The 114,381-nt window shown below is 39.6% G+C and overlaps 1 long non-coding RNA gene across 1 annotated transcript; it reads left to right on the top strand.

The window, feature by feature from the left end:
- Positions 1 to 19,198: 19,198 nt before the first annotated feature.
- Positions 19,199 to 94,080, top strand: LOC138159809 (uncharacterized). The gene is made up of 3 exons (XR_011167991.1): positions 19,199 to 19,674; positions 60,114 to 60,282; positions 93,598 to 94,080. It is a non-coding gene; the product is annotated as an uncharacterized lncRNA (long non-coding RNA).
- The last annotated feature ends 20,301 nt before the right edge of the window (positions 94,081 to 114,381 follow it).

Below are 114,381 nucleotides of genomic sequence, written 5' to 3'. Positions count from 1 at the left end.
CCTTCCTTCCTTCCTTCCTTCCTTCCTTCCTTCCTTCCTTCCTTCCTCTTTTTTGGACATGATTCAGCTTACTCGTGTCTTCTGTAAACATAGCACTCACGATTAATGACGTACTGCAGATATGGTCTAACTCAAGCAGCTCACAGTGAAACCTTATCACTTTCCTTGTTCTACACACTAGGTCCCTCTTAAAGCTAATAGGATTGGCTGTCCTGTTATACTATTAAAAAATATTGAACTTGTTGTGCACTAAAACCACTAGTATTTTTCACAAATTCTATCATCTAGTCTTGCCTCTGCTATCCTATATTTGGGAACTTCATGTTTTGAATATATGGCTAGAAATTCACTTTTATCCTTATGTACTTACAGTGCCCCCCTTCATCCTAGTTAGTAACATGACAATCACAACATGTCATCTTTAATCTTGGGTCTGTAGGGATTTCCCATGCTTTAGCTCTTACTGTTTGTTGTACAGAGGTAGTTCCCTTCACCATTATTTTTTAGGAGGTGGGGTGCAGCTAGCTTCCCAGTTCAGGGTCATTCTAGATACTTATGGGCTCTGTAAGTCTGGTGTATAGTTGAACCAGATTTTAGCAGAGTGCTGTGGGTTGGCCTTACAGGTTATTAAGAGAGTAGGACTACTGCCTTCCACCTATGTCTTTCCCTCCTTTGTTCTCTCTCACCTTCTTCCTAATTTTCTCCTTCCTCCCTCAGTCAGTGTGCCTGTCTCTAGAATAATTGTCTACCTCTCACCCTTTTTAATTGTTGCTGTTCTTCTGTTGTTTGAGGAACCCAATAACCATTCTTGTTAGAATTGTATATAAGGTAAAAGTGAGTCATTGGGCCTTTTGAAGGCCCAAGAAGGCCTTCTGTGAACTGCGTACATGAGAATTAGTGCATGAATTCTGTGGCATCTTTTCCAGTTGCAGAGAGGATTTTTTCCCTCCCTTTTTGCTTTTCTCCTGTTTCTTGGCTAGGCTCCAGATGGCTTGCTGGACAAGTGAGCACCACATGAGCGAGTTGTTGCTGTGTTTCTGAAAACTTCAGGACATCCTGGACAAAGTGGGGGCAAAAATACCTATCAATACAAAGAAGAGGTCGATACTGATGGAATGTCAGGAAATGAAAAGAGGTGAACAAAATTTCCCTGCCAATAAGTGCCATCTTATTTTCATAACCCAAATTGCACACTGAATTCCCAAGGCAGGCTCAAACTGCTTGCTTATCAGCTCCTGGAATGGGGCCACTTATTGGCAGGTTAAAGAGTGCTATTTGGCAGATGCTGCATAAATAGAAGCGACTGCATCTAAAACAATTTACTAAGCCTCTCTCAAATGTGTCTCCTAGCCTCCTAACTTCAATCAGTACACCAAGCTCAGGGGCTGATGGGGACTGCTTTTTTTGTTGCTGTTGTTGAAGTCTCATTAAAATCAGCATTAGCAAAATATAGAAGGTTATTTTTACTCTCATTATCTGCCATTTATTGAGCACCTAATATACACAGGGCTCTGTCCTAGGCACTGTGGGCATTACAAAGAAGTGCAAGTCATTTGGTTGAAAGGGAACAGATGGCCATGTTTAGTCAGAGAACCTTGGGTTCTACTGACTCTCAGACTTGTTAGCTCTGTGACTTTGGACAGGTCTCTCTGTCAATCTGAGCTTCAGTTTTCCTATTTGTAAAAATGGCAATAGAAAAAACCACTACTTCATTCTCAGAGCTGCTGGAAAACCTTAAAGCATCACAGGATCCAGCTTTAGGGCTGGAAAGAATCTTAGAGGTCACTGAGTCCATCTCTCTTACTTTTATAGATGAGTAAACTGGGGCCCAGAGAAATTAGGAGATTTGCCTAGGATTCTCTAGCTAGTATCCGAGGTTGAATTTGAACACTAGTTTTCCTGACTTTAAGTCCAATGTATCACTATACCACACTGCCTTCCATATTAATATGCATTGCTATTATGTTATTCCCTGTGCCCTAAGAGTTTACCCTCTAGTTGGGGGAATTCAGGAAATATGTGTACAGAAAGTAATTACAAAGACTAAGTCTGCGTGTAAGTTATGGCATCTATCCTAGTATTCATCCCAATATACATAGGGGGTAATAAACAATTCTCCAAACCAGAAGAGCTCCTGTGTCCTAAGGGGCAAAGCCCCTGAGGTTGCTGCTGGGAAGACTAAAGGATGAAAAGAAAGCAGGAAACTGAACCAAAGTAAAGCTTATTTGAAATCTAATTTAACTCATTATTATTGCTAACAATGTGCTCATCTCAGTTCTTTCTACTTCTTAAAGAAGTTCTCTTGGTACCCTTTAAATTTTAGTGCCCTTGGACAAAGGTTCAGTCATTCTATCCTAGTTATAACTCTAAACATACTGTACATACTGCCTTTCCAATGGCACCTAGAAAGGTTAGAAGTAACCTGCCTTTCCAAGCCTAGCTTCTAGACACCCAGGTTCACATCTTGAAAGTGCTATCCTCAACTCCTTTCCTTCATTCATATCACACTTTCAATAAGTTGCTGAATTTTGTCATTTCTATCTCCACATATCTCACATGGGCCACTTTCTCTCCAACATCAGCCCCAACCTTCTGGTTGTCTTTTGCCTCAACTCCCATCCTACTCTAATAATTCTTTTTTTTTTTTTTTTGGAGGGGGAAGGCAGGGTAATTGGGGTTAAGTGACTTGCCCAAAGTCACACAGCTAGTAAAGGTGTCAAGTGACTGAGGTCAGATTTGAACTCAGGTCCTCCTGACTCCAGGGCTGGTGCTCTATTCACTGATCCACCTAGCTTCCCCTACTTTAATCATTTCTTCCCACAGCTACCAAAGTGAGATCCTAAAAGAGAAGTGTGGTCATGTGATCTCTCTACTCAATAAACTCCAGTATCCCTCTGTTATCTCCAGGCTCAAATATAAACTCTTCTGTTTGACATTCAAAGCTCTTCATATTTCACCCCTCATCACTCCCTTACAAGATGGTTAAGCCAGATCAGTCTTCTTGCTTTTTCTTTCACTGGACAGTTTATGTTCTACCATAAAGCCTCTGTTGCTGGCCCTGCCTCTCCCTCCCCCTTGCCTGGAATTTACTCCCTCTTCAACCCTATCTCTGATTTAAATCTTTCCTGAAAGCTACCTTTTCATGTCTTTCCCACTCCCAACCCCTGAGCCACTGGTGCCTTTCCAATGTTACTTTTTATTTGTTTTGTATGTACACTTATAAATGTGCACATAAGTTAGAATGAAACTCCTTGAGGAAAGGAACTATTTCCACCTTGATATCTGTGTCACCAGCTTCTGTCAGAGTTCCTGGCACACAGCAAGCATTTAACAAGTACTGGATTGATTGATTAATAAATTCTTTCTGACAATGATAAAAGTAGAGTCAAGATGGTGGAGTAGAAGGAACATTCTAGCTGAACTCTTTCAACAGTCCCCTTCAAACAACTTTAAAAGAACATGTCAGGGTCGGCTAGGTGGCGCAGTGAATAGAGCACTGGCCCTGGAGTCAGGAGGACCTGAGTTCAAATGTGGCCACAGACACTTAACACAAAACTAGCCGTGGGACCTTGGGCAAGTCACTTAACCTCCATTGAGTAGGGCAATGCAAAACAAAGGGTAGGCCTCTGCCTCCAAAAAGCAAAAAAAAAAAATTAAAAAGAACATGTCAAATAGAAATCTGGAGCAACAGAGCCAATAAAAAGTCAGAGTTAGACATTTTGCTTGCCCAAGACAACTCAGGAAGTTGGGAGGAGGGGTTTGTGACACTGGTATAGAGGCTGCTCCAGAGCACATGTGGAGGCAACATCAGCTATGGGCCTTGGAGGTGGCAATGACAGCAGCAGCAATAGCCTCGGCCCAGACACAGTATGGGGATCAGATACCTGGTCAGAAAGACATTACAGAGTAGCCCTGTGCTAGCACTGGGCATGGGACCAGGCAGTATTTGTCAACTGCATTGCCCATACCCAGCTCCAGGCTCCAGTTTTAGAGGGGAGAGAAGCATTTGCTGTAACAAGGGAATAAGGGCCCTGTCTCAGTTCCAGTGCAGAGAGCAGTGGTTGCAAGAGAGCAGGACCCATTCCTGGGTAAGGACCAGAGCACAGACAAGGATAACAATGATCACAGCTCTCCCCATATCACACCATCTTGGAAGCATTGAAAACTTGCATTCCCCAAAGAACTAGCTGTGAAAAAAAAAAAAAAAACAACACAGTGCACAAAAGGCTGAACCTTGGGACAGTGATACCCCTCTGTGATCCTACCAAAGTGAAAAGAGCCTTAATTCAACATAAACTTCAAAGTCAAGAAATAGCCTGGAAAAAGAACAAATAACAAAAAAAGAACCCGACCATAAAAAAGCTACTACAGGGATGATCAAGAAACAAACTCAGAAGAAGACAACTATGTGAAAACAGGTACAAGAAAAGCCTCAAAGAAAAATGCAGATTGGAAAAAGTAAAAAAAAAATTCTGAAAAAGCTACCAAAAGCAATAAAAAAGAGAAAATAATTATTTTAAAAATCAAATAATAGTGCTACAGGAAAAACTGAGAAAAAATGAGAGTGATGCAAGAAAAATGTGAAAAGAGAATTAATAGCTTGGTAAAAGAGGCACAAAAACACTGAAGAAAATAACACCATAAACAACAGAATTGGCCAAATGGTAAAAAGAGGTACAAAACCTCAATGAAGAAAATAATCTCCATAAAAAGCAGAATTGGCCAAATGGTAAAAGAGGTACAAAAGTTCACTGAAAAAAATAATTACACAAAAATTAGAATTTGACAAGTTAATGATTCCACAAGACATCAAGAAATAATAAAATAAAGACAAAAATGAAAAACTAAGAGAAATTGTGAAAAATCCCATCAGGAAAGCAACTGATTGAGAAAATGAATAATATTTCAAGAAATATAGAGGAAAACTGCCCTAATATAACAAGAGGGTAAAATAGAAATTGAAAGGATACACTGATTACCTCCTAAAAGAGATCTCAAAAATAAAACCCCAGGAATATTACTGTCCTGAGGTCAAGGAGAAAATACTGAAATCAGCCAGAAAGGAACCATTAAAAGTGAATAAGAGGACTTTCAAGCATTCCCGATGAAAAGACCAGAGCTGAATAGAAAATTTGACATTTAAACACAAGACTTTAAGAGAAGCATAAAAAGGTAAAATGAAAGAGAAACCATAAAGCACTTAATGTTAAACTGTTTACATGCCTATATGGGAAGATAATACATGTAACTCCTAAGAACTTAATCATTCTCAGGGAAGTTAGAAGGCATCTGTATAGACAGAAGCCATGAGTGTAAAGTGATTATGTTGGGATGACCTAAAAAAATGGAGGGATGAGAAAGAGGGATGCACTAAGAGAAATGGGAAGTGAGAGGAAGAGTGAGGAAATTCTGTCATAAAAGAAATACAAAAGGAAGAGCCTTTACAGAATGGGGTAGGGAGAGGCAATGCTTGAACCTCATTTTGATGTGAAGTAACTCAAAAAAGAAGAAAAATATACATACTCAGTAAGGTGTAGAAACCTGTCTTTCTCAACAGGGAAATAAATAAGAGGAGAAAGGAATAGGAGAAAGGTGTATGTAGGAGTCATAAAAGGGTTGCTGAATTAAAGGAGGCAGTGGTCAGGAGCCAAATAGATTTTTGAGGCAGGACAGGTAAAAAGAGAGAAAGGTAAACAGAAGAAAAAAGGATATATACAAAAGCATAGTTATCATAATTGTGAACGTGAATGGAATGAACTCACCCATAAAGCAGAAGCAAATAGCAGAATGCATGAGAAAACAGAATCCAACAACGTTATTTACAAGAAACACGCTTGAAAGAGATACACACACAGAGTGACTTCCCTGAACTTTTGTCAGCTTATTAACGTCATTCTTAAGCCATATTGCCTAGACACATTACTCAAGAGGAGGTCTGATAAGGGAAGAGCACAGAGCAACTCTCATCTCCATATTGCTGTAAACTTTGACCCTCTTAATGGAGCCCAAGACAGCATTAACTTTTCTGACTGCCTCACATTCTGATCCATACTAATCTTGAAAACCAGTAAAACTCTATTTTTCAGAATAACTATTGCCTAATATTGCCTCCTTTGTTTTATATTTCTGAAGCTGATTTTTAAAATTTTGTATTTTTTCACCAATTACATGTAAAAACAATTTTTAATGTTCATTTTTGAAAAGTTCGAGTTGTAGATTCCCTCCCTTCTTCCCCTCCCTACTCATTGAGAATCCAAGCAATTTTATATAGGCTATGCATGTAAAGTCATGCAAAATGTATTTCCATATTAGTTATGTTGTGAAAGAAAACTCAGACAGAAAAAGCAAGAAAGATAAAGAAAGTAAAAAAATATGCTTCAATTTGCATTCAGCCTTCACCAGATCTTTCTCTGAGGATGGATAGCATTTTTAGCAAAAGTGCTTTAGAATTGTCTTGGGTCATTATATTGCCGAGAATAGCTAAATCATTCACCATTGATCAGCATACAATATTGCTGTTACTGTGTATGATGATTTCCTCCTTCTGCTAATTTCACTTTGTATCAGTTCATGTAAGTTTTTCCAGGTTTTTCTGAAAGTGTACTACTCATCATTTTTTGTAGCGCAATAGTATTCTATCACAATCATATATCACAACTTCTTCAGGCATACTGCAATTAATGCCCATCCTTTCAATTTCCAATTCTTTGTCACAAGAAAAGCATTGTTATAAATATTTTTGTGCATAAATATGTTTTATACATAAACATTTTTGTATACATTTTCTTTTTTGCTTTTTATCTCTCAGGGATACTGACCTGGGTCAAGGGGTATGGACAGTTTTATAGACTTTTTGGCATAGTTTTAAATTGCTCTCTAGAATGAATCAGTTCACAACTCTACCAACAGTGCATTAGTCTCCATTTCCCTACATTCCTTCCAACATTTGTCACTTTCCTTTTCTGTCATATTAGCTAATCTGATAGGTCTGAAGTAGTACCTCAGAATTGTTTTAATTTGCATTTCACTAATCAATAGTGATTTAGAACCTTTTTTCATGTGGTTATAGATAGCTTTGATTACTTTGTCTAAAAACGCCTGTTCATATTCTTTGACTGTTCATCCATTGGGGACTGGCTTTTAGTTTTTTTTAATAAATTTGACTCAGTTTTCCATGTGTGAAAAACGAGGCCTTTATCAAAGAAACTTGCTGTAAAATTTTTTCATAATTATTATTACTAACTTCATTTCCCTCTATCCTTTTTCTCCATTTATTCTACTCTCTCTCCTTTCACTCTATCCACAAAAGTATTTTGTTCTGACTATTGCCTTCCCCAATCTGCCCCACCCTTTATCCACTTTGCCTTCTACTTTCCTTTAACATACAATAGATTTCTATACTCAACTAATTGTATATGCTCTTCCTTCTTTGAATCAATCCAATGAGAGTAAAGTTCAAGATTTCTCTCCCACCTCCCCATCTTCCTCTCCAGTGTAAAAGCTCTTTTGTACCTCTTCTACATGAACTAATTTACCCCCATTCTACCTCTCCCTTTCTTCTTTTCCTAGTGAATTCCTCTTTCTCACCTCTTATTTTTTTTTATCATCCCATCATATTCATCTCACACTTATGCCCTCTGTCTATGTACACTCCATGAAACTGATTTTTATACCCAAGTGTAAGACTTTACATTTATCTGAATTGAGTTTCACCTTATTAAATTCAGCCCACTGCTCTAACCTGTCAAGGTCCCTTTGGAACTTGACTCTGTAATCCAGTGTATTAACACTCCATCCTTACTTTGCATCATCTAAAAATTTGGTGAGCAGGTTTTTCATCAAAAAAAAGTTTTTCTGGACATTGTGTTAGTTAGCTATAGTACTGTGATGGGTGGCATAGACAAACCCAAGAAATAGATGGCATTTCCCCTTTTCTCAAGAAGACTGTCATCTAGTGGAGGAGATCAGACTTACTATATATGAAAAAAATTAATGCAAGTTATTATTTAGTGATTGGTATAGAGAGGGAGTGTTGTAAGTGTCCTGAGAGAAAAAGCTTCCTGGAGAATTTCTCCTTTCCCTCATCATCCCTAAGAACTCACTTCACATAGCTTCTGTGTGACTATTCCCTAGGAAAATATTGGTTGACAAGATAATGGTTGTAGAGCTAGAAGGACATCGAGTTCAATCTCATTTTACAGGTGAGGAAATGGAGGCTCCAAGAAGTTGAATGTGTCACCCGTAGTGGCACAAATACAAAGTGGCAGAAGTAGGCTTTCACAGAATCATAGATTTGGAGTAAGAAGGGACATGAGAAATCACTGGGTTCTTTCCCTCATTTTATGGATAGGGAAACTGAGTCTCAGAAAGGTTCAATGACTGACAAGGGTTTGCAAGTTAGTAAGTATCTGTGATACAATTTGAACTTAGGTTATGTGACTTTAGATCCATCTCTCTCTTATATCTCTACCAGACAGACTGAAATTAAAGGTCATCTGCCTGTTGATTTTTCAACTTATTTTCTGTTCCATGGTGCATTTTGCTAGGCACATAGTAGGTACTCAATAAACACGTACTGACAGATGGAGTGGGACATTTTGTCAGGTGGCATGCTAGATCACAATACCTGAGGCAGGGAACTAGGCTTTAATTTCCTTTCCTCTACAAACTCTGCTGGAGGTGCTGAATTAATAATAATAATCAGAATAAATACCTAAGACAGCACTAGCTTTCAACTCTGAATTTCCAGGCTTTTTGTCTACGTGCCCTGCATTTATATTACAGTGTTAATTCTCTTTAACTGTTTTATTTAAATAAACATGTTTTTGAAAAGCCACCTAAATATGGTATAATCCAATAAAACAGTCTGAGACCAGGAGGGACTCTTCTGGAGCCTTAGAATCAAGACAATTCTTACTCTTCTGGGATGGGCCCCAGGGCGGGGAATATCTAATTTGCTGCCTTTAACAAGGACCACAATACCCAATACCTGCCTGGTAAGCAGTGAATAATTCTGGTATTCTCACTAAATACATACCATGCTAAGACCTGCAAGGGAGCAAGGGGACCTGAGACAGCAGAGTTGTCTCCTTCAAGATTTCCCGTTGGGGAGAAGAGCGGGAAAGAAGAGGAGAAGGTTTAAAAGATTCAAAGCTTCTGAAAGACATTCAAAGATGTGAGGACAGGATGCCAGAAGTTCTGCTGGTATAGGAATTTTCATATTGAGTCCAATCGATCTGTCTGTCTCAGTATTCTGAGAGGCAAGAGTGGTCCAGCTGGAGTCAGGTCGAGCTGGATTCCAATTCTAGCTCCAACGCTACCCAGCTGTGTGAACGAACAAAGGCAGGTTACAGAACCTTTCTCAGTTTGTTTCCTCTTCTGTAAAATGGGAATAATAAAGCTGGCATTACCTCCTCAAGGGGGCTTGGGGGAATAAAATATTCTATCAACCTTTAAATGCCATAGAGATATGACTTACTATTAAAACAGAGCCTTCCCCTCCCCCCAAGAGATATGCTACACATGAAAAAAAAAAAGCAAAAAGAATTTGTCTTCCCTGGAAGTGATTTGGATAGTTAGGTACACTAAGTAAATGTATCTCCTCATAGTTACTGTATAGTAGTTGGCTTAGCTAAACTGTTTAATAAATGCTTATTCATTGTTTGACTCACTAGGTAACTGAAGGAAATGGGCTTCAGGCAAGAGACAGATGCCAAAAGAAAGAAAAAAAAGGATAGAAAATCTCTCTCTCTCTCTCTCTCTCTCTCTCTCTCTCTCTCTCTCTCTCTCTCTCTCATTCTCATCTACCTGGCTGAAATAATTTTGTCTTGAAAATGAAAATTGGAATTCTCTTCCTTGACCCTTATTTGAAACCTCAGAGCACAAACTTCTTTCTGTCCACTAACTTCACCCTGACATGGCACTCACTTCAGCAAGTATTAGTATACAATAGAAAGGAAGGAGGATCATCACTTGGCCATCTCATATCCTAGTATCTTTAATATTTGGAGCTCCTTGCAATGGCTTAATTAATGGGAATTGGGACAAGGGGTAAATCTGGCATTCTCATAAAGAATGACATTTGGAGTTGTGACACAAAATTGGCAAGCAGAAAAAATATATGAACAGAAATTGTGGGATAACAATACATTTCCAAGTTCACTGGAAATTTTGAATAGGTCATTTGAAAGATAACTCAAGGGGTTCTTCATCTTTTCAATGAACAATTGGAAAATGAGGTCAGTCAATAATACTATGTGCCAGACGTTGTACTAAGTTAGGAAGGGCTACTAAGGTGATAAGAAAAAGAATGGTAATTTTCTTCCTTGTATCTTAACTGAAGATGGGTTGACTTGATAGAATCCTGTTATTCCATCTACTCATATACCTTCAAGTGTTTTGTGGCCTGGTCTGGATTGGTGGTTGGGCAACTAGGTGACACAGTGGATAGAGGATTAGGACTGAAGTCAGGGAGACTTCTCTCTGAGTTCAAATCTGGCCTCAGACACTTATTAGCTGTGTGACTTTGGGCAAGTCATTTAACTCTGTTTGCCTCAGTTTCCTCATCTTTAAAATGAGCTGGAGAAGGAAACAGCAAGTTATTCCAGCATCTTTAACAACAACAACAACAACAACCCAAAAGGGTTCACAAAGAGTCAGACATGATGAACATGAATGAACAACACCTGGGCCTGGTTGGGAGCTATAAGAAGGAATGGTAGCCAGGAAAGGCTAGACAATTACAGTTGGAAAAAAAACAACAATGTGATTACTTATCTCATGAAATTCCATGAAGTTCCAATAACAAAGTAAAAACTTCTGCCCATCCTGGGGCTGAGGAGTAAAGAAAGTAAAACTTGCCTTTATAAGTCTAGGGCACAAATCTAACTAGCAAAATTTTTGCCTTAGCAATGGGACGAGGTAATTAGGAACTGTATGCTCATTTGACATATGACCTAGGTCGAAGCACATCTACAGATAACTTAAGATTTTAATCCTATTGAGAAAGAATCCCCTTGCTAAGGGGGTGGGTCAGAATGGGGAGCAAGGGTACTGGTGGATAAGGTCAATGTGGCAGGAAGAGGAGGGAAGGAATCACTCCCAAGAAGGAGCTGTTAGCACTCTCTAAAATATCCATCTGGGAGAAAGTCCTGCTTGTCCTACCCCAGTTTTGACTGTTCTAGGGTCAAAGTTTACTAATAAATAATCAGCCCCTGTTCTGTGTGGCTATATTCACTTATTTTTTAATTATCAAGGAAGAAAATTACCATTGACTTAAAACCCCAAGAATTGTTAAGACCTTTGCATCTGTCTTATATTGAATCTTTTCATATATATTCTCTCTCCCTTAGATTCTGAGCTCCTTGAGAGTTGGAACTATCTTAGTTTTCTATTTGTGTCCCTGGCACTTGGAAAAATGCTTTGCAAACAGGAAGCACTTAATTAATGCTTCACTCATAAATTCCTCTTGGGTGGTACAGCTTTTAACGGTTATTAAGTGGCTGTGAATTAGTAGGGTAGTAAAATGAGGATACAAAGGAAATTAGTGTTGTCTCCATCTATCATTTAACCAGAATCTGATAGCAGAGTTGGCAATGTGTGTTCATTAAATCTTAGATCAGAGGTGCATTGTTGTGCTACAAATATTAAGAATATTTGGATAAGAGAACCCAACTGACCTGATCTCCCATATTTGATCTTCAGGTCCTGTCATTTTAATCAAGTGAGAACAGTGCTTAATAATTACCTTTCCAGGTAAGCTGCAGAGAGCCCTAAATACTTTTGCTAGCAGCAGCAGGAGAAACTGTTTTTTTCCCCTCCTCACTCTTTCCAAGATGGGAATTTTCAGAAAAAGTCCAATGGGAAGAGTCATGTTACACAACTAGGAAAGCCCTCCCTCTCTTTTATAAAATAAGATCAAAATCCAAACAAAGCTAGAGCAAAAGATGAAGAAAAACAAGAGGGCAAAAAAGCAATGTAACCTTTTCAGCATTTATTAGATACTGCTGTCTAGAGCCCCTGGGGTGAATTGCATCATCAAATCGATGGAACCAAAGTTTGCTCTGGCTCTGGAGGCACTCTCCGAGAGGCCTTCATAGAGTACTTATTTAAGCACTGAAAAATCTTACCTATAGATCTTGAAGTAATTACACTCGGAGGAGATACCTGCAGTGCAGATTTTTGTCTAAGTGAAGTGACTACAGGCCCCAAAGTCTCTAGAGGCTGAGAACAGACCAGCTGTGAGCCCACATAATACTTTAAAAAACATCTTTTTTCTAGGTTACCATCTTGTCGTTTCAGGACATGACATCATCTCATGGTTAGTCTCTGTCTATCTGTCTGTCTCTCACATACCCCAACCATCAAAACCCTTTCCTTTATAAACATTTGATCTCCACTTTGAAATGCTAAATGAGTTCACTTCCCTTTCCTGTCCCAATTTTTTTCAGGCTTCTTGCTCAAATGCAGACCTGCTGGGGCTGTTACCTTTTTGGTAAAAGTTATGATATCTGAAACTTATTGATGAAAAGGTTTAGAAGCCTTAATTCTAAGAAATCAAAGATTTCTGTTACACGCAAAGCAGAAGTAAATATTCTACTATTTTTGTGGCTAAAAATGGACTCTTTCTAATGACTTTATAAGGGCAAGAAACCCTATCTGCTTTGCTTTCTTGGGATACGCCAAAGGGATACAACTCTGCTTCATCTGCTCCATCACTCAAGAGAAAGACTGAGAGCAGTTCCTCTTACAAGGCATAAAAATGGCTGATTAAGAAAGTGCCTTTGTAAGACAAGCAGTATGTTTCGATTTGACAGTTGCATATAATTAAATTTGAATTTTTCATTTTAATTTCAGTTTCTAGTATCACATGACAGGAAGAACACTGGTAAGCTAGAGATCTTCTAGACTGAGGCAACTAGAATGATGAAGGGCCTTCAGCTCATGCTCTAAGAAGGAATTGGGTGCTCTCATGATTTGGAAGACATAAGATAGCACTTTGACGCCACCTTCACCTCAATTTCTTCATCTGTAAAGAGAGGAAGTTGGGCTAAATGGTCTCTAAGGTCCCCTCGAGATCTAGATTTTCGATCTCGTGAGCTTGTACTTGGCCTGGAGAAAAGATGGTCGTCAAAGGATGGTATGGAGTGAAGGGCCCTGGATTTGGAGTTAGTTGGAGGACTTGAATTTGATTTCCGGGCCTACAACTTTCTATTGGTAATTTCTGGGTCAAATCAAATAATCTGTCTTGGTTGTAGCTTCTTTAGTTGTAAAATGAGGTGACTGGATAAAATGATCTCTAAAAGTCCCTTCCAGCTCATGATGAGAAATAACCTAAAGAAGTAGATATGTCCCATCTGGGCCCAAGAAATAAGTGGAAATTACATAAAAGGGCAATTTAAGTTGAGATCAGGTCAAAAACCAACAACTTCCTAACAATTAGAGCTGTACAAAAGTAGATGAGAGGCCTCAGAAAGCAATGGGTTCTCCTTCACTGGAAGTCTTCAATTAGACAATAATTTGTTGGGTATGTTATAGAGATTACCATTCATATGCAAGTTGGATGAGATAGCCTCAGAGGTCCCTTCTAACTCTGAAAATACATTACTCTATTAAAAAAAAAACCAAATGTCATCATTACAGAGAATTAGAATCTCATTTTAAAAACTCCTACAAATACTACAATGATCATGTAGAGATCATATGATTTAGTCATGAATAGCATGATGGACTTGGAATCCAGAAAACATACATTCAAATGTCACTTCTGATACTTAACAGCTCTGTGACAATGTCACTGAAAATTCTCTGAATCTTAGTTTCCATAATAGTAAAATATATTTCAAAGGCGTCCAGCGCTAATGCCTGTTATCTATCTGATGGGGTTGTTGTACTTCTAAGGGTAAGATGTAAATGTGAATTCCTGTTTGCTACTGTAGTTCAGTCCCTCCTTCATGACTCTTATAAGAAGGGCCTCAGAAAGATTCGACTCCTTTGAATTTTATCAGTGCTGACTGGTGTTCCTCATGGCTGTCTCAGTACCTATCTTTAATTCTGAAAAGATTGACTGCTTCAATTAATCTGCATTTTAAAGTTCTGTTGTATTTACAAATTGCAAATTTCTTCTGTTCTTGTTGGCTGGCCTTGCTTTTAATCAATAAAGAATTTATCTGGTTGCTTAACCATGGAATATATTCCTTTCCCCCAAGTTGCAAAATTTCTCTGTCTGTGTCCAGAGATTTCGAGGCCAAATGACTCTCTCTTTTGTGATCGGTCTAATCAAGACATTTGGGTAGACTTCAGGAGTTGAAATGAGGGATGTTTGTGTTGTGGCGTCCAAATCTTGTTTTTTACTTCTCAATTCAGAAGATTAGAGGACTTTCTCAGCATTAGATCACCTTCCCCATTCCCCAATTTCTTTTTTTTTTTTTTTTTTTATAAAGCAATCCGGGTTAAGTAACTTGCTCAAGGTTACAGGGCCAGTTACTTCTGGATGTGGTGCTAAGTATCTGAGCCCGGATTTGATCCCCAGGTCATCTTGACACTGGAGCCGGTGCTCTCACTCGCTGTGCTACCTGGCCACCCCTCCCCAATTTCTTAACAGGCAAATGAATGCTGAGAGTCTCAGTGATATTTAGCACTTGTGCCCGCTGTAATGCTGAAGAGATTTCAGTCACTATTGGGTCCCCGCATCCTCCTAGCTACCCTCAAACACCATTATTCCTTCTCTTTTAGATATCTGCTTCATCTAAAATGCTGGATTTTTTGTTTTTTCTTTCTTCCTTTCTGGGTATTCCTCTGCTTGTGTCCCAAGCAGTGCCTTGGGAATACGTAAAAAGAACAAGTTATAGGCAAAAAGGTGAAGCAGGAAGGATTTGTCATTAGGGCCCCACAAAGCAACCTGTCAATATGCCCCACATAGTGCTTTTATGCCCTATCTGTAAAGGCACTCAGTGATTTCATGGGCCCTGCAGCTGTCCATGACCCTGCCATGCTGAGAAGTCCCACAGAAGCCTGCTCTTTTTGGACAGTACCTCAGGTTTCCTGCTGACTCCTTGTTCTCCATCAAAACTAACCTGTTCTGTTCGGTTGTTTTTTTCCTTTTGATCTCTTTCTCCTCTGCATTCCTAAGTGAGAGCTAGCTCTTTTAATGAACAAGATCAGGATACTGTGTTGCCCCACCCCAGGCAACATATGCACATTTTAACAGGAGCATTTTGAGATATAACTTCCTTCCTTCACTCCTTCCCTTCACTTCCTCCCTGCTTTTCCTTCCTCCTTCCCTTTCTTCCTTCCTTCCTTTTTTTCCTTCCTTCCTTCCTTTCTTCCTTCCTTCCTTCCTTCCTTCCTTCCTTCCTTCCTTCCTTCCTTCCTTCCTTCCTTCCTTCCTTCCTTCCTTCCTTCCTTCCTTCCTTCCTTCCTTCCTTCCTTCCTTCCCTCTTTCGCTCCCTCTGTGTGAGGAGCTCCTGGTATAGAAGTGTCTTCTATGACTGCAGATTGGCAACTCAACTATCTTAGAGTTCTAAAAGATTACATGACCTCAGGAGTAGCTAGGTAGTACAGTGGATAGAAAATGTTCCCTGGAGTCAAGAGGACCTAAGTTCAAATTCAGCTTCAGACTCTTAGCAGCTATGTAATCTTGGATGTGTCACAACCCCCATTGTTGAAAGAAAGGAAAGAAAAAATAAGGAAAGGGAAAAGGAAAGGAAAAAAGGAAAGAAAAAAAAAGAAAGGAAAGGAGAAAGGAAAGGAAAAAGAGGAGAGGAGAGGAAGAAAGAAAGTTAAATGACTTGCTCATGGTCATTCATTCAATGGTTCAAGGGTAGGACTTGAACCTAAATTTTGCTGACTCTGAAGTTGTCTCTATGCCATGCTGCCTCTCATTGAAGTACTCTATCTTGGCTTAAAAGAGGAACTTTAGTAATGAAAATTTCATATCCTTTGGCATGTTGAGATGTTTTTAGGGTTTTAAGGTATCCCTGAAATTCCACTGTTTTCAACAATATTGTCAGTAGAGCACATGTAGCCGTTTCCCCTGTGTCAGGGGTGGATTCAGGTTGATCTATTTACATGTTGTTTCCTTCCACCCTTGAACCAAGGGCACCCATTTCTGAAACAGCTTGCTGGATTAGGCCTTGAAAAAAGGGCAAAACTATTCTATCTTCTTGCTTTTAGATTAATATTCCTAATGTATAACTGATCACTTCTCTCCCCTCTTCAAAGGCTTTCAATGCTTTCCCTTTTTCTGCTGAATAAAGTTTAAGCTCTTTATCCAACCCTGAAGGCCTTCCATAATCTAATGATAATTTACTTTTATACCCTTACCTAACACGATTCTGCATTGTATACTCTGTGATCTAGGCAAAGTGAGCTCCCTCCTGTATCCACAGCTTCCTGTCTCCTTGATTCTGAGCATGCTGTTGTCTGTTTCTGAAGGAACTTCTTCCCCATTTTCTGCCTCCTGTGACATTCTATCACCTCTTCTAAGGTCCCACTCCAGTGTTCCCTCCTCCATGAAGCCTTCCCTGGTTCCCTCAGGCTGAGTGATCTCTTCTTCATCTCACATCCTGCACCTCCTATACTTTTACATTTCATTTTGGCATTTCTCATTGATGCTCATAGATCATTAAGTTTCTTGAGGGCAGTGACCATATCTTATTTATCTTTGTAATATTAAACACAAAAGTAATACTAATTGATACTCATTCTTCACTTTAAGGTTTGTAAAGTGTTTTATATTTATTAATACGTAAAAATAATATTTAATAGAAGGTACCAGGATTGTAGAGTGGGTTGCTAGGTGGCACAATGGATAGAGCACTGGGCCTGAAGCCAGGAAGACTTCTTCCTGAGTTTGAATCTGACCTTTGACACTTACTGGTTGGTTGACCCTGGGCAAGTCACTTAACACTTTTTGCCTCAATTCTTTTTTTTTTCTTTTTGGAGGGCAATTGAGGTTAAGTGACTTGCCCTGGGTCACACGGGGCTAGGTTTTGTGTGTGTGTGTGTGTGTGTGTGTGTTGTTTGAGGCCAGATTTGCCTCAATTCTTTACTTGTAAAATGAACTGGAGAAGGAAATGGCAAATCACTCCAGTATCTTTGCCAAGAAAACCCCAAATGGGGTCATGAAGAATTAGACACAATAGAAATAAATGAATAATAAAGTAGGATTGCAGAATCACAGACTTGGAGAAGGAAGGAACCCCATAACTTTCCAGCTTATTCTGTACAAAGAAAGAGGGAATGCTGATTACCTTTGTGACTTTAGACCTGCATGACTTTGGACCAAGGTTCAAGGTTGTCCTTTTACAAGTGAGAAAACTGGGATCCACAGAGGTTAAGTAGTGACTTGCTGTAATGGGAATGCAAATTTGGAAGATCTTCCCTGCCCCTAGGCTAAAATGCACCTGAAGCCTGGGGAGGGAGGCTTGTTTTTCAGTAGATACTTCTTGATTGGCCAGTGAGTCAATAAGGTTGTTACATTCTCTGAGCCAGGAGAAGGCTATATAAGCCCTGATGTGTAGCTTTGTTTTGGGACTCACTTTGAGAAGTGTTCTGTGATTTGATCTGAATTCTGGGAAGCCATTGTTGAGAGTCCCCCGGCTTTGAAAAACCCAGATGTGGAAACCCAGATGTTGACTGGGTGTGGATGTAATGGTTGGACAGTTTGGAAAGCTGTCTACTTGATCTGTTTCTGTCTTGATAATTCTGCCTGTGTATTTTGAAGTTCGAGATGCTGACCTTTTTCCCCTGAACAAGGTAAACGATATATGTCTGACTGATTAAAGTAAGCTTGTTAACCCATTTTGAGTTGCTTTCCTTTAACAAAGCAGATCCAAGAACCTGTGGTAGCTGCAAACCCTGAGGACGCTTGGGGTGCTTGCGGCTACACTTGCTCAAAGTCCACTTCCAGGTAGGAAGTTTCAGGGCTGGAATTCAAACCCAAGTGCTCTACCTTCAAATCTAGAACCTCCTCCCACTCTACCATGACAGGTAACATTATTACCATTTAGTAGAGAAGGACATTGGTTCTCACAGAGAATAATCTGAGTGTTATCCCACTGACAAGTGTGGAAGAGAGGCTTCAAACTCTATTCTTTCCTGGCTCCAGGGATAGCACCTTCCCCCTACCCCACCACCTCTCCCCACTGTCCTCCTCCACACCTAGAAGTCTGCCCTGAATTCTAATGCAGATTCTGCCCTTTTCTAATTTCTGGGGCAAATCATTTAACCTATTTGTACCCCAGTTTTGTCATCTGCAAAAAGAGAGGGTGGGAAAAATAATCTCTGAGGTCTTCTCCAGCTCTAAATCCATATGGTTATGATTTAACAGATGATTACAGAATGAATCAATGCTTCTGATCACATACATTTGACCTCCCCTAGCACAATGCTCTAACCAGATGTATGCCTGCATCTCTGTAAACTTCAAGCACATGACACATTTAAAATAAGGCATTTAGGTGATGTGAGGAATAGTCAATCTAAAGTCAAAAGACCTGATTTTGAATGCTGTCTTAGACACTTACTAGCTGTGTAACCCTAGACAAGTCACTTAGCTTCATTCAGCCCCAGTCCTAATCTGCAGAATGGGGAGAATAATGGGAACAAAAGAGATAACATAGAAACCTCTCTGTATACTTAAAGTGCTAAATAAATGCTAGCTATTATTATTAGAATACTGCCAATATAGACATTAAAACATACCACTTCCATCAACCATTGAACTATACACTCAGTGTACATTTGTGTAGCAGGAAGTATGTGTGCATGCCTGTGTGTGTGTGTGTGTGTACGTGAGTGCGCACGCTGGGGGAATAGTGTGGGAGATGGAGTGGATAATGTGCCTTTACCTTTTCAATTTCCTTGCGATAGAGTCAGCGTTGACTGCACACCCTTTCCTTCTGTGTTTCAGTAATCATTTTGGCATGGAGTGGATATTAACTGCACACATCTGCCTGACTTGTTTCACAGGGCTATAGGGGAAAGTGTAGCACCTGCAGGGGACACAGAAACTCCCACTGAATACTCAGTACCTCCCGGGCAGCCCCAGCTCTGGAAGGAGGGAGCCCACCTGCTGGATTTCCCATAGTCACATCCCAGGATGAGCGACCCAGAGGCTGGGAGGTCTAATTTGGATTTCTCTTGGAGCAAACTCACAGCTGCTAGTATGCCATCAAAAGCTGCCAACTCATCTCCCTCCAGTCACACCACTATGCAGTATGACTCCAGAGTCAGAGGAGCTGGGAAGCCTAGACAGTACTTTGTTTTAATAACAAACAACAGCAATCCCAAACCCTGAATCTGAGAATAGACATGGTATTAGGCTCCTCAAAGGGGATCCAGGTCACCAGTTAACTGTATGGCTTTGAGCAAGTTACAAAAGGTCCCTGGGTCAGTTTTACATTTATATAATAGCTGAAGAATTTCAAAAGTATATACATACCTCATTTGATTCTCATAATTTCCCTATGAGGTAAATACTACAGATATGATTTTCTCATTTTTTTGATGAAGACACTGAGGTAGAGATTGGTTAGCTGATTTGCCTGGACTCAGATAGCTATTATTTGAAGTGGAATTTCACACCAGGTCTTCCTGACCCCCAAGGACAATGGAAAGCGGGAGCGTTGATTGTGGACAACCTTAAACATCAGACTGTGGAGTTTGGACTTGGTAGGTAATGTAGACAGTTCTCTATTGTAATTTTTCAAATACCTGAAGACAGCTATAAATCTCCTTCTCTTGCTGCTTCTTCCCTATCTTTCCTTTCCCAAGCTCAACATAGTTCTTTCAACAATTTCTTAGAAGGCTTGATTTTCACATCCTTAATTATGCTGGTCACTCTCCTTTGAATATGCACCAGTTTGTGAATGTCACTCTTAAAATGGGACACCCAGGCCTGAGCAAAATCCAGCAGATGTGGTCTAATGACCACAGTGAGATTATTGCCTTCATTACTCTTTTTTTTTTCTTTTCTTTCTTTTTGGAGGGGGAAGGCAGGGAAACTGGGGTTAAGTGACTTGCCCAAGGTTACATGACTAGTAAGTGTTTAAGTGTCTGAGGTCAGATTTGAACTCAGGTCCTCCTGACTCCAGGGCTCTATTCACTGCATGACCTAGCTGCCCCCAACCTTCATCACTCTTGACACCGTAAGTCATCACTAAGATGTCTAAAATTCATTGTCTTTTTTGGTGAAAGCTCTTCAACATGGTCACCTCATACTGACCTTTCATTCAAATACTTACAAGGTATTTAAACTCCTAGATTTTGGGCAAGAGGCCCCTGAGATTGAGTGTGTTGAAGTGGCCCAGCAAAGGACAGAGGTAGATTGCATAGTCAGATCCTGATCAGTGATTATGAGGTCACATGTATTCAAATTTACACTATTTGAAATTATAATTGTGTAAAATATGGTCATTGGCTCTAGTCCAATAGAAATATGCAGTATAGATTTAATTTAATACAACTAAGGGATTGATTATTTGCACTAATCAGTTTTTCTCTGTAGTCAGTCAGTCAGTCAACTTTTATTATTAATCACCTACTATACGCCAGGCCCTGCTACGCACTGGAGATACAAAAAAAAAGGGGCAAAGACAGTCCATGCTGTCTAGGAGCTCACAGTCCAATGAGGGAGATGACATTCAAGGCTGTCTACAGAATAACTGGAGATAATCAACAGAGACAAGACACTAGAATTAACAGAAACTGGGGGAATTTTAGCTGGGACTTGAAGGAAGTCAGGGAATCCAGGACACAGAGGTGAGGATGGAGAGACATCAGGCATGGGGGGTTGGGGAGCAGCCAGAGAAGACCCCTAGAGCATTCTTTAGGCAGATTTCTCTCCTTGGAAAATGCACTTAACTAACAAGCACCCTTACCACTTACTTGATACACATCTACTGCCTTATGGGAGCAAGGGCAGCCTGGCATGGTGATCAGAACCCATAGATCTGAAAGGAAGAAAATGACTGTGACATGGTCAGTGGGTCAGGTTTCTTTGATTCATCCAATATTGTAGAATAAGAACACAAGAAACAATTTATATAATGTTATGAATTACAAATTACTTCCCTCACAACAACTTTGTGAGGTAGTACTATTAACACATGATTATTATTAACTTTTATCATCATTATTGTTGGGGGTGTTATCATTAATAACTAGCTAGCAGTAACTAGGGTAGACTAGTTGGGCCTTTGGCTTAGGGTGGAAAATTTAGAGGTTCGGGGTGGCTAGGTGACACAATGAATAGAACACTGGCCCTGGAGTCAGGAGGACCTGAGTTCAAATCCAGCCTTAGACACTTACACACACACACACACACACACACACACAAACTAGCTATGTGACCTTAGGCAAGTCACTTAACCCCAATTGCCCCTCTAAAAAGCAAAAAAAAAAAAAAAGAAATAGAAAAAAGAAAATTCAGAGCTTAATAAGGTTACCATCTGTGGGTATTTCCTTCCTTACCTGTCCCATCCCCAAGGTCTCACCAGAAAGGTGCTTTCTTCTCTCTTATCAGCTTCAATACTCTGTGGTACCTCAGGGCTTCCTTCTTTGCCTCCTGGTTGCTGCCCAAGTGAAATTTTCCACCATTTACACTAGGGGAAAAATTACTAGGAATTGTTCCTTGGATTTATAAGGCCCTTGTGAAGCAGGTAATGCAAGGACCTCTATTTTGCAGCTCAAAGATGGTCCTGTTGAAAAGACTTTAGATTTTCTCTATATAGTTTCAGGGACTGGTTGAATTGCCCACCAGATTAACTCCTAATTTGTCAATCTGAGAAGCCAGCTGTCCACAATTGGTATCTGCCCTACCTTCTAATCTCATCTCAAACTCCATCCTGTTGCAGGTGCTACAGGTTCCCCACCATCCTCCAAATATTTCCAAACTTTCTTGCTTCTGGGTGCAATTCATGCACTACTGACATGTGCTCTATATGGCACATGTTGCTAAGCAATGTTCTGGTGCTAAAGTTATTTCATTGTTATCATTGTTCAGTTGTTTCAAGTATGTCCAGCTCTTCGTGATGCCATTTAGGGTTTTCGTGGCAAAGATATTGGAGTGATTTGCCATTACCTTCTCCAGCTCATTTTACAGATGAGGAAAATGAGGCAAACAGGGTTAAGTGACTTGCCTAGAATCACACAGCCAGTAAACATCTGATGCCAGATTTTAACTCAGGTCTTCCTGACTCCAGATCCAACACTCTATCTACGGAGCCATTTAGCTGCCCTAATGGCTTGTATGACCCAACACTGTTTTTTTTTTTTTGTTTTTATATATGCAAAATACATGCTGTGATTACATTATGTTCAAAGCACTGTAATTGCTGTATATTCTGTGGCCAGCTGTATACAATTTTATTGTGACTTCCATGTATTAGGTATTGCATTTGTGTGGCTTACTATTTACTTGTTAACTGTATAAACTATGAAATATGCTAAATTTGTATACGAGTTATATGCTCGCACACATTTAAGAACAGCAAATTCTTCAGTGACATGTGGGGGAGGAAGCTGGAGGATAAGATGATCACAAGCTGTATATGGGCATACAAAGCATTCTTGTTTCTGGCCACACACACATGAAAAAGGAAGGAATGAAGTTTGGTCTGGGGAAAATAATGATCTTGCTCCTGTGCTTAGCTTTTCCTATGAGTTTTCCCCCTCCTATTTATTTCCATGGGAAAACAAAAGAGTTTGGGAGTTAAGAAACCATAGGGACTTGCCTAAGGTCACAAGGCTAGTTTGTGTGTGTGTGTGTGTGTGTGTGTGTGTGTGTTAAGTGTCTAAGGCTGGATTGTAAACAGCTTTTGCTGTTTTAATGGAAGGAGAGCATCTGAATAGAAAATGACTAGATAGAGTTTGGCCATTGCAAATTAAACCGGTACCCACAAGGAATTTCTAAACCTAGGTTAGACTGAAGCCTCTGAAAGAGCCCTACCCACTGGGGAACCAGGAAATATGGAGGGGCCACTATGCATTTTTAAGTCCGAAGGTACTAGTTGGCTACAGAACCTTTGGCTTTGTGTTCCCAAAGATTTGGTGCCCAAGGAAAAGCATTTCCTCTTGGAAAGGAAACACATCCCACACAAGGTCCCAAAAAAATGGAGACCTGTTAAGTGAGAGGGGAAAAATTGGAAGAATTGTTTTTCTCTATAGACCAATGATTGGCATATCAGGACTTCTTTCTTTTCTCCCCCCCTAAAAGAACTATACCAAGCTATGCTATGGGCCTTAAAATTAAAGAGTAAGGGCAGTGTCTACTCCTTATAGGAGGAAAAGATAGCACTCCACCTTACTCCAGAAGGTAGAACGTGAGAGAAGCTTTCCACTGGTGTTGTCAAATTCGAGTAGAAAGGGAGTCACTAATTGTTCATAAGGATCTTTGCAGGTTGCATGTGGATTTAGCAAACTCCATGGTAATGTGTTCTATGTTCTCTTGTATTTTTATTTATTTTGTTACATATTTTTGTTCAATCTGGCCCAAATTTTATCTGGTTAGGGCAGGGCCAAGTGAGTGACATCTCAGCTCTATGGTGAGCGCCCAGTGGCCATCTGCCCAGCGGAGTGAGATTTAGTAATCACTCCTTGACTTGACCTGAGGAGCAGTCACACAAAATCAGCAGCAACAAAACCCAGCAGAGTACGTGTCCCATAAAAACTACAAGCTATATGAAAGCAATAGAGGGCAAGCCTCTTGGTGAAAGCAGTTTGGTGTCATCCCCAGAAGACAATGGTAGCCCTATGGTATCAGAGACGGATAGAACCCTTCTGCATGAGAAATGTACTCCCCATATACATAGCTCTCCATGTGTGTTCCCTACATTTCCCATTGATGGAGTATTTGTGGGAGAGTATATCCCAGGTCTATGGGGAAAATCTTTCCCCCTCAATTTTCTTATTATGCTACTGTATTAAGTGCCCTCACTCTGAATTAAATCGATCCTTTGACTGACTGATGAATGTAAAGCTATTGGAGGAAGCTGTTGAACTCTGGTTTTGAGTGGATGTGGTTCCCACAGGGTATCATGAACTTAGCCTCATCGGGGCACCCCACTGCATGCATGACTTACTATTTTTACAGTATATTGTAAATGGTTGATTTTAGGAATATTACGTCCCCTCTTGGAAATTTCCAACCCTTCCTATCTGTCTTCTTCATTATATAATCTAATTCTTATGCCTATGTTATTGTTGTTGTTTTTAAATCCCTATCTAAATTTCTCCATCTCGATCTAGGCATTTGACTTTTTACTTTATCTCAGAATTATTCTAAGGGGAATATTTTAATCATTTATTTAATGTGTTTAGGGAAAACAAACAACCTATACTGAAAAAAATATAATAAAACGTCAGGCTTTGTTCGATTAGACCCCCAGCTTGTATATTTGCTAGTTACATGACTGAATAAAATGTAAAGAATAAAGATCATTATGAAGAAAACTCACATTTATATAGAACCTTAAAGTTCACAAAGCATTTTATGTACATTACTCATGTAATGCTTATAACAGCACTCAGATATAATTAACTACATCTTATGGGAGAGGAAACTGAGGCACAGAGTGGTTACATAATTTTCCCCTGGTAACACAGGTATTCAGTGTCAGAAAGGAAGTATTTTTTATTTGATTTTAAATTTTTTTCCTAATTACATGTAAAAGCAATTTTAACATTCTTTTTTGTTTTCAAATTTTGAGTTCCACATGCTCTCCTTTCCTACACTGCTGCCCTTACTGAGAAGGAAAGCAATTTGACACAAGTTATACATGTGTACTCATGCAAAGAAAGGAGGTTCAGATCTAAAGCTTCTTAACTTTAACACTATCTTCTATATCAAACTCCCTGAGCCTCAGTTTCCTTATCTATAAAATGGGCACAATAATTTCTACACTATCTACTTTATAAGGTTGCTGAGAGGAAAGCCCTTTGTAAGCTCGAGGGTGATATATAAAAGCAAACTAGTACTTTTAACAGTCAGGACACTCAAGAATCCCTTTGCTTCTACCAGGAGAAAAGCCTAATAAACTTTTAAGCACTCATGAAATTCTGCAGATTGATTCATAACAAAATGGAAGAATGTATTAAGAAATTCTGGAAACACCACAACACTTCTGTTTGATCTCAAATTTCTCTGATGAAACATCATTATTTCAGTGGCCATGCTTCCCCTGGGTTTAGTCTGTTTTCTTCTCAAGACTCTGACACCTGCCTCTCCCCTCCACTCCTCCCCTCTTCTTCTTATTCTTCCTGCCTCCAGTCGTGCTGGGATGAGTCACTATTTATGTGGTTCAATAACTTAGCCATGCTGTCTGCAAGGCTGGGTACACTGACTGAAATTTGGGTGAGGCAACACTGGATGGCGCCATTGTCTATTAGGAAGTAGAGCTCAGCGCTGCAGGTCTCCCAAAAATGCAGAACCTTAATTTTCCCACAGTTTGTAGGTGGATGTTATGCCTGCCTGCATGAGAACAGAACCGTGTGGCTACAAAGGCCCCTTCTCTTGCCCACCTGCTCTGAAACGTTTTCATTCTGTCTTTTTCTGCAGAGCACACAATGGCTCTGGTGATTAGACATTTTTAAAATGCTAAAATAGATGGATGGGTTGCTTAATCCCTTGTTTTGATAATTAGCGGTGGCTGTAAATCTACCTTTTTAATCCCTCTACCCTAAGCCTGGCTATTCATTAGTGTGAGGCTTTAATAGAAAGGAGAGACTGGCTGAAGGGCGATTGGCCCACAGTGAGATGTTACACTTTCCGGGATAAAAGATGAAGGAAAACCAGGTTGAGAATTGAGGCAAATATTCCTGGGGGGAGGGGATGACAAAGGGACTTTGATACACTCCAGGGGGGGAAATGCTAGGTATTAGAGCTTTCCCAAAGGCAAGCTTTGCATGTGGGAGAAAGAAATGTAAGCTTCTTAAGGAGAGTGACTAAGTTGTTAGCGTGTGTGTTTAAATTTTGGTCACATAGTAGGTGCTTAATAAATATTTGTTGAATTGTGTCAAATGAAAGAAGTGGGGTACTGAGGAAAAACTTCATGGACTTCCTAATTTTTCTGAGGTCTAGTTCTCCTTTGTTCTGTGCTGCATTTCTTGATGACTTAGGTTTACCTGGTGAGCAGATGTAAGGAGAATGCCTGAGAGACTATCATTTTCCTCATACCTACTGTTTGATATACTAAGGTGTCCACTTCTATGTCAATGGTATGAGATTAAAAGACTGAGCATGGTTGAATGTGGTTTTGAGATTTTTTTCAAAAGGTAGCTCTACTCTAAGGCAAAGAAGCAAGAAGGTTAACAGCAGTCTAAACTACGTGTTTTGGCACTGAAGGATTTTCTGCCCAGTGCTGTTCTCCATTGTCTATTGCGGCTCCCCCAATGAGACTACCAATTACTCAAGGAAAGAGACCATATCTTTTCTTTTTCTATATTCTAAGAGTACCTAGTACCACACAGGGAATAAATATTCAGCCCAATTCAATCAGCATTTATTAATAGCTCCAATGTGAAAAGATACCATGCTAGGCAATGAAGAAACAAAGAGATAAAAAACTTGGTCCCTGTCTCAAAGGAATCATCCTCTAGTTGTGGAGACAGGACATATCGTTCATGAAAGTAATTAGAAAGATGAGTCAGCCTAAGCTAAATGCCAAGTGAGTCAGTCAGTAAACCCCAGCATTTAAGTAATAAGGAAATGGCAGACATGATGCTGAGAACTTATGATACAAAGAAAGGTAAAACCCAACAGCCACCCTAACAAAAACACAGTGCCTGTTCTCAAGGAGCATATATTCTACTGGGTTGTACAGAAGACAATAGTTAAGGAACATGTGGTCATGATGGCCTGGGATGTTCCGGAGGTCGTAAGACTCAACCTAGGCCTCAAAGAAAGGCAGAAAGGGCTGTCCAATTGTTCCCATGGTTCTCTCCAAGTAGGATCAGCAGATTTAGTACCTGGAAAAGGGTCTTAGGGGAAAAAGGAGCAGAAAAGATCATGGGGTATTGCCTGAGGAAGTAGGTAGCAGAACCAGGATTCAAAAACTTTGGTCCCCCTTGACTCTAAACCAAGTGTTCTTTTCACTATGAACCTCCTTTACCCTTCTGTAACATTCTTAGGATAAATGTCTAGTGGTGGTATAAATGTTTCAGAGTTTGTCTGTTTTGTAGCTTTTTTTAAAGTATTTGTTTGTCCATCTTTTATAAAAATATTGAAAATAGGAGAGCACCTTATTTAGTTTTGTTGTACTTTTTTTTCTCTTTCTCTCCTACAGCCTCCATTCTCCACCACTCCCAGTACTAAGCACTCAGAAGCAGCTTATTGATTGATATTCAGGTCTACTGAATCCCTGATACCTGACAGGCCAAACAAAGAACGTGCCAATCAGTTCCAATTTTGAGCTATTTCTTTTACTCCAGTTTTCATAGCCCAGATGCGGATAATAGTTGCTATTTCCCTGCCCCATCGCCACTTTTATTTAAGATTGCTAATACCTCACTACTATTATTGCCAGGTTTTAGATGGGGGCATTGTGATACTGGAGAGGTTAAATGATTTATTCTGGTTCCTTGGCCAACTGAAGGAAAGACAAGAACAGATCACTGCTTCTCTTTTTGTTTCCCTTCCTAAAATAGGCCTTGGACAGAGTTATATTACCCCTGGGGAATTTTAGGGTCACTTAATGTTTTGGGGGGCATGCTATACTTTTCTGAGTATGGGGGAATCAAGGTATAGAAGATAGAAATCCTATTTAGCTCTAATCTATTTCAGATATTGTCCCCTATTTCCCAAGGTCCCATCTTGGGAACTGCCCACTGATTCTACCATCCTGAGAGTCTACTGAGTCTGAAAGGAAGAGGTTCTGAACTCTGGCCATAAGAATGGATAGAGACCTTTTATTTAATGGTACAAGTCCAGGTTTAGTATAACTAGGCATCAAGAAAGCAAGCTCTCACCTCAAGAGAACACTAAGAGAATTCTCTCTATTTTAAGTACTGTTTCCTTGATGGGAACAACTCTACACTTTTAAATACTTAAAAATTTGAAGGTCCTTTCTATTCATAAGTTTTATATTTTAAACCACAGTTGATAATTTAATATGAGAAATCAATGATCATTTGGTACTAACTTCAAAGCCTGGCTGGTGTAGATCAATTTCTCTGTCTTACTCATGCAACCACTGACATGCCATTAAAAGTTAAAAAAACATCTGAATTCTGAAACAGAAGCTAGTGACTTCTGGGCATGAGAGAGAAGTCTAAATCTTAAGGAATAGAAAATTTCATTTAGTCTGATCTCAGGGATTTTTTCCCCCCAACGGAAAAATAACGTAGTGCCGAACCCCTTTGTTATACTGGACGAAAATGTAAAATGATGTGTTTAAAGTTGACCATGTTATAAAGCAGGTTTCAACTCTATGGAGTTATTTTTATGGGTCTATGATTTGACTCATGATATATGTACAATAATATGGAATATTTCATAGAATCAAGAATGGAAGGGCTATAAGTTACCCAAACCCCTCATTTTCCAGAAGAAACTAAGGCCCAGAAATGATTACACAGATAGTATCACAGCCTGTAATAGAAGCTTGATTCTCTGATTTTTCTTTCTTACGTATTAAAACAGAGCTATTCTATGTGTAATAATAGTTAATAATTATACCCGATGGTTACATTTTACAAAGTATTCTGCAGCCTCACAATGACTCTGAGTAAGGTCCAATTCGATCCAATTCAATGAATTTTATTAAGTGCCTATTGTTTACCAGGCATAATGCTAAGTGCTGGGGGTATGAAGAGAGCCAAAAGACAGTTCTTGTCTTCAAGGAGCTCACAGTCTAATGAAGGAAAGAACAAGAGAATGAATACAGACAAAGTAAAGTATATACAGGATGCAAAGGAAATAACGAACAGAGGGAATGCGCTGGATTTAAGAGGAATGGGGAAGGGGTCCTGTAGGAGGCAGGATTTTAGTTAAGACTTAAAGGAAACCAGGCAGGTGCTGTTCCCATTGAGATTTTACAAGGAGGGAACTGAAGTTGAGAGAAATGAAATTACTCTTTTTGGGGCCCCAAAGTCCATCGAACAGAAGGTGAACCCATCCCTTCCTGACTCCAAGTCCAGTAGTCTAGTCGCCATGCCATAGAACATTCTCAGGACAAAACCCTACACATGCTTTGGCACAATACCTCATCTTCCCTGGTCAACATGCCATAATCCAGGAAACCTGACAATATCATGCCACTGACAACTTTCTATGTGTAAGCGAGCAGTTCAGAGTATTACAAAAACAAAGTTTTACCCAAGCATGAACACAGAAACCCTTGAATGAACAACCACTGATCCCAAAGATTTCAGTGCCAGCCTCCAAAGTTTCTTCCTATCCCCAACAGTGGGGCTCCTCTGGCTAAGACTCATCCCTCATTCCTGTCCCTCCTCTCTCCGCCTCCCTTCCCCCAGCAATCTGGATTTTCCCAGTTGCTGTCTGTGGATGCCTCCATACATTTTCCTCAGCTTCTTTGGGGCTATTTTCTAGGTCCCCCAATACAGCTTTCTTTTAGGGGCATAGTCTTGCTACTAAGGAAAGGAAGAAGCTTCATGAGCACTCTGTCCATCCAAGATGACAACAGCATTTATTTCCTATCTCTGAGACCTTGAACAAGCACTAAACCTCTTTGGTTTCCCTTTCTTGCCCCATACAATGGCCTAGATGACCTCTCTTAGTTCTCTTCCAGCTTTAAATCTATGGTCCTAGGGAAGGAAAAAGAATTTTCATGAGTTCTTGCTCGGGAAGGAATTATTATCACTCCCCTGCAGTATCTCACAGCTCTCTTAATTCACTCTAGATTGGTAACTTACCCCACTTCCTACCATACCCTCTCCTCCCATATACACAGCTTTCTGAGGCAATTTCCATTGTCACTGAGGTTGGGTCAAATTTAACAGACCTTAAGACATGCATGTTCCCAGGCTACTACCATTCATGCATACATTCATTCAATAAGCATTTATTAAGGGCCTGATAAGTAGAGACACATAGGGCAGCTAGGTGGCACAGTGGATATCATTAGGAAGACTCATTTTCCTCAGTTCAAATCTGACCTCAGACACTTACTAGCTGTGTGACCCTGGGCAAGTCACTTAACCCTGTCTGCCTCAGTTTCCTCATCTGTAAAAATGTGCTGGAGAAGGACATGGCAAGCCACTCCAGTATCTTTGTCAAGAAAACCTCAAATGTGATGATGTCGAGCAGAATACTGTGCTAAATTCTGCACTACAGAAAAACAGTTACCTTCTGCCCTCAAGGACCTCATATTCTACCTAGGAGGAAAATCATACATGTACAAAAATAGATACTATATATCTATATGATTTGATATATGACATAATAATACAATAGTATATATACATATATACACATATATATCCCATTATTAGCAAGAGGGAAGAGTGATGGGACTTGAAGGAGGGACTAAAGGATCACAATAGATGAAAGACACACAGGACAAGAGAATCCCAAGGAAATTTGTTGTCTTCTAAGAGAACTGGGTTTCAGGTGGATGCATGCCGGTGGTGAATTCATGGCAAAGAAGGACTCTGCTCTATCAAAGTGAATATTATTATGAGTAGTTGGACCTTTATCTGGTTCACTAATCCCCTTAAGTAATGATCTACCTACAAAGAATTTGTTGTTTTCCTAAATGTACCTACTTACCGACACTTTGGAACATGGTAAAGTTATCCCCTTTCCACTCTTTCTACCCTGACTCATAGTTGCCTGCCCAACTTGGCATCACTTTCCTCAGGGGTTTACTACTCTACTTAAACTTTATTTTTTTTCCTGTACTTGTATAAGGTGCTTTTATCTCCAGATAAAGATAAGCTGATTTTTTTGTTGCTGTTGCATTTGGAGCACTAGAAGTCAGTAGACCACACAAGGAAGAGGTTACAAGGAAACCTGGGACCAACTGTCAGGCACATAACTTTGAGTCTATACTAAGTTCCTTCACTGGCTGAACAAAAAGAGTTTCATAAACAATGTAAATAGGAAGTCATTTCCAAGGGGAGGGGAAAAAAATGGGGGAACAGGTAACAATTGAGTCAACCCTTGAAGAAAGCTAGAGAAAAAAGAAAGCTTTTATAAGGCAGAGCTGAGGACAGAGAGCATTCCAGGAACAAGGCACAACATGGAAAAATACACAGAAAAGGTAAATGAGATGCTATGGACAAGGAACAACAATATCACCAATTTGTCCAGAATTTAGAGTGCATACAGGAGAGCAATATGTAAAAATTGGAGGAAGTAAAGTGTAAACCAAGTTGTGAAGAACTTCAAAAAGCACAGGCATTCTGATTTTAGACTAGAGGCAAGAGAAAGCCACTAACACTTCTTCAATGAGTGAATGACAGGGTGGGGCATAAGCTTTAGGAACATCATTCAGCAGCTGCATGGAAGCTGGAACAGAGGGAGAGATGGGAAGCCAGGAGACCAGACCAACTAGGATGTCATTACAATAGTACAGGGAAAAAGTGATGAAGGTCTGATAGAGGGTATTAGTTGTATGAGTGTAGAACAGGATATACATGAAAGATTTTGGAAGACAGAATTAACAAGATTGGCACTAACTTGATATAGGAAGCCTAAAGGAGATTGAAGAGTCAAGGATGAATCCAAGGTCATGAACTTGAGTGATTGGAACCATAGCGCCTTCAACAGAAATAGCTAATTTAGGAAGAAGACTGTTTTTCAGGAAAAAAAATTGTGTTTTGGACATGTTAAGTTTGAGATGCTTACATATATAACCTGTATCAAATTGTCTACCATTTTGGGAAGAGAGAAGGCAAGGGAGGGAGAAAAATTTGGAACTCAAAATCTTGTAAAATTGAATGCTAAGACTTGTCATGACATATAGTTGGGAAAAAATAAAATGTTATAAAATATAAAAAAATTGAGATGCTTATAAGATATCTAGAGGTAATTGTCCAATAGGCCATTGTTGACATGGAACTGGAGTTCAGGAAAAAAGATAAGGGCTGCAGACGTACATCTGGATGTTCTTCTAAGACAGATGCTTGTTTAATCATGGAAAATGGTGGAATTTCTAAGAGTGCAGAGAAAAAAGATAAAAGGGCACAAGACAGAGAGGCAGGACATAGATGATAAGAACCACCAAGGGTGATTGAGAAAGGTCAGTCAAGAAGGAGAATTAAGAGAGAGTAGTGCCGTGAAACACCAGAAAGGTGGAAGGGGCAGCCAATAATGTCAATTGCTTCACAGAAGGCAAGAAGCACAATGACTTGGAAAAGGCCTTTAGATTGAATTATTAAGAGATCACTGGAAAGAGAAGTTTCATTTGGATAATATATTCAAAAGATCCATACTACAAGGGGTTCATAAGTAAATGAGAGGAGAAATGGTGGCAACAAGTATGGAGAGTTTTTTCCTGAGATTCTGGAAGTGAAAGAGAATAAAAGATATATAGCAATAGTTTGAAGGAATGCTAAGATTAAGTAAAGGTCTTTGTTTTATTTGTTTTTTTTAGAATAGGGGAGATTGGACATACTTGTAGGCATCAAGAGATATTTGATAGGGAGCATTTGGATATTATGAGACAGGGGATGATTGCAGAGGCAAGCTGGCAGTTAACTTAAAGGAAATATAGGGAAGAGAAAGAACCAAGTATTAGATAACTATGAATGAAAACTAAGCAATAGTTTCTTCTCTGTGGACTATAAGCCTTTTAGAGCATGATCTGAGACTCCTGATGGCTGTTGTAAGAAATAAAACTTGGTCTCATCTGAATGCTCATAGATATTCATTGATGGTGTTTATGAAAGGCTCCTTGAAGCAAAGTGTCTCTTGCATTTGTGGCCAGTGCTTGAGTTTAGGCAATCTTTTAAAAATGTTCTGTGTGTTCTCATTAGGACCAAAATCAATACAACATCCTTTGGTCCATTACCTTCTGATATTTTAGTGTGGACCCTGTTTTAGCATGGTGACAGTGACATCTATCATTTTCCACAAAGAAAACCATAAAAAAGCAATGTAGTCAGTCTTTACAGGCAGGTTGTGTGTGAACTTTGTGTAACACTAACTGCTTGGTTTCTATCCAAGCTTTTGGATGGTGTGGTTCACTCTCTGACTAGGTGGCTGCCATTTCCCTATGTTTTGTTTTGCTTACTCCACTGTCCTGAAACAGTTTCTGATACTAAGAATGACTTGAATTTAAAAAGTTCATATTCCCCCCAATGTAGAGGAATTCCTGCTAATTAACAATTGTGGATTGCTGTGAGATGGCTTCGGAAGGCGAGAGAGTGCTGTGCATAAAGATGATAAAGCTGAAGAGAGCATCTCTGTTTAACTCAGTCATAAAACCTTTATTAAATACTTACTATGTACCAAACACCATGTTAAGTACTAAGGATACAAAGCAAGACAAAAACAGTCTCTGCTCTCAAAGAGTCAGATACTAATATTTAAGCTATTGACTTCTCATTATCCTGCTGACCAGGTACAAGGTTCAGTTCAGTTCAACAAACATTGATTAACATGTATTTACTATGTGCAAAACACGGTGCTAACATTAAGGACGTAGAGACAAAATTAACAAATAAATCATCAGCTCCAAGAAAACGTGAAAATCCTCAAAAAAAGGCTTACGTTCTACTTGGTGGTGGTGGTGATGGTGGGAAGTAATATGTAACAGTACTCCTCTCTGATTTAGGCTATGTTAATAATAGAAATAGGCAGAAACAAGGACAGTTGTGAGAGAAACATTGATGAAACAGGTCACAGGAAAAAATTACAATCCCAGTAAATTTACCGAAAATATATTGTTTCATCACATCTATTTTGCAAATGAGTGATATAAGGACTTTGAAGTTGACTGATGGGTAACCTTGATGTTTAGAACTGTTTGATGACTGTGTGATAAATGCATATTACCTAATAATGACTTGGCAGAAATGTAGATTTTGGCGCTTTTCTATGAGATTAAGGTGAGTCATAAGTCATAGGAGAACCTCTTTTGGAAAGCAAAGTTGCCTGAGACCGGATCTCCAAATAAGTCATAACAGACAGATCTTGGAGTTGAGTCTCAGAAGAATCCTCAGACCTGGACCCAGGAGAGAGCCCCTGTTTTGTATGAGGAACACCAAAGACTTTATACTATACTACTTGCCCCTGAAAGAGCTGAATGGAGTAAGAAAAAAACAAACAAAAAACCAGCTACCTCCTGTTTGGAGCTGGGCTGACTCTGGTGCTCAGAAAAGAGGTGAGTAGAAAGAAGAGTTTGACAGAACTGAGCTTAGCACTCAGGGAAGACCTGAGCAGGGGTCAGAGAGGAACTGAGCTGAGAGCCCAAGAGAAACCTTTGGTTAAATCTAGGAAGAGAACTCATTGATTTCATTGCCATCTGATGCCTGAGAGATAGAAAGCCTTCAGAAACCAATCGAGGAAGCACATCTGGAAAAGGTAAATAGCTATGGGGTGAACAGAAAGGCCCAGGAGAAGAATGGGAAGCCAACAGAGAAATGTCCCCATCAACCATAGATTTGTCATTTAGGTATTTCCTAGAGGGGATAAAGGACTTCAAAGTATGAGATTCTAAGTTTCAAATTACTTTAGGTACAAGTTTGCTATACAAGTATTCCCTTGCTATGGTACTGTAAGTATGTGGCCTCTTTCCCACATGAACACTGAATGCATTTGTGCAAAAGTATATGTGAGATTACTATAGGAAACATTGTATTTTAATTATTCTTGCTTTGTTTTTTGTTTAGAAACATTTCTGATTAAGAGTGAATTGTGTCATCTCGGGTGATTTGTTAAATGGGAAGTACACCAGTGGAGGCTCAGGAGGTATACTTGTTTTGGAAGTATATTCTTACCACCAGGGTTACTCCTAGGACACTAAGATTGAGTCATAATGGTATGAAAATCTTTTCTGGGAATCTTCAACTTGTCAGCATGAGTGTAAACTGGGTCCAGAGGAAAAATAAAAGAAGGAAAAACTGGGGATTGGTAGTCTACCCCTTGACACAATATATACATAGATTAGTAAATATAATTAGAGGATGGAGATATTAGTAACAGCAAGGTCAGGAAAGGATTTCTATTGTTCAGTTATTTCAGTCCTGTCCAAGTCTTTGTGACCCTAAGAGATATCACCTGAGCCAGGGGTGGGACACCTTTGACCCTGAGGTCACCTATAGTCTTCTAGGTCCTTAGGTATGGCTTTTTGACTGAGTCCAAGTTTTACAGAACAAAACTTTTCATTAAGGGGATTTGTTCTGTGAAGTTTGGATTCAGGTCACTTGAGGATCTAGAGGGGCATATATGGCCTCAGGCCCTGTCCTGAGCTTTGAAAGAAACTAAGGATTACAAGAGAGGTAGTTCATTACAGGCCTGGGGAAGACTATGGACTATCAAATTCAAGGAATGGCGGGGAGTCTGGTTTGGTTCATTCTGGTCTTCTAATTGTTCTTCATTGGGCCAGGATAACTTCACATCCCTTAGCTTTTCTTCGCTACTTCTCTCAAGTTAGCAAACTTTCCAGAGAAAGATGATCTCCTCAACTTATCCTTAACCATTATTCCATCCAAGCTGTTTTCCCTGGGAGCAGGGATGAATTTGCATCAATCTACAATCTCTTACCCGATCTGTCTTTTGAACATTAATCTCTCTTAATGAGATAGTTGGCCAAGGTGAAAGGATCATTTTTATGATGGCAGAGTGCAGATTGGAATCAAGTTTAGTTGTCTACATAGTGGCTTCACTAACCTGAGTGAGACCTTGGTCGCTACCACCCTCGGACCACCTGAACCTATTCAAAGGTATTTCTTCTCCGCTATTCCTCTGCTTGGGCAGTCACTTCACCCTCATTTTGGCTCCTGATATGACACATTCTTTTATTAGAATTGACTTTCAATAGTTTTTTTAACTGTTTGATATTTCGCTGTTTCTATTGCCTAAAGGGCACTAAATGGAAGAGGAAGCAAATTATACAGTCAACAATGGCAGGGAGATTCCTTCATAAGAAAAGCCTATTGTGATCTTGGCCTATTCTTTGAAGATTCACTACTTTTGGATAAATATGAAAATTGGATCTCTCTTCCCCTCTGCTTGGGGAAGGAGGGCAGTGGTATAAAAAGATTCTCACTCTACCTGTCTGTGCTTTGTTTATATGTTGAGATTTCATCTCTGCATTGTTTATGTGAACACACAAGAAAGCCATAAAATAGAACATTTGCTCTTTATACATTTTATTTTTTCTCATGTTATTTATGGCAAAACAGCTCAAAGACTCCTGAAAGCAACCAGACTGAAAATAAAATAAATGTGCTTGGTTATATGGCCACTTTCATCAGCAGAATCTTATGATACCACTTTTTCCCCAATAACCTTTTCCAGCTAAAACCTCTTTGAAATATTTGAAGCAAAAATTTAAATAACAAAATACCTCCTCATTGGCGAGATAAGGCATATTATCATACATTCTCATATGTAGTGTTCCATAGCAAAAGAGGCCTGGTGTATTTTCAGAACTTGTATGAAATGTGATTATAAAGTAATGGGATTTTTCTTTAAAATATATATATATATTTATTTATTTTAAAAAGCGCAGGACTTTAGAGCAAAAAGGCACCTTATAGATCATCTACTTTCATTTTACAGATGAAGAAACCTGGCAGGATGTCTCAACAAGGATTTCAAAGTAGTCCCCCTGGGAAACTATATACTTATTTCAATGATGCTGCTATACTACAAAAACATTTTTGAAGCCTCTCCTTTGGAACTAGTGCTACTTTTTGAGCCAAAGTACTTGGAAAATGGATAACATGCTGGATATGGACTCAGGAAGATAGTTCCTATCCTGTCACTTTGCCTGGAAAGGGGAGGGCATGAAGAGATAACAACTTTGGGGTAATAAATTACCCATTTTCCCAAAGCCACCACTCATTTGACTGTGTAAATTCTGCCTTATAATCCTGGGTAAATCATTGAGCTTCTTTTAATCTTCTGTAAAATGGGGATAATAAGAGAATTGCCTTGCATGATTGTTGTGACATTCAACTGAAATGATATACAGGGTATCTCAAAAGTCTTAAGGAAGATTTAAGCTATTAGAACTTCAAGCTAAAATAACTGCTTAATAGGTATTTAAAGAAATAGCTTAAAATTGCACTAAGACTTTTTGGGACATTCTGAATATAAAGTACTTTGCAAGTAGGCTTCAAAAATGTTTTTGTAGTATAGCAGCATCATTGAAATAAGTATATAGTTTCCCAGGGGCACTACTTTGAAAGAGCAGACATGTCATCTACTATATTATCATTATATTTATAGCCTCATCAATTGAACACAATGTGGCCAACTTGCTCACTCATGGTCTGTGATTCCAAGTGAGTTTTGGCTACTACCAGAAATCAAATCCACCCTCATAGAACAAATATTTGGTCTCACAAAAAGGATGTTGTACTGCAGACTTGGAAGGTAATTGATAAAGAGAAGTTTCTAAAATGCTTTGAGCGATAGCAAAAGCATCAGGTGTTCTCTTGAGGTAAGATTTAAAAATTCAGCTTAGTAAGTATTTATTAAGCACTTGCCATGTGAAAGATACTATGCTGGGTACTAGCATTACAAAGACAAAAGACAAACAGTCTCTACCCCCAAGGGGTAGGGGGGAACTTGTATTCAGGTAAGGTAAGTAAATACAAAGCATAAAAAAATAGCTGAGAGACACACAGAGAAAGGAGAGAGAGCTAAAGAAAAGAGAGGGAGAAATGGAGAAGACAATGGGAGAGAGGGAAAGGGGGGAAAGGAGGGAGAGAGAGAGAGAAAGAGAGAGGAGAGAGGGAAGAGGGGGAGATGGGGAGAGACCTGATAGGGAGCAGGTGGCAGCTTCTTTACAGAGCAGGTGTGCTTTGAAGGAGGGTAGGGGTTATAAGAAGTAGAGGTGAAATGGGAATGCAGTCACAACATATGGGACAGCTTGTACATAAGTATGGAGTTCTTAAGAGATCACATATGGAAAACAATTAATAAGCCACCTTGATTGGAAAGAAGGGTGCATGAAGGGATATAAAAACTTTAGTGTGAATTTCATGTTTCTCCAAGCCCAGCACCCATTTGGATTTATAAGTTCTGGTACAGTTCTCTAAAAATTAGACTCCATCTCACCTTACGTTTCCTTCTATTCTTCCTTTGTTCATAACACTATTATGTAGTATAGGATTGATTAAACAGACATGCATAAAGCTGCCTTTACGATGTTTTCATACTAAAACCAATAGCACTCAGGTAGGTTACTTTGATGGCAGAGGGCACATATAGAGAAGAGAATAAAAATCTTTTCACCTACACTGATAGCTGGTTAATTATGAGGATAAGGGCATTTTATGGGTGAAAGTGGTTAATAAATTGATGGTGTCATTTAGACCAGCCAAGAAAGAGGAAGAAGAAAGAAGAAAAAGATATCCACAGAACAAAGTGTGTTCTGTCTCAACCCATCATCTAAGATTAAAGAGTTTCCTGGAAAATGGCCCCCAGCTTTGAATATCAGGGAACTGGTCCCTCTATTAATACTTAAAAATAAAGGCCTGCATGAACCCAAGATGTGCGTAATTTGGTTTCACCCAGTCTTACAATCAAGTCCTTATTTGCTTGGAAAAGGTGCCAAATAGCTTGCCCTGCTAGCTTCTCATTATCTCCAGGCAGTGGGAGCTCTCCTGGCTCTCACACCCAGACCACAGGAGCTCCCATCTATTTTCATCAATTCTGGCTTTGTTAACTTCTCACTATCAGCTGTTCCCTTGAGGCAAGCAGGGATATTTACCTCCTTCCCCAAGAAACCAATTCATTGCACATAGACCACCAAACCGCAACCATCCAATGTGAATACAGAGCCCTACAGACTCTAGGAAATGGAAGAATACAAAGGATCATTTCAAATTATAATTCAATCATATGGCTGCTCTCTGGATCCTGGTCAATCTGGCGCTATTTAGATAGGGTAGGCCATATAACTCTTTCACCTAGCTGGGTATAACAATAACAACAGAATGTCTGTGCCTTACCACTAAACATTCAGCTAAACAGTCCTTGAAAGTCTACTGTGAAAAAGTTCTAAGGTACAGGATAAGACCTCCATTTCTCCTGCCTGTGTTGTAATGATGACAACAAGAGGTAGGCAATTAACAAGTTTTGATGATGTTAACAATAGAAATAGAGACATTGGGCAAAATAGTAAGGTTGATTTTTGTGGGGGAGGGGTTGACAAATAGTTTGTGAGCATATTGAGCAGCTTGAGGTGCTAAGAGGATAAAAAGACATCCAGCGGGTAGGAGGAAATGAATGACTTGGAGTTCAGAAGTAAGTGGGCTAATTATATAAAATACACATGTAATTATAGAACCATCTGATATATAGGTATATGTATACATATATATGTATATCTCTATCATGTACATATCTTCCTCTCTCTCCCCCTTCTCCATATTAGTTAGAAAATGTGGAGATAGAAGAGAAAAAGGTCTAGTACAGATGCACCCACTTATGGTGAGTAGAGAAAAATGAACCAAAGAAGAATTCCTTACAGGAGGGCTAAGTCTGATAGGAGAAAATGGAATCATAGAAGCTGAGAAAGGAGAGAACACCAAGAAGGAAAGGTTAGTCAATAGGATTAAATGCTGGAGAAAGGTCAAAGAAAGGCCCATTGAGTAGAGTGGTCAAGACATTGCTGGTAACTTTTAAAATCACAGTTCAATTTGAGTGGAGGGGTTGGAAATCAAATTACCAGGGGCTGGGAAGTGGGTAGGGGGATGACAACTAGGGAAAAAAAACACTGAATCTGGAAATTATAGGGAAGGATATGTCCTAGTTAGATGTTGGAGATGGAAGGTGGGATGCAGGGGACTGAAACTGAGGAGTAGGTGGGTAACTGAGGCAGTAGAAGAAGCAAGGGGAGACTTAGAAGTTAGTGGCAAAGTGCAAAAGGAATATAGGACAGTAGCATGAGGTGCTGGAAGGGGTCATGGAAATTTTTAACATTTTTTTTAGAACAAGAGGTATCTTAGCATGTTTGTGATAGAGGGAAAATATCCAGGAGAGGAAAAGATTGAATATGAAACAGGAAAAAAAGAATGATTGATGGAGTAGGACGCCCAAGGATAAGAGAGGGATGGCATAGTGACCCAAGGGGAAGAAGTAGCCTTGGTAAGGAAGAAGCTACTCATATTTGGAGCCTGGAGAGTAGGAGAGAAGGAAAGAAAGTGTCTTGGAAACAGAAAAGCTTTGGATTGTAGAGGATGTGAGATGAGGGAACTCTGATGTACAGCATCAATCTTCTTGGTAAAGCAGGAGACGAGGCCCTTTCCTGAGTAGAGGTTGAGTAGGAGAGTGTAATAATCAATCAGAGGTGCACCAGAAGATTGCTATTCAGCAACAAGGGCTCGGTGGATTTGAAAAAAAGAACACATTTGTTACAGATTTGGTTTGCCTTGTGTCAAGACTTCCCCTAGTTTGGGAGTGGGATCAGAGTATCCAAGACTGGGATAATCCAGTGTAATATGGGGGATTGGCAGGTCAATTAGGGAGACCATATGTGAGGTGGGGGCTCAATTTGCCTTACATCAGTGGCATCTTCTTTTTCCTCTGCACAAATCTGATTCAGTAAAGCACACCAACCCCAGACTTAGAGCCGACATTTAGAGACGTCTGGTAAACATGAGGAAGACTCGTAGTAGTGTCTCTGCCTGGCAGCATCTCTCCTCTGTGGGGGAAGACTCCCGGGATTTTGATCACCTCAATAAGGCAAGGCATGGGGACCTGGTTAACATCTATGGTGATCAGAGTCCTTCCAGGTTCCATCATATATAAAGGAGATTCATTAGGCAAATAGAGAAGGAAATGGCAGGAGATGCTAGGAGAGGGAAACCATGTAAAGCTATGTATGGTATAGCCATCTCTCCCAATAACTTCCTGTGTGACCTTGAACAAATCACTTTAACTCTCTGTGCCTTGGTTCCCTCTCCTGAAAAATCCTCAGGTCCCTCACCTAGCCACCTCATGAAGCCTAACAAATATAACTGATTGCAAGCCACCTTGCACCTCTGAAGAGCTGCTACTGTGTCTAATCACAACAATAGCCCAGGCAGGCAGGCCTCAGAATAATAGGCTGATTTGGATGAACTGCCAGATGCATGCATTCCCACCTTGCCTGGCTGAAAAAATGTCCAGTGTGACAAAGAAGCAAATAAATAAATACATTCCAGGCGGGTGAAATAAAGCTTTCACATAAATCAGCCTGAATTGTCAAGTTCCATCAATTTTCCATCTAAATTACATAAATATCCTTCTTACAGGGAAGGCAAATCCTCTTAGACCCAAGTGATGAAACATCAGTCGCTAGGTTATCTTGTTTTTGCAAGTATTGATGAAAGGATTTATGGCTTTTTTTTCCAATGGACTCTCCTAACTGCTGATTTTGTAAGCTCCAAGTGAATTATCTTCTTATTCATTAATGGCTCATATACTTTGCTGGAATGACTAGTTTACCATGGGCTGATGTGGGGCTCAAACAAGAATGGAAACCAGAGTATTTAGTACCCAATTATATCCTGCACTGCCACCCATACAAGTGAGCCATAAACTAGGATTTCTGAAATAGTCAATCAATAAAGATTTATTAAGTGTACGGTATATGGAGAGCACTGGGCCAGGTGATCAGGGGTGGAAGGGTAATACCAAAGAAATGTAAAAACATAGTCCCTGCTCTCAAAGAGCTTGCTGTCTTTGTTGGAGAAATAAGACACATGGACAAGAAGAGATAACATAAAATTCAAGGTAATATATGATAAATGCCAATGAGTAACAGAGAGTAAGAGTTATAGCGACTCAGAGAAGAGAAAAGTGACTGTGAGCTGGAGTGGCCAGGAGGCTAGTTGGTGCAATGGATAGAATGTTGGACCTGGAGCCAGAAAGACCTGAGTTCATATCTGGTCTGAGACATTTGTTAACCTTGTGACTTTGGGCAAGTCACTTAACTTGTCAGCCTCAGTTTCTTCAGCTATAAAATGGGGATGATATTAACACCTGCCTCCCAGCGTTGTTGTGAGGGCCTAATAAAATAATATTTGTAAAGCACTTAGCACAATGCCTGGCACATAGTAGACACCATATAAACTTTAGCTATTATTAAATAATGAGGAAATGAGACTTGAGCCCGTAGGATCATAGACATAGAATTTCAAGAGACCTTTGAGGTCATCAAATTGAACCCCCTCATTTTACAGATAAAGACATTGAGTTAAGAGGGCTTAAGTGCCCTGCTTAGAACTACAGGGTCAGTACATGGAAGAGGCAGGACTTGAACCCAGACATTTTCCCGACTCCATGTTCAGTTTCTACTTTGTTGTACCATCCTGCCTCTTTAATGGATGTGGGATCTCATCAATGTGGATAACCCAGGAAATGGAATAGAACCATCCTATCTATACCTTCTAACTCTTGCCTATGTCCTCCTGGGAATCACCCCTCCCAAGAGGTCCCCTTGACATTGTGTAGTTAACAATGGAGCACACAGACTGTCCTCCTTCTTATTCCATTATTGGTCTCCCTACTATTTTGGTTATATATTTCTTTGATACAACACGCTATGTCATTTTTCCTGTGTGTTCCTTTGTTGGCAATACAGTACAGACTGCTCACGTTTACCAAGTACTTCTCATTGCTCTTTCACCAACCCGTAATTTTGATTCTGCAGAGAGTATGATGGTTCATGTTTCACGATCACATAGCACCATCAATATATTGGTGTTTTAGAGATGAAGTTTTATTCCAGGGAGGAGTGTGGAATCATAGAAATACAATAATTTCTCAAACTTAATCCAGACAAATCTTTTCTTTCAATTCAGACCCCAATCTATTGTCTATCTGCAGTATTTTCACAAAAATATACATACTCGAAATTTATGTACCAATAGACCAGTTTTATAGATCGACCACCCAACTGCATATCACAATTTGAATAGGAGACATTCTACATTTACTTTTTTTTTCATGGTTAATTAGACTGAAAACTTTTGATTGATTACAGATCACATTTTCAAAGTTCTGCAATATCTGGAGCTTGATGTAATCAATATGACGTGGGATATATAGCATCTATTCCTCACCAAACAACCACTTCTGCTTTGACTATGCTGGGTGTCTCCCATGACAATGGAAAACATCCTTATTGAGAGAACAATACCCTGTTATACACCCTACTAGATGTTAACAGTGAGAATATTATTATTGCTTTTTTCAATCAATCTCATAGGATTGTGACATATTCACGAGAGGCACCTTGTTGGAACAGACCATTTAAGAAAAGCATTTTGCTTGCCTGAATCAAATGTTTTTAAAAAAAGTGAATAACAAACAAAAAGCTCAGTGAGATTTTGTATTCTATGCACTTTTCAATCAATGGTGTGATTGTAAACTGTAGCGTGCTATAGAATATCATTTGTGAAAGCTTGCCTGCTTCTACTCATATTTTTTTTATCAAGGGTGTCTCCAATACATGCAAATTATTCTCATAAAGATTTTGTCGAGATGAGAAAGTAGATATACTAGTCAGTATTCATTTATATCTTCTTGATTAATTTTTTGTGGTGTGCGTGTGTGTGTGTGTGTGTGCGCGTGTCAGGGATAACATCTGAGATTATTCTCCAGCCATTTGGTATCTTCCTCTTTTTCAGATACCTTAAGAATTGACCAGCTAAAACACCTTCACAACTGTATCACTTTCATTTTGGAGTTTGGCCTGATCCAGCTATTCTTCGACTTTTATTTATATTTTTTCTTTTCTGTGCTATCACACAGCATGTCAGGGATTATATACTTTGGTTGGGAGGCAAGAAGAGTCCCCTGGGTTGTAAGAAGGTATGGTATAATGACATCTACCCTGCTAGAATGTAAGCCCCCTTGAGGGCAGGGGCTGCTCATGTGTATTTTTGAATCACCAGCACCAATACAGGTATTTAATGAATGCTTGTCAACTGCTTGATTGAAATCCATATGTGATGGTTCCATTGTCACTGATAGAGAAAAGGATTTGTTGTAGAAATCTTGACAGAACTTCACAAATTTTCATTTTTTTTCCTTTTAGTTTTATCTTTAAATGCCCGTGAATATGGTTTAATTGGGTCTCATACTAAGATTTCTCTATAAGCTTTTTCCTGGCAGGTGATAAATAAGAATTTTGGCCTAGCCTAGTTAGAATTTGTGCTTGGCTAGAAGGTGGGATCAGTGGAGGTACAGAAAACAGATTTAAAGTTGGAAGGAACCCTACAGGCTAGCAAATCCAACCCCCGCACTGTACAGATGAGAAAATTGAGGCTGGAGAAGTGCTGGGATTTGACTGGGATCACACAGTAGGAAGTTCCTGAGGCAGGATTGGAATTCGTACCTCTTTCCTGTACCACAGAACTATACACATCAAAGTTATCCATCTAATCCCTGAATGAGGCAGCTTTTCTCTGCTCTTTTTGCTCTGCCTGTCTCAGAGGTTCATAGTATCGATTACAAGGAGGATCCAGAAAAGGAGATATGAATGGTTTGAGGCGCATCTGGATCCCAATTCTGGAATTAAGACTGAGAGTATTACCAGCAGCATTGATGGTCTGACATGTATTTGCTTCTAAAACAAATGCAAATCATTATATAGTACTTTACCATATTCCAAGAATTCTTCTTTGGCCTGAGATCAGCCCATTTTGGGGAACATACCAAAGCAAGCTCTTATCAGTGAGTTTGCCATCGCCAGGAGCAAAAACAAATAGTCCTTGAAGATTCTAATTCTTCACCCAAAAAGTGCAAATGGAACTGCCCAATGCCAATTGGAATTGTTGCCTCAGAGAATCTAGTCATGCATTGTAGATGTGATTATACATGTTGGTGCAAGATGAGAAAACTGAAGGGGCACTCTTGAGTTCCTCTGCAAGTAGCCATTTCACCTTCTCCTGACTGGCACAAAATAACCCACACCCTTGAAAAGTTCCATATTTGGGGAACCACCAGAGGGAGAGATAATCTTTAATTCAATTCATATTTATTGAGTACCTAATGTGTGCTAAGTGCTGAGGGGGTTACAAAGAAATAGCTATATCTATACACACACAAATATACACACAAATGTGTATATATGTATATGTATATCCATACACACACACATATACATAGACACAGTGTCCCAAAAGTCTTAGTACAGTTTTGAGCAATTAAAGCTTAAAACTACAGTAGAACTTTTGGGACATCAAAAATATTTGTGTGTGTATATTTCTATAGATGCATACACATATATTTATTTTATTTTATTTTTTTACAAAGAGAGAGAATGAAGATAAATAAGAATAGTAATGAAGCGTTACATTTAAAAGAGGAAGCCTTGTACATAGAGAGAATTTACCTCAGGTCCAGGAAGATCTGGGTTCAAGTCCTACCTCTGATGCCTACTGGCTGATGGATCCTGGACAAATCCCCGAACTTCTCAGTATTCTAGGCAATCCTCTGGAAATTCCTCCCCCAAAAGCAACTTTACCAATGATATTGTGGGTCTAATTCCTAGCTCTTGCCCCTATGAGGTCCTAAGGGGTATGGCTCATGTCTGCCTACATGGGTTAGAATAGGAATGACTTGCTACCCAGAGGAGGCAGCATTTGAGCTGGGCCTTCCACAGAAGGATAGCTGCACCTGGTGCTGCCTCCACTTCCATAGGTCCCTGATTACTGCTGCTTTCCACGGACAGTCAGCACTATCTGAGTTCAGAGAAAGAGAAGATCAGGGTAGACAACAACAGATGAACCTTAAATTGAACCTTTGAAAATGAGTGGGATTGAAATAGGTGGAGGTAAAGGTAGATGGCACTGCGAATCAGGGTAAGAGCATGAATAATAAGCATTGAGCGCTGGAGAGGTAGGACAGTGTAGTGGAAACGATATTAGACTCTGATTCAGAGGACTTGGCCTGGAATTCCAGCATTTACCTAGATAAAGTATGAGATAAAGCAAGTCATAGGCTTTGTAACCTTTAGTTTTCTCATCTGCAAAGTGGAGATAATAATATATCCACTAATTACTTACAAAAGGTTATTGGCAGGAAAACACTTTGTAAACATTCAAATGCTGTAAGGAGTTATTGTTGTTATTAGTAGAAGTATTAATGTTAAACAATAGATGGACAGAGAGAAGCCATGTTATGGAGGCCTTTGAGAGTTAGTTAGCCATGGTATGGTAGGGGTGTGAGTAGAGATGACTCAATTCAGGCTTGCTCTCTGATTAATGAGCACATCTTCAAAACATGCTTGCAAGCATTCTGGACTTGAATGCTGTATCTGCAGTGGCAAATGCTCTCTTTGAATAACCCAAAAGAAAAAAAGTCTATTTCTTTTGTCCTTTTTTTTTGCAGGTGGGGGGGTGGAGGGGAGAGAACAAAGGAAATACATTTCTTATTTCATATATTTTTATTTTAATCAATATTTTATTAAGTATACTTTTTCACTTAAAGATATGAATATCCATTCTACAGCATGCTCTTCCCAGAAGCCTCTTCAGTCTGTTTTAATGCATTACACCCATCTAATCTGATTATTCTATGCAGGTATGAGTAACTCAGAACTAGAAAATGAACTAATACTGACAAACATAATTGATTCCACTTGGCTTCATTAGAGATTAGACTTTGCCATTTCCCCTACGTGGAGTGGCAACAGCCGAATCAAATAAATACCATCACTTATTGGACATTGTTTTCTCCATTCCTGGGAAAGAACTGTAGTGATTTATTCAGCTGGTATATTTAGTTTGCAGGAACATATCATGAGAGGTATTCATTAATCCATTTGGGGAAGATGGCATACTCTCCCTATGCAAGTGGCAGCACATATTTTTTAAACACTAAGCTCCACATGAAAACAGAACACAAATCCCCATTTCTGCCCCCACTGTGCTGAGAAATCTGTGGGTGACAGAACATAGTCAAAAAGCACATTTTCAGCCTGCATGAAAACAAATGTTATGATGCAAGATGGAGAAAAGGAAACACACACACACACTCACACACACATATACAAAGATGTACAAAATGTCAGTTTGATGGACTTGATGCATTACTTCTTAATTACCAAATAAGATTTAAGCAATATTCATGTGAAGGAAAATGGCTCCTTAATAACCTGCAAGGAGGCCACTCAAAGGAAGTACAGCCGGCAATCCCACAAGAACCCATTGAATTTGCAGAAAATTCACTTTTGGTAAAGAGTAAGAGAAATCAAATGGAATGTAACCATTTAACCTTTGGGAGTCCTGTGAACCTTCCAAAATCTCAAACTTGCCTGAGTTGAATGTTTTCATTGTCTTCCAACTGAAACTCCCCCCCGCCCCCCATATAAGCTCCCTGAGATAAGGATTTGCTTAATTTTCGTATCTCTAGAACTTCACAGAATGCTTGGTACATAATGTTGTTTGTTCTGTTATTTTCCAGTCATGTCATACTCTTTGTGACCCCATTTGGGGTTTTCTTGGCAAAGATATGAGTCATTTGCCATTCCTTCTCCAGTTCATTTTACAGATGAGGAATTGAGGTAAACAGGACTGAGAGATCTGTCCAGGGTCACAGAGCTAGTAAATGTCTGAGGTCAGATTTGAACTCATGAAGATGAGTCTTCCTCACTTCAGGATCAGCACTCATCACCAGCTGATCCTAGCACATAACAGGTACTTAAAAAAACGCCTGTTGATTAACTATGTATATCTGGTGCCTATCATAGCACCTTGTATTGAATAGGGTTAAAAACAATTGTTGGATTGGATTAGATTAACTAAGGTCTTCACAGTAGGGAAAAAACAAACAAACCGTGGTAGCTTTGTTTTTGAGTGTTCATTGATATTACATATAGAGGCACTGCAGAATTATGCCCATGTTTAGAGATGACCTGTGAGTAATGAAGAGGATAGTTCAAGTATTTCCTCTGCTGCCTACTGGATACATGACCTTGGGCAAGTGATTTAAAGTCTCAAGGCTCAAAGCAACTCTCTGCACATCAGGTGCACATTCACATTGGCTAAGATAAGTTTCCCACCCGGTACTTTCCTGCACCAATGAATTCATGTCTAGTAAGAAAAAAATCAGGAGCGGCTAGATGGCACAGTGAGTAGAGCACCGGCCCTGGAGTCAGGAGGACCTGAGTTCAAATCCAGCTTTAGACCCAACACAAAAACTAGCCTTGTGACCTCGGGCAAGTCACAACCCCAATTGCCCTATCTTCCCCCTCCAAAATAAAAAAGAAAAAGAAAAAAATCAGACATTCACAGACTGGTTTTTTTTTTTAGGCAGTTATAAAAAATCAACAAGAAAATGGTCATCATCATCTCTACTATTATTTTTTTTTTCCAAAGGAAACATGATGACAGCCAATGATATCTCTTGGTACAGACATAGGCAAGAACCATAGATGTTGCTCTACTATTAGTGCATTTTAAATAAAATAAATAAATTTAAATTTTAAAATAAAATAAATGTCTTGCCATGAGGGAAAAAAATCCCTAGAAAGAAGGCACTAGAATGGTGAATGATTTTTTACTGGGTAGAAATGTTAAATGTCACACTTCAGGAAGTGGGCTGCTTGGTGTGTTCTACTTTGGAGATCACTTAGAACCACTATTGTCCTTTAACTCATTTCACTGTTTCTTAAGTTAACATCATGGTTGGGAATGTCTTTATGATAAAATAAATGTCATTCAGTCAATAAATCCTTGTTAAGCACCTACTATGTACTGGGAACTAGGCTAAGCACTGGAGATACAAAAAGAGGCAAATGACAACCCCTGCCCTCAGGGAGCTGATAACCAAATGTGTAGTAACCTCCCATTTTGTGAACATCCCCCATCTCTCCCCATCATAGAGAGCTTCCTAATAAACCTGCCGAAACCCAACAAAGCTGGCCAAACCTGCCAAGTAAACCTGCCCAAACCTGCTACCTGAAGCCCACAGTGCCCCCTTCTGTTCAGTTCTTGAAATAGATTTGGGAACTTTCCAGTTGGGCAACAAACTGACTGCTGGGCAACAATTGTTATGGCATAGCAACTGACTGAATTGTAGTTTATTTTTGTCTATATAAACCCCGAGATGTATATGCTCGGGACTGCCTGATTTGGGTGCATGACCCCCGGCAGTCCCCAGGCTAATTCTGCTCCACAATTAAACTTCATTTAAAATGATTAATGGTCTCACTCCCTGTCATTCCATTACAACAAATGGGGGAGTTACCAAGCAAACACATATGTACAAACAAGCTATATACAAGATGAATAGTAAATAGTAAAGAGAGAAAAGGAGAAAGGAAATAAGAGGCTGGGAAAGGTTTCCTGTAGAAGAGAGGATGTAAGTTGGGACTTAAAGGAAGCTAGGAGGAGGAATTGAGGAGAGACAACAATCCCAGGCATGGGAGACAGCCAGAGAAAATGCCCTGACTGGAGAAATGGGGTGTCTTGTTTGTGGAGCAGTAAGGAGGCCAGTATCACTGGATCAAAGGCTTTGTAGAAGGTAGAAGAATGGAAAGGTAGGAGGGGACTAAGTTATGAAGGGTTTTGAAAGCCAAACAGAGGATTTTGTATTTACTCGTGGAGGCAAAAGGGAACCATTGGAATTTATTGAAAAGGATCCTTACCCTGATATAGCCAGACCCAGTCTTGAGGAAAATCACTTTAGTGGAGGATAGATTGGAGTGGGGAAAGACGAGGCAAGCAAACCCAACAGCAAGTTATAGTAACAGTCTAGGAGTGAGGTGATGAAGGTCTGCATGAGTGTTAGCAATGTTAGAGGGGAAGAATAAAGGCATATTCAAGAGTAGTTGCAATGGTGAAATCAATAGGCCTTGGCAAGAGATTGGGTTCAGGGTAGGAGGTGAGAGACAGGGATGAAAGGAGTTGGGGATGACTCCTAGGTTTCAAGCCTGGGGGACTGAGTAGATGGTGCTGCATGAGAAGAAGGCTTAGGGGGAAAGATAATCAGTTCCATTTTGGACACAGACATGTTAAGGGTTTAAGACTGATATCAACAATAATAATATAGCCTTCATTTATGGAGCCATCTAAGGTCTGCAAAGGGTTTTACCTATGTGATCTCAATTGATCTTCACAACAGTTACTCAAACTATTATGCTAGTTGACTGACTGACTGATCAACAACAACCCTGTGAAAGGAAATGATCTTGTTTAAATGAGAATCTGAACTACAGAGGGTATGGGACATTGCCAGGTTGATGCAGCTAGTCCGTGACTAAGTTGGAATCTGAACCCAACTTTTACCAACTCTAAGTCCAACACTCTACTCTGCCAGGCTACCTTTTTTTTGTGGGGGGAAGCAAGGCAATTGGGTTAAATGACTTGCCTAAGGTCACACAGCTAGTGTTTCAAGTGCCTGAGGCCACATTTGAACTCAGGTCCTCCTGACTCCAGGGTTGGTGCTCTATTCACTGGGCCACCTAGCTGCCCCTTGCCAGGCTACTTCTAATTACCATTCTGTTTCATTTCCTTAAAAAAAAACCTACAGCCTCTCAGAAGAGTTTAAGAAATATACTTTTACCAGCAAACACATTTTCATGGAACCCTTTTCACTTATCAGGCTGCTAGTAGGTGGTACTAAATCTCAACAACAAAGTGCTCTTAGCTTATTTCATATTTACCCCCTATCTATAGTATTTCCTATTAAAAAAATAAATGCCTACTATGTGTAAGACGCTGAGCTGCTTGATTTTCCCCTCTAGCCTGAGCCTGTGGCACAGAGCTCATTTCCATGGCTGAAGATGAAAACCCTCATTTTCTCTCTTCATTTCTTCTTGAATTAGCTGTGTTGTTAGTGGTCTTTACAATCTTTCGTAACTATGATGTTCACCCTTTTAATTGTTCACAGACTTCTAACATGCGGGGGCCAGAGCAGATCTCAGCAATAATCTAGGCCAACTCTTCATTTTATAGATTAAGAAACTGAAGGGCAGAGAGATTTAAGGAATTGCCCAAAGTTACCCAACTAGTTAGTAACGAACCAGAACTAATCAATGGGAAGAGTCCCATTATATGCCCTATCACCATCAGCCCCCTTCAACTGGTTTCTCTCTAACAAGGGGGTAGGGATCAAAGATAATGGCAGCCCCTAAGGTGTGGTCTCACCAGAGAAATAATGGAGAATACAAAGATTGCTCTCCTGCAGGATTTAATTTCAAACTGAATATGTTTGCTGCTTAGGCCCTGTTCCCTTTTATTCCTGAAAATGTGTATAAAGCCAGCTAAAGTACACTACCAGGGCTTACTTACTGACACATTTTCCACCAAATCATTTCATTCCCGCAACCCCAAATTCCAATAAAACAGAAGAACCATCTTTCCCTCTCCCATTATTGTTCTCTCCCTTTCACCTCCTACTGCCTTTTATACCATGAACTTGAAAGAACTTTTTTTTTTTATATCTCGTTGTTTCATTAAGACCGAAAGAAATATATATCAGCAATTCAGGGTTTAAAGAAAACGAAAAGGATGTCAGCTTATCAAGAATGAAAGGTGGTTTATTCTCCAACATCCTAGTTAAAAGTTCAAAGCACATTTTTCTTATAAATTAGGCAGGAGTAAAATTCAGGGAGACAGGAAAGGAAGAAATAAGATTTTTAAACATGCAAGGAATTTAAATGGGCAACTGGGAGGAAAATTAGATGCATGGAACATATATCAGACATGAAGTCCCTGGCATTTAACATGCATTTAAAATTTTTTTTGGTCACCAGTTTAGTGGTTCCTTACATCCTTGTTTACTGGAAAAGAGAGAAGTATGGAAAAATAGATCCACTGTGACTGAGTTAACAGTGCAGTAAAATGTAACTCTCTATCAATTAGCTTAACAACGTATCTATAACAAATCATATTTTGCAATATGGGATGAAAGAAATTCAACAATGGAGGAAAGCACCATGCTAGGAGGTGGCCCAAAGCAGTTCTACCCATGGAGTAATCACAGGGACATTGAAATAGCTTGATTTTACTCAAAAGGGCATGAAGAACCCACATGTGTATGTGCAATTCTGCATTAGTTGTATCATTACATAAATGACACTGTGGCTTTTCTAGAAAAATATGAATATCATGTGGACTCTGAAACAATACACTCACACAGGCCTAATTAAACTCTTTTCTCTCTTTGGCCTATTCTAGCCACATGCATTTATATCTGGGTGTATGTAATCGAGTCTGAAGGCAAAGCCCATTTGTTTTTTTAATCAGTTATGGAGTCAGACTGCACAGAAAAGACTCACTTTGCTTCCCTCATGAGGATCAATAGGAAAGGTTTATAAATGCCTGAAAAAATCCTTCTATATATTATAATTGCATTATACATATTTGAATATATGTTCATATAGATAACTATAGATAGATGTATATATGTATGTACACATATGTGTATAGATACACAAAACATACAATATACATACATATATGTATATATGTGTGCATCTATGCATGTGTATGTATATATACATGCATCTATCTATATGAAATGTTGACTCATTGTTTCATCTGAACTTATCTACAGTACATCTTTGCTGCCAAGTAATGTGGAACCTTTCTGTAAGTGCCCTAAAAGAAAGGCTAAGCCTAAAACACCTTGCAATCTTAAGTGAATGATGCTAAGGTTGGCACTTAAATTCCACTTTTGGAAAGTGGATGTCTATCCCTTCACTCACACTGGGCTGATCCTTTGTTAGACTTCAAAACTGAGCATTGTCAAGCTCCAATTGCTTCCAAGCTGGGGGATTCTATGGGCTCTATCTCCTCGTGCTTTCAGGACAATTCTGGATGTCAGGGTACTACTCTGATCTCTCCTCTCCTTCCCTCCAACATTTTCTCACCTATTCCTTCATTGAAAACTCCCTTCTTTTCTTCCTAAACCTCTACAGACCTCTCCCAATCGACAGTCTTCTTCTTGCCCTCCATGTCTTTGGTCAGACTCCTGAAGGAGGAAGGGAAATACAACTCTTCTATTTGATCTCAATAATCTACATCCTTAACTGTTGATGGATTGCTTGGGCACTCACGTTATTGCACTTGGGCATTTAAATAGTGAAATAACTAGCAACTTCTGTTTATTTCCTGGTTGATTAGAAATCTGCCTTCTACCCAGAGAGTGTTTGCAGGGAATTCAGGTAGCTACCCGACAGGCAAGGTAATCTCCTTTCTCTGCAGCTGACAGCACACAGAGATGTTCAATGCAGAACTCAATGATGTACAGGGAATTTGTCAGCTATGAGATAACTGGACCTTTTCTTAACCCTCTCCTGATGGATTGTGGGAGGCAGAGAAAATAAGAATCTGCTTCCTGTCTGATAAGTCATTTCTGATCTCTACAAGGAGAACTAGGACTGTTAGAAAGGTGAAACTATTTATGGCCAGTTGGGGAGGAAATGATTATAACATGTATGAGGGAGCCAGAAAAATGTTTGTTCCAAGAAGATGGAAGAAAAGAGACACCAGCACTTCTTATGCCTAATCATTTTGGACCTGAGATATGGAGACACAGGAGGGCTCAGTTTTCTTTTTTGATCTCAACATAGTTGAGGCGCTAAGTACTAATGGGTGTGGGGAAAGAAAATGGGGGAAAAAATCTCACCAAAGTCTCCTGGTCATCCTCTCCTATCTTCTCTACTTTTCCTGCCTAAAGAGCTATATCTTCATACTATTATTAATACCATCTTACATGTAATTGGGAAATAAGATATACAGGCACTGAGGCATAGAGATCCACTGGAAAAGTCGAAAGGGGTATGGGAGAAAATATGGGAGAGAGCAGATTGGAGGAGAGGATATCCTGTGGGACTGCTATTTGGGGCTGTGGGTAGGGGAAAAACGGGGAGAAAATTTGTAACTCAAAATCTGGTGGAAACGAATGATGTAAATCAGAAGTTAATAAAGCATTAAAAAAAAGTCTATATCTTTGACCCCTCACTTCTGTACAAGCTCCAGATCTGCATTGCAAACTGCCTCTAAGACATATTCACTTGAATGTAAACTCCTTGAGGAGAGGGACTGGTCTTTCTTCTGTCTTTATATTCTCAGTACCTAGCAAAATTCCTGTAACATAATGTATGCTTCATAAATGCTTATTAAATGGATGGATGGATGTTCAACCAATAGCTCAAACTCAATTGGTCTAAAACTAAGTTTATTACTGTCTTTGTCCTTTCTCCTAAAACCAAACCAAACCAAACCTGTTATTTCTGACAATTATTTTTCTTAGTGAGAAGCCTTCAGATTTCCTTAACTTCCTTCAAGTCTCAGATAAAGTCCCATCTTCTACAAGAAGCCTTTGGTTCTTCATGCTAATACCTTTCCTCTAAGACTATCTGCAATTTATTATGTATATATTGAATCCCTGTGCCGAAGCCCATGGGTCTGGCACTCTGTTCTTATTGGTAGACATGTATACTGCATCTTACATGGAAAGTGGATTGGAGTTGGTGAGAAGTGAGAGAGCTCCAGCCTTCACCAGGCCTTTGGGGGGCTCCTCAAGCTTCCATACCCTTTGGGACTCATCAGGCTTCAAGTCTTCTTTGAGACCCTTCAAGCTTTGAGGCTCTTTGGCCACTTTCAGCTTCTAGCTACAAGAGGGAAGGTAGAAGAGACCAATCCTACTTCAGGTTGGTGAAGGAAAATACTCTGGAGAAACACAAAAGGAGCCAACAGTCTCTATCATGTTCCTATTTCCAGCTAGTGACAATAGAGACTTTAGGGAGTTTCCCCTTGTAAGAAATCAAGGTGAGCTTAGTCACCTTGATTCCAATGAGAGATCTTCCTTACTCCTTTACTCCTATTGTATGGTATATACTCTCTCATGCATACTGTCTCTGATTTCTGTTTAGCTACTGAATTGCATAAGTGGGTTTTCTTTGCTATTTGTGTTCACTGTGAAGCTGTTATTTGGTGGGAAATGAGTTAAGTATTGGATATAGAGCTTGGAGTCTCCATTCCTCTTAAAAATAACAAAGTAATCATAATTTAGATGGAACCCAATCATATCTCCTAGACTTACAATATTTAAGGGAGCAGATAGATATAGTTCCAGCCTGGTACCCCTTCTCTCTGAGGAGAGCAGAGTGACTCCACTTCCAACTTCCTCCTTTCCCACCTGGCAGGAATTAAAGTTTCCCTTGGAGAAGGCAAATGGGAGAGACTAGGCTAGAGATGTCTATTCTGCTTCCCTTTAAGCCTCCCAATGTCAGCCATCCCTATATATATATAGCCCATATAGGTCCCACTCTTGTTATACCTATCTACCTACCTATCTAAATATGTATATGTAACATATACATATGTGTATATCTCCTTGAAAGCAGGGACTGTTTCTGTTTTTCTTTGTATCCCTAGGACTTAATACTCTGCCTGGCTCATCACTGGCACTTAAAAATGCATATTGACCTTGATTTGACTTAGTATCACTCATTCATTCCCTCATGTTCAAAATCTTGGTGTGATCTTTGACTTTTCCCTTTCCTACAACACTAATATTTAATCATTTTTCAAGTCCCGTTAAGTCAACCTTCACGATATTTCTCTCATACATTCCTTCTCTGCCCCCACTGCCACTACTTAGCCAATAAGGTTTTTATTATTATTTGAACCCATATAGAAGAGCCAATGGGGTACCTTCTCCCCATTTTTCTATTCCCCTCTTTTCTGGCCTTGGGATTCCCAAACTCATTTGGAGCCAGACTAACCAAAGACCCATCCAAAACGACCTGCTACCACTTGGGCCACCCTCTCCCTTTGCCTTCCCTTTGCCTCACTGAAGTTGCCTCAGTGCTCCCATGGCTTAGGTAATATAGGACTCCAATGATACTCCTTCCACTGAGATAGAACACCACTAGGACTTTTGCCTTGTGTCTGGTAAGGTTATCCAGTTACTCCTATCTACCCTGCTTCTATGTCCACCAGTCCCACTGTCTGCCTCTATATCATCAGACCTACTAATGAAACCCAAGGGACCCCTGGGTTTTGTCATCTGCCTAGCTGAGGCACCCTTAAGACTTTGGGCCTCTCCATCATCCCGAAGCTCATTTTATTTAATGTACTTTATCCTCAAATTATTTTGTGAGCTCCTTCAGAGCAGGAACTGTCTCCTTTTTACTATTTGAATTCCTAGTTCTTAGCCCACAGTAAATGCTTTTTAAAATTAACTTCATTCAACTGCCTATACTATTAGAATAGCTTCTTAACAGATCTTCTTGCTTCACAGAATCTCAGGGAATGAAAAGACCTTAAGAAATTACATAATTATACTAACAGCTTATATTTATATAGACCTTTAATATAAAAAAACCACATCACACTCTTTATCTTATTTGATCTTTGCAATACCCTTTAAGGTAGGTAATCTGTATATTCTTATTCTCCCATTTGAGAGGTGAGGAGTAATCCGAAGCAGAAAGGTCAGATAACTCACGCAAGGACAATGGTCAAATTCAAACCCATGTCTCGTGTGATTCTAAGTCCAGTACTCTTTCTACACCAGGACACTGTCTCTTTCAATCCACTTTTTACACTAGAGTCTTCTCTACAACACAACCAACAAGCATTTGCCTGGTGACTTCTAATGAGGAGGAGTCCACTGCTTTCTGAGGCAATCCATTGCCCTTTGGGAGAGCTCTGATTGTTAGGATGTTTTCCCTGATCTCAAGCCTAAACATTTCTTTGCAGGATCTAGCCATTTGTTATTCTTAGCTCTGCCCTCTGGAACCAATAAGGACAAATCTAGTATTTCTTCCATACAACAGCCCTTCAAATACCTGAAAACGATCATATCTTCCCTAATTCTTTTTCTTTTCTCTAGGCTAAACCCTATCCCTAATTCCTTCAATTAATCTTTATATAGCCTGATTTTGAGGATCTTTGTCAGAGTATGAGTGTCCTCCTAAAATGTGGCCCTCAAAACGGAGCCCCGCACTCTAGATGTGATCTAATGAGGCCGGAGTACAGTGGGATGATCACTGCACTAACCCTGGGTGCTCTCTCTGTCTTAATTCAGCCAAAGATCAAATTAGCTTTTTTGTCTGCCAAATCTCATTATTGACTCGTATTTTGATTAGAGTCTGCTACAACCTCCAGCTCTTTTTCAGTCACAATGCTGTCTAGTCACATTTCTCCTCTCTTGTTCTTTGAAGTTGATTTTTTTATCCAATCTTACTAGTTTTGGCCGAATATTCTAGCCTGTTGAGATCTTTCTGGATTTTGACTCATCATCTAATACTTTAGGCTTTGTGTCATCTACAAATTTGATAAACATGCAATTTACGCCTTAATTCAAGTAACTGATTAAAATATCTAACAGCACAGAGCCAAACACAGGTGCCTAGGGTATTCCACTAGAGACTTCTTTCTAATATCTCATCAAATCATTAAAGACTACTCTTTGGGTCTGGCCAATAAATCAGTTCCAAATTAAGCCAACGCAAAGCCTGCAACTCTTTATCTTGCCCACAAGAATAATAGGAGATATAGTGTCAGAATCTTTCATGAAATCTAGTTAAAATCAATTTTTGAAATTTCTAAACCAACCGTTTCTTCTTGTGCATAGATCTTTGCATGGCACTCCTCTGCTTAAAATCCCTCCATGTCTCTTTAATGTGTTCCAAGTTGAGATTGGAACTTCTGAGTCAGTTATTTCAGGCCCAACACAAGCTGGCATCATTCTAGCTGACCAGTCTTATCTTGTCCTCCTCCCATACATTACTCAATCCACCAAACAAAATGACCTCCTTGCTGTCCTCTGAGCATACTCAGCAATTTCCTTCTTCTGGGCTTTTGCTCACGTTGCTCTTTAGAACAAAAAGTCTTTTTCTTCTTCTTCTTCTTGTTGAATTTCTACCAAAAATTTAAAACTCAAGTTAAATGTTGTCTTTCCTGATCCACAGAATGGGCAGTGATCTTTTTTTTCTCAGATCTTACTGTTAGATTCTTCTTAGGCACTCATTCCGCAGTGGTTTGTATCAGGTCCCCTCTCTTCTCCAAGAGACATTTCTATCTTAGACAACCTTTGTATCTCCCCCAATTCCTAGGACTGCCCTCTCTACGTAGGGACTGGAGACCAGGCCCGTGATTTAATTGATATAGGGAACTCCTGGAGAAATACACTTGCCCCATCAACACAGGTAGCACCTATTCTAATTCACAATCTTAAAGAGTCTTCTAGAGCAGTAGTGGCAAGCTCAAATAGAAACCAGGGCCACTAATCCATACATAAGCATCCCTGAAGGTGCATACTGACTTAGTTTTAAAGTGTAACATCATATGTTTTATTGTATTCTAACTTATTTTGCCGAATATTTCCCAATTGTATTTTAATCTGGTTTGGTCTGGTCCACACACTGCCAGCAGGCCTGTGTTTGACCCTTCTGACCAAGCACACTGACTTCTGAGGCAAGATTCAAGCCCAAGTTTTCCTGGAAACTCTCTCTCTAATACACCACACTGCCACTCACTCTTTGTATAGGAATTAATTAATAATTATTCAAATACAATGAACTTTTCAAAGTGATTTTGGTTCACTTTCTTAAAGACATTTTTTTTTCTTCCCCAAAAGGTAAGTTTTGTTACAGGAGCAATCCAATTGAGTGCGCCAAAAATCCAATTGTGCTCTGTTGGTTACTAGCTGCTACTGATGGGTTTTGCCTGGGCGGTGGGAATTCAGTTGTATGGTCCTTTTCTGTGTTCACCTCCTCCCTTGTTCCCTAAAACATGCACGGGAAACATATTGGTTTCCCTGAACCAAACTGAGTAACTCATGATTTTGACAAAATGAAGGATGGGAAATGATTCTCAAGCCCTTGTGAGAATGAAGGCATTTTGCTTCTTTCCCAATACAATGAGTTTTGGAATGGTAGACAGACTGAGAGTGTCATGGGATTGACAAAGGCACTCCTGGGAATGAAAGAAATAACACCAATTTTAATTTCATTGAAATGTGTAGATGCTATTATGAAGCAACAGCGCGTGGAACAAAAAAGCATCAGACACTGACTCAGGAAGCTTGGGTTTGAGTTCTTGCTTTACTTTCTAGCTATATGACTCTGGGCAAGTCCCTTAACCTTTCTGGGCCTCAGTTTCCTCATCTGTAAAATGAGAGGGTTGAACTAGATGATCTCTAGCAGGTCTAAATCTGTGATCCGATATTCAATGCCATCCATACAATCCAACCAAAGGGTAAAGAAAAGAATACCATGAAAATGGACTAGCCAGGCCCTGGTTCCTTATGAAGGCACAAATATCTGGTCTCATTTGATTTCTGAGCTCCCAGTGAGGAACTGCTTCTCTAACATAGATTGGCCTCTTCTCTGTAACTTAAAGTCTTCAAGGGTGAGTGTGTGTCAGAAACAAGACATAAATCCTAGTTCTTCTGATATAAGGCAGCTTGCTTTATACTGCAACTACATTGCTCCTTGTAGAGAGGAATATTATAAGTACTGACTATAACAGTAATCTAGGAGAAATTTACTGCTGTTTTCCCCTAAGGTCTAGGGTTTCGTGGCTACCAATTCCTTAACCATATGGTTTCCACATTAAGATTTCAGGTAGAGGTGGCTAAGTTGCACAATGAATAGTGCACTGGCCTTGGAGTCAGGAGTACCTGAGTTCAAAAATGCCCTCAGACACTTAACACTTATTAGCCATGAGACCTTGGGCAAGTCACTTAATCCCAATTGCCCTGCCTTCCCCCCTCCAAAAAAAAAAGCAAAAAAAAATTTCAGGTAATTTCTAAAAACAATCTTTAGAAGAGCCTATCTCGGTTACTATGCATTTGGGAGACAGTATTATAATGACTATAATTCTCTTATCTCTGGCGACTTGAACATAGCTTGGTACCTTGTGTAGAACAGGCACATGATAAATAATTTTTAGAAGAAATGTTAAAAGCTGCTCATTCTTTAATTCATATGTCCTTTCTCAAAAAAATACACCACATTTCAGCTTAGACCATTTGAGGCATGTTCATGTCTAATAAGGTTTGTATCCTATTTTGACAGAAAAGGAACTTCATGGCAATTCAGAGTTGAAATGTCATCAAATATCAACTAGTTGGATCTCTACAAGTACAGGAATCCTCTGCAATATTCTCCACCAGTGGTTAACCAGCTTTCCCTGGAAGATCTTCAGTGAAGGGATCTTCATTCCACCTGGAAAGAATCCTAATGGGTAAGATTTTCCTTACACTGAGAAACCTTCCTCTCCCCAACTTCTATCTATTGCTCCTAATTTTGGTCTTTGGGGTTAAGCTGAGGAAATTTAGTTCAGTTCCTCTGTGACAGTCCTTAAAATATTTGATGACAGGTATTGTACTACCCCCTTACATTTTTTTCCTCTCTATATTCCAGTTATCCATATGTGGCATGATGTCCTCTGCTATTCTGGATACATTTTCCTTTACTTTCTCTGGTTTATGAACATCTTCCTTAAAATGTTCCATGCAGAACTAAATAAAATCTCCTAGCTGTGGTCCGGTCAGGATAAAGTAAAATGGAATGCTAGACTCCTTTGTTCTGGACCCTGTGATTCTCAGTGATTATTATAGCTCTTGGGGATACCATAATATGTTATTTTTGGTTTGGTTGTTTTTTTTTTGGAGAGGAAAAGGCAAGGCAATTGGGGTTAAGTGACTTGCCCAAGGTCACACAGCTAGTAAGTGTGTCAAGTGCCTGAGGTCACATTTGAACTAGGTCCTCCTGATTCCAGGGCTGGTGCTCTATTTACTGTGCTGTCTAGCTGCCCCCTTAATATACTATTGATTCATATTTAACTTGTAGTCACCAGATATTTCCCTATAAACTGCTATCTTTCCATAGTTACATAATATTATACTTATAAAGTTTATGGTATAAGAATAAGTACATTGTACTGCATCTTCTTAGATCTGCCCCAATATCCCATTTAGTCAATGTCTTTGTGAACTTATCTTAAAGGACCTTTCTCATCTGTAAGTGCAGGTGGAATGTTACTTTGGACACAGTACTTCTGTAGCTCTGAATGTGACTTTAGCCAAAATTAAAGGGAAACCATGTATTTGGAAATGATGTATCTTTGCTTTAGACTATCTTTGGCAACTGGAAGCTAATTTCACAAGTTTATTGGTATCTTAGGAATTAAGTTCTAGCTCTAAATATATGCATTGCCTATATAATGCTATATACATGCAAAGAGATTTCTTCTTTTTCCAACTTCCTTATCCCCATTTCCTCCCAAAGCTATATTCTTCTCCCCCAACTCTATTACACATATGTACAACTAGGGGAATAAGGAAGATGCCACTTGCTCTGGTGCAGGGCTTCAGTTTAGGGTTCTGAGTCAGTTAAAGTCACTTGAAAACACCCTCCACAGAGGGCAACTCCCTGTCCTTCTCCTCTTTCTCCCTGTCCTCTCTTCTGTCTCCTTTCTCCTTCTTCTTTCTCTTTCCCCCTGAGGGAATTTGGCATTAAGGAAAGGAAAAAAGTTATGGAAATGAAAAGAATTCTATTTCCTTCCCATACTTTTAAGTGATACCTGTCACCCCTCCCCCCACCCTTCTCTCTCTCTCCCTCTCTTTCTCTCTCCCTCCCTCTCTCTCTCCCACTCTCACCCACACACACACACACACACACACACATACACACACAATTATTTAAGCTCACAATCTGGACGATGATCAGGATAGTAAAGGTTCTCAATATCATGATATAGAATCATGATGATTTTAGTAGTATCTACTATTATCTTGTTCTGTTTAGGAGAAAGGAGATGTTTATGGCTACTAATCTCTTGACCTCTGTGTCCTTGAGGATTATGAAGTTTTCTATGTCAGAATAAAAATCTGTATTAAAATGAGAAAATCTCAACAGTGACAAGTCAACAAAATGTTCTAGGAATATGAATACCTGAAACATGCTATTCCAGCCTATTCAATTAAATTAAGTTCAGCAAGTATCTATTAAGCACCTACTACATACCAGTCACTGTACTAAGATGATGAGAGAGAAGATTGCTACATTATGTAGTTTACTCATCTTCTCCCACCACCTGTTAACTATTCAGGAGGTGACAAACTATTGCTTGGCTATAGGTAAACACTCAACAATTATGTAAGGAAACACAATCCCTGCATAGTCTCTGAACAGTCAGGGCAGATCCATTGCTTAGTCCTATACTGTAAGGAAAGAACCCCGGTGAAACATTAACTGTGTAAAGTTTTGTGGTCAAAAGATTTTGAATGAAATGAGCTCTCAAGTCTCCACCCAGCCTATTTACTGGTTCTTTTTGCTGGCTGCATTATTTGAGGCTCGGTCTCAGTCTCCTTTGTTGGATCACTGGTCATATATCTTGCTCTGTGTAGTTATACACCATGTCTCTGTCCTAGGCTCACTTCTCTTTTCTCTGCACTATCTTTTGGTTATCTCATTAACTTTCACAGATTTAATAACCATAAATAACCACCTCCGTTCAGATGACTCCCAGGTCGATTTATCTAGCCCCGTCCTCTCTCTTAAACTCCATTACTACACAACGATCTGCCTACTGGACATTTCCTACAAGTAGTTACCTTAAACCCAACAATTCCAAAATCGAATTCATGACTTTTGCCCCTAAATCCTCCTCTCTTGCTGATTTCCTGCTGTCTGTTCAGGGCACACCACTTTCTAGTCACCCAGCTTCTTTTAGCTATCTCTCACCTTTTGTATCCAATCAGCTCTCATCTTATTAATTCTAGTAATATAATTAATTCCAAAATTAATCTAATTAATTTCCAAACAATTCACATATACGTTTTTTTCTTCCAATTTATTCAACTACCACGTCTCTCCTGGAGTATTTGTAATAGCCTCCTAATTGCCTCTATTTTTTTCTTCTTCCCATTCCAGCCTCCATACAGCTGCTAAATTAATATTCCCAAAGTGGAAGTCCAACTACATAATTCCCCTGCTCAAGAAACTTCAGTGAGTCTCTCTTGCCTCTTGAATAAAACCTCAACTCCTCTGACATTTAGACTTTACAATATGGCTCCACCCTCCCTTTTGAAGCTTATTGCACACTAGACTCCTTCATAAATCTTATATTTTAGCTAAATTGGCCTATTTGCTGTTCCTGGCATGTGCCATCCTCCCCACACATCTCAATAACTTTGTCCAACTTGTTTCCTCTGCCTGCATTCTCTTCCTCTTCACCTCTACCTCCCAGAATCCTTAGATTCCACCAAGGTTTGCCTCAGATGCCACTTCCCACTTGAAGTCCACCTTGATTTCTATTTGTTAGTGTCTTCAATCAGGAAATTACTTTGTATTAACTTTGCATTTTGTATGTACTTGTTGGTGTAATGCTGTTTCTCCTAAAGTGACTGTAAGTTCTTTGAAGGCGAAGATTGTTTCACTTTCCTCTTTGTATCTCTGGGATCTGGCTGAGTATTCTGGCGCACAGCAGGAATTTTCTACAGCTTACTGAATGGATGAAGTAATTCCATTTGCTGCACTCGTCTTTACACAGCCTATGCTGTGCTTTTCCTGTGAGAGACACTAATGGCTTCCATCTTTCCTCTAGATGTCTCTGGGAAGTGAATAGTCCCAGGGCAAGGGGACACTCCTTTTTAAAAGGGATTGTAAAGCTTAGAGAGATTATGTACCTTGAACCAAGGACACATAGTCATACAGGAACAGTCATGAACCAAAGAAGGAATTTTAGATCCTTTTTAATGAAAGAAAACTCTTTTGACTCTCTTTATGCAAATAATATTAATGATTTGGAGTCTGAAATAGTTTAAGGCTTTTTTTACCTTTAATCATGCAAAGGGAAGGGTTCCTAGGTGAGGCTAGGGGACCTGTGTAAGGACCACAAATGTTATATTCTGAAACCAGACTGAGGAGTTGAACAGCAACAAAAAAGGCAGTTCATTTCATGGCACTTTAGCTGTCATTATAACGATGTCATCCCACTCTAACTAGGGATCTGGCCAATTTCCATCTAATTTGTAGCAGAGGAGGCCTGTAATATCATCTATTTGACCTACAAAAGGAAAAACACCTTAGTTCGGGTAAAAAGAGACCGAGTTCATAGAAAAGGAGAACAAGGCCTCTATTGTCATACACATTTTTTTTTCCTCCTGAAATTCTCATTTTGGAAGCAGATACTTTGAAAACTGAGGTCTCAAATAAGAAAGATATCACCTAAAATATATCAAAATCTCAGTCCTTTGCTCTTAAGCCAATTAGGGCCTGATGAACAAATAGGGCTAAGGCTAGAAATGGGTCTGGGGCCAGAATAGAAGAAAGGCTAGAATTCAAGTCATTAAATCTGAGGCTAACTCAAGCACATCCCTTACAGACACAAGGCAAAGTCTCAGCCTTTGTCAGTTCTGCAACCTAGGAATGACCAAACAAAACCAGAAAACACATGATGAAACATTTTTTTCCTCTTGGTAGAGAAATGAGGGACTATGGTGTGGACGGTTATTGGATGGAATAGCTTTGTTGATTGGTTTTGAGGAACAGTTTAATTTTCTTACAACAAAGAGGTCAGTCAGGGCAGGGTCCAAAATCAGTAAATAATTAGGTTGTAAAAAACAAAAGACATTAATATTTTTTTTCAAAAGAGAGAAAATATGTAGCCTTGATTATATCTAAACAATCATGTTATCAGACTAACCCTTTAGTACGTTGACCACTGGCTCTGATGTGGGTACAAAATGTATACGACAAGCCAGGATTCCCCTAGGAAAATTGCCATTGGCTTCCCAGCAGATCAGCACCCAAGAAAAACACAGAAACTGCATGGAAAGGAAGACGCCACATCACTACAGCTCCTGCCTATTTGTCAGAAGCTAGTTGGAACAATTTCTCACAGTGTGTTGTCAGTGCTGTTATATGCTATGCAAACTAATTTGTGTAATATTGTTAGTACTAGCTAGCAGCATATTGCAATGGGTTTTCATCAGCCTTACATTCATAGACAATATTAACCTCTCTATACAGTAGCTCTATGTGCAGGTGGAAACATCAGCGCAAATGTTAAAGAACCAATTTTACTTTACATTTCTCTTTACTCCTGCATTTGCACTTTAAAGTTTCTACTCAGCTCTGGTATTTTCATCAGGAACGGCTGGAAATTCTCTGTTTCATTAATGGTCCATTTCCCTTCATAAGAGTATACCCACTTTTTCTGGATAATCTATTCTTGGTTACAAGTTTAAGTTTATATATATATTTTTGCCCTTTGAAATATTGTATTCTACATTTTTTCTTCTTTATGGAAATATCATGTGATCCTAACTGTGGCCTCTCACTACCTGAACCCTATTTCTCATAATATATTTTTCCCCCTCTCACCTGGATAATCAGAATTTTTGCTACACTTTATTTTGTTTTTGGATTTAGGAGGTAACCAATGGATTCTTTCTATGTTCATTTTGCCTTCTTGTTCTAACTGACCTCAGAAGTTTTAAATTAGGATTTTTCTAGATCCAGTACTCAATACTTCATCATCATCATCTTCTTCTTCTTCATCATCTTCTTCTGCTGCTGCTGCTTCCTCTTCCTCTTTCTTTTTTCTCTTCCTCCACCTTCTTCTTCTTGGCAACAGGAGCATGGGGGGTGGAAAGTGGTATTGTGGCTTTCAGGAAGCCCAGTGATTCTTAACTTATTTTTCTTTCCCTTTTGACCTATGTATCAGGTCAGTTGTTTCTAGAAATGAGACACCTTGCATTTTCTCCTATTTGTTTCAAGTCTTTTGATTTTGTTCTTAATATACTTTTTGATTCATGGAGTCCTATTTCAATTTTCAGAGAATCTATTACTTGAGTGAGGTTTTTTATATCTTTTTCTAAGCTGCTTATTCTTTAAAAAAAATTTCCTCCAGATCTTTATAATTTCATTTTACTTCTCTCATCAAGGATTCTGATGTACGTGTGTGTTATGGATGTGCATGTGTTTATGTATGTCCATATGTATATACACTCTTGCTTTCTTTATTATAGGAGTTCTAGTTGACTTTGTGGACAAAATGTGTTTTGTCTGACTTGTAGATGCTATGGAGCTATTTTCTTTTTTCTGGTTTAGTGTCTAGAGTTTACCTGACTCTCTAATCACTTTTTATTTTCAGTGTCTTGTTTTGTCGTTGTTGTTGACTTGTTCCTTCTGCCTTTCTTCCTGAATTGGGACGTTTGTATTAGTGTACTTGTAGAGGGAATATTGGGGCCCTATTTGGTACTGATATTAATGATTGGGGGTCCTGCTGTTGCTTTATCCACATATCAAAGATTGTGTCCTTCCAGGTTCTTAGTGGCATCTCAAGTCAAGTACATGCAGACTTTCAGGGTATGCTAACTGGTCTGATCTATGGTGTAGTACGATTGCTTCAAGGAAGAAACCATTTGCCAGTGTTAAAACATGATCCTAACTTGAAGGTTCTACAGGTTGTGTTGGTCAAGGTATTGTAAGAAATAAAAAAAAAATAATTGAAATAAGCTTCAAATAATCACCGAAAAAATCTTTGGTGCTCTTTGACTGATGCTTTCAATGAACTTGGTTCCCACTGCTCCATATTCAGGTGTTTGTCTAGCCATGGCTAGCTGTCAGCCAGAATCATGCAATCTCAGAATTAAGTTATATCAGAATACCCAGTCAAAACTTTCCCTAAAGATAAATTTCCTTTACAAATCCTGTACCTCCCAACATGGAATAGTAGAATGAGCATGAGACAAAAGACCTGGATTCAAATCCTGAATCTACCACTTACTACCTGTGTCACCTTTGCCAAGTCACTTGAACTCTTTTCCTCATGTGCAAAATGAAGGACATTGGACTAGATAATGCCTAAGGTCTTTTATACATAGAAATCTTCGATGCTAGAAGCTGTCATCTAGACTTCTCTTAGAGGTTTATAGTGATGGGGACCTCACTACCTCCTAAGCAGGCCATTCCAATTTTTGGCAGATTTAATTCTAGGAATGGTTTATCTTTTATTAAACCGAAATCTACCTCCTTTGTAGCTAATGAAGAATATCTTTTTGGATAAGCAGAAAGTTATCTATTTCTCATAAAGTCGACCTTGGCTACCTATAATTCATTTGGTAAGGCATTCATTAAATTCCAGTAAATTTTCTTGATTTCCAGTTAATAAATAATTCAAATAATAAGAGAGCTCACATGTGATCCAATGAATTAGAACATAATTTATTAAGAATTTTCATTGGATATGCTGTTGGAAAGGGACGGAGAAAGGGAGGGAGTGATATCATTGGTCTTCTTTGAAAATGAAGAATCATCAACAGCAATTTCCAATGACCTAGGGAACATCTTTTGTTTTCTCCACACTCCCCAATTCCTATGCATAGAAGATTTTGCACAGATAGAATGTTTTAGATCTCTCTCTCTCTCTCCTTTCTCTCTCCCTCTTCTGTCTCTGTTTCTCTCCTCTGTCTGTCTCTGTCTCTCTGTCTTTCTCTCTTTTTTCCTTTCTCTTACTCCTCCTCCCTCCCTCCCTCCCTCTATCTTGATGAGAAGCCAGAATTTGGGTTTTGGTAACAGCTCAAAACTATTTCTTTCTGAACATTTTGGATTCTCTCAAAGTCTGCTTTATGGAAAACAGATCCTCATGCTTCTAATTCATTCACACAAATTAGTGTGTGATTTTATGACAGCACCTCTTTGGTTTCATTTCAGCCTATTTATAGCCCACTTTTCAGTTGATAAGTTTCACATTGCCAAGAGATAAACTACCTACTTCACATGGTTGTTGTGAAGAGAAAAGTCTTGGCATAGCTGTATGAGCACCAGACTTCTAGTTAAAGGGGCTCATTTTATGAATCATGTTTTCAAGGGGAACTCACTGCTCTCTGTGTCTCAGAAAATGAGGAAGTTACATTTGATAATCTCCAAGATGGGAGTTTGTCTCTCTACTGGAGAGATCTCTTATTTCACTGATCTATGATCTATGGTCTGTGAGTGTCAAGACCGGTGGCCCAGGCAAGCCTATAAGAACAGGATGTGCTCAAAGAGGTGCTGGTCTGGTCAGGAATTCAGCTATCTTGTGTCATGTAATCATTACTGCCCAACTTTCTGATGCTGTATTGCAGACATACAGCAGCTGGTGGTACAACCTACTGCGTGAGACTGCCCCATGGACACATACACAAATGGGGAATAAATACAGATAAACAGAAAAAGCCATCCACAATCTACCCTGTCCTTCCACAGGGAGGACTCGCTGGACATAGGGGCTTGCTCTCTCAATCACACAGTCAGCCATGCACTGGGCTGCTTTAGGAATACTGGCTTCTTTGGCTGTCCTAGGCTGACTGGGCAGCTTCTGAGGGAGGGAGTAGTGCTGATGCCATTGCCTTCCTGCTACACAGATCTATTGCTCTGCCTTCCTAAAACTGGTAACCTGAGATTCAATGTGTTGTTTGGATCAATAGCTGGCAAGCCCCCCAACACTAACCTAACATAATATTTCTCTGAGCTACTGCCCACTGGTAACAACACAGCCTCCCAGAGCTCAGGGCCCAGAGCCATTGCCCTGATTCACTCTCCTCTAGGGAAGATTCCAGCTGGAATGACGGAGATGCAGGAGAAGCAAAGAGTGTTTAGAGAAGAAATGCTTTATCAGAGCCAAATTTCATAATATTCTAATTTAAAATGAGATAAAATATAATTTCCTATTTTCCAGTTCATGTCCTTTTTTTTTTTTTTTACCTTTTTTTTGTTTATTTCTAAAAACACAAGCAGAAACAATTAAAAAAAACCAACAACAATCAGGTACTGCAGGAGAAATAACATTGGGCTAGAAGTTATGGAATGTACATTCTAGTGCTAGCCTTGGCACTGACTAGCTGGGTGACCCTGGGAAAAATCACAACCTCTCTGAAGCCCACGGTCCTTTTAGTACAAATGAAGAGGTTGGACAAGATGAACTCTAGCTCTAACCTCCCTACGGCAACACAGGGAGTCCAGCTTTCCCTTTGGTCTCAAACTAGGCTCTACTCTAGGCAGAAGGAAAGAATGTCTTAGCTGAATGTGGTTCAGAGCTGGCAGGTCCATTAGAGAGCATTCAGTTCACACCTCTACCATTTTATAGATGAAACTGAGGTCCAGCAGGGTGCAGAAAATGACCTGAGGACTTAGAGATAGCAAGTTAGAAGGCTTAGATTTGAGTCCAGGCCCACTGACTCTGCATCTAGTGACCTTTTTCTTGCATCACACTGACTCTTGTAGCACACCAAGAACTCATACAGGGCCATACTATGCAGGTCTGTGATTTTCCCCCATATTTATCTGAATCCCATCTTAGTGGTGGCTAGGTTAGCTAGATCAGCTGAGCTCTAGGTTTCCCTACCACTCAATGGCCCACAAGGGTTCCTTCAGATTTCTAGCTCCATTTTCTTCTTTGCAGAGTGTCTGGCATATAGTAGGGACTTAATAAATGCTTGTTGATCTCTGAGCTGTTCAGAAAAGTTCAAAACTGGAAAGTTTCTCATGACTATCTTTGTCTAATCTCCTAGAAGAGGAAACTGAGACCTAGAGAGGTAAGATGACTTATCCAAGGTAATAGTTATTTGTTACTTGTTAGTGTAGTTAAACCTGGAACCCAGGGGTCCAGATTCACAGTTCGGGTTGTGTGTTTTTTTTTTTTTTGCACTATACCAAGCTCTCCCTTCTCTAATTAAGCTCTTGAACCACTAGTCAAAGATTCTATGGCTCCTCAGAACCATGAGGCCCCAGAAAATTTTAATTCTGGCATGGGGGAGGGGAGGAAAGAATGCCCACAGAGTTGTTCCCTCATGTGCCCTTAGGTCTGATTCCCAAGGCTCCCCAGGTTTGCCAGTATGACCTAGGTGGGAAACCAGGAAAGGCATGCTAGGGTAAAGGATTTGCTCCTCATACATGGACCTCCATCTTTGCTAGCAGGACTCTGGCCAGGATGGGGGGCAGGGGAGGATGGAGTAGAGAAAGAAGGGAATTACTGTGGTTCTCCTTGTCCCCCCTCCTTCATCCCATCTTTTTGCCACTGCTAATTCTGAACTGTCTTGAGTAGGGTGAAAATCAACCCTAACTCCTTGTATATCTGTACCCGCCTGAATCAAATCCAGCTTCCCTCTACATTTATACTTGAGACAATAAAGGGATCCATCATCTTTTGGCCTAGAGTCATAGCAGGGTCAGCACCAGAATTTTTTTTTATTGTATTTATTTGCATCTGTCTGCTAATCTGCAAGTTCTGTGAGGGCAGAGAGATCCCATGTGTTCTTGGCTCTGAGATCATCTTTCTACTGACTATTCCCCATTGGCTTTCCTAGCTAAAAATATCACCATTTCAAAAAAAAATTAAAGGTTTTTGCAAGATCTCTATTACCTGTCCCTACCCTACATAGCCAGTAGGTACCAGAGACAGCACCATTTTGAAGTTCCCCTAATTATGGTTGTTCTTTCTCTTAAAAAAGCTACCAGGACAGAATTTAGAACTCTAAGAACACATAAGCTAGGCCCCTGATCCATTGTGCTTAACTTGATACTTCAAACGATTATTAGGCCTACGTACTTTAGGCAGTACTACCTATTGGCAGACCAGGTGGCGCAGTGGATAGAGCACTGGCCTTGGAGTCAGGAGGACCGGAGTTCAAATTTGACCTCAGAGACTTATTATCTGTGAAACCCTGGGCAAGTCATTTATCCCTGTTTGCCTCAGTTTCCTCATCTGTAAAATGAACTGGAGAAGGAAATGACAAACCACTCCTGTATCTTTGCCAAGAAAACCCCAGATGGGGTCAGGTAGACACAATTGGAACAACTCAACAATAACAACCTGTTGGTGAGATGTAATATGACATCTTAGCTCTACTCAACATTTCACAGTAATGGACAGTGGGGATGAATGGTGGCAAAGTTTTGAGAATGGCCAGTTTGCTGTAGGGAATCCCAAGGCAGGGGAAGGAGTGGCATGGTCTGGGTACAGGTGAGAGATGGCAGAGGATGATGGTAGCAACAGTAATTTGGGAAGCCTGCTCAGATACTTAGTGATTAATAAATGCTTGTTATGTTAGCTCAAATCTAACAATTTTTCCCATTTTAAAATGCTGAATAAATGTCTCATCATCGTCATTGCTGATATTATAGAAGAAAGTCACAATAAATGAGACTAACTCATAATGGAGGGAAATCACGATCCTTGCTTGAAAACCATTATCAAACCTTGTTTTGAAGGAAACTAACAGAAATTCACTTTGTAAATCATGTAGCTTGCCAGGAAACGCTAATGTGCCAGAGGCAAATGGGAGAGGCCTGAGTTCAGATCCAACCTCAGACACTTACTGTGTGACTCAGGACAAATCACTTAATCTCTGCCTCAGTTTCCTCAACTGTAAAATGAGAATAATTATAGTACCTACCTCCCAGGTAGGTTGTAAGGACGAAGTGGGATAATATTTGGAAGACTCTTTGCAAATCTTGTAGTACTATATAAATGCTAGCTATTATTCTTGTTAATATTATTATTGTATCATTTTAATTATAATATCCCTTCATCTATGATTGATTATGGTGGAAAACACAGATAGATGAAGTTGGTCCCTGCCATTGTATAAGATAACTTTATAATCAATGCCACAGGAATACATCAGTCAGTACTGGAAGAAATATATGTAATTTAAAAAAATCAAATCTAATCCCATACTGTGTAAGTCTTTGACCCTGAATATTCAAAATAAACCTTAGTCATCACATATTTAAAGTGGTGTCACCAAGTTTTGCAGGGTAAATCATTGCTGTTTCTGCCAGAATGTGCCTGATGATGATGACAGAAACGCAGAAAGATGCTGCCTTCATTTCATCATGATCATTATTTAATATTTACTGAAGGGGCTGCTCAGAATTCACCCAATCCATCGCTATTGTTCTGGGCCCTGGGCTGATCCTGGGACCAAACTGCCCGTTATGTTTATAATGTGCTCCAAAGAGGACTGGGATGAAATGACATGACAGATTTGTCATTCACTGGTCACTGGGGGAGATGAAAGGCCTGTGCCAGCTACCCCATTCACAAGAGACACAAACATGTAATTTGCTAGGCACTAGGTATGCCTATGGGGCAGAGAGAGTGTGGCATCACATAGGAACCTGGCTGTGAGTGGCTTTGTAGCTCCCCTAATCAAAATATCGTTCTGAAGGTAGACAGCCTAGCCCAGAAATTCCACATCATGATCCTTGGGCACTTTGTGTATTTCTATAATCACCGGCAGGGATTCGTGCTTAAGATGTTCTCCAAAAATGCTATCTTTGCGAATACGTGACAATGTGGTATGCAGCTATACATAAGCCTTCAGCTGATCAATAAGAGTCAGGCACTTGAATGCAAAAGGCCCTAGGCTCTCTTGGAAAGCTTGCATTTCTTGAGGGACGTTCCCTTTCCCAGGAGGGTGAAATACTACACGATTCACACAAAATGAAAGCGGGCTCTTGTACTCTGGGGTGAACTTCTTAGCACAGGTTGCCTCAGATGCCAGACATTTTCCCAATTTGGCAAAATATTGTCTATCTCCATCTCCATTGACCTTCTTGGGACTGCATCCTTTCAGATTAAACCTTATGCATAGGCAGAATGCAAGTGTAGCTACTGGGATGATTTCAGGAGCTGAGAGGAAATGCTCCCTGCCTACCTTCCCAAACAGCTGTCCCACTTACTGCATAATGCCTGACATCAAACAACAGACAACCTCTCATTCCACAATGAAAAAAAATGAATGTCAGACTGCAAATATACTGGAGAGAGGCAACATAGAGACAGGTCCTTTCCGCAAAGGAGGTTTCAGAGGGGTTGAGGAGGGAGAGATCATGGATTCCAAATGAACTGGGCTGATGACAGAGAGAATAATATGGGTCAGAAGTGGGAAGAGCTAACTGCATCTCAGAAGAAACCCCAGGGTAGGGCAAACCAGGCTTGACACCATGTACCTGATCATAGACCAAATGAGTGCAGTATATTGAGGATAAGCCTCTGTCTGGGTCAATGCCCTGCTTTTTGACCAGTGCTGAACCTGAGGCCCAGACCTTGCCTTTTACAAGTCTGTCTTCAGTCCCCGATGTGATTCCTATTTTGGATCCCAGAAATTGCTTCCTACCTCTGGCCCTTTCATGAGCCTGACTCATTTGCCTGTGCTTTTTTTTTTTTTTTTTTTACATTTTTGCCCTGATTCTGATTTAATGTAAGTATCTAAGAATAAGGACCACTTCCTATATTTTCTTTTGTATTTGTATCTTCAGGGTCTAGCACAATGCCTTGAATGTTTATTGATTGATTCCACTTGTACGGGAGTTTCACAATTGCAACTGCCAAACCCTTTCAACTCCTAGAACTGGGCAGGGTTTGAAAACAACCATGGATCCATTTTGACCTTTACTTGGTAAATGGTGAAAGATAGTGGTTTATGCCTAGTTTCTGCCATACTGCTTTCCAGTTTTCCCAACAATTTTTTTTTTTTACCAAATAATGAATTCTTATCCAAAGATCTTAAGTCTTTACACTTGTCAAATGCAAGGTTATTATCCTCTGATGGTCCAACACACAGGAAAGGCTGGTGGGGGAAAAGACTGGGTGCTTTAAATGGATAATTAAGGTGTCCCTACAGAGGGGAGGAAAACTGGGAGTCAGAAGCTGCCATTTTGCCAGCTTCACGATTTAGCCAGGGCTTTGACTTGCTTTCATCTCGACTATCTCATTCATGACAAAGCTCTGAGAAATCACATGAAAACCAAAATACAAATACAACCAGCCATAGTTCAAGGCACAGCTCCCAGGCCACATCACAAAGAATAGCATGCAGCACTGATGCCACATGCTAATTCCATTGTTGGGAGGCAGAGAAAGGACTTCAATTAATCTTGAAATTAATTTTTCATTTGGAAACAGTGGCAGCAGCATTTGCTGTTGAGAGTTTTTTTTTTTAATCTTGATTACTTTGTTATATGTCAGACCATTGAGGCCATGAGGCTTTGTGGAGGTGATTGAGTTCACTGCAGTGCACATCCTGGTCACAGAGACAAAGAAACCAATCTCAGCCTCCTCTAAATGATTGTTTCACTGAAGCTGAATAATCACATGTAAATTATTATTACTATTGGGCTAGAGACCTTCATCTTGCTCTTTTTAAAATTGGTTGCCCATCCTTTAACCTCCTTTCTTCCTTTCTAAAAGAACTAGAAGAGGAAATCAAAAAAGAACAACCTTGCCCTGTGAGACCACGATGAGACGACTGGCTTGTTATGGTTTCTCCAACTTGAAGAATATACTCCCTCCCTCTAATAGCCTTCAATTGCTCTTCCTTCCCTGTACTCCCCTACTTTGGAAAGCCAACAAGAGAAAACCAAAGAGCAAACAGCTAGCTGTTTGAGGTTGACCTTTACAGAAAGCTTCATTTCTGGAGCAGGGTTCAGTAGTTTGACTGTATCAATCCTGTAATTGGCCTCAGGCAAAGCGAATAATCAAAGCAACTCACACTTATATTAATATTTTACGGTATCAAAAAAAACATTACTCAAAACAACCCTGTAGAATAGGGAGGGCATGTGTTGTTATCATCTCTATTTTGCAGCTAAGGAAACTGAGTCACAAAGTGGTGACATGATTTGCCCATCATCACAGAAACAGTGTCAGAACTGGGATTCAAATACAGTTCTCTCTTGATTCCTAGCTTAGTGTTCTAGCCACCTGCCTCTTAAGTGAATGTGAATGGCTGAGAAAAAATGGGTTTGGTCCATGGATGTTAATGCTTATTTCTCTGCTAAGTCACTGACAACTGCGTATAAACCCAAGGCTTACTGTAGCAGAATGGAAACTGGCGGTTAGGTGAAAGGTTCCACGAACAGCCTATCTTTTGTAATATTATAATCCAGTAGGAGAAGCACTGTGTTGGGTATGAGTTCATGCTTAATAACTTGCCAGACGTGTGACACTGGAAAATGTCTCCCCTTTCCTGAACCTTAGATTATTCAGGACTGTTGTCAGGGGAGTGCCTCTTAACCTTAAAAATAACTCATTTATATAGACCTTTCTTTGTGGTACAGTCTAATGGAAAGTGAAATAAAAGAGGGTCTCAAAGGGGGAAGGCTTCTATAGCTACTAATTTGTGTGATCTTGGGCAAGTAATTTCAGGTCTCTGTGCTCTTATTTATTCATATCTACAAAACCAGGGTCACTAATATTTAATACCTAGCCCCTCCTCAGATCTTCCTAACTTTCTCAGGCCCTAGAAATATAAAGAATCATTATTTCTAAGAGAGGCAACATGGTGTGATGCATAGAAAGCCAGCCTCCAGTCAGGAAGATGTCCTGCTTTGGACACACAGCTCTGTGACGCAGGGTGAGTCCCTTCACGTTTCAGTACCCAAGGCTACTCCTGGAGACACTGAATTGAAGAGTGGGTATCGATCAATATTGGTAGAGGGAATTTTCACACCAGAAGTCCTTTTCACCCAGAAATATCTGGACCATTATTATTACATTAGTTTGATTCCTCATTGCATGCCTGCCTTGAAACCCCTCAAGTAAGTCCACACAACATGGGTTTTCAGAGAAGATATAGGAAAAGACTTATGAAAATAGAGACTTTGAACAGCTATAGCACTACATACTGCCCAGTAAGTTCGGTGAAGGATGTATGTATGGAAGCTTCTTGAGGGCAGAGAATGTTTTTTTTTTCTTGTATTCCCCAGTGCTTATCATAGCCCCTGACACTTAGTAGGCTTTTGGTAAATGTTTGTTCAATTATTGCCTGACTGAATAACCTTTCCAAGGAGAGAAATTATCTAAACTGACTATTTTTGCATTAACCCCTCCCAAGCAACCTATTTCTATGACCTTAGACTAGTCACTTTAATTAAATCCAACAGTCAAGAAATATTTATTTAGCACCTACTATGTGCAAGGGACAGTGCTAGGTATGGGAGGGAATTAAAAAAATAGATAATACATAGGCTCTCCTCTCAAGGGACTTACACTCCCCCCACCCCCAACTGAGGGACACATACACACATATGTATGTGTGTGTGTATATATATATATATATATTTATTTATTTAATTAAAAAATATTTCATTCTGAACTTAAGAAATAAAACAAGTATTTCTATAACATAGTATAATAGACAAACAAAAGATTGCACATGAAACTTCAAATCTATTATGTACAAAAAAGGAAAGCAGAAAATTGGGGCTTCTACTTTCGTATCCACCTTATTGAACCTCAATCTGTAAAATGGGAACAATAATATATGTACTGCCTACTTCACAAGGTAGTAAGAAGGACCAAATGAGATAATTCCTATACAATTTTTAAACACTTTTTAAAAAATTATAACACACTAGAATAAATGTTATATCTTACTGTTGCTAAAACCAGGGTGTCATCTCTTCCCACTTTCTCCATTTCTTACTTCCCTTTAAAGAAGGATGTGGACCTTCCTTCCCCTCTCCCCTCCCCATTATTTTCTTTTCCATACTGCTGCTCACAGAAAGGGCAGGCTACAAGAGGGTCAGGAGCAAGTTCTCACGAGAATCAGTTCAGAGAGAACACTAGGGAGGAAAAGTATAGGCTGTAGAAGGTCCCAGCAGTTTCATTCCAAAATTTCTAGAAAGTCAGCTGGTTACTTCCCCAAGAGTTCTCTCTGACTCCTTTGAGGTACTGGAGGGTAGGTGTATCTCAATGGAACAAACCCCGGGGCTTTCATGCTTTCCTTGGAACCATGGCGCTGGGCGCTGAGTTTGAATCCCAGCTCTGCCATTCATTACCTGTTGACCCTTGGGCAAGTAACTCATCAGAGTCAGCATCTATAAAAAATTTGCAGGTTTGCAAAGGGCTTTACCTTCATTATCTCATGACAACCCTGTGAGGTTAGGTACTCTTATTCCCATTTTATTAGGTAAAGAAACTGAGGCTGAGAGAGGGCAAATGATTTGCCCAGGGTCACATAACTAGTAAATGACTGAGGCAAGATTCAAACTTAGTTCTTTCTGTCCCCAGCACCAACATGCTATCCTCTGTACCACCTACCTGACTCTCTGAGCCTATGTTACTTCATCTGGAAAATGAAGATGCTGTACTGGATGACCTCTGAAGTCCCTTCCAGGTTTAGAACTGCGAGTTTTCAAAAATGGACAGAACCTTATTTCCATGCTTGCCTTCCACAAGGGGCTGTAATTGAGCTCTCTTTGGAGGTAGAAAGGGATACCCAAATCACATTTCCAATCACATTTAAAAAAAGTCTCTTGTAAAGTCATAATGATTGTCTATGCTGATCCTGTTAATATCGTGTGATGGGATGCAGTCTTGCCATGGCCCATGCTCCCTTGGATATTACAATGTGCTTGTTGATAGGGCTGGGATTGATGAGTGTTCTTCACCTGGGATGGCAGCATGCTTTGGCAATGTCTGACCTGTGGTTGTTTTTTTTTTTTTTTGCTTTTTGGAGGGGGGAAGGCAGAGCAATTGGGGTCAAGTGACTTGCCCACGGTCACACAGCTAGTAAGTGTTAAGTGTCTGAGGCCGGATTTGAACTCAGGTCCTCCTTACTCCAGGACCAGTGCTCTATACACTGCACCACCTAACTGCCCCATGACCTGTGGTTTTTAGCCCTGTCTTCTCCACTGACTAGCTGCATAACCCTGGGAAATTGTGGGTCTCAGTATAACTATAACCTAAGTGGGTTGGATTCAGTGATCTCTGATCTCTTACAACTCTAAAATCTTAGATTCTAAGACTACCTACTGGAAGAGATATCACCTGTCTGAGCATTCCTGGTGGCACATTAAGCACTTGCCCCCATACCTGGACACCAAACCTGATGTGACAGAAGAGATGGGGAGCAGTAAGTGAGTGGATTGAAAGGTATGCAGTTCTTTTTCATTTGCAGCCCAAATGGCTGCAAAAAGAGAAATTTAAAAAAGAAATTAACCTGGGATTTCATAGGCAGAAGGATTTTTTAGGAAGGACCTCCCTCAACCCATGCCAAGAGTTTCCTGGGGGCACTGAGAGATTAGGTGATTTTTCTGGAGTCATACTTCCATTATTGGTAGGACTTGAATTCACATCTTGATTTTGAAGATGTCGAGTCTTCCTATTTATTTGTTATGACACCAGTTGCCTCCTTGGGCATTTTAACACAGACTGTTTCCCCAAGATCTCTTCTGCTCCACAAAATGAGGCCCCTGCACAGTCCAAGCAGGGGTAGGGCTTGAGTCATGGCATTGAAAGCTCTCACCTTGGCTTCCTTTCCATCCAGACACCTTGGATTTCCACTTACAAATGCTCCCAGGTATTTTCAAGTCTCAGTTTCTAGGACTTGGACTAGATAAGGGTTTCTTACTCTGAGTTCCAAAGGAGCCTAAGGGGTCCTTCGAGAGATTTCAGAGGTTCCTTGACCTCATGATGGGAAAAAAATATGCTATCTTTGTTTTCACTAAATTCAAAGTAAAATTTGGCATTTCCTTCAATTATTTAAAAAACATAATTTGGAGCTGTTCAGAGGCTTCATCTAACTCCCAAAAGGATTCATGACAAAAAAAGATTAAGAGTTTCAAATCTAAGTGGTATATAAGGGATTTCAACTCTACTAATACTGTGATGCTTTAATTCTTCCTCAGTTTCTTCACTTGTTAAATGAGGAACTGCACTCAATAGTTTCTTAGGTCTCCCTAGCTTGAAATCTATGATGCTCTAACTTCAGGCTCTGTTTTCCTTTTTGAGGTACAGGCTGCTTTGAGGGGGACTGCTTGGCCACTGGCAGGAGGTAGGTGGGCAGCCAAATTCTACACTTCCACTCTACCTCTGCCCTTTTCCAGCTGCCCTCCCAGCTGTTACTGACAGTGTCAGAAAATTGGAATGGCAATTCTCATTTGCATTCACATCCATCAGCCTTAAATTCTTATTTGAAAAGCAAAATGCTTTCCATGATTTAAGAGGGCCACTTTCTCTCCTCTCCCTTTGCAGACTAACTGAAGACATTTTGCCTGGCATACTTCAGATGGTAACATCTAGACGGGAACATGTGTGTTCTCCAAAATGTTTGTCATTAGTTGGGAATGCCCTGTGGCCACACACTTCTCCCTGGCTTATTCTTTCTTCCAAAGAGAAATAATTTAGTAGCTGAGAGCATGACAAGTAGAGAATAGAGGGAGGAAGGGAAAGAAATATGGTCCAGTGATTAAAGGAATATCAGACTGGTGGCCTTATTGCCAGATCCCTGGCACTTGGGTAGTTATCAGTGTACTATTTCACCCCCATCAAATCTTCTTCACTGCCCAGGCAGCAAAGACCAAATAATGCCAGATTCACCCTCAGAGGGATAGGGGAAAAAAATCTAACTTTTATTACCTGTTGACAAGGGACCCATCTAGGCCTCACAAACTAATATAAGAAGGGAGTGATAGGGTCATAAACAAGGGAAGAGACAAGAGGGGAGGGGACTTTGGATTTGCCTGCTCTGCAGTCCATGGGCAGCATTTATTCTAGGTCTTCCTTACAGAACACGGGGAGGGAACACTTTTACCTTTTAAAGTTGAACCTGAAGAGACCTAGAGAACAATAGAAGAAGTGGAAGACCTCACTGGTGGCTTTCTCTTTGTCTCTCATTACTGGGAGGGAGAGGCCTCCTATGTCTGAGGTAGCGGCCCTTCCATTTTCTTTCTACTGGGCACTTCTTGGACCCTTCTTATCTTTTTTTTTTTAGACTTAGAATTTTAAAACTAGCAGGGAGCCTAGATTCTAATCCAGGCTCATATTTTTATAACATTTTAAGGTTCACCAAACACTTTGCTCACACCATCCCCTTGAGGTAGGAAGTGTATTCTTTCTCCATTTTTTAAATCAGAGCACAGCCTCAGAGAGGCTAAGTGACTTGCTTGCCCAAGGCCTTGCAGCATATAATTGTAAAAATGGAGATTAGAACATCCAACTTTTATATGATATCGAGACTCTTTAGGGGAGGCCAGGTGGCTCAACAAGTAAAAGCACCAGCCCCAGTGTCGGAATGACCTGGGGATCAAATCCGGGCTCAGATACTTAGCACCACACCCAGAAAATAACTGGCCATGTAACCTTGAGCAAGTTACTTAACCCCGAATACTTAAAAAAAAAAAAAGAACATCCAACTTTTAGCTCTAAGTTCAATGATTTCTTCATGATGCCTGGTTGCTTTTGTCCACAACACCAGACTCTAAAGGTGAAGGCTCTACCCTCAATGCTGCAATGCATTCTTATTATTGTAGACTGCACTAACCGTGCTCTGGAAACCTACATTTTAATTCTAGTTCTAAAACTTAATGCCCGTGTGGCCAAGATGGCTACTTAACCCGAAATGTGGTTTCTTTTTACTTAAAATGATGTTGAATAATACTTGTGCTGTTACCCTATTTATGCATTGGCTTTCCCAACTACAATGTAAGCTCCACTGGGGCAGGGGTGAGTGGGTGACTATCTCTAGTTTCCTTATATTGATATTCCCAGCACTCATCACAGTGCTTGGCACATGTTTTTGTTGTTGTTCAGTCATTTTCAGCCATGTCTGACTCTTCATGACCCCATATGGAGTTTTCTAGGCAAGGATCCCATTTCCTTCTTCAGCTCATTTTACAGATGAGGAAACTGAGGCAAACATGGTTAAGTGACTTGCCCAGGATCACACAAGTAGTATGTGTTTGAGGCCAGATTTGAACTTAGAAAGATGAGTCTTCCTGATTCCCAGTTGTGTATACTACCCACTGTGCCACCTAGCTGTCCATATGCCTGGTCCATAGTAAGTACTGAATAAAATGCTTGTTGACTTGATTTGATTTGACTTGTCTCAAAGGGCTGTTGTAAATGAAGTTCATCATAAACCAGAATGTACTTTGCAAATGTAAGGTGCTATTCCCTACACTGATATGGCAGACCAGAGTGAGCAATGTCACAAAAACCATACCATCACCTCTTTCCTCTTGCCAAAAGTCTCATGGATACAGAAGCAAGATTTTGCCATATGAGGATGGAAATAAGCTGGCCTTCCCCATAGTCAGGGAAGCATAGGTCAGTGAGATTATAGGATGCAGAAGAGGGAAAGCTGGTGAGCAGATAGCATCCCTGGCCAGAAAGGTAGGAGAAATGCTACTGGCAGATAGCTATTTTGTATTCAGCTACTGTGAAGAAGGTTCCAGTGAGAATGGATGGTGTCCAACCTTTCTAATGATCTCTTTGGTCAGTCAGTCAATAAACATTTAGTAGCACTTACCTTGTGGTAAGCACTGCACTAAGTACAGAAGATCCAAAGAAAGACAAAAACCGCCTCTAACCTCAGGTAAGCTGAAGAAGCTTACGTTCCAAATATGGTAAACCACATGTGAATAGCTTGGTACGTACAATATTTGTACCAGACAAATGAAAAGTGATATAGGAGGGAAGGGAGCAGCAGATAGGAGGACTCAGAAAGGTCTCCTACAGAAGAAGTGATATGAAGGAAGGCAGGGAAGTGAAGAGGAGGAAAGGAGAGGAGACAGATCATTCTAGGTATAGGAGACAGCACCAGGAGAACACTGACAGTCATCTAATGGTGGTCAGCCTATGGAAAAAGGAGACTGAAAGAGGGCTCCAAGGAGACACTGGAAGTAGGCTAATTTAACATTGGGTCCTTTGAAGAAATCCCCATACTCTAGTGTCTTATTAGCATATCTCTGACAGCCTCTTTTGAAAGTGGGTTAAGTGGAATTATTTAATCCACTTCACTAAACTAGCTTCATCTCTAGAAGTCTAAGTAGTCAGTCAGAATCATTTACTGAATAACCTCTTGAGATCTAGAGGCCAGAGAAGATAACAGGACCTGTCTGGAAGGTACTTCCATTCTAACAGTGTTAAGATGCATTGTTGAATTTCCTTATCTGGCATCTTTATATTCATATTCTCTCTCTCTGTCTCTCTCTGTGCCTCTCTCTCTCTCTGTCTCTGTCTCTGTCTCTGTCTCTCTCTGTCTCTGTCTCTGTCTCTGTCTCTGTCTCTGTCTCTCTCTGTCTCTGTCTCTCTCTGTCTCTCTCTCTGTCTCTCTCTCTCTGTCTCTCTCTGTCTCTCTGTCTCTCTCTGTCTCTCTCTCTGTCTCTCTCTGTCTCTCTCTGTCTCTGTCTCTCTCTCTCTCTCTCTCTCTGTCTGTTTCTTTCTGTCTCTCTCTCCCTGTCTCTCTCTTTCTTTCTCCCCTTCTCTCTCCCTCCCTCTCTCCCTCTCTTCCATTTTATTTTGGGGAAATGTGCTTGTTAGATGAGCAGAAGGTGGTGTTAAAAGCATATTTTCTCCTGTGGATTATTGCAGAATATTTTTTTCCATCTGTATCTCCAGTTGTTGACACCTGTCTTCCTATCTTTCAATGTCTAGTTTAGATACCACTTCCTGAGTTTGCTTACCACTCTCAGCAGAAGCGAATGCTCCCATATGATTCCACAGCACATAGTAGTCTTCATCTGTATTTAATAATATTATTGATGATAATAGTTATAAATATTGACTATTAATAGTAAAATAATTGTGTGTTGTTAATTATTATTAATAATATATATAATTTATAATAATAAATGTTAGATAATAATAATGATAAATAACATTTATATAGTTCTTACTACATGCCAGGCACTGTGCCAAGCACTTTTACAACTAATATCTCATTTGATCCTCACAACAATCCCAGGTGCTATTATTATCCTCATTTTACTGATGGGGAAACTGAGTCAAAGTGTGTTTTTTTTTTTTCAATGACTTTCCCAGGGTCACATAACTAGTAAGTATCTGAGTCTGGATTTGAAATCAGGTCTTCTTGACTCCAGGCTTGGTGCTAATATAAAAATTAGCTATGAGCCCCTAGCTCATATTACAATGTGGAAGAAATGTATCTGTGTAATTGCTTATGTCTCTCACCGGATTCTAATCTCCTTGAGGGCAGGGGCCATCCCAGATATCTCTCTGTAGTTTCCTTTGTGCTAAATATCGTCCTCTACACACAAGAAGGCCTTCAGAGATGCTTACTGAAAGAAGGAATTAATCGAGTTGAATTCTTGGTGAGTCATTCTGTGTGATTTTCAATAAAAGACATAGCTGCAGATTTTTTCCTGCCACAAAGGGAAATGAAGAACAGCAAAACAACTGTGTTTACATGAGAACCCACTCTTAGAAGGGACTAGAGGCAGAGAGCAAAGAACTTTTCGTATTGACAAAGGAACTTTCTCTGGCTTGTCTTGGGTGAGGATGATAATTTTTCCTCCTTCAAACTAGGTGCATGTGGATTTAAATACAAGAAACACAAGCATATCTTGCATTGATTTGATATATACTTATGTCTGCATTTGGTATTTCCCAGATGCAATGTAGGCATTTAAATACACTGAACCAAATAGTGCATTAAATTGTGCTAGCAGTTAAAGGGATCAGGAAAGATTATCTAGAAATGGTGGTTTAATCTCAATCCGCCTCAGTTTCTTCATCTGTAAAATGGGGACAATCTTCCTCCTTGTGCCTACCTACCCAGCTGTGAGGATAATATTTGTAACATGCTTTATAAACCTTAAATAATAATAATAGTAGCATTTATATAGAGCTTATATACAAGCCTGATATAATTACTATATAACATATATGAACATATTCTATATAATATGTTAAGATATTGTATAGAATAAATATAACATGCATGCCCTTATATAATTAATAACTAGCATTTATATAAGCTTTATATAAATGTTAGCTATTATCATCATTATTATTAGTGGCAAAAGCACTGAACTTACATCAGGAAGACTTGGGTGCGAATACCAGCTCTGCTACCATATTTATTATCTATGGGAACCTAGGTAAGTCATGGAACTCCGTTTCCTTGTATATAAAATCTGGTAGCTAGGGGGTACAGCAAAGAGACTAGAGGATTTGGATTCAGGAAGACCTGAGTTTAACTTCTACCTCCGGTGTTTACTTATTAGCAGTGTGACCTTAGGCAAAACCCTTAATGTCTTGATACCTCAGTTTCCTCATCTGTAAAATGAGGATAATAATAGCACCTACCTTACAGGGCTGTCGTGAGGACTGAATGAGATAAGTTGTGAAGTACTCTGCAATGCAAACCTGGAGGCTCTGCATAAAAGTCAGTGATTATTAAAACAGGGCTAGTGTTGCTGAACTAGCTTTTCTCTAGTTTTTTCTTCTAGGCCCAATTCTAAAATCCTGCATAGCCATGATTCTCAAGGAATAATAATCCAGCAGTAAATATCTGCTGACCAGTTAAGGTAATATAGAATGTTTTAGAAACTGACACTATATCTCTAGCTGTGGTTTACAAGTCATTTTTCTCCAAATTTGTTTCAACATCTGTAAAATGAAGGTACTGGACTTAAAAATCTCTCAGGACCCCTCTAGCTCTAATGATTTATGATGTTATAATACACCAGCATTTGTCTTCAGGATGTGGGGTAGCCTATTTAAAAATACACATATTTTTAGAAAGAAAGGAGCAGGAACTTGTGGCTTAATTCCCTAGAGGCTTAGCATTCATTACTTTCGACAAGAAACTTAAGCCTCTATGTGCCTCAGTTTCCACATCTATAAAATGAAGCAGCTGCTAGACGTTTAAGGTGACTTCTGGTTTTAAATCCATAATTCTATTATTCTGTAATCATGCTAATTTGCCCATCCTGCTTAGTGGTTATTTTCCTAAACTACGGTTGTGAATTTCCCAGGACCATAGAACATACTACCATCAATTTAGAGCAGGAAGAGACCATCAAGTCCAAATACCAAATTTTACATATGATGAAACCAAGGCAAACAGGGTTAAGTGACTTGCCCAGGATCACACAGCTAGTAAATGTCTGAGGAGGAATTTAAACTCAGATATTCCAGACTCCAAGTTCAGTCAGTGTCTTATCTACTATGACATATGGCCTCTATTCAAACCATTTAAGCCAATTTAAACCATTTATTCAGCTGATAATTACTGAGTACCCATTAAAAGCAAAGAATAGAAAGTCTAGGGTAAGGCAAGGACCATATATTATATGTCTTTATATCTAAAAATGGACTTTTAATAAATATGCATAAAAATTAAAATATTAAAAGCCTCATAAAATAACAAATTGCTAATGGAATAAATTAAAGAAACACAGATGAATCTTTAACACAGAGTGTCTTTTATATCAAGACCACCCCAGACAGAAACCACAATGCCACTTGGTGTATGCAGAGAATTAGCATAGCACTTGATAATGACCTATCAGTACCTAAGCTTTGATTACAAGCAGCTGCTTTTGATTACAATCAATGAATCACTAATTTGTGCTCTGCCACAAAACAGTTGGACTCCATCTATTATTCATTCTTGAAGTGGAGAGACCCTGTTTTGAACAGGATTCTTGGTTTCCCTGATGCCCTCCCCCTCTTGAGATATTTTCATTGGGAAGTTGGGCCTCCAAGGCTTCCTAACATCTGATGTTGCTGTTTAGTTCACCACAATCATATGCCAGGTGCAGACTGATTAAGCTTTTTCTTTTTTCCTTCTCTTCCCTTAAATGTAGCATTTCTTTAAATTTCCAATATTTTTACCTTTTAAGACCCTTATAAACTGATCCAGAGCCCTGATGTGCTTTGGACTTATATTGTAATAATAGAGAATTTCCATTAGGTTAAAGATGCCTACCTCTTGCAAAGGTCTCAATTAGTCCTTTTCCTTTAAGCAAAATGATGGGGATGGTGGAAATCTCACATTTAGCTACTAAACCCCAAGCTAGGGGTTAAGAATGAAGGAGGCAGCCGGCAGAAAAAGAAACTAAATGACTAGTTTCTTCTCACTCAGGAGGTGCTATGCCAAGACTGAGTTAGTTGTTCAGTACCTTGAACAAAGCTCCCCAATCAGGGCACCTTTAGGGTATCACACCCTGAATATGGCCATCTTTCAATCTGGAAGAAAAGGACCCCAACCAGAGAAAGATGATCTCGTTTTCCCTCCATCTGCTCATCAAAATAACTGTTGCCACCACCATTTCACCATGACCCTACTTTATTCGATTTCCTGGGATTCTAATGGGAAAAGGACTAAAGAGGGCACTACTGGCATTGCCAATACTCCAATGTTTCTCTGCCTTCCCTCAGTCATTGCTCAGGAACCTCACAGGCAATAATCTCCTCACTCTCAGCCATTCACTCCCTAACGTTGGTGATTTCAAAGCTTAGGTCAGTCAGTGTGCCTTTATTAAGCAAATAATCACTATGTATCAGGCACTGTCCTAAGTATTAAGAATTCAAAGAAAGGCAAAAATATAGCCCCTGCTCTCAAGGAACTGGCATTCCATCTGAGGGGACAACATTCAAAGACAAATTGCACATACAAGATACATATAGATTAAATAGAAGGCAGACTCAGAGGGAAGGCACCAGAGAGGTGGAAGGGAGAGGACCAGGAAAGGTTTTCTGTAGGAGGTGACACAACCAAATACTGAGGTTCTATTAAAACCTAAGTACATAGACCCAGAGCTCAGAGGAAAAGTGTGGTCTAGAGATATAAATTTGGTTGTTATTAGTATAGAACCTAGAGTTGAAACTATGGGAGATTTCAACTAGAAAAAGTGGAATGAGAGAAGTGAGGTAAGGTAAGGTGTAATCTACAACCCCAGTCTTCTGGGATCAGGAAGAAGAAAATGACCCAATAAAGAAGATGGCAGAGAGTTAGAGTTGTAGGATGAGAACAAGGAGGGTAGAGTATCTCCGAAGCCAAGGAATGTTCTTTTTCCCATCAGGAAGAAGAGAGAGAATGAAATTGAGACTCTCCTCAGAAGATTGTCAAGCTTCACTCGTTGCTTTTGGTCAAGTTAGGTCAAATTCCTAGTTGGTTCACATCTAAGAATCCCCAATTCACATTCTTGCACCTCCTCCCTGGGGACTAGAGACAACACCATACATTCATTCCAAGTTCTTTGCTAAATTAGTAGGTCAATGACCTCCCTCCTTCCATGTCAGTTTTCAGTCAAGATTTTCCTGCCATAATAACAATAGAAAAGTACCTTCTCAAAACAAGCTATAGGGGTGTGGAGGTCTCACTGTAGACACACTGGATAGGCGTGGGTTATTATGCACTATGATCAATTCTAAATAGCTAGAAGTTATCTAGTTATCAGTTAGTATTTTGATATTTCCAAAAATGGTTAGGTGGGCAGACTCCCAACAACAAGAAAGCTTAGAAAGGTGAGGAATGACTAAAGCCATTGAAGCTGGCAATTAGATTGTCATTAGTGACCTTTGATGGCAGTTTCAGTAGAATTGATCGGGGCAGAAATCAGAGTGCAAAGGGCTGAATCAAGAGTAGGAGGTAAGGAAATAGAGGTATTAGGTGCAGAAAATAAAATGAGAAATATTGAATAAAGGATTTGGTGCTCTCAGAGAAAAAGATGCTGAGTGTATACAAATTAACATATAAAAATATTTCCTTTCTCCAGAACCTCGCAGCATGGGAGCAAGGAACAGGGGATAGGAGAGAGAATAAAGGAAGAGAGAAGCAGATTTACAGAACTTACAAAAAAAAAAGTTTAGGTGAGTTCACTTTTATTTCCTACCAGGAGTACCCTGAAAACTGCTGCTTATATCTTTCTGTAAAATTTATGTCACTAAAACATGAGCATTTAGGTAAATTTAGGATAACTGATTATTTTGAAATGAGACTAATATGAAAATAGTTGAAGCCAATCAGAGTGGCATCTGGAAATACCCAGACTCTCTTTAGTATCTGGAAGGAGCCTCAAAAGAATTACTCTGAGAATATCATCAGGAAATTATCTGACCACAGGCAGGATTTTGAAGGCCCTTAAATAGAACATGTCAGCATTTGTAGCAATCCATGCCTCTGACCAAGCTGCATTGAGAAGCAGCAGCTCCTCTGGGGAGTCATCATCATCAACCCCAACACCTCTGGTTATCCACATGGCAGGATGTAGCAGGGAAGGAAGGCCTAGGAGGGCAAAACCAAGAAAGGTGGTCAGCTGCCTGAAAGAGCCCCCTGAAGGAATGTTTGAAAACTGGGTTTGGGAAAGCCTGTTTTCATTCAGATGGCACCTTGCCCACAATGTCTCAAGGATGTGCTAAATTGGTTCATTCCAGCTCATGTTGATCAAGGAAATGTAGCGCATCATTTATACTGCACTGGGCTTCTCTCATGTAGTACAGTGGCCCATTTAAAAGAGGTTATACTTGGAGCTTTAATTTAAAATTGTCCATGCCATATGCATCCAAGTCTAAAAAAATGCTACTGAAAGATTGCTTTTGTTTTTCTTGTAATATAATACCTGACATTTATATAGACCCTTAAAATTTACAAAGCACTTTACCTACATTATCTCATATGTCAAATAGCCCAGTCATGTAGTTACTGTAGGTATTATTATCCCCGTTTTACAGATGAGGAAACTTGAGTCCAAGCCTTTTATGTAATATGTACATGGTCACATAGTGAATCAAACTTGGAGTAAGCATTTGAATCTAGGCCTTCCTAACTTTATGTTGAGTATATCATCTACTGTATCACACCACTATTTATTGGCAACACAACTGACTCTTGGGACATTAGAGCCTATGGTTTCTGAAGGTGCTTTAGTCTTCCCTGGAGAAGAGAGGTATAATTATAAACCTACAAATAACATTTGGATGAAAAAAATTATCAAAAGTCATTAAATAACATTCAAGAACTATGGTATTTTAAAATTGCTTTTGGTGGTATATTTCATTAATATAGTATAATTTAGTAGCATTGTGAATTTTTCAGAATACTTCCATATACAAACAATAGGTGAAAATCTGAAAGATTGGTCTCCATTTCCCATGATTCCTGAGCACAGAGAGTCATTTTTTTATTGGTAAAAGATTACAGGTCTATAATTTCCAAAAGACTGTGTACCAGAAGTATAGCCTGGTTGCCTAGCAAAGTCAACCAAGACTTCTGGGCTGGAGGAAGGGTAGCTACATTGACAGACACTGCAATGACACTGTCCAGGAGCTAAATGAATGTGGCATGTTCTTGAGATCCCACAGAATGAGGATAAGAGGTATTTTGGCTTGCTAGATGCAGGGAAACTAAGCAGGTGGCTAACCTCAGTCCAGTCATGTTAGAGACTTTGATGGACATGGAGATTATTTCCCAGGTACTGCTAGCTGAGGTATAGAGGTAGCTAGGATACTTTTCAAGTTTAAGGCTACATGCAATGAAAATGACATTGACTTCAGTGTGTGTGTGTGTGTGTGTGTGTGTGTGAGAGAGAGAGAGAGAGAGAGAGAGAGAGAGACAGAGACAGAGACAGAGAGAGAGAGTTACAGAGACAGAGAAAGAGACAGAGACAAAGAAAAAGAGACAGAGACAAAGACAAAGAGACAGACAGAGACAAAGAGAGATAGAGAGACAGAGACTCTCTCTCTCTCACACACACACACACACACACACACACACATACACAAAGACTGAGAGAGACAGAGACAGATAGAAACAAATACAGAGACACACAGAGAGCCAGAGCCAGAGAGAGGAAGAGAGACAGAGAAAGATAAATGGACACAGAGATAGGGAGATAGAAAGACAGAGACAGGGTTAGAGACAGGCAAATTGTTCCCTATTTCATAAGCGTGAATTTTAGAGGCTTTATTTTGTCCAGCTACTCTCACGAAAATTAGACATGAATTTGTAATCATTTGGGACTAAATGGTGAGATGTATTTTCTTATTCATTTGCTAATTTTTTCAGCATTAACTAAATGTTCTACTTTTAAAATATATATGTATCACACACACATATCTTGTTTGGTCTGCTAAAAAGGCACAGACTGAGTTCGGATGATTTTAGAGCTAAGTCAGGTTGAGGGCTTCAGTCCACTGCACATATTTTAAAAATTATCTACTTTCACTTCATACTATTTAGCTCATTATTTAGACACAATCCTGTATGGAGGTAGAGGCATTTACAAAATGACCTCTTGAGGTCCTTTCGTCTTTTGTCCTGAACAGGAGGTGATTTCTTGTCACATGGCTGTCAGAAGGATAGAGGGCTGTTGTTTCCAATATTGAAATGCTATGTAAATGTAACCTGTGATTTTTCATGTCCAGTCCATTTATAGTGTTCTACGAAGCCAAAGTTGGCTGTGAGATGCTACAATATGGCCCAGGGAAATAACCTCCAGCCAAGGAAATACAGGAGAAATAAAGCAGCATTTTGGTGAGAAACCTCTTCTCAAAGACACAGATTCACCTGCTAACCAAACAATTAGCTTCTTAAAAAATAAACAAATCCAGGAAAGCAGTCAAAACACCTGCCTGGCACTCTCCCTGTTATTTTATGTGTCTGTGGTGCTTTTAGTTCCAGAGATTATTGTTGCCTCATGGATGATTTTCTGAGGATACGCAGTCTCACTGACCTGCCTCTTTTGATTTTTTCCCCCCTTCTCTCCTCCAGAAGGTGAGGGAATAGACAATGTTTTGTGTATGTGAAGCAACTGTGGGATAGCACATGAGTCTCACTGAGGGCTGAGGCAGTCTAATGACATGGATGGTCCTTAAAAAAAAAGGCAGACAGTGGGCAGGCATGTCAGATCTCTGTCCCTGGCAGCACAGGGGAATTTTGAGCTGGAGGTGTTTCAATGAGGAGATCATATCACCCTTTGCTCTAATTACTGCTAAAATATCATACATCATGTCAGGGAATTTTCAATTTATGGATACATCTCAGATCTGGGCACAAGCACCACGACAGCATGCAGGGAAACTGTTACTGATGGTTTTGAGTTTCCATAAGAAAGGGAAAACAAGGGGAGAGCAAAGCAGATATTATCCAGAGATGTGAAGGCAGATGAATCCAGTTTTGTAAAGTTCCATCAAAGATGCTCTTTTGGAAAATGACTTAGAAGCCAAGCAAAGTAGAGGGTGGGCAGAAAATCCCTTCCCTGAGTTCCTTGGGTTATTTAGACAGGTGAAACACCTTAACTTGAACTATCTGGTTCACTGAGCCTACGGAGACCTCTCTGGAGAATCACAGCCCACTCCCTACTCTCTAGATCAGTGTGCATTTTACTTTGGCAAAGATGTCATTTGGATTTCTTGCCGACGTCTTGTGGGGGAGAGCCAGAGGTTACTGTTCAAAGAATGTGACTGTCAAAGTCATTTATGTATTAAAATTGAGGAACAGATCACAGAATGTCAAGAGTTGGAGGGCACTTTTGATATCAGCTTGTCTGAATCCTTCATTTTATATTAAGTAAGTCTCCAGGAGGTGAAGTGTCTTGTCCAAGGTCATATGACTAGTATGGGCAGGGGGGAAGTACCATGACAGAGATTACAGCCTCACCTTGCCACCCAGCACCCAGTGACTAGATGTGAAAGCTTAAATTGTATGCCATGTGTGGTACATCAAGAAAGCAATAATGCCTCAGATCTCCAAAACCATCAAATACCCAGAAACATTTTTTGGCCTCAGTTTCCTCATCTGTAAAGTGAGAATCATAATAGCACCTACTTCAAAGGGTTGTTGTGAGAATCAAATGTGCTAGCTGTACTGATTCGGAAGCCTGAGCCCTTCTCTCTTCTTTGCATGGGGCTGGCTGGAGAACACAACCATTCTTCTCTCCACTTTTGATACTCTCCCCAGGGCTTCCACCACTGGTGATCCTTCCTTGATCTTCCACCTCCTCTCGTAGTTTCTATGCTTCAGATTCTTTGGCAGAGTGAATGAAAAACCTCTTCCTCTGTTCCTCTCTCTTCATGTACCTCAAACCTACTCTTCCTAAACCCCCCCTCCTCTTCCCTCCTTTACCATTGCGCTCTTTAGGACTGCCCCCTTCTAACATTCTAATATCCCTTCATCATACCTCCAACAGAATGTAGGCTTCTTGAGGGCAGGGATTATTCCATCTTTTGTTTCTGTCTCCCCAGTGTTGAACACATTATCTGACATGCAGTAGGTGTCTAATAAGTGCTTGTGACTGACTGATCTTAGACTTCTTCCTCTCACCCGCCCCCCCATCTTGCGGCACTCATGGAAACCCTGGTCTGCCATCAGGCCCTGCCTCTTCCTCCATCCGTTCCAGTACTCGTCTCATTTCTTATGGGCTTAAGTTTGTCCTCACAGTTCAATCTCCAATCATCATGAAGTTTTGCTTTCTTAATGCATTTCTCCTGCTCTGGCCTCATTTTCTTCTTTTTAACAATTTTGATAACATAGTTAGCCATTTGTTTCCCTTTGAAACCATTGCCCTCTTCTTCTCCACCAAAACTTCCCAAACCATAGCTCTGAGTTACCCAGGGCATCCCCCTTGAGGGCTCCTACTAATGTTAGGAAATGATGATGGAAGATGTTATGCAACCATGCTGACATACAAATTTGTCATACCCTTTCACTGTTGCACCAAAGAGCTTTTATTCCTCCCTGATTAACTCTCTATGTCATTCTGCATATCAGAAGTCTCTTCCCTCTTCAGGCCTCTAGTAATACCAGCCTCCTACTCTGAGGAAATGTACAGAAGATGGGAGCAAAGGGAAGCAACTAGGGAAAAATATGAAAGAATGCCCAGGTCTTATAAGAATGGGTGAGATGACCTAGAATTGATAGTCTCCCTGAAAAGAAGATAAACGCCCTTAGGGCATGGAACATTTATTTCCTTTATCTTTGTAGCCCCAATGCCTGGCACCTAGTAAATGCTTAATAAATGGTTGTCAATTTAGTGACAGTGGGAGTCGCCTTCAAATACCTGAATCACTATCACTAGAAGAGGGATTACACTTGTTCTGATGGGCCACAGAGGAAGAACCAGGAATGATGGGGTAGGATGCTTCAAAGAGGCAGGTAGCCTTCCAGGCAGGGGGAGACAAAAAGAAAACAAACAAAGCACCATGCCCTCCCCCATCCCTTCCTTATAATTGACAGTCTCAGAGGGTGGCTGATTCTCCTTACTGTTTCTCTTCAGGCAGAAGTTACAAGATTACTTGTTTAGCTTGATATAGTGGGGATGGCCTTCAGGCATGGGCTGGATGGAATAATTACTGAAGTCCTTTCCAACTTTAAAATTTTGTGATTCTTTGGATTTACTTATATGACTTGACACAGTTCAATCATCTACAATAATCTTGGTTTTTCCACTTGCAAAAGTGAGTTTATAAAGACCCATTCAAACATGTCTTATAGGGATATCATAGCAGATGTGCTCTGGGATTTATCACTTTAACATTTTCTTGGATAAGCACAGTCTTTTATTTCTGTCCTCCTTCCCCCTCCAACAACAACATTTGGAAACTGAGTCGAAGGAGCACTGAACTGGAAGTTAGAAGAACTGGGTTCAGGTCATAGCTCCAACCTTTACTGGCTATTAGGCCAAAGGCAAATCAAGTCTCTTGATTTCTCCATCTGTAAAATGGGGATAAATAATATTTACACTACTAACTATGCAGTGTTAATAAAAGGTGACTGATTGTTCTTCTAAATGTTATTATTCTCTTCAGCCCCTGCTCCTGTCAACCCCAGGACAGCTTGGCTCGTTTTGGGGACGCAAAACTGACCACATCTTTAATCACATCCCATTGAAGGAGCTGAGAACATTTGAACAACTCTGCATGAAAGTGAGGACAACAGATGCAAGATCAGAGGAGCAGAGAGGAAAATGAATTGTCAGCTCCATCAGCCAGTCCTCCCATTCCCAGACCTGGCCTCAGCATGGCTGCCGCCCAGCCGCTGCTGCCATCTGTATCCTTACTGTTGAGTGAATGGAGCAAAAGGAAATGTTTAGCAATGTCATCCTATCTCATAAAGAGATCTTGATGAGGGTTCTGGTACTGCAGAGATGGTATAATTAAATCAAATATCTGTTTATGAAAAGTTAAACAAAACCAGGCAAACTTGAATCTATGGCAAAGAACCAACTTCCTAAAAACACAACAACAATAAAAAAAAAAAATCCAGCCTACAGCAGTTGATAAATTATTAGGGACCTGCCTGGGTCATCGATTCCTGAATAATGCCCATCAAAGACAAATGGGAGCGAGCGGTGGAAAATTTTAATGATGCCACTCAGTTTCCTTTATACAATGCCATGTAAGGAAGTGAGTGCCAAGGGGGAAAGTCATTTGGAGTCATAAATTCAATAAAAAGATGTCGTCACTGCTCCTTAATGCCACATTTCGCTGTGCATCAAAGTTTCTGTAATTTTCTAAGGAAAATTGATTACATTCCCATCTTAAAACTAAAACACAATTTTAATTTTGAGCATATTCAGAGCACTCCCTTTCATGTGGGCTATGCTGATGCCAGCAGAAGATGCGACAGCACACTGGATTCGTGTGAGCCGTAACTTTAATTTTGAAATATGTAATACATTTTTAATAAGGACAACCAAATTTGTTTCCTTAGAAATGTATTTTAAAGAGCCTGTAATAAGCTGCCATCTACAAAGGAAAGCTATTTAAAGGCAAAAACAAAAATTCAAGGACTCCATTCTCAAAGCAATTGCTTAAGCAGGTGCATACTAAAAACTGAATTTGTTGGTGCACAAAAGACAGGCTGTAGATTTTAGTGATGATTCATAAACTTGGTATGTAAGTAGGTGGCTTTAAAAGTGGCCGAGCACATAGCATTTCCATATCAAACAAGCTTTAACATGGGAACTAGATTCTTTTGTCATCCACACTCTCAAACCTCCCCCCACCAATAAAGGAATATTTGTGTATATGTATAAATAATATATGCACGTATTATATAAACATGTATATAAATAATATATGCATATATTATATATAACCTGCAAATACACATACCTGGCTATATTTATTTGCATACATTTATGCATATTTCTATATATCTACATATAGATATCTATCTATTGATATATCCTACTCATAAATATTATAGATTCTATATCTCTACATAGATATATGTGTGTATGTATGTGTGTGTGTATATATATATTCCTTTATTTGGGCATGTGGGAAGGAGGATAACAAAAGCCTTATTATATTAGATATAAATATAAATATAGACATAACTAAGAATACTGAAATAACTATTTATCCATATGCAGATACACAGATATACTGTATCCCCAAAATCTTACCATAGTTTAAAATAATAGTTTAAAGCTGCACTAAGACTTTTGGGACACCTTGTTGCTAGAATATGCATGCATATGTATGAATATACTTACATAAATGCATATGAAGGTGTATTTGTACATAATCTTAGAGACGAAGCATGGACAAGAAGGAAGAGTTCTGGATTTGGTTTCAGGATATCTGGGACAGTTAATAAGCATGTGACCCTGGAAAGGTAATTTCTCTAGTCATAGTTTCCCATTTTTAAAACAGGAATAATAATGACGCCTATCACAAAGGATTGATGTATCAAATGAGATGATATATGCAAGGTACTCTGCAAACACTAAAGTGCTAAAAATATTAGCTACTTTTATTATTATTAGTAGTAGTAATAACTTATTCTATAAACTTCAGACAAGTCACTAGGGTTACACATTTAGAGCTGGACAGGGCTTCAGGAATATTCTAGGCCAAGCCCTTTATCTACAACTTAGATTGTTTAATAATCTCAGAGAGATTTAATAACTTTCTGAGTAACCAGAAGTAGAGTTAGAAGAGCTGAGAAATCGAACCCAAGACCTATGACACCAAATTCAGTGCTCTTCCACTGTACCTAGCCCCTTATTTTCAGACGCAGAAACTGAGGTCCATTGGAAATGAAGTGACTTTCCCAAAGTAACACAGAAAATAAATGCCAGATCAAGAATCAAATCCAAATTCTGACTGCAAATTCAGAGCTCCGTCAACTTTACTATCAACTAAGTTACAGAAACGTAGCAAAATGTGCTGATAGAGGGAATTTCCACAGCTGGAATTCCTTATAGTTTTTTTGTGTCTTTGAACACAAACACACACACACACACATACATACACCTCAAAAGATAAAAAAGAGTAGACCGTAAATAATCATAGGAGATCGAGCTGTAAAAGATCTTAGATACAACCTAGTGCATGGACAGATGACCTGGAAGCCAGGAAGACCAGAACTCAAGTTCTGTCTCTGACTCACAATAGCTGTGTGACCCTGGACAAGTCACCTAACTTTTCTGTGCTGTAAGAAATTCTCAAAAAAAAGTTGCAGAAAAGGAGCCAATCTGTGTTGATAGAGCCAATTTCCTCATCAAGAAGTTCCTTATATCAATGAAAATTGCAGGTCTAGTCCCTATTCCTGTCCTAAATAATGTTTTGGGAACCAAATGAGTTTTGTAAAATGTTTGTAAGGGTGGTTTATATCCTGTCATTGCTCATGCTGAACCTAGTAGTGAAGAGTCTTGAATCTTTGGAACATCACCAGGAAAAAAATATTTTGCTTCTCTTTTGCTAGTTGGTCTTTAAAAAGAGGTAAGATTCTTAGCCCAGATGATCTGGGAGGCAGGCATATAAAGAACTAATAAGGGGGGGGGGTACGTCATTTTATCTCTATGTGCCAGCAAAAAACAAACAAACAAAAAAACCGAAACCAACCACAAACTAGGACCTAGCATTGTCCTGGAATCAAAGGCCAGGCTGAAGCTCAAAAGGGATGAATGTTATATGGCCACTAACTGATTATTGCTAGCACCTTGTCACTGTCTACCATACACAGTTTATTTTTTCCCAAGCAGCTTGATGTAGGGTAAAGAGTACTGTCCAAGAAATGAGGAGGCCTGGGTTTTAGTCTAAATCAATCAATTAACAAGGAATTATTAAGTGCATATAAGTCCCTGGTGTAACGGATAGACAGCTGAACTTGAAAGCAAAAAGCTGGCTTCAGGTCTTACCTTGGATATGTACTAGCCTTGTGACCAGGGACACCCTCATTTAAAGTCTCTGCACTCTATGCAACTTTACAAGACTATAAGTTGCCAGGAAGTACTAATACTGACCTCTTTTAGTACAAGTAATTTCCTGGCTTGGGTATTCCCTATGCCAGTAAAATAACAATTCCTGTCTCTATACCTATATTATGTGCCAGGCACTGGGGATACACAATGAAAGTTTTCGACCTTAGGAAAATTACATTCTGTTGGGGGAAAAAATGTTTGTATGTGTATATAAACACCACATACACAGTGTTGTTGTTTAGTCATTCAACTGTGTCCAACTCTTTGTGACCTTGTGTACTATTGTATATCAATACTGTCCTTGGGGTTTTCTTGGCAAATGGACTGCAGTGGTTTGCTACTTCCTTCTCCAGTGGACTAAGGCAAACAGAGGTTAAGTGTCTTGCCCAGGATCATAAAACTAGTAAGTATCTAAGACCAAATTTTAATTCAGGTCTTTCTGAGTCTGAGCTCTATCCATTGAGCCATCTAGCTGGCTCCCATATACACATACCTACATATTTTATACATATACATACATGTGTATATATACATTATGAGATATATAATTAGATATAGATATGCAGAATAAATACAAGGCAATTACAGAGGGAATAGGCCTACATAACATTTTTATTTATCTCATCTTGCACAAGTAAGGTAAAGGGGTACTTTGAAGAAAAATAGGAGAAATCAAAAAGGAAAAGGGGGAAAAAATGATGGGAACAGGTGGTACAATCTAAATTTTCTAGCTGGCTGTGGCCTTCAAGATAACCAGTCTAGCCCCCTCATTTTACAGGTGAAGAGATGAGACTGGAGGATACTTGCCACCCACATCCACAAGTTTCTCCGAGAGAAAGTTTTGTCATTTTGGAAAAAGAGAATTTTCTGCCTCCAGAAAGTTGTCCTCATTTCCCAAAGATGAGAAAAGTTAGCCCTGACTCCAACTTAGAAATCTTTGAGAAGTATGTCAGTCTTAGAGATGAGGACTTGGAAAGTCTGAACTGGTCCTTTCACATGACTCTGGGGAGGATTTTAATGGTACTCCGGGGTGAGTCACGGGGGTTCTGACACCTCCTTTAATTCCTGTAGATGGAAACCACTTGCATGACCATGTGATTAATTCTTCTTCAATCTCACCCCAAAAGCACTAAGGATATGAAAGGGAATAACTGAACCTGCAAGCTAATGCTTGGTTAGTCCCACTGACTTGTGGGGCTTAGGATCTATTTTTCAAATCATGTTACAGGCATAATTGGCATCTGGCTTGATGCTGCATTTTATGTTCTGTTTTTATAAACAGGAGGATTTTTTAGATTGATTGGAGGCAGCTGTATTTTGCAAAGTGCCTTATGCTGTGACTGTACTTTACACTTTGCTAAATGGACTTCTGATATAGCAGTTCTAATCCATTTGGGTCTGTTATGGTTGGCTACATTTCTGCAAACAAGAGACACACTACTTTTGTTTTCATTTTAAACGTGTATTTGAGTGACAGGTGGAAGCCAAGAAGTTGCAGAGAGAGGTTCAGCTGAGTTCACAGATGCACCCAAAATGCCAAAGGTTTATTGCGATCCTGCCTGGTTTATGTCATGGGACACAAGCTCTCCTAAGCCCCAGAGATTTCGAATGTTTTCTTGCAGATGCCCCAGAAATACACAGGAGATAAAAGAATAAGAAAGTCAAGAGAGAAAAAGCAATGGAGAGAGGGGGAAATGGAAAGGGGAAGAAAGGGAAGAGAGGATGAAATTGAGAGAGACAAAGAGAGACAAAGAAACAGAGGGACAGACATATAGAGGGAAAGAGAGAATGAGATGGAAGGAGAGGAAGAGGAAGTGGGAGAGGGGGAAAAGACAGATTATGGCAACCTTCAAAACTTTCTGGCTGAGGTAGGAGTTAAGGATAGGTCTTTAATCACTACCAGAAGGGTTGAACTGAGACTCAGAACAATTCTTCTCAACCTATTAATGTGTATCACTGAGGAACTACTATAGCAATCATGTGAAGGGCAGAAATATGTTAGGATGATCAACTGTGGGGAGAGTGTTTAATCAGTACAACTCATTAGGAAGCATGGACACACAACTACACAGAAACTGTAGTGTAGTGGAAAGAATGATGTATGGAGTCAGGTGATGTGGGTTAGAATCCTGGCTCTTCCATTTACTGTATCACTGTTCTGTGCCTCAGTTTCCTCATACACAAAAAAAGCCATGGACAAAATTCAGACATAAAAGGTGAAACTATAAGCAAATTAGGAGAAGTAATAGTTTAACTGTCAGATGTATAGAGAAGGGAAGCATTTATGATCAAAAAAGAGATGAAGAACATTATGAAATGCAAAATGGTTAATTTTGATTACATTAAAATGAAAAGATTTTGCACAAACAAAGCCAATGCAATCAAGATCAGAAGGGAAGCAGGTATCCGGGGAAAAAAATTTTCACAGCCAGTGTCTCTCATTAAGGCCTCATTCCTAAAATATATAAAGAACTGAGTCAAATCTATAAGAATACAAGTCATACCCCAATTGATAAATGATCAAAGGATATAAACAGGCAGTTTTCAGATGAAGAAATTAAAGCTATCCATTGTCATATTAAAAAATGTTATAAATAACTATTGATCAGAGAAATGCAAATTAAAACAGCTCTGAAGTATCACACCTATCAGGTTGTCTAACATTGCAAAACAGGAAAATGATAAATGTTAGAGAAAATGTGGGAAAATTGGAACACTAATGCATTGTTTGGTGGAGTCATGAACAGATCCAACCATTCTGGAGAGCAATTTGAAACTATGCCCAAAGGTCTATAAAACTGTGCATACCCTTTGATCCAGCAATACCACTTCTAGGTCTGTATCCCAAAGAGATCACAAAAATGGGAAAAGGATCCACATGTACAAAAATATTTATAACAGCTCTTTTTGTGGTGGTCAAGAATTGGAAATTGACAGGATGACCATCAATTGGGGAATGGATGAAAAAGTTGTGGTATGTGAATGCAATGGAATATTATTGTTCCATAAGAAATGGCTAGCAGGCAGATTTCAGAAAAACCTGGATGATGCTGAATTGATGCTGACTGAAATGAGCAGAACCAGGAGAACACTGTACATAGTAACAGAACCATTGTGTGATATTGATTTTCTTAGACTTAGCTCTTCTGAGCCATGCAATAGTCCAAGACAATTCCAAAAGACTCATGATGGAAAATGCTATCCACAGCCAGAGGAAGAACTGTGGAGTCTGAAAGCAGATAGAAACATACTATTTTCTCTTTTTTTGTTTTTTTTCTTTCTTTCTCATGGTTTTTCCCTTTTGTTCTGATTCTTCTTTCATAACACGACTAATGTGGAACTACATTTAATATGATCATACATGTAGAGCCTATATCATATTGCATGCCATCTTGGGGAGGGGGAAAAATTTAGAACTCGAAATCTCATAAAAATGAATGTTGAAAACTAAAAAGAAATTAATTAATAAACAAAAAAGAGGGCACTGGATTAAAGGACTTCTAAAGTTCCTTTCCAGCACCATGTGTAGGATTCTAAGAATTAGCCAGAGAGCTTGCAGATACCAACCAAATTTTCCTGGAAGGAGAAGGGCAAAGAGATTCCTATTTAACTCAACACAAGTTGAGAACATAACACCACTGGAATAAAGTTAATTGAAACATAGCCGGAGGAACATGGCTGCTCACTGCTGAATCCTCTGAGACACTAGCAGTAATTCAGCGATAGTGCTGAAAATTATTAGCCATGGGGGTATTGAAATTCCTAGTGTGCTTGCGGCTGTTCTCAATTCCTAATTAATGTTTCATATTGCTCCTGGTCAAAACTCCTCTTTGTGCGGAACTTTAAGGAATAACACACTGTCCATCACTAAGAAAGTAACATTGGTTTCAAAGTCATGGAAGGAAGTAGGCAATATGGATGTTTCTATTGGATGCCCCTTTTTCATTGTTTTATAACCCTCCCCCCTTCTCTCCCTCCCTCCCTCTATTCCACTCTCTCTCTCTCTCCCTCTCTCTCTCTCCTTCCCCCCCTCCCTCTCCCTCTCCTTTTCCCTCTCTCCCCCTTAACCACTCTCCTCTCCCCTCCCCTCTCCTTTCCTCTTCTCTCCCTCTCTCTTCCAGTTAAGTCGTGATTTCATTGGTGTAAAGAACTCTTTGTTAGGAAGAGGAAACTCCCCCTACCGATACAAATCTTCCTCTTTTCTATCAGACCATATTAGGTGCATTCAATCTCTGGTCCATTATTCATTCCCATATTTTAAGCTATGGTGCAGAAACCTATTCTCTTTTATTGTTTGTCTTTGTATCTCCAGTGCTTAGCATAATACTTAACACACTGTAGGCACTAAAATTCTTATTGATTGATGGACTGACACCTACTTCTTAACCAGCTTGTCAGGTCTCAACTTTGTTTCTTACAAAGCCCTTGCCTTTGATCAGCAACAGGGATGAAAGCATCATTATGCCTTGGTCATAAGGTCTTTGTCTATTACCTCAGGCTTCAAAGTCCTTAGCAATGCTTTCTAGATTTCTTCTTGCAGTATCTTTTCTACTCCCCTGTAGCAGCTGAAGCAGGTATTAATCATCATGTGAAAAGAACTGGGAGGTTTTCTTCCCCCACCCTACATGTATGCCTCAGGAAATTAAAAAAAAGCCCTCAATAATGGTAGGGTTAAATCAACTAATAGCTGACATGGCATTCTCCACAGGGAGTTTCTAACCCCCAATATTTATCTATTCTTCCTCTGAGTATCAGAGAGGCAACCCTGGAGTTGATGGCTAGAGATTTGGTCACTTTCCCAGAAGGTAGTAATGCCTAAAATACTCTGTGGAACCACTTAAGTTTGAAGCATCAGGTTATGCAAAATTGATTGGTGTCCTCAAAGTCCTAAATTCTATACCTATAGCTTACTTAAGAAAAAATTCAAGTATTCAAATTATGGGTGAATCATTTAACTAGGGTGGAGCCGGATCATAGAAATGTTGAAAAGTCCTTTTTAAAAAAAAATACAGGTAACATTTTTAGAGCTTGTGTGAGATGCAAGAAAACTTGGTTTCACGTCCTGTTTCTGATCTACACTGACTATGTGTTCCTGGACGCGTCTCTTAAGTTCCTTTAGGCAACTCTCTAACACTACAAATTGTCTAGGTGGTGCTGATCATCATTGATGGAGGGGGTTTCCTCTTCTAGGAGTCCCTTATATAAATGAATTCATAGGTACAGCCCCCTCCTTCTGACTTGCTGGCACATCTCTTAGCTAGTTGGGCCCTATGGATGCTGATCATTATTCCTTGGAGGAAAGACTTGTTCCTCAGTGGGTCCAACTTCCTCCTGTCTAAAAAAGGCTGTGTATTGCTTAGCTCTGCATGTTCTGCATGTCCACTCATGTGGGAGTGTTTGACCATTTTCAATCTGGATCACATTCTCCCTTCTTCCACCCTCCTGTCATAATTCTTCTGTCTCTTTACGTGTTTTTTCCTTCTGTTATTCCCCTGAAATCCTTATTCTGTTTCTTTTTCAAGGAACACTTCATTCTCCCTGATACGATAACTGGGAACATGGAGTGACATTTCTTGAGTCCTTTTATCTTCTTTTCTTTGAGGGAGATTTGGAGCATAGATAGCTGCTACCTGGCTGTGACACAAAGACAAATTTTGTCCATTCTATACAGGCCATTGCAAAATTCTCTCTTCCTCTCCCATGCTTGCTAGAAACAAAATTTCCAGTCTGTTTTCATTCTTCCTAGTAGCTCCTGGAAGATCGATAGCTAGGCTAGAAAGTTCCAATTTTCTAGCTCTATTGGAGAAGCAATGTGGTACATTGGAAAGATCAATGATCTTAGAAGATCTGGGTTTGAATCCTGACTCTGATACTTACTAGCCCTGCGAATACAAGGAAGTCATTTCCCTAAGGAGAAGACTAGGTATCTCATCTATAAAATGGGGCTAATGATATCTGTATAAGCCAGCCTCAGAATGTTGTTGTGGGGGAAAGTCTCTCTGATTTGTCCTAAAATATCATATCAATAAATTATTATTTTCATTCTGTACTCAAGAAGAGAGGCTGAGAGCCCAGGTCATTTTCCTGCCTTCCATTTGCCTCCTCTAGGAATCTTTGGTGATTTATCTGCCATCATCAGGCATGGGTTTGAACCATTTTTCTAAGTCCCAGACAGTTAAGAAAGAAGTGAAGAACACTGAACAATGATTCCAAATTGTCTTGATGGACCAGAAGATAATAGCAACTGCCTGCCAAGTCTCCCTATGTCCTGGTTGACCTATCAGCCTGGAGGAGCCCATGGCAGAATAAGAAAGTAAACATGAATAATGAGGATAGAGACAGGTGGTTTGATGGTCCAGTTCTAAAGTCTTAAGTCACACAAATGATTTATGTCTTTGAGTGAAAATTTTCACCAGTTTTCTTTTCCTCAGTCACTCCTGCTTGCCCTTTGTCCCGATATCTTTGCAGAAGTCTCTAAGTACTCCAGCTGTAGGAGACTATGGTCATTACTCTGGTGGTGTCTCTGGCCTCTTTATTTTTATAAAGTAGTGGCTGTGGTACTCTGCAGAGCTCTGTGACCTGGTGCACAATCTGCATAATTTCTTGCAGTTGATTATAAGTGGGTAACCAAAGAAAAACAGCAGTCAAAAGTAAAATCCTGGCCTTGAGCTCTTATCATCAAGCACAATGGATAGGGAAAGCAGTGTCTTCAATCTTCTTTGAGTTAAGGTAGTAACAATGAGAATCAGGGAAGTATAAGAAAGAGAGGATCTGTCTTGTAATGAAGAAAACTGAAGTGAAGCCTCTGCTACGTAGGAGGTAAGTGACCACATGGAATTGAAAACCTCTTAGTGTCCCTCAGCAACTCTCCAAGATCATCAATAGCTGATCTCCATGAAGTGGATGGAATTTCAACACCTGGAGTTTTTCAAACTTGATGAAATCAGTTTTCAATCAGCTCTAACTGCCATCATCACCAAAATAAAAATAATAGTCTACATACACATATTACTTTGAAATTTATGGGGCGGCTAGGGGGCACAGTGAATAGAGCACTGGCCCTGGTGTCAGGAGGACCTGAGTTCAAATCCTACTTCAGACACTTAACACAAAAAACTAGCTGCGTGACCTTGGGCAAGTCACTTAACCCCAATTGCCCTCCAAAAAGCAAAAAAAAAAAAGAAATTCACAAGGTATTTTATGTACATGAGTTCATGATGCTTTGGCAAGAACAGTCACTGGCTTTTCTTTAGAATTAGTGAGTACATAGCAAGCATCTTCTATGTACCAGACACTCCAGCAGATTCTGGGGATACAAGTACAAAAGTGAGAGTTCTTGCCCTTGAAGAGCTTACTTTCTACGTGGGGAAACACAACATGTTTGCAGATAAATCAGTGCAGAATATATCTATAGTGCCTACTTCCAGGCTGCTCAATGATTTTCAAATAATATATGTTAGGTCCCAAGAGGGTGGCTGATGCTTCTGGATTCCAGTGGTTCCCTGTGAGTCCTGGTTCCTACTAGCTTCCCTTCAGAGGTCCTGTCAGCATGCTTTTCATTTGCAGTCAGCTAGTAATAGCTAATAGTTAACATAAGTACTTCCATGTTTGCAAAGCACTTTATGTAATATTTTTATCTGAAGATAACACAGCAGAAACAGTAACTACAAAATATCCCCCATGAAATGGGGGTGCACTCTCCCACAAATACACAGAGCCTCCTTGGTAAGAGAGGGCATAAACTTAGATTATATACACATGTAAAAAACACATGACCAAGGTGGTACACACCTCTGAAAGTATGGCATTGATGTCCTTTTTCTTGAGTCCTCCTAAAGCACCCCCTAGGATTCACTGACTTTTCAGTCAGGGGAATTCCTTCTGCCAACACATAGTGGGACCTACTTATGACTTAGTGCAGTGGACAGAACTCTGAATTCAGAATCAGAGTACTCAGACTCAAGACCTGTCTATCAATTATGATCTGTGGGGCTCTCACATTGTTCATCTGTAAGATAAGGAGGTTAGACTATATGGCTTCTAAAAAGTTTCTTCTAGTTTTAAAAAGCCACAATCTATAATTTCATTTGACTTGCACAACCATGTGAGAAATACTACAACTATTATTCCCATTTTACAGATGAGGAGGAAGCTGAAAAGGAAAGAGATTTCCCCTGGTCAGATGCAGGATTTGAACCCAAGTTTCTGCTGCCTACAACTCTATCACCAGCAACCATTCTATTCCATCTCTCTCTCCCTCTCTCTCTGCCCCTCCCTCCCTCCTTCCCTCCCCCCCCTCTCTCCTCTCTGTCTTTTTCAATGAAAACACAAACAATAAAAATAATCACTCAGACTTTGCTTTTGTTTTAAGTGAAATCAAGTTGAGGTTCCCTATGTGATTCCCTTTTAATTCTCTAAGATATGACACTAAGTAAGACTTTATTATTTTAGACAAATACATTTTGAGCAGTGAACCCTCTCCTCAATAAACAGTAACTGCTTACTCACAGCAGATAAAGGGAACTACAGACTGGGAGGGAGGGTGGAGACAGATGCCTATTATTGTCTGGCCTCCTCCATTTAAAAACTGGCCTCCCAGCTAGTGGAAACTCTTTTTGCTTTCAAGATGGACAAACTTTCTAACTCATACATTATTCAACAATAATGAGGATAATAAATGCAGGAGACTTTTTTTTAAATGTGTCATTAAAAAGGAAACCCACCACCAGAACAAAATAAGAGCTATTTGAGGAAACTACTATTTTTTCTGACAATTTATGAAAAAAAAGTAGCTTTTAAGGAGTTGGGGATGTTCATGCTTGTTATGGCAGAAACACCTTCAATTCTGCACGTTTCTCCACGCTGACTTGCAGCCTGCCGGGCACTAGGAGGACAGCATATGGTACCTCCTGGATGTTTCCCCACCCCTTTCTCCCCCTCACTCTGAGGGGTCCACAATGAATAGCTCTGTCAATCTAACACTTTAAGGATCAACATCAGAATTGAGACTTTCATTTTCCAGAGCCCCATCCAATTAAAGGTATCCTGGACCTCCTGGAGGATTCATCCTTTAAAGCCCATGTGACTGCTAGGGCATCAGGACTGGACATCCATTCAAATCAATGTGGCATGCCTGTAGACCCTATACAATATTATAAATGGCATTACTGGCCAAACCCTTTGTGTAAAGGGCTGGGAATCAATGCTAGGAAACCAGCCCCTCTCCTTAGAAGGGCACACTGTATGAAGTTGTTCTGCTGATCTGGCATTCATTTTGGTTGGGGGTGGGGAGAAGGTTGGGGTGACCAAATGGGACAACGGGGGTTGTTTTGTGAGCAGCTGCAGGAGTTTGCCTAAGTTATCTTCCCTGGAAATCTGGTGAGAAAATCTTTCCCAGAATCCTGCCAGGCCCTAATCCATCTCTTAAAATCTGCATATACCTATCTTTATAAAAAACAAATGCAATGAAAACTATGCCATGTATCCACATATTAGGCACAGGTATTTATGAAAGAAACAAACAGGTCCAAATAGTAGAAGGTCTGACAAAACATTTCTTTCCTTCCTTCCTTCCTTCCTTCCTTCCTTCCTTCCTTCCTTCCTTCCTTCCTTCCTTCCTTCCCTCTCTCTGTCTGTCTGTCTCTGTCTTTCTCTCTCTGTCTGTCTCTCTCTCTGTGTCTTTCTGTCTGTCTGTCTCTCTCTGTCTGTCTCTTTCTCTCTTGATGGTGTGACAACTTCAACCCATCCACCAGGCACACAGTCCCTTGATTCGGCCTCCACACATCTTTAAAATCATGCTCTGTGAACATCATTATGACAGTGAAAAACAAGATTTTTCCCCCCTGTAAAACTAAATGTCACTCCTGATAGCATAATATCTGAAACATCATCTTTCCAAGTCCACACCAATACTTTACACAGAAAATTAAACTCTCTCTGTTTATTGAGTGGATAATGTAGCCTTCGAATGTGTGAGAACCCCTGCTAGGTGAGAAATTAAAAAAGCAGCACTATAAAGTCTAATGGTATGTATGAAATACAAAAAAAGGTAACTTAATTGGTAATCAGAAGAAATCATAAAACTAATCATGCAATTAATGTCTTAAAAAGCAAGCATATGAGGTGTGTATAATTACAAGAAAACAATGCAATGACGGTCTCAAGCATTAATGAATTGATAGTTGGAAGGCTCCCCCCATCCCCCTATGGGTTTTCTAGGCTAGCTTCCCATTCATGTAAGCAGTTATACCTTGCTTTGTCTACCTCTCCAAACTTAGAGCTTGCTGTATAACAAAAGAACCTGACAGAAAAAAAGCATTTTCCCCCAAGCAAATGTGTTTGCAAGTTTTCCCTTGGAGAGTAAGGGACTTTGGTTGTTTTTGCTTTTATATCCTAACCCCCATCATTCTTTTCCTGGTTACCAAAAACTGGAAACACTCTTTGGAGGAGGGAAGGCAGGGAGAAATCTAGGCATATTAAAAATTATGTAAAGCCTGGTGCTGCTCATCGAGTGCAGGTGTCTGAGAAAATTAATGAACATATATTAACATACATAAATATCTTTTGGTTTCTCTCCTAAATGCTACACAACATATTAATAAATAGGGTTCTTTGTTTCGTACACACATTTAAAAAAGAAATCTCTGCTTTGGAGTTGATTATTCATGTGCTGAGGGTTTATTGCACAGGATGTTAATTTGTTGATAAAAGGGGGAGGGGACCTGAAGCTGTGGATGGGGGCTCGCTGCTACATCATTTCTAGACAACTGTATTGTGATGTGTCCACATCCAAGATTCTTTTGATCCGATGCCATCTTTACCTAACTACCAGAAACATTAGCCTTTCCATGGCAAGAAAAGTTTCAGAAGAAAGAATTCAGACCTGCCACGTGTCAAAAATGTTGAACACTAGTTTTAGAAGTCTAAGAAATAGGGGGAAAGGGAAAGCCAGAAAGACTTCTCGAGCCCTTCTCAAACCCCAAGCCTCAATAAAAGCTAAGACAAAATAGATCTGGGTCAGTGCAAAAACATAGTATGCCATGCCTATAGACTGTCCTGTTCCCTGAAATTCCCAGCATTAGAATGGTCCCTTTGGGGGACAATCTCAAGAAACTTGTTAAAATGTAAATATGCTACCTGGGATGTGTAGCACATTATCTCAATAGCAAATTCATCAAGTCAGTTGACTGTCACAGAGACCAGAGCACACACCTTCAGAAACAATATAGGACAGGTGAGTTTTAAAAGACAAGAAGGGAAAGGGAAAGGTCTGAATATTTGGGTGCTGGCAGGATAGGGGAGACTGGGATGAGACGGTATAATTGGAACCCCCAAATAGCTAGAGGGGGACAGCATTTGGTGTAGAATTGTGTGCTGGGAATGTGGGAGATGGAGCTTTCAGTATGACCAGTCAAACTCAATATGACACTTGCTGAAGGGTACTGGAAAGAATGATGAGGGGAAGAGGGCTGAATGGGAGCCATCAGGCTTGAATCTGATTGCTCATTTTGCCACTTACTACCTGAGTCACATCATCTTTCTTGCCTTTTGTTTCCACATCTATAAAATTAAGAGATTTCCAGCTTTAAGTGTATGAACTATCAGATTGTAAACTTCTTGTGGGCAGGGACAGGCTTTTGCCTCTTCTGGTGTCCTGAGTACTACACACACAGTATCTGGCTCATGGCACTTGATAACCATTTACTGACTGATCCTATGGATGATATCTATTAAGCTACTTAACCTTAATTTCCTCATTTATTTTCTGGAAAAGAGCTTTGAAGAAGTGGGGGATTGAGTATAAGTAGTAACACTGTATATGCTCTGAAATTTGTGGTTGTTTTTTATCAAACTCTTTTTCTTTGTTAGTAGAGAAAGTTCACTATGTGTGGAGAAACAAGGTGGTATACTTGGAAATCCCAAAGTTTAGATAAGATACAGTTTCTACCCTCAGAGAGATTATGTTCTAATTTGGGGATAAATCCAAAGTAAACCTCAGAGATTAGTGAATTTGGAGGAGGATCAGGGGAAGTCTCCTCAAGAATGTGGCAGATGAGTAAGATGGGTGCAAATTCAGCAGGTGAAAATTGGCAAGGAGGACATGCCAGGCAAAGGAACAGAATGAATAAAGTTGTGAAAGTGGGAAAACTCAGGAGAAAGGGAAATGAAATAGATATCACACTTGTTCTTGAGAGATTTGAGCTGCCTTGAAATGAAAGTTTAGTAAAATGAAAGAATATGCTGAGTTCTTTAGGTTCAGATGTTTAAATGGATGTCAATAATAGCTTAAATGGAAGTCAATAAAAGTGGGTAGAAAATAAGAATTTTTTAAAAGGTATATATAGAGAGGGAGGAATAAAAAACTCAAACTTATAAATAGCTATTTTAACTTGAAAGGTTCCTGGGACAAAAATACATAGATTATGAAAATTATATGCAAATATCTCATCAATTATCATACTAAATACACTTGTGGTCCTCCTGGCTATTTCACACATCTGGATGTGGACTCCAAAAAAGTCCTGGTAGTGACTACTTATCTATGTGTATAAGTGGGCCTAGGAATAACTACAAGTCTCAAAATAACTTATTTGAGCTTGTGGGTCTCTGGTGAGAGAGACAGGGAAGTCCTACAAAGACATGTGGATCTCTTATCAGGATGTGGGGCTGCCAGGCTCCCTAGAAGGGCAGAACTTAGACCCAAAGCAGAATTAAAACAGTAGAAACATGTTGGTCAAGGTCAAAGAAAAAGAAAATGGACCACAGTATCTTAACTTCACTATAATCTCAAACTCTCTGCCTCTTTGAAAATAGACTTGAGCAATATTTAGGGAAGAAGAAGGGAAGGAAAGAAACAAACATTTTTTAAAAGCACCTACTATGTTGTTGAGAATTTTACAAATCTTTTATCATTTGATCATCATATTATCTTTTGAGGGAGGTACTCATCTCTAATTTTTGCAGTTGAGAAAAATGAGGTATGCAAAGATTATGTGACTTTTCCAGGATCATAAAACGAGTGGGTGTTTGAGACCATATTTGAACTCAAATCTTTCTGTTGTGAAGTTCACTCCTCTATTGACCACACCACCTACCTGCCTCTAAGCAAGCTGGGTTCAAATCCTAGCTCTGTTTTGTATTGCCTGTGTGACCATGGAAAAGGTCTCTCTTTGCACCTAAATTTCCTCACTTGTTAAAATGAGTAGGTTGGATTAGATCATTTCTAGGAGAGGTGTTACCATATTCTTTTCTAGAGACGTTCTGTAGAGGCTTTCAGCAGAATTCTGAGGCTGACATTTAGGTTTGATGTAAGAGAGGAAAAAAAATCTACTAGTTAGCATTGTCTCAAAGTGGAATAGGATGCTGAGGGGGTAGTGTGTCTCCCCTAAAAGTTTTCTGGTGGTTTTCCAGCCAAGGCTGAATGGTTTCATAGGATGTTAATTATGGTGGAGAGGAGATTCTCATTTAGGTATTGGTTGGACTAGAGGGCCCTGGAGGTTCCTTACAACACTGAGATTCTGTGGAATGTGAGGAGGGCAGCCTGACCAGTAAGTCAAGGATATTTACTGAATATCAATAAAGAGGCATTTTTATGAATTGGTGTTCTCCTGCCTCTGGGAAGCCCTTGAGTATGACCCTAGCAAAAGCAAACTACCATCATTAATACAAAACTTTCAATGTTTACTTTCCCTGTGTTGTCAAAACTTTATATAGGAGGAGACTTTTACCTTTACTGGGGGACTGAGTTTACAATCAAAGTTAAGTTCACTAGTAAAAATATTAATGTCATCCAACAAACAATTCGACGTATATTTATACAGCTGAAATTGTTCAAAAAAGGGTACCTATGAGACTTAGTGGATAGAATACCAGGTCTAGAGTAAGGACACTTACTAGCTCTGTGACCCTGGACAAGTCACTTAAACCTATTTGCCTCAGTTTCCTCATTTGTAAAAGTAGTTGGAGAAGGGAATAGCAAACTACTCCATTATCTTTGCCAAGACAACCCTGAATGGGGCCATGAAGAATCAGATATGACTGAAATGACTGAAAAACAACAACAAATATTTCAAAAAACCTTTCTTGGTTTTGGTCTTTGAGCATTTGTAACAGGCTACCTCTACTTTGGAACAGCCTTGCTCTGACACTGTCCACCACATTGGCCTATGTGATGCTCATGAAAACCTGTTTCAAGACTTCTAACTGCTTTTCAATTTGGGACAATTAATATTTAAGGTTTATAAAATGCTTTTTTTCCCAGCAAACTTGGGATGTTGGTAATAAATTATTATTATTCCCATCTTGGAGAGGAGGAAATTGAAATTTGAGGAATTGAAATAACCTGTCCATGGTCATGGTGCTAGTAAGTGCCAAGGAACAGGACTGGAACTCAGATCCCCCCTTGTCTCTAAATCTAGTACTCTTCCCAATATCAGATTGGGTCTTTGAAGTTCAAAATGATTATGTGGATAATTTCAAATTTGGCATTTATTTTCTGGGTGGGCGAAAGGCCAGGAGATCCATATTCATCTGTCATCAAAGGGGAGGAAATTTGTTTAACAAAAATAAAAACACTACTCAGACCTGTTTATTTGCTCTTAAGGAATATTTCAGTAAAGATACATTAAAATATTTCCTGGTACATGGGACAGCACTAGCATCTGCTTATCTGTTTTTATGTTCCTCACAATAGGTAATTCTTTTTCAGTTCAAAATACTCATAATGGTACTCTATTAGGCAACAATCTTAGATTTTTTTTTCTCAAAGAGAAATTGTTTCCAAAAATGTTAATCATGTCCGTTTCTGAGCTGCATGTCTGTCATCTGTTTCAAAATAATTTGACAGGGTTTTAAGTCAATTAGTAGATCACCACTAGTCAAATCTGGCTTACTTTGCCCAAATTTTTATGAAAAACAAAACTTAAAACTGATGTGTGCTCTTCTTCAGATTGCATTTCCCTTGTACAAGAATTGCGTGCATTCTGAGGGTTTTCCCACCTTCATAATGGAAGATCTTCACTGAGAAAGCCACGGCTTCTTAAGTCATCCTTCTTGGGATGATGGCACACACTGACAAAGTGGCTAGTTAGAGAGCTGCTGGGGGAAGTAAGGCCTATGGCTAGAGGAAGAAAAGAACAATGCCAGCCCCACGTGGAAACTGAGCCCAGACCTTTGAGCCTAGACCACTAGAGCCAGCTGGCTATAGACAGTATTTTGCTGAGGACAAAGTAAACATATCACATGAATTTTGCAAATTTCTTCTAGTAAAAAAAAACAGGGATTGAGGTTTAGAATGAAAGATAAGCTATCAAGGGAGCTGGATCAAAGGGAATTTATGCTGAGACATCATAGAATCAGAGAATTTTAGAGTTTTAGGGGACCTTCAACAACATCTTCCTAAGTATGGAATTGAAAAAAAAAATCTACAAAAATAGCTATGATTCCCATAGCATGTTAAGGTTTGCATAGCTCTTTATAAAAATTATCTCATTTTTATCTTCAAAACAACCTTGAGAGTATGTGCTATTATCATCCCCATTTTATAGATGAGGAAACTGATGCAGGAAGAAGTTAAGTGACTTGCCTAGGGTCACATAGCTAGTTAGCATCTGAGGCTGGATTTGAACTTAGATCTTCCTGACTCCAGGCCAGGCACTCTATTCACTTTGTCATAGAGTTTTTGAAATGCTCTTACCATTCCACCATATAAATTGAGTTTTCTGCCTGTATTAATGCAGATCTATAGGCTTTGTGCTTCACTCTGTACAAAATGAGTACACGGAGACCTCAGCTGCCCGTGGTGATTGGCTTTGCATTTGTGTGTGTGTGTGTGTGTGTGTTTGTGTCTGTATATTGGGGAGTGTTCTTGGTTTCTATTTTACCAGCACATATGTTCTCCTCTGTAGCCAAGGTCTTCCTTCTTTACCCTATCCAAGGTCAATATTGAAGAGGGTTGATCCTTCCCCCCCCCCAAAGTCCAATCCTGCTCCTTACCATGATGATTCTCTTGTAGGAGTCTGAACTCCATCTTTTCCTAAAAAGCAACATGATATTCCATTAAAAAACCAAAAACCAAAAATTAAAGTCTTTCCATGGAACTCCAATGGATCCATCCTGATGAGTGTTAAGAGGACAGATTAATTTATAAAATTAATTAAAAATTCAAATTATAAAAAAGATTTAATTGAGGCAGCTAGATGGTGCATGAATAGAGCACTGGCCCTGGAGTCAGGAGGACCTAAGTTCAAATCTGGCCTCAGACACTTAACACTTACTAGCCATTGGTTAGCAAGCCATTGGTTAGCCACACTAACCTTGGGCAAGTCCTTTAATTCCAACTGCCCTGCCTTCCCTCCTCCAAAAAGGAAAAAAAAAGATATAATTTATAAAAGAGATATCTTTTGGTAAGCAATTGTTATTTTACAGAATTATTGAATGTTAGATCTGGACAAGAAATTTGAGGGCATCTGGACCACTACTTTCAGTATTGCAGGTATGCCTTGTTTATGGCTCTTATGTGTCAGTTACAAATCAAATTAAGGCCTCCTGGACCCAAATTTAGTGATCAGAGTCATGGACTTGGACTCAGAAAAAACCCAAATTCATATTCTGCTCACATACTAGCTACATGAACCTGGACACTTAACCTGTGTCTGCCTCAGTTTCCTTAACTATAAAGAAGGGATAATAACAGCACCTGCTGCATGGGGCTATTGAGGATCAAATGAGAACATATATGTAAAATGCTTTGCAAACATTAAAGCACTATAGAAATGATGTTATTTTAATTATTATTATTAACAATAGTATATTCCATATTACCTCTCTTTGAAAGATCTATAGAAGGCTCTCCCTTTCTGGAGTTAGCTTAGAATCCCTCTGTGTCATTCCCCATAAATATCTTTATGATCCATCCAACACCTTGGAAGCCTTCCTTTCATTTTCACAAATCCCTTGGCATTCACTAAGGGAGCTTCCCATGTAAGGCAAAGAAGTCCCACCACTCCAACCTTGTAATTCAGAATTTTCATACATTTCCATGTACTGGGTTTTCTTAAAACAGTGGTTCTTAACCTTTGTTTCATGGATCATTGTGGCAGTCTGGTGAATCCTATGACATCTTTTGCAAGTAAGTCAACAAGCTTTTATATGTTCCTTACTATGTGCCAGCCACTGAGTTTTTAAATACATAAAATGAAATATTAAGACTTACAAAGGAAGCCAATTTTGCTGAAATGAAGATGGAATTTTTTCCCCATATAATTTCACAGAACTCCTGAAATTTATCCATTATTTGTGGACCTCAGGTTAAGGATGTTTACCCTAAAGCGATTCTCTCTCTCTCTCTCTCTCTCTCTCTCTCTCTCTCTCTCTCTCT

Source organism: Petaurus breviceps, unplaced genomic scaffold (assembly GCF_028583685.1).
Source record: "Petaurus breviceps papuanus isolate PSGF00001 unplaced genomic scaffold, PetGlider_PUasm1.0 178, whole genome shotgun sequence".
Lineage (NCBI taxonomy): Eukaryota > Metazoa > Chordata > Mammalia > Diprotodontia > Petauridae > Petaurus > Petaurus breviceps.
The sequence above is the reverse complement of the archived record's forward strand: the minus strand, read 5'-3'. Positions and strand labels throughout refer to the sequence as shown.